The following is a 109537-nucleotide window of genomic DNA, read 5'->3' on the forward strand; positions in this document are numbered from 1 at the left end:
AATCCCGATGTCATGAATCAGGTTTCTCTTTTTTCATCTCACTATTATTTGATTATTATGCTCTTCTCTTTTTCGCGATTATTTTTATTGAAATTTCACATGCAATTCTAAATTCGATTATACTATAGTTCATCTGGCGTTGAATTTTGTTGATTATTGTTGTTTTCCATCTGGGTTTGCTTAATTTGCTGAATGTTTTTTGGATTTTTTGATTTGTTTTACATACTTTCATTTCGAGGTGATAAACTTGTATTTTTCTCCTTTGATTTCATGCTTTTGATTCTGGGTTGGCTTAATTTTGGGCTGTTATTTGAAAAATTCATGTGGGATTATAAATTATTATGTAAAAAAAAAGTGCAATTAATTGATGTAATGAGGGTTTTTTGTGTTTTGGTGCTGTTGTTATGAATGCAGTTTCTATTGGGTCTGGGATTACCTGAAGACGAAGCTGAATGTAATGATGTTTATGGGTTGGATGAAGAAATGCTTGCAATGGTTCCGCAGCCAGTTTTAGCTGTGATTTTTCTGTATCCTCTTACTTCTCAGGTTTATGCCATTTTTGTACTTTGAACTTTAATTTATGCAATGTTTTCATTTCCATGATTTATGCCTTGAATGCTTGCTGCAGAGCGAGGCGGAGAGAGTGAAGGAGGATAGTGTTGAAAAGGTGAGTTGTAGCAATTTTTTGGAAAGAATGAAAAGTTTCATGATTGATAATATGTGAATGAATGTTATTTTATGATCTAATTTTCTCTTGGTAGTTGTTAGTTGACGTAATTCTACTATTAGTTTGCACTTAATAGTGTTAAAATGGTTCAGAATATGGTTTTATGCTTTTATACTCTTAAAAAAAGTGATTTGTTTAAAATCTGAGACTCTTGGAATAGATAACATGAATATATAGGGAAAGTATATTGGATGTCACATTAAATTACCTGATTGCAATGGAATGTTATAGACTACAACAGAAGTTGAAACTTAAAGTCTTTGTTTTGACTTTCGGCTGTTGTTGCTTGTTTTGTGACTGCGATGTACTTGTGACTTTGAGTCCATATTGTGCTTTTAAAATGTGGAGAAATCAGATACTATGTATGTATTATTGTAGTAATCCTTGCTCTTCATTTTCCAAGCCATTTTACCTACAGGTGTGATTACTATCTAAAAAATGCTGGCTAGATGAGAACATTTTGCTTACATCAATACAACACTTGGTTACAAGTCCCAACCTTCACAATACAATTTTTTGTTTTCATGAAGAGAATTATTGGATATAGCTGCCACGAATGGTATAGTGGACAGTAGAACTAATATTCTATGATGGTTAGTAATAAGTTTGCATAAAAAATTGAATTTTCATACCTACAAATAAGAATAGGTCAAATTTAGTTGCTGATAGTTTGTGAATTTTATAAAGTTGGAAGTTGTGGGTTTGGGAAGCTCTTGAATTTTTCTGTCCTCACTTAGAGATGTGATTTAATTGTGCTTCAGGACTACAACAAAAAGGTGTATTTCATGAAGCAAACTGTGGGAAATGCTTGTGGGACTGTTGGGCTTCTACATGCTCTTGGGAATGTTACATCATAAATCAAGCTTCGTGAGTCTCTTTCTTAAAATTTAAATTCAGTTTCTTGCAGTAAATATGGTAAATAAAAATTCTTTAGCACAAGAACATAACCTGTTTTTTTATGAATTATAATAACTTTACTACCACAAAAGTACATGTAGTCTCTCTATATTGGCTTTGTTAGACTGTGCTAAATTGTGGTATCTATTTATATAAGAACAGACACTTGGAGGAAACATAGTAAAAAGTTAAGAGTAATGTTTTCTGAAGTGATGACAAGACAGTAAGACTCTCTCTGTTAGTTTTCATATATGTGGTGCTAATGTTATGGTAAAAGTATAGCTGAACAATACTTGGGTATACCATGATTTTGCAGCCTTTGTGATGCTTTGAAAGTTGAATGTGAAAGGTTATGTATTAATGATAGCTAGTACTTTCTGAACTCAAGCAGCATTGCTTAGAATTATCATGGAAAGTTTGAGAGGGGATAATAGATGTTTTTGGTTGATTCAACTCGGATATGCAAATAAGGATATAATTTCTAGTACCTGAAAAATTCACTTGTGAGCATAATGTCCTAGAATTGGGTCCTATGATCACATTCTTGCTTTTACAACAGAAGGTATGTAATTGAACTGGGGTCTTGACCATCCAATTAAGGACTGAACCTTATTCATTTATGCTTGTTCTTTGACTCATCAACATGTAGAGTCCAGGTCAAATTAGCTAGTTTATGTGTCTATTGGCTCTTTTTATATGGCGTTTGTGATCCATAAATAGTCAAATTTCCAAAATATGTTTGGTTATTTACTAGTACTAAATGGGATTTCAGAGAACTTGTTGGATTTTGGCCTGCTACTATCTGCATAAAGAGAACCTATATTAGTAATTACAGACTGGAGCTATTTGCTTTCTATATTTCATTTCACCCTGGATCGTGTTTTTCGATTAGAGTTGTCCTATATTTTTTTTGCCCTAGGATTCTCTTTCTTCTACCTTTTTTCTCTGTCAAAAAATTTCTTGTTCCAATTTTTGGGTTCTATATGGGCTATAGTGCTATACTATGTGTTGATATCCAAGTATACCAGGTCCAAATTAGGCGCTGGTGGAGTTTTTGTTCCTTACACTCCTTGGATTAAGTATTGGTTTAGATAAAAGGTCATCCGGTAATTATGTTATGGATTCAAATAGGAGTATCTAGCAAGACCCACTTGAAAATTGGATCTAATTTCTTTGGCTATCTTGAAAATCATTATTGGCCCCATTTACTGGTCGGTGCTCCCTGCTCCATGTTAAGTTAAGCTTGATAAGATGTATTGCCCTAGCAATTTGGAAATGTTAGATTTGCTGCAGGGTCCTTAATTCTTTTGTGAAAGCCTGTTTTCTTCATAGAAGATATTTTTAGTTTCTTGAGTATTTCATTCTGTAAGACAGAGTTTGAGGGCTTCCTAACTCTTCACCATTTAGTGGCCTCCTCAAACAGCAGAAGATAATAAGTCAATACTGCCAATTCTTCTTAATCTTAGCAAGATGTCAGAAGCATATCTAAAAGAAGCTTTGGAAATCATACAGGGAGCAAAAGGTTTATAAGCATATAGGCAAACATACCAATATAGTATGATTTAAGTGTCAAGTGAATTGTCTAAAGTAACAGTCTGCCTTACACAAGACTTTGAGAATTTAGTAGGAGTTTAAAACTACTTGTGAAGGATGTTGTTGCTATGAGTGCTCTACTTAACTGTGACAATTTTTAAAAAGTTGTGTTATGTTTTGCATAAATGGACCAATCATACCCCATCAATATTGTAAATCATGTTAGTGTTAGCTAAAGAGTGGTTTGTTGTCTGCTGGTTCTTTGGTTCCTGTCTGTCCTGTCACCGTATAAGTTGATAACCAAAGCCACGAAGACAATAGAGGGGAAGCAAGGTGTGGGAATGAATGTGTTAATGGGTTAGAATTTTGATGTGAGAATCATGTTTTACTTTTAGTGTTTATTGGTTCTAAAAAAAAATAGAGATTATGACAGTGCATTTTTTGAAAAGAAGCAGGAAGAAATTACCTAGTTTGAACTACGGAGCATGGACTACCACATAAGAACCCTTTGATTGCTCAGGTTACATTGTTATTAAATACTATATGTTGTGATGGGGTGTCCATCGACTCCATTCTCAAAACTGATACCCCAGATTTCAGATGGAAAATTTGAAGTTATCTGCTCAATTACTATGCTTTTTTCAGATTATAATTCAGATTTTCAGATCATTTTGCATAGCCTTAATCCTGAACACCTGTCCACCTTATATCCTCTAAACTTCATGACCAGTTGACTATTTCATCAGACTCTAGTATGTGTGTTTTTATTTTGTCCTTATGCGTTCCCACTCCAGGGAGATCACTCTTGAAGGATTTTCTTTTCTTGCTGTGATCTTGTGAATGTGTTTATCAATGGACCTGCTTGTTTCCTGTCGACTTGCTAGCAGGTTCTCGTTGGTGTCAAATATTTGTTAATGGTTTTGTTTTGTCCGATTAATTTTGTTATAATGACATATGTTTGTGGGTCAAGAGTACAATGTCTGGTTTGTGTAGTAAAGCTGGTTGCAAATTATGACTTTGAACAGTGTTTAAGCATGATTCTGATTTTTGTGCACTTTTTAATTCTTTGTTCAGAGGAAGATTCCTTCTTGGATAGGTTCTACAAATCCACAGCAAACATGGATCCAGCAGAGGTTATATCTTGATCTTCCTCTAAATTATGCTCTAATGTTTGGTTTCTAATTTCTTAACATTTTTTTTTACTTTTTTTAACTGTTTCAGCGTGCTGTGTTTCTTGAGAAAGATACAGAAATGGAAGTTGCCCATTGTGTAGCTGCTAGTGCTGGTGACACTGAGGTGAATATTTTTTGAGTAATTTATATATGCTTTTGTGAATGAAAATTTTCTTTTTGCTGTGGTGAGTTGTGAGCAAATGCACTGGCTCACTATATTGACTCACTTTCTTCCTTGTAGCATAAAGAATTAAAGACTTTGTTTGCCTGTTAGATTAAGGCAATAATTAAAGGCATCATCTTCTATAATATTTAAACATAATTTTACTTGGAGTGGGGGAGGGAATCTGTAAACATTGTAGATTCATCTACTTGGGCCTTCACGAAAATTGTTTATGCCGAATTATGCACCAACTTCATGAAAATCACCTCTAATGCCATGCTCAGAATATTGTATGAAAGGGGTGTGGTTTACCACAGGCCTAGCCATAGAATACAAGTAGTTAATTGTATTATAGTCTAACTTCATTTTCCTCTCTGCCTCTTGTAGTCTGACACATTTTTTTTCCTCAGGCTTCAGATGATGTTGACACTCATTTTATCTGCTTCTCATGTGTTGATGGTAATTTCATCTATCTCTCTCTCACACACGCACACATGCATGACCGCGAGCGCATATACACCCATAATCAGCCTGTTGTACACTCACAGGACTTGTGATGATATATGGAGCTTATTTATTCCCCTCCTACTGTCTCTTCTGCTAACGTAACAATGATTTCAGGTGAACTTTATGAACTTGATGGAAGGAGGGAAAGACCAATATCACATGGACCATCCTCACCAAACACTCTACTTCAGGTAATTTTTTATTAATATTTTAAAGCACTAGTCAATTTTGTTCTCAGTTGTAAATAGTTGTCCCAGATCTCCTAGAAGGGTTAGAAATATAGATTGTATGGGCAATTTCCTCTTTAGTGACACTATTGAGAGCGAAAAGAATATCTATCATCTCACTCTCCTTTGAGTACAGACACTATATAAGGGCATCCACTACATTGGTGCATCCGGGAATCATCTTGCATGCTTTATTCTATAAGTCCTTGCCTTGTCTTGCCCCTATTTACTGTTTTCCAGAGAATATTTGTTAGTGAGGTATTGCAAGTTTGTAACCTCTCTGGCTAGTGGGCTAGAGGCTATCTCAGATCATACATGGTTGTATTGATGTTACGTAGTATATCTCTAAAAGTGACCTGGTCTGTAGCTGCAATAGATTCGTCTTTAGATGTTTGACATGTAACTTTGGCCTTCATGTTCAGCATTTGCAATGTCGCCATCTCTTCACTATTGGCTTTGGCTGAATTTTTTTTTTTTTCCTTCAGGATGCTGCAAAGGTCATAAAGGGAATGATTGAGAAAAATCCCGGCTCTATGAACTTCAATGTCATTGCTGTATCAAAGAAGACTGTGTAACTATATCCAAATTGAGTTTGTTTATAGTTCATACTAGTTTGAGTTTTTACTAGGGAATTCTCAGGCGATATATTCTAGTTCTGTATCGCACTTTACCCAAAGCAATGTCGCTCTCACAAGCGATTGAGTTGCTCAATTAGCGTTGCATTTTCTGTGAAATCTTGTCCGATCACTTTTACAGATGAGTTCAAGGCTCCTAGCTAGACATGTAAATTTTGTTTCTGAGTGACACTCAACAGAAATGAAAATTTAGAATAAAACAATTTCCACATTTTTAATATTTATACTTGCATTACCGACACATAATCTAAACATATTTTGGCTATTATAGTTATGGGGAAATGATTTTGACACACCTCTGTGTGAGAAGAACATAGAAAAGTGTGCTCTCACATAGGGGTGTGCTAAAATCAATTGAGGGTTTATGCTCTCGTAAATGGAACTGTTTTGAACAATTCAATTACCGTTGACTTGTTTGACTGACAGACTAATGAGTATTGACCTGAAATTGAAGGTGGGCCATGGGCTAGCCCAAGCTTACCAGAGATTTGATCAAGTTTGACTCCCTCAGCCCTTGAGAAAAAGTCAATTTTAGCCCTGCCCAACTACATACAAGACCATGTGGGCCTAAGCTCCAACATGTTTGGCCCACCTATAGGCTTGGGTTAATGGGTTCTACCTTCCTTTTTCGTTTCTAATTGAGTTGTTAGGTGTTTGGTGTTTAGTGACGGAGTGTTTGGTTTAGTACTGATTTTTACAATAGGATTAAGGGTCTGTTCAGTTCAATTTAATTTCAGTTCCAATCAGCTCAGTTCAGTATATGTGAACAGGCTCTAATATTTATTCTTATGTGTATATGAGCCAGATATATCATTGAGAGAAATCTACTTGACAAGTCTTAAGAAATTTTACCGTAAATTTGTATGGTTATATAAGTAGAACCGCAGAAGGGAGTAATCCTTTAATCGTACAAAGTGATAAATGCTGTTTTTTTTTTCAAAATGAAAAACTCGCATGTACTGTTTACAGTATTGATTCAGCACTAATTAATTATATGGAATCCACAGTTGAAAATTCACAATAATGTCATAATCATAGTGTAGATACTTATCAAGGACATAACCAACGTAGTCATATCAACAGGTGAAGCTGAATTATCCGAATTGAACCCCATAATTGAAATGCATACACAAGTTGAAGGATGGACAGTTAGGAATATATTCAATACTTCTAACTATGTTGTAATAAAGCCAAATCAATTGATTCAAGTGCATCATAAAAGAACATTATTATTATGCTTGATTGTTTATACGTTCATGTTTACAAAAGTTGATACACAAATATAACCGAACAATAATTGGGGTATGAATGATGAAAAATCAAATATTTAAGATTTGTTTGGCTAATTGAGAAGTGTCGATTCCATAGGGTCTAAATAAAGCAAAACCTTTTGTTAGTAGACCATCAACGGATGAGATTTGAACCCTTGACCTTTGTGTCACGCTGGCTCTTGATACCATGTTAGTGGATCATCTCAACCAAAAGCTTAAGCTGATGGTTGAGGCCCAAAAATATGTTTTATGCTCTATCACCTTTATACGGACATATTCTCTGAAATATTAATTTTTAAAAAATAAAGAATGATGTACTAGTATATATAAACATATTAGTGTTGTAGTAGAAGAATCCTTCACGTAAAAGAAACAAATAAATTGAATTTGATGAATAAGAGGAAGACAGTTGGTGTAACAGCTGAAAAGGGTATTGAATTAGATAAGTAAGACTACTATTAATTAATATGATTGTCCAATTTAAGTAATGACAAAATATGTGAGCTAAGGTTACATAATTGTAGTTAGCTTTAGAATTGTCAAAGTTTGTCTCAGATACAAGGTAAAGTATTCATAAATGGGTCAAGTCTTTGTATTTGAAAGTCTAAAGACAATAGCCCATGCATTGATTGACTTAGTTTTTGGATACTATTTGACCCGTTTAATAGTATTACCCGCACGTGGTTTCTAAATATTGTTCATCATTAATCTGGCCTCATAGTGTAATTTAATGGCTTACTACTTTAATATTATATTTAAAAAAAAAAAAAAAAAATTGCTACGTACAAATTTTATGTTATCGATCGTGTCATTCATGATATATAGGAAACTAAAATTTTACACTTACAGTATAATACACTATTGAACTATTGTAATATTTTCATTACGTTAAATCTATATTATAATCGTCGTTTGGTGTAATATCTTCATTTGACTAAAAATATGAAATACATAGTACAATGTTATTAGATTCACGGATCCTCATTAATAATGATTACACAACCAATTGTATGTATATTTATGATTTCTATTACTGTATTATTTTTGGTGAAACACTTCTGACATTATAGTATACGTACAAGTATATAATACGAGTAGTACATATTATTTATTCACGTGTCAAAAAAAAGCTTAATTTTGATTGAGTTAGTTTTTTGAAAAGATAATTAAAGGTGTATACAATATTTGAGTATATTTGAGTTTACTCCATTGAATATAGGTGTATAATATTTTTATGAACAAAATCTCAAAATCAGAATTTGAACATTTAATGCAGCACGTAATTTTCACAAAAGCACAACCACTCGTAATACTTGTTAGAGAATTTTTTTAAAAAAATAATACATACTTGTACAGTATATAGCTTTGAAACTTCATACTGTAAAATCCTTGAAAATTCTTAGAAAACCACAAAAAATGTTTAATTTTCAAAATGAATATTCACTTTGATAAAATTATAATCACGTTTTCCATGAAGCACGTAAAACAACCATGTACTATTATACAATACTAGATAGACAGAAAACAAAAAAAAAAATAGTAGTAGGTTAGATTTGAAGTACAATGTTTTGTTTTAATATATACTCAATATACTTATTCCACTTGCATGTTAAAGATGAACACAACTTGCCTTGCTTTAGAAATTGTTAATGATAGTTATCACTTTAATTAAACAAAATTAAATTATGTACCCACACTTAGCAAAAAAAAAAAAAGCAAACAATTTAAATTCTAGGATAGCTACACATCGATTGTGGCATCTTTGTGCCGACATAGATATGTCCAAAATTCTGTATTCAAGTTGCTTAATTTTGCATATATTATTTAGTGAATGGAGAATGATTCATAAAATGATAACAAATTTTGTAAGCACTTTAATTTTGGCATACATTGAGACTTGAGAGATTGTTAAACTAATGTTTCATTTATTATGGATCGGAGTATAATTTATTCCTCACTTTTATTGTACGGAGTTTTAATTATTAAGGCTTTATTTAATTATATTTGTTGGTATAAACTAGGGTATAATAATTAAGCATATATACGAGTAGAATTTAGTTTGTTTTCGAATATGACAAGAGATTAATAATAAGTTTAATGACATAGTTAAAGTACAAGCTAAGTTGAGTAACACTCTTCTATTCGTTCTCTACTCGATTGCAATGCACATTGCTCACTATGCACCTAATCAACATGTAAACTAACATAAATAAACATAATCCCTTAAAGAACATATATATCTACAACAAAGAACCACATATCTGTTGCTAATTAATGCACCATAAATTGTATAGATAATTCAGTAATAGGTACGTATATAATACCCTATAAGCTTTAAGTATTAGTTAACACTCGTATTGAGTCTTACGACTCTATAAGCTTTAAGGATTAATTAATATTAAGTCTTACGTTTGCGAAATCTGTAGTTTTTCAATTAGTAACTAGCGTCAAGGATGTAAACCTAATGTTAGTAGATGTTCCAATTTAGAAAAATACCATAAATGTGTGCTCAATAGTTGTTTGAATCATTAATCACTTGTCGTTGTGTTTAGCTTTTAGGGGAAAAATTTTAATCCATTTGCAACTTGTTTATCTCTATAATAGTACACAAGATATTTGTCCAATACATCCATTCGACCATTCCAAACCATCAATTTCTTAAATTTGTAATGTGAATCAAATGAGTGGCTAAAAGTCTTCTAGATTGCAAACTTTTCGATATGCTATTGGCTCTCGCATCTCCACACATAAGTAAGACTAATCGCTCCATCTTTTAGCTTTTAAAAGTATATATATCGAATATATTATAGTATATACGAATTATATGAGAGTATATATAATTTATTAAGGTATATAAGATGAACAATCTTACTGAATTGGCCAAAAACTTCTCAAATCTCAAGTCAATCCAATTTCATTGGTTAATTTTTGATAACAAATGGCGGTCAACTACATGTGAATATAAGTTTATAACTCTAGCCTAAAGCTACGAATTGATATTCTTTTGTATTGTACAAGAAATAAAGTCCATGTAATTAATTTTTTTTTACAACAGGCCATTTCGATATATGAAGTACTTTGTTGTAAATAAAAACTCAAGTAGTAACAAACAAATGAACATACACTATTCACATTGCACCAAAAACCCCATCATTATATACTACAACTCCTAAAAACCTCCAAAACCATTGACAACCTGTCCATCCTAATCCATGATTAAGAAGATAATGATAGAATCACACCATCTTAATCATACTATTAATAAGATATAATTAAAATATTTAACTAACTAATAGGTGGTCGCCAAGTGGCAATGTGTTCACACCAACTTGACATCCCACTTGTTGTAAAGCTTCCACTCCTTTTCCCACTTGCCCATTTTCTTTCTTCCTCCTCTTTGGGGACCCACTTTCTGATGACGAACTCGATGACGTAGATAATGATGACGTTGTTCTTTCCGGAGAAGATCGCTTTGAGGTGATCCGTACCGGGTCGGGTTCACCCGAATTCACTCTTAGGGGGAAGTTTAGCAATGCCTTCGAGCCGCGCATTCGGAACGCGGCCCGATCATAGGCCAACGCTGCGTCCTCGGCAGTTTCGAATGTTCCGAGCCAAACCCGAGCCCCGTTCTTAGCCGGGTCTCGGATTTCAGCTGCATACTTACCCCACGGCCGTCTTCGGACACCGCGGTAATGCTTCCCCCTTGTCGGAGCCGCCATAGCCACGGCCACCGCCGGGACCTCACCGCCGCTGACTCTCACCGGAGACTCCACCGGCTCCGACTTAACCACCACCGGCGCCGGAGAACCCGAATCGATTTCCGACCCGGATTCCGGCGACCACCCGGTGTGTACCGCATCCCGGAGAACACCAAAAAGAACCATATCTTCAGAATCATCTTCTTTCAATGGCAATTCACCCCAATTTTCAGTTAAACAAGGATACAACCTGCTAAAACTGGAATTCCGGCGATAAATCGGGTTTGATCCATTGTTAATCGTAGAAGCTCCGATAATTCTCGGGTCCCAATCTTCAAGTAAGTGTCGCCTAATCGAATCAAGAACTGCTAAATCAGTTTCCAGATGACTGATTCTATTCATCTTTTCTTCTTAATTATGAACTGGGTATTTTAAATTTGAGCTTAAAATTTGGGAATTTGAACTGGGTATTAATAATTTGAGCTAAAAATCTGAACTTTTGAAGTGGGTATTAGAAATTTGAGCTTGATTTTTATGGGTTCAGGTGTTTTAGAGAGAATGTTGAAAAAACTAATTTTTGGAGTGAAGAGAATATAAGAGGTATATATAGTTGAGAAATTGAGAAGGGTGCATGAACCTGGATCAACTAGACAATTGTAGGTCCACAATAAAAATTAGATTTTTCAAAATCTTAGGATTAATTTAAATATTTTATAATTTAAAAAATGATAAAATATCAGTAGTGGGTGATATATAAATATTTCAACTTTAATGTTTTTTGCTTTTATAAGAATAAAATTATTTTTATTAAATTAGAATGTCACCTTCTTTGAAAGTTCTTACTAGCTAGAGGAAGTGAAAAAAGATGAGAAAAATGAACTTTAAATTTTATTAATCATAAAGAAAAAAGCACGTGTGTGGAAAAAATTACTCCATAAATGAGGAATGGGGTGACGTCAAAGGGAGTATTTGCAATTCACGAAAGAAATGAAATGAATTGAATACTGTTTTGTCATATGTAGGGCACCTACCACCTCACCTTCCTTGTAATCATATTATATAAGAAAAATTTTATTTTATGGGATTATTATTATTCTTTCCACAACAATATAACTTTCCAAAGAGAAATAGACTAACCAATTGGCATCATTCATATATACTAGTATCATTTATTTATTTAATTCTCTTACAAATTGGTGTATTGGATAATTGGATACTTTTAGTTGCACGCTTGCTCACTTTTCTTAATCTTTTTAAAACGTTATACTAGGCTTTTTACAAGGTTACAGTTAATTGGTAGAGATTTTACCTAGTTACATTGAATTTATCTTCTTCTTTGTCTCATGCATGCATAGTCTAATTTTCAAATCTTGTGTTGATTTCACTTGCGAGCAAATGAAAGATACTCCCTCCGTTTTTAAATACTTACTCCATTTCTCCATGCGCAGAGTTTTAGGAAAAATTGGAAAAAGTAATAAAATATGGAGGTAATGGGGTTGGTGGAAGAATTAAAAAATTATAAAAAGCAAAAGTAGTGGAGAAATTGAAGGAGAGAGAATATAAAATTAATAAAATATGATATTTGTTGGGTCCACTAGGTGAGAGAATTAAATTAAATATTGTAAAAGCTTACTCCCTCTGTTCCTAAATTATATTCCTCCTTTCTATTTTTAGTATTCCAAAATTACATTTATTCTTTCTATTTTTGGTATTTTTTTTAGTAAAACAACTCTTTTTCTGTTTTATATTTGATGCTTTCTCACTCATCCTTACCTAATCTCACTCATAATCCTTGTGCCAAATTACAATGTGATTGGTTAAAAATTTTTAATTAGGAGCATGAAATTGGCCCTTTTTTTTTTTGCAAAGGATTGATGACTTGTCATGAGTAATAACTAATCTATCTTTGTACTTCTCATTGCATTATCTAATTATTGTTATTTGTCTTATTCTTCCCTCCTTAATTCCCGTGTAAATTTCCAAAGAGGAATGTAATTTAGGGACGGAGGGAGTACTAAATAAGGAAATGGAGCAAGTATTTAAAAACGGCCGAAAAAGGAAAGTGGAGCAAGTATTTAAAAACGGAGGGAGTATAACCTAATATGGTCATGCATTCATTTAATTTGTATCTTTATACGCTTATACGAAAAGTCTCTACAAAAAATAATTAGAATCGAACATTTGATGTTTCTGAGGTAAAATTATTTTTATCGATTCAAAAAATATGTTAGGGCTTGTTCTGATTTATTGAACCGAGCTGAACTGGACAGAACTAAACAGAATTTATTGGAGCTGAATTGAACTGAACTGAATAGAGCTGAAACGAATTGTTTATGAAATAAGGAAATTAGGAACTAAACTGAACTGATGAACTGATTGGAGCTGGACTAAACTTAACTGAACAGAAAATAAGCTGAAGAGAACAATCCCTTACTTTTTATAGGACAAAATCATAGTATATAATTATGTAAGTTATACCTAGGGGTGGCAATTTGGGTCAGCAGGTCGGGTTCAGGTCAGATTTCAGGTTGTGCTTAAAAATTATCAAAAATAGTTTAAAACTTAATATTATAACGATATATGACATTTTGGTCAAATCGGGTCGAATTCGGTTTGTTCGAGTTCGGGGTTCTCTCAATAACTTTGGTCGGGTTATCGGGTCGGGTCAGGGATTGTCAGCCCTAGTTATACCTAAGAGAATTTTTATCGGTTTGTATACAACTAATTGGAATTTATTATTGTTAATATTTAAAATTTTTTCGGTTGGAACCATTTTACAAAAATAAAAGTATTATTTTAAAATCTAGTTAATGGTTAACCAGTAACCCATAGCATTAAGAAACTATTAACCGTTGCGATTAACCGTTTCTTAATGGTACGATTAGGGTTCGTGTTAGGTTTTCTTAACGATTAATTGTACCATAAAGGCTTAACGGTATGATTAACCTAATGTGAACAACTCTAGGGAAAATTATTGGTTTAGATGTGTTATTTGTGACAAATTGACAATTAGCTTCACCAATCACCCTACGTAACAGTCGGAACTAGTATTAGTGTATTACATATAGTTCTGATTTTTCAAACTTAGCTACATCCTAATTTCAGTTTATTAATTCTAACACAAAAATATTTACTTCCTCCAAAAAAATCTCAATCACTTGATACTTACATATTATTGTCACTAATTTCTAGTAATAGTTATATCTCGAATTTTGGATTTTACCCCTACATATTTTTTGTGCTATGTTAGTTGGCAACTTGGCAAGTATAGTGAATAGCGATATAAATGCGATTAGGTCACTTCACTCCATTCTTAAAATTTAAAAATAGCATGAAAAAAAATAAAATAAATAAATAAATACTCCATATAATTAAGATGTATAAAAGTTGTTTCAAAAAAAAAAAAGATGTATAAAAGTCAAGACAAATTACAATGGAATTGTCCTATTCTGTAATATCTTACGCACCTTTTTCAAACAAACAGATATTTTTTCATAGGATTACAACTAAGTAATTCAATGACTTTTATACACTAAATATAATGTGACAAATCGTCAAGCTGTATATGATGAACTATAAAATCTTGGTGATAGATGATGAAGCTTGTTATAAAGTTCCATCAATATGCAGTGTATATAAAGTTTAAATACCAACCTATCTCACCCGTCAAAGTCGTGACAGGTGCATCCTCTATTGTTAGTGTGTGTGCATATTATTTGTGTCTAATGTTACGGAGTATTTTAAAATTTCTACCAAAATTTTATATGTGTGATCATTTTATAATACTACTTGGCTACTACTCCAATTATCTGGCCATGTAAGTGCGGATTCAAGGCATCATTCATTAGTCATAAGGGTTAACCAAGATTATAGTTCAAACTTATTGTCAAAACATTTCAAATTCGAAAATGGCATATTAGATCGCATCAAATAAAAAAAAAAAAAAAAAGTTAAATTTGATCATATCATTTATCTTTAATAAATAGAGATACGATCCTATAAAACAAATCAAGTTCATTCAAATCAGGTCGTATAAGATAACATGATTTGAAATCAATAATAGTAATAATAGCAATCAAGTCATATACTACATCCAGTCCAATTTACTCGCAACAAAGGAATATTTTATGTCTCACAAGTAATACCCTTTTGTTGCGAGTAAATTGGACCGAAGGTAGTATATCTAATTAGAAAAGAGAAAATTTTACGTTAATGCGTGCTATTAATTTGAAAAAATTGTGACTCTCAACTCTTTTTTTTTTTTTTTTTTTTTTTTTTTTTTTTTTTTTTTTTTTTTTTTTTTTTTTTTTTTTTTTGGTGTTTATAGAGCCACGAGAACAGGGGTGAATATCGATACCAGGATTTCCTGGAATTGGAAGGGAAGCTCTAACCAATTGATCTATCCCTCACTCTCCTCAACTTCATATTGTGGTAAGATATTGGCTGAAATACAAATACAATTGGCAATTGAGTCATTTAAATTATTCTATTAGCTTGTTATGCATTAAATTGGTTCAAATAAATTAAAATAAGATTTGTAGAAAATATTAAATTTTCCTTTACACACATAATCCATAATATAGTAGAATGCAATGCCATAAATTTACAATCGTCCATTGCAATGTACCCCAAATAATCATAACAAAAATGGAATTCCTAATAAAATTCAACAAAAAGGTGACAAATAGTAGGTCGATATAAGGAAGGCAACTAAGTTGAAGAAAGAAATGTCATAAAATTAAGAAGCTATAGTTAAGTGTAGGAATGTAACATTACTGTGCATGGAAAAGGAACAGGAAAAGGAAAAGGAAAGGAGAAGGAAGGCAAGAGAAATGGAATTGATTGCAATTGCAAGTAGATGAGATGACTAGGAAACACAAGGAAAAGGACATGTTTGAGTGTTTGACATCTTTCCTTTTAATATTACATGGGATTCATAGTTTCTAGACGATTTTTCTTCCTTCCCTCCCTTTGGATAAGTCTTAGCATCAGGACAATCCCAAAGATATACTAGATGGGGTCCTTGCTTTCACAACTTGTGTTTCTTTACCCTTTTTTTTTTTTTTTTTTTTTTTTTGGAAAATAATAGATAAAAGGGTCATAATAATACGTATACAATCTTAGGGCCTGTTCACATTTACTTAATTTCAGTTCAGTTCAGCTCTTAATTTCCCTCTCTCATAAAATATTCATTTCAGCTCAGCTCAGCTCAGTTCAGCTCAGCTCAGTTCAGTTCAGTTCACTAAATATGAATAGGCCCTTAAGGTCATCATGTTTTGTTATTAGCAGATAATTTGAAACTTTGATTTGACAAATTGGCAAAAACTAACTAACATTATATGTTCTCATTTCGTTGATTTTATCAATTGTTTGTATGAAAATGTTTGGTAAAAATAATTGATTGATAACTTCTACAGAGTAGTTGTTTTGTCACTTAAACATAACAACTTGGGATGGTATGAATTCAAGTTTTGGTAATTTAAAGATAATGTTTCGCTAAAATCTCATTACCAATAATTAGCAGCAACAAATATATAATTTTTTTTCCCCAATCTTTATAAATTAAAGAATTGAACACACCATTTTAAATGACACTTACCATCCCAAATTACTTACTCTGTTTCCAAATTACTTTAAAATGCATTTTTTACAAAGTAGAAAAATAAGAAGTGGAAAATAGTGGCCGGATATATGTGTGATTGTGACTTTATAGAATAGCTAGAGCAAAAGGTTTACCAAACTGTTAACAAGCCAATATTTTAGACATTCTAAATCCGAAAAAATAGGGCAAATGATGTGAAACTAATTCCTTTTTTTTTTTTTTTTTTTTTTTTTTTTTTGTTTTCACTATTTGTACTTCGCAATTTATACAATTCTCATAAACCATCTTATCCAGCTTCTAAAATTAATACGAGGTAAGTGCATATGCAACGCAAAATATAATTAGTTAATTATGTTAGATTTGTCTAAATAGACGTTATTATAATCTTTATTATGTGTAAACTGGAAAAATAAAATAAAATAAAATAAAATAAAATGAAATGGGATGATCAGATAATTCTCAAACATTTTTTTTTTTTTAAAAAACTATTCTCAAACATGTTTGCATGTGTAAGCTTGATTCATAATATCCGCTAATTTAAAGATGTAATACAGCTATTGATAGATAAATAAATGTATTCTTGATTGAAAATATATATATTAAAAATAAAATAACTCTTAGCCTCTTCCATGGGATGAAACCTTTCACTTTCAAAGCCGCCAAGAATTTGGAAGGTAGCGAATAACTCAAAACAAGCACTCAGATTTCCCATTCGAAAGTTGGGTTTGGATGTGGGCATAAAGTTGGACAACCATAGATTGGATGTAAATTCATTATGTAATTGGTAGGATACTTGATAATCCATTATCATATTCTAAATGGAATTATTTGGCCCTACCAAATGGCAAATGATTACTGTTTAATTTATGATTTTTTTTATTTTTTTATTTTTTTATTTTTTTTAATATATAAACGTAGTGTTTTAAGAATATGATATTATTTTATTTATTTAATTTTGCTTATTCATTTTGTTTCGCTAACTCACTAAGGTTGATCCACTTTAATTAGAATAATTTGAACTGAGATGAGCTTTCTAAGCTACCTAATCAAAGTTTATACTATATTCTAATAATATATACATAGATTGACGAGTGTCTAATTATAGTTGTATCTTACACAAGAATTTATGTAGGTATAAATCATTTTATATTCATTCAAAATGTTACATTTGAAAAAGACGTTAAATGAAGTATCAATTACTCGTATATCATTTGAGCATATTTCTTGATTTACTATAGCTTTAAGTTAAACACCCAAATCGTTTAATGTGTACTACTTTGCTTGGCCCTAGAAACATGGTAAGGTTTGATCCATATGATGGGTAGTATAGACAATGTTTAGCTTGGAGTATGGATTTATAGATAATTTATTTGTTGTTTCACAATGAATTGATAGACAATCAATTTGTAATATATCATGTCTCATCCTCGTTCGACCATTTAATAATTTACTATCGGGTTCGTTGTAACTTGTAACTTTGTAAGTCTTTTTTTGTTTTTGAAACCAACTTTGTAAGTTTTTTTTATACTAGTATTAACCATTTTTGCGTGCTAATTCATGTTGGGTCAGCTTTTACCACTTCTAAATTTGTATTATAATTAACTTAATTTAACAGATTTAGGACCAGTTCACTTCAGCTTAGTTTCAGTGCAGCTCTAATATGTTCAGTTTACTTGAGCTCCTAATTTCCTTCTCTCATAAATATTCATTTCAGTTTTATTCAGCTCCAATCAGTTCAGTTCACTTCAGTCTATTAGCCATGTAATTAATTATGTTTGAACTATTTGACATTGACAATAAGAGTCATCTTTTGACTTTGACCGATTACAATTTCTGTAACCAAGGAAAATCCAAATCTTTCAGAAGACTACATCGTGCATATGGGTCACACGTGCCCGCCACCCTACAGTCCTATACTATATTTATCATTATTTTTTAAATATCTGATAATTATATTTTAATTAAATACGAGTACTTACTAAATATGGTAATGTTCATGACTGTTTCAGCGCAGCAATTTGACTACAATTGTTATTTTATTACTACTCTTTCTAAAAATACCAACGTGGTGAAATGAACCGAATGCAAGTTGCTTACACTAATGATAAAATTTAGATTGTTAATTAAGAAATAAAACCAACTTGCTATTTTCTAATTTGATTTCAATTTCAAAAAGCTGTAACTAGAATTGTCTTTTTGCATAAAGTTTTCAAGTGGTAGAAAACACAATTAATTCAAACGGCTAAGCTCCAATGCCTCCAACTAATTTGGCAATAATACTAGTATATGCATCAAATGCATGTCAGCTTTGTCTCAAATTTCTTGAATCATTTAACTTTTTATGATCATTATAATATATATTTGACTACAAATCTTTGAATTATGAAATAATTAAATTATAAATTTTTATATTTTAAAAATAATGTATAAATATATCTTATATTATTTTCTAGTAGTGCAATAAAAAAAACATTATCAAAATTTTTAAAATTAGACTTTAAAATATCTTCCCTAAAAAAATTGACTTTAAAATATCAAATAAAAGAGCAACTAATTTTAGACGAGGATTGTTTCACCAAAATGAATTTGATTAAGATCTATAAATAAATTTAATCATTTACTCCGTATAATTTTTTTTTTTTTTTTTTTTAAAAAAAAAACATATGCATGCATGATCTTATGCGTTATCTGTGCTGCACTGCTGCTGTGCACCGGTGCAGGTTACGCTAACATTGTTACAATGGATAAATTTGTTCTCTTTTGTAGAGTTCGAGCAATAAACCTATCTTCGATACCCGATTAAAAACCGATACTTCAAAGTGTTGTACGCTTGTATGTTATATCAACATTATCAAAGCGACAAAGCACAAGCACAAACACAACCACAGCATCAATACACTTAAAAAAATAATAAAAAAATGGATTCGATTTGTATAAAAAATATATAGAGCAATTTGCTTAGAATAGGATACATAGATATAAATTTGAGATGTCCAGCAATATTAAGTAAGCTGACAAGCTGTTCGTTGATAATTTAGCATGAGATCTTAAAACGGCCCACTTAATTATAAGTCCCTTTCGTCTTCGAAGATTTCAGGCCCATTACAGCTATCAGACCCGCAACTGTAATCCACACTATCATGCTTTCAACTTTTCAAGTATATTCATTAAAATATTATTTTATAGTATTAATTTGTAATCTCAATCGGATAGTTCAAAAGTAAATCTATTTCGTTCTTTGTTTGTATGCTTCACCTGGTTCACCGGATCTTAGTTTTGAGTTTCGATCATTGGATTTGACCTGTGTTGCACATTTGTCTTACACTAGTTAGTAATACGACCCTGTATTACAATTAGAATTTTTTCACATAAAATATATCATATCTCCCTTTATCCCTAATTGCTTGTGCCATTTGATCATTTACCGTTTCCTAAACACAGTATCTCTAATACTATACTTGTACAAATTATTTTTTTAAAAAAAATATGTTATAATTTAAAAATAAACACTAAATCGCACCTTACAAGATCGACCATATATATTGCTATATTATTTTTAACTGATTACTTGATTAGTTATTATTATTTATAAAATTTAACTCAAAAGATTATAATGAAACAATCTTTAAAGAATAAAGAGGTAAGCAATTGATGTTGAATTGTTGATTATTATTATAGACGTATTTAATAATTTTTTATCGTGTCTATTCCTGTACATTACTTTTTACACCAATTGTTGTGTATTACTTCGTAAAATCCACTCCGTATTACATATTACGGAGTACAAAATATGTTCTAGTGCTATTGTACTGTGTTATCCTCATAGTTTGTTAGGGTAAGGGAGCCCTAAAATTCTTTTATTAAAAACTAACCCAAAATATATATCAATATCTCAAGTGTCACGTGTGCTATAAGTCTTATAACAAATGAAAGAATTGAACTTTATTTTGAACTTATTCAATGATTAGTGAGACTAACTCAATTGTTTACCAACTATAAATTTAACATAAAAGGGTTGGACATGCCATCTAAGGGAAGCTAAATGATTGACACAAGCAACAACTTTTGAATACCAAAAACAGCACTATGAATATTTTCAAAGTCCAAATTCATTAAATTGATTTTAAAATTACTAATTTATGCACGAGGGGTCACCTTTTGCATATTGGACCAATTTATAACCTAATATCTTAGCTACTCTAATTGAAATATTAAGCTCTCAGGTGGTTCTTCCCTACTTTATCAAACTTTAATTTGTTTAATTAGTTTTAAATTGTTGGATAGATTTAATTAGTAAAGAGAATCTTTGAAGCACGAAAATCCAGACATATGATCAGATTAAGCAAATTAAATTATTCATCCAAAATAATCTTGACTATTTCCTTCATTAAATTAATTAAATAATAAATATTCCTGACTTTATTAAATGAATATTTGAATACGATTATTGCAATTTGGTTGACGCTTGACCCGTGATCTTTGAACATATCATCTAGAAGCATAGACATATAATAAGGCATCTATCGAACATGGGTGTTCCGTGAAACAAAACTTGGATAATATTTGCTTGCATTTTAATTTTGTATGTTTAGAAAGTTACCTTTTCGAGAGGATGACGGGTTTCTTAATTAGGTTCCGATGTATCTTAATTAATTATGAAAGAAATTACATACAAAAGCTCTAAAACTGTCCAAATATGATTGTATATGTATAGGCATCAAAATGCTTACGTGATTTGAATTAATGCGGAATAAAGTAATCATATGTTTGTGGCTAAGATGAGTATGTAGGATCCACAATTTCTATTCAACAATAGTTTGATGTTTTCTCATATGATGTGGTCAACAACAAGAATAGAAGTATTATATGAGTGAAACTATGTTAATCCGACCTAATAAAATATGATGAAAAAGTTACACATTTTTATTAAATTAAGGGACTCCTCCTCCTATTATTAATGATAACTGAAATTAAACCAAATTTTTTGAAGGGAAAAAAAAAAAAATCAAATGAGGGATGTCATTAAGTTTGTATCCTTGTACACTTTTCAAATATGATCAAAATTTATTTTTCTAATCATAGAATGAATGTCTAGCAATAATGAAATGCAAAGTAAAAATTATGATTTGATGTGTTTTTTTTAGAATTAAACAAATATTCGATCACCTGATTTTAACGTATTTGAAATTCAAAGCACTTATTGGCCATATCTTGACCGCCATTGACTTTATGACCTAAAACAATAAGCCATGCATTATGCTACATTGCTACCCTTAGTTGGTAAAAATTAAAGTAAACATTATTGATAGTCTAGCTTAGTTTTAAGACGAATTAAATCTTACTATATGATTTATATTATCTCACCTTGTTAATAAAATACTCTATCTATATAACCCTAGCTGGTGGCTAGCTACTCCTATATATGTCAGCCAACAATCCAAGCTAAACTTAACTACATACTCGACTTCTAATGGGAATACATATTGCATATTGCCAAAATTTAGTTGTAATACTTGACAATTAGGATTGAGGGAAATCACACACATTCACAAAAATAAAAAAAAAAATAAAAAATAATAAAAAAGGTCATTGTCATATTATATGATTGTTAATATTTCATTATCAATTTTCTCCTATTAATTAATATTATTGATGTTATTGGTCGCACATTGTAGCTCGATTTTTGAATGGCAATTAAGGTTGATTATTTGAATAATTTGTGGCTCACATTATTATGTGGCCGGCCAGACTCCTTCAAAAACCAACGTTGCTAGATAGCGCAACAGAAGTACCACGTAACGCTGGAATTGGTTCATTTGTTTAGGTCAACTCAAAGAGCTTCTAGGGTGCCTTGGACCAACAATTGGGTTAGTTGATTCTAGTTTCTAAACCGATTAAATTGAAAGAATTGTTCAATAGAAAGCGAAATTGATGCAACTCATTTTGCTAAATTGCACAACATTACGTTTAATCGAAGATAAACATTATCAATATAGGTGAAAATCTTAATATTGAGTTTAAAATTGGTGCAAAGTTTGGCTAAGCGGCATGATCCTAATTTGAATTAATCGATAAACCAATCTATTTAAAGCCTTTTCCAGTAACACACATTTTTTTTTAAACCTCTAGTAACACACATGTATGATAACGTATAATACTTTCTTCAAAAAAAGAAAAAAAGGAAAAAAAAAAAAAAAGATAACGTATAATACTACCTCCGTTAACTTTTATTTGCAACTTTGGAATATTTTATATCTCACAAATAATACTCAAAGTTGCAAATAAAAGTTAACGGAGGTAGTACATTAATACTAGTACTAAATTAAACCTACCCAAAAATTATCAGTCATCTTTAATAATTTTAGTTCAATGATAGGGATGCATGTTATACTTTTATGAAACATATAATTAATTAATATATTTTCAAATAATAATGTGCTTATATAACCGGTCTATCTTTAGAAAAGGAATATTGTTTGATTAATTTGTTTCACATTACCAATCATACAACATAAGTATGGTTGTTATATAATTGACTACTACCATAATACATCGGAGTAGTTTGTTTAAGGGTTGTGTGACTTATCATATCAACCAATAGTCATTTAAATAGCATTAGAAAATCCATAGCAAATTATTTGTATTCCATAAAGATACAAAGTATGCATTTATAGATCGGAGTTACTCCCATTGTTTTGTAAAACATAATTCAAAATTTTATAAGAATCTCTCATACGTATTCCCTACGAAATTAAATAAGTTGTAACCACATAGAGAATGATTCAACCAGAGTCCAAATTCTACAACATTATATTATGAGACAATAGTATTGGACAATTGCTAATGTTGAAATCACTGGACACTGGTAATAGGCTATTAGCTACATACGGTTTAGTCAAACTTACAAGATTATATATCTTTCTTAATTTTGGCAAAAGACAAAATTTCTTTGTTTGCTTTTGCATGGGAATGTTAATTTATGTATACGTATTAAGTTTTAGTTTCAAAGTCAAGATAAATCATTGTCATACGAAAATACGAAATTGTAATAAACTAATAATAATAATAAAATCATTTTGGTCGTTGATCGTTTCTAATAATTTGCTTGTACCAAACAAAATTGAAGACATTTTCTTTCTTTAATTTCTGAAATGTATATTATATGTGAAGTATTATGAAGTATCAATTTTTAGATGTTTGAGGATCAATTTGAAGGAGAGACAACATATTACATATCATCCTTTAATCCCTTATTAGCTTAAGTAAGTCTCATGAGATTAAATTTTTTTAGAACAAAAATGCTGTGAATTATATTGTTGAATCCCATTGTAACCCACTTATGAGTGTCCCACATTGGAGGAAGAGGAAGAGAAGGTTTCACTTTATAAGGTAGAGGAGTATCTCCTACTATTGCCAATTGGTTTTAGTATGGAAGCTCCAAAATCTTGTTTGTGGACCAAACTCTCCTCCTCCTTGTTCGGGTTGCCCAGGCCCATTTCATATTGTTTCGAAATTTAACATATATGTATTCATATGGGTGGTCTCGATCATCACGACAAGTAGGTTATCTCGAGTTATATAATTCTATATTCCTAAGTCAATACTTTTACTTGAATAATGATTCAATGCTTAAAGTGTACGTAGTTAAGCTTTTATATATTCGATATTTCAAAGAAATTCAATTAGAAAATAGCATTATATTGATCAAGCTCGTCAGCTAGAGCAATTATAAAGATTACAAAGCAAGTAACTTCATAATGTAATTATCTTTTGATAGAAAGGTTTATATTTCGTATTTTGAATATGATTCACAAAGTACATACGAGATATAAACTATAAATTAAAGTAAATTAAGATATCACAACTTTTATTAAAATTGGATTTTTGAATGGATGAGGAATTTATTACGGAGTAGGTAGTACGTGTAGTGTGGTACAGATCGAGTACGGAGTAGAAAGTAGCCCTGCAAAGATGAGCATGAATGCATGCAACCGTACGTGTTGCAAAATCATGGATCCATGTATTGGCAATGGATATGTATGTACATCATCTTCACGACTCCCAAAAGTCCCAAGTCCCAATTACTCAATTAGCTATTTAGCTAGCTGGATGTTCAAGTAGACACGGAGTACTTACTCCATATACAGAGATATTATAGATTTATACATGTTAGAGTACCACGTACTTCAAATTTTTTTTTGGAAGGGGGAGATTAAATTCATTAATAAAAAGCCATACGGCACTTACATAAGAGATCACGTACTTCAAATTGATACAAGCAAAAGCCGCCCATAGAATGGTTGCGAATTGCGATAGTGGAGTACGTGAGATTCTATTAATTTAATTTAAATATGAAAACTTACGCAGTAGATAGTTAAAAATCAGGTGAATAATCAAATAAAACAAATACTCTCTCCGTATTATAATATGTGTTACACTTTGACCGGCACATAGTTTTAGATAATTTAATTGACTTAAATAAAATACAAGTAAGAGGTAAGTGGGGGTAATTGGAGTATTGAAAAATTATCAAAGAAAAGTAGCGGGATTAATAATTTATCTAAAAGTAATGAATGTGAAATGAGAAAAATAATAATAAAAAAAAGTACTCTGTAATAATAAGTTTTGATGAGAATCATAAAAGAAGAGATATATAATATTTAAATGTATAGTAGCTTTTTGTCAAAAAAGACAGTTTAACAATTATTACAACACGTATTAAGGGTCTGTTCATATTTACTTAATTTCAGTTCAGTTCAGCTCCAATCAGTTCAGTTCAGTTCAGCTCAGCTCTAATCAGTTCAGTTCAGTTCACTTCAGCTCTTAATTTCCCTCTCTCATAAAATATTCATTTCAGCTCAGTTCAGTTCAGTTCAGTTCAGTTCGGTTCAGCTCTAATCAGTTCAGTTCAGTTCAGCTCCAATCAGTTCAGTTCAGCTCAATTCAATTCAGCTCAGTTCAGCTCTAATCAGTTCAGTTCAGCTCAATTCAGTTCAGCTTAGTTCAGTAAATGTGAATATGCCCTAAAACAGGGAAGGAATAAGAGTAATTTCACTTTAGAGTTTTCATTTACCTTCATCTACCTTATCCAAAAAGAACTTTGCGCACACTACTCAACTGAGAACCATCCAAGAAGGCAGCAGCCCACAAAAGTTTTTAATAAAAAAAAATAACCTAAAAACAGAAATGACTGCACAACTGCCAAAAAATAGCAAATTAAAACTACTAAAAAAATCACAATGTGACAAATACAATCAACGGCCAGATTTCCATGAGCTGCCGCAATGCAAGAATTTTTCAAATTAAATTTCAACGGTTCAGATCTTACCTCCAATCTTACTTCTCAAAAGACGTTACACGAGGATGCTTCCTTTCTCCTTCTAGACGTATGACCTCTCCAAGAAACTCACCCTTTAATTTCTCCTCTATATATACCCTTTTTTTCCACTCTTATTTTCCACTCAATTTTATCATCTCTTTATTTTTTCTAATTTCTTTCATTTTATCTTATCAATCAATCTTCTTTTTTCTGTAGTTTTAATTTAATTCAACGCTAATTAAATTAATTAAAATTAAGCTTTGAGTGTTCAACAATGGCGTCATCTGATCAATCATCGGCTGCTTTAGAGTTTATCAAGAGTCATTTATTCAGTGAACTTTCTCCAATTGGTGTTAATTTCAGCTTTAATCAAAATAATTTTGCTAATTCTGAGTTTAATTTTGGGAATAATAATTGTGATTTTGATGGTGTTAAACATGATCAATTATCAATTTCTAAAACTAATTCTCTTTCCTCACAAAATTCAATCTCCTCAATAAATTCTTTTTCATCGGAAGCTTTTGTTGGACAACACCAGATGAATTCTAGCTTGATTAAGGAAGAGAGAGCCTCTGATTTTGGCTTTGATTTCGATTTTGATGTTGATTTCTCGAAGTTTGAGACGAAGGAGAAGGAGATGTCGACACCTTCGCCGACTTTTTCCGGCGGATCTAAGTCGAAGTTTAGGGAAAAGAGGCCGGCGATGAAGATCGCAGTTCCGGCGCCGGCGAAGAAGTTTGAGGTGGTCGAGTTTGTGCCTGAGTTGACTCAGCAACCGAGTGGTGTTGTGGCTCAGCAGAAGGTTGAGAAGGAGGAGGCTCAGAGGCACTACAGAGGAGTGAGGAGAAGGCCTTGGGGTAAGTACGCGGCTGAGATTCGTGACCCGAACAAGCGCGGGTCACGAGTTTGGCTCGGGACTTACGACACAGCTATTGAAGCGGCCCGAGCTTATGATCGGGCCGCTTTTAAGCTGCGTGGCTCGAAAGCGATCCTCAACTTCCCGCTTGAAGTCGGGAAGTTAGTTGAGGAGGCTGCAGCCACAACCACTACCACCGCCGCTGGTTCATGCGGCGGAGGTAGTGGTGGAAGGAAAAGAAAGGAAGTGGAAGAGGGTAAAAATAATGAGGTGGTAGAAGTTAAAAAGGTTAAAAGTGAAGAGACCTTAACGACGTCGTTTGTAACCGAAGACTCATTTCCGTTGACTCCGTCAAGTTGGACAGCGTTTTGGGATTTAGATGTGAAGACAGGAAATGGATTGTTTACCGTACCTCCTTTGTCTCCGTTATCTCCCCATCCGTCAATGGGATACCCACAAATGGCAGTGATGTAAAAGAGATTGTTATGTACTGATTATCATTAATTATGGATTATGACGGAGTATTACGCAGTATTAGATTTTCGGTTTAATTTAAACTGTTTGATAGAAGACCTACATGAGAAAGAAAATCAAAAACAAAAAAAATTGCTAGTCGTATTAGTGTAATTTCAATCCTGTAATAGTCGATCGTTAAGGGTGCTGTGTGTAAATACTAAATAGTGAACTCGCGGCCTAGTAGTTTTGAATTTCACAATTATTTCATAAAGTTTATTAGTTTCTTCTTAAATATCATTTGATTTGTTCAATCGAAATCTTGCTATAATTTCAAAGTGGTAGGGAACGCAAATTAATTATGTCTGGATATATTATTAATCACAGCTTGTTTTAATGTGAAGTAGTCTACATTTCTGATCGTGCAAGTTGGTGAAAAAATTGTAATCAACTTGCGTGCGAACAAGATTAAACAAATTGATGAAAGCAAAAGGTAAAGACAATAATCGAGTAAAGCAATACGATAAGAACAACAATATGATATCTTAATCCATGATTAATGATAATTAATACGAGTACAAGATAGTGGCAATTGTTTATTGTAACTATTCCTCAATTAAAAAAAAAAAATTTGTTCATTGTAGTTAGCTTTCTTGATTAGTTTAAGTGTCTAGGACATGTTTAATTTGTCATATGTTTACTTATTAATGTTAGATGCATGTATATGGTTATTAGTTATAATGATAGCAAGTCAACAAGGATTCTAAACTTGCCGGGTCTAGCCTATATTTATTGTCTATGTTTATTGTATAAAATCATCTGTCAACTACAGTATATAGTATTAGTAGATTCAATCTTTCCAATCATGTAATGGTGGCTAATTACAATCCTATAATATTAAACTAAGGTATTAGAGACCTTTATGAACAACATTCGTGTACTAGCTAGATATAAATAAAAAAAAATTAAATTTTCTTTCCTTTATATTTTTCACTACCAGCTATTGGATAATGTCGTTTACTAGCTCAATACAACTCTTTAAAATTAAAAATTTATTAATAATGAAAGTAGAGTTATTGGGCAAATATTAAGAAACAAAGAGTGTAACATAAAATGATCAACAATACTATACACTGTATGAAGTAGAAATATAGAATTAAACAACTTATTTTAAAAAATAATATGATTAAGATGATGCAAATATACACTGATAAAAGAGTTAGATCGAGAACTCTAATATAGCAATCAAAGAGTATATTATACGCCCTCACTTGAGGATCACATCACCCATACTCTTGATGATTGATTAATTAATTAATTTTCAATTTGTAGATCTAATATCAATTGACAATTTGACATTATTATTGTTGGAAAAAGGGGGGAATTATGCGGATTCAACTAGGTGCTAATAATATTAGGCTTTGTTTGGCTTATCTGATTTTATCCATTTTTATATTATTTTATATGGACTTATTAATTTACTCAGTTCAGTTCAGTTCAGTTCAGCTCAGTTCAATTCAGCTCAGTTCAGTTCAGTTCAGTTCAGTTCAATTCAGCTCCTAATTTCCTTCTCTTATAAAAATTCATTTCATTTCATTTCAGTTCAGTTCAGTTCAGTTCAGCTCAGTTCAACTCAGTTCAGTCAATCAGAACAGACCCTAGCTAACATCTTTCAGTTCAGCTCAGTTCAGTTAATGAGAACAGGCCCTAATAAGTTCAGTTCAATGCAGTTCAGTTCAACTCAGTTCAGTCAATCAGAACATACCCTAGCTAACATCTTTCATTGAATACTTGATAATAAAGTAGCAATCATTGAGGCAAATCAACAAGACTCAACATATATAACTATATATAATATGTCTTACATATTGGGAATAAATTAGAAGATTCTTTCAGCTACTTATGAATAGTGCTAAAAAATCAAAACGTAATCAATAATAAGGGACGGCGAGAGTAATAATTACTTTCTCCATTTATTTTTAACTTGACATGTTATATTTATCACATACACTTGGCAATGCATAACTTTAACCATAAAAAAAAATAATTCAATTCTTAGTAAGTAAAAATTATAAAAAATTAATATTATTATAATAGACTAATAGTGTTCTTGAGATTGTTTACCGATTGTTATAAAAATTAATATTATAATAGTATTGCGTATTATAATAGCATTAAAAAATATATATATTATGTAGGTTGTAGGTCAATTGGACCATTTGAAGAAAATAACCCTTAACTAAAAGGTGGGATTATTCCCTTTTTTTTTTTCTTTTTTTTTTTTTTTTTTAATATTCGGATTATTTTGAGAAGAATTGCAAAAGATGAAAGTATTTTAGTGAAATTTTAGCTCCAACTAGCTAATAACAAGACCAAGATGAAGATGATTGGGCTGCCAATGTAGATACACTCCTAGCCAATGTCACTCCACTAAGATCATTCAATAAAACCATCGAAATGCTCTCCAAGAAGGATCAACTAATCTTCAGCGATAGATGTTAGGATGTCAATTACTTGTTTGCATTTTACACCAAATAATTAACACCTTGTAATCATCTTTTTATTAACTTCCTCAGTTCTTTATTTCAGCTGCATAAGCCACGGTACTAATTACAATATGCGCATAATTCACTAATATTACCAACTTTGGGTCATTTTCAGTCGGTATAATTTAATTCATGCTGATAAGTTATCCCAATAATCAAAATGTGGCAAAGTCAGTCAAGAATCTTCATCAAAAGACAAGCAAAGTCAGTCAACCAAATCAAGCACGAGGTTTTGACTTTATGACACAATTCTTAAGTGGGAGAAAAAAATAGTGGGTGAGTACAGGGTTGTAATATTTCTAATATACTACTTCCGTTTCATATTATTTGCAACGATTTAACATAAAGTAGAGAGAAAAATGTATAATCGTTGCAAATAATATGAAACAAAGGTAGTAATTATTTGAAGATTTATATACCTGTACTCGTCGTACCATTTTTCACTATCAACTTTACCAAACACATTATTTCAGAGTTAAAACTCAAACAGATCAACATAAAAAGTCAAAATAATCAACTAAGGGAAACAGTCAACAATCAATTGTCAAACACGCCCTAAATCGACATGTTTAAATAAAGTAAAAAAAAAAAAGCCCAACAAGGTAAGGGCCTTGTTTGGGAGAAAGCTGAAAGTGAAGCTGATTGAGTTAGCTGATTTTATTAACTGATTTTACTAACTTATTGTATTAACTGATTATATAAAAGTGTTTGGTAAATAGCTGATAGCTTAAAGGTGATTAAGTATGTAAAATGACCAATAAGTTAATTGTGGGGTAGGTAGTTTAGATAGGATTTTAAATTAAATGAGGTTATAAGTGTCATTTCACAATAATTAATGAATAAGCTAATTGAAAAAGCTCCTAAAATGAGCTTTTTTGAAAAGAGCTTATTTAGTGGAATAAGCTCTTTCAATAAGCTTACTACCAAACACTTGTATTAGCTTGTTTGACTAGTCAATCAGCTAAAGTTAGTCAAATAAGCTAATATACTCCCAATAAGCTTACTACCAAACAGGGCCAAGATAGTTCAAATTCTCAAACAAAGTTCGTGATGAAAATAGAACTTTTGATCTCACATATCACAATACTGTAAAAATGTAAGTACTTCATCATCGATAATGTAAGGCATCTGAGGAAGTTTAATTTGTTCATTACAGTAAGTACCTGATCATCCCTCATAAAATAAAACATCTGAGGAAGTTTGTTCATTATTACTTTAAAGCAATGGATACATTCGAGTTTCAACGTTTTGATTATAAGCATTAATATTATACTGTACTGGAGTGAATACTGGTGCATACACGATACACTCTTTACTCTTAGATTGATTTAAGTCGTTGTAAAATTACATTAGGTAAGATAAGTTGATAATTGGTTTGAATTCTATGATCCTAGACATTAGTACATTAGTAAAACATTACCAATCCAAACTTTACTAGAAATAACTAGTACTTCGTACTAAGCTACTCCTAGCAAATTGAAAGATTTGAAACGGTCAGTTTTGAATTACTATAATTTGTTAAACCAATAAACATGCTTTAATGCTTGCATACTGAGGCACCGGAGAAATTTTGTAGTGGTGTATGTAATGTTTGTGGACATACTCTGCACAAAAATTTATGGATTTTTTTCTTTTTTCTTTTTCTTTCCTTGTTGTACAATAGAAATTCAATAATATAGCTAAAAAAAATACTCCCAACGTTAGTAAAATTAATCAAGATAGATGTACGAAGGTATGTAAAAGATCTGAAGTTATTTGATAAATCACACATGCATGAATACATGATATACATATAGAGGACGGATTGAATATAAAATAATATACAAGAGAAAAAAGTAGAACTCACACGACTTAACACGCTTTAAATAGGGTTGAGAAATTGTTAGAGTATAATTAAGGGGTGGTGGGGGGGATGAAATTTTAATAAGGCCAATAGTGTAAAGTATTGCAAGTATTAGAAAACTAGAAAAATGTATAAGAAGAAAATTAAATATGAAGAATCCGCAAACTCAACAATGGATGAATGTTTCACTCATCTCATAAAACCCTCTTAAGAATATACATCCGATCCTCTGTATCAAATATAGATACGTACGTAGGCACATTTGACTATATTAACATTGGAATTCCAAACTTGATATGGAGAATCTAATGTGTTAAATTAAAACGTTATACACACATGCATATAAACATAAATCAACGTAATAGTAAAAACACTGGGAGCCAAAATATAGGATACTACTCGTCAAATTAATACATACATGCATGCACATTGCTTCAATTTTGTCCAATTTTTTTGTCCGAAAACGCAAGTTGCGATGAAATTTTCTGTAAATAATGTACTTGTAAAATTGAGTAATAATTTTCTTGCAAGATTCATTGATTGGAAATTTAGCAGCCATTTCCTACAAAATTTAGAATGCGTCACAATTAGGGCTATATGTACGTCGTATGGTTGGTGGCTCTAATTTTGGGTGGGTAGCTTTTCCAATTTCTAACCATTTACAATAAGTAATTAAAGCAAGAAAATGGTTACTTGTACTATATTTTACTTTTTTCATACTCGTTGATAAAACTCTAAACAAATTATGTCTAGCTAATTATAATTGTATTTGTATATGTAATTGTAAAGATTATATAAAGTTGATATATTGAAAGTACATATTGAAATGAATCTAATGACGTTATGTATATATGAATCACTAACAAAGGTCATTAGGTCAAACAGAGGTTGTGAATAATATCAAAATTTAAAATGTTAATTAACAGCAACGTGAAATGAGGGTAGTACTATACATAACGATAGTACTATACATAACGATGTTTAATAATAGTCTAATTGTACTGTATTCTTCCTTTCGTGGGTGGAAATGAAGGACGACAGTACAATTGGAAGTGAATGTATGCATCATAGCTTAGTTGTACAACTTGCTGTGCATGAATATTATTCAACAAACATTAGGTTATGTTTTCTCAAAATAATAATAAAAAAAACATTAGGTTATGGGTTTGAATAATCTTTATAAAACAATTGATAAAGTAATTATTGTGTGACCAAAATGAAACTATATTATCGATGTGATTTATTGTACTGCATGGAAAAAGGGTTGATGCTTGATTTGGAGATGTTGGTGACTGGTGAGTGAACATTCAAGACATTTTCTAAGTGTACAGTGTACAGTGTACTTACGAATAGATAATCCGTACTCGTAATAATCAATTGAACCGTTAAACAATTCCTAAGTGTACTACGTAGATAATTTGATATACTCCGTAGATGATCAATAGATTATGTTATATTGACAACTTATTTGTAGCTCCAATTTTAGAAAAATGTTAGGAAAGATTAGGAGGATATATTTCATGATTATCATTTAAGTTAGTTTCCTTATCTATAGCCTTAATTTACTCAACATAATTCTTAGAATATCTTGTGATGTTATCTTAGGAAACTATGTACTCTACTTATATGATTTGAGATCAATGAGAACATTCAAGCTTTGAGCCCTAATTACTTTGACATGGTATCAGTCGCCGAGGTAATTTAATCATCTCAAAAAAAAAAAAAAAAAAAAAAAAAAAAAAAAAAAAAAAAAAACCAAACAGAGAACCATAAACACAGACCATGCCGCCTGGTGATGATACACCACCGCCTCCACCACCGCGTATCGACATAACTTCCCCGTACTACCTAGGTCCCCATGCCAGACCTGGTGACTTCATTACTCCAACCCGACTTCGCGGCGAAAATTATGATGAATGGGCAGGGGATATACAAACAGCGTTGGAGGCACGACGAAAATTCGTATTTCTTGATGGTACCATCACCACACCTTCCTCTCCGTGTACTCAAACGGATTGGAACACAATCCATGCCATGTTAATTTCATGGCTTATGAACACAATAGACCCCGAAGTGAAGAGCACTCTTTCGAAGTACAAGGATGCGAAACGACTATGGGACACTTTAAAGATGCGTTTTGCAATTGTTAATGGTCCACGGATTCAACAATTGAAGTCCTCAATTGCACGATGTGAGCAGTCGAAGACTATGAGCGTGGCTTCGTATTTTGGTAAATTGACAGCGTTGTGGGAAGAATTGAACAATCATGAACCACTTATCACTTGCTCTTGTTGTGATAAGTGTACAGCAGGCATTGAGCATGAGAAGCGCCGGGATACTGCTCGACTTCACGAGTTTCTGATGGGGTTGTGCACCGATTTTTATGCTTCAACTCGCACCAACATTCTGTCCCAAGACCCTTTGCCGACTCTAGACAGGGCATATCAATTGATCACGCAAGACGAACGAATTCGTACATCCACTCAAGTTCTAGACGTGCAGCCACCTGATGTGGTGGGGTTTGCTCTCCGAACAAATCAAGGGAAGCCGAAACCAGGTGGTTCTGATGACAAATCTGACAGGGCTGCTATGCTCTGTTCTCACTGCAAGAAAACAGGACATCTAGTCTCGGGCTGCTTTGAATTGAAGGGCTTTCCGGAGTGGTGGCCAAACCCTTCGAAGCGAGGGAAGGCAGGAACCAAGGGTCGTGGGCAAGCTCGTGCAAATGCAACTGCTGCTGGGTCTACATCTCAGCCAACCAATGCGGATATTGCTGCCACTTCTTCGCAAATGTTCACCGCGGATCAATGGAAAGCAATAGCCGGGTTTATTGGTAACACAAAAGTCCCCGATGACCGGTTGAATGGTGAGTTTGATAATGCATTGTGGATAGTGGATACCGGTGCTTCTAGACATGTTACTTGCTGTGACAAGTGGCTTTTAGATACTCAACCCATCTCTAATTGCCCGGTTGGTCTTCCGAATGGCAAAACTGTTTATGCCACAAAGGAAGGCTCGGTTCGATTATCATCAAAAATCATTCTTACTCATGTCCTTTTTGTTCCTGATTTACGTTGCAATTTAATTTCGGTATCTCAATTAATTGATGATACAAATTATACTGTCCAATTTGACTCCAATATGTGTGCTATACAGGACCAGTCGAGGGAGCTGATTGGAACGAGTGTTAGGCGAGATGGACTATTTTACTTCGAAGGAAGGGCTTCCGTGCAACATGTGGCTACTTCTGAGTCGTCTGAATTGCTAGAACTGTGGCACAAGCGTTTGGGTCATCCTTCGGAAAAAGTTGTTAAGCTTCTCTCTCCCGTTCAAAATTGTAAGGGTCGTTTAAATAAAGCATGTGAAGTTTGTTTTCGTGCTAAACACCCTAGAGATAGTTTTCCCATTAGTGAGAATAAAACTACTAGAATTTTTGAAAAAATACATTGTGATTTGTGGGGTCCTTATAGGCATGCATCGTCTTGTGGTGCTCGTTATTTCTTGACAATAGTGGATGATTTTTCCCGTGCTGTTTGGATATATTTGCTTATTGATAAAACTGAGGTGTTTCGTATGTTTATGTCTTTTGTGGCAATGGTTGATAGACAGCTCTCTCAAACAATTAAAATTGTTCAAAGTGATAATGGCACAGAATTTAATTGTTTGCGTGAGTTTTTCAATGCAACTGGCATAATATTTCAAACCTCATGTGTCGGAACCCCGCAACAAAATGGTAGGGTAGAGAGGAAACATACACATTCTCAATGTAGGTAGGGCTTTGCGTTTTCAAGCTAATTTGCCAATTTATTTTTGGGGGGAGAGTGTTTTAGCTGCTGCCCATTTAATTAATCGTACTCCTTCTCCTCTTTTGCAAAATAAAACTCCCTACGAAATTTTATTTGGTACTCCTCCATCTTACACTACTATTCGTACCTTTGGGTGTCTCTGTTTTGCCCATAATCAGAAAACTAAGGGAGACAAATTTGCTAGTCGGAGTCGTAAGTGTGTGTTTGTTGGTTATCCTTTTGGGAAGAAAGGTTGGAATTTATTTGATCTGGAATCAAAAGAATTTTTTGTGTCGCGAGATGTTAAATTTTTCGAGGGTGTTTTCCCATTTCTTGATCCGACATCATCCAACATAGTTCCAGAAAAAATTGTGCCCATGAATATTGCTGTTGATTTTGACTTTGTTGATGTAACTTTGGACAATCAAGTTGAGTATAATGTGGATAATGTGGTGCATAATGATGATATGCCTACATTATTTAATGGGGAAGAGTTTAACTTGCACTCACCTAAAGCACGAGAGGAGTCAGAATACTCCGCAAGCAACCCGCGGCAACCTGGTGATCACCGCAGGGAGGCCGCGGAGCTCACTGCCCCTCCCACACAGCAGCTCACGGCACAGCAGCAGCGTGAGTCTGCAGCCCTGTCCAGCCACCGCCATCTTCAGCCACAATTCCAGCCGAGACAGAACAACACACCAGCACCGCCACCTCATCAAATCAGCCCCGAACAGCAGCTCAAGAGGCACAAATGGGTCGGGGTATGCGTGAGAAATTCCCCAATGTTCGACACCGAGATTTTGTGACTCACACGGTCCTCACTAATAGTCCATCATCTCAATCTCCTAACACTCAGTCTCCAAAGCATCCCTCAGGTACTCCTTATCCTATAGCACATTATATTAATTGTGACAGTTTTTCTCCATATTACCGAAATTTTATTGCAGCTATTACTTCTGGCAAAGAGCCAAGGTCTTTTAAGGAGGCTATGAAAGATGCAGGTTGGAGAAAATCAATGCAAAATGAAATTCAGGCTCTTGAAAAAAATGGAACATGGACAATGGAAGATCTTCCACCTGGCAAGCGTCCTTTAGGGAGTCAATGGGTGTGCAAGATCAAATATAATTCTGATGGGAGTATTGAACGTTTGAAATCCCGATTGGTTGTCTTTGGCAATCATCAAAAGGAGGGCATTGACTACACCGAAACATTTGCTCCTGTGGCTAAAATGGTCACTGTTCGCGCCTTTCTTGCTATTGCAGCTTCTAAAAATTGGGAGCTTCATCAGATGGACGTCCACAATGCTTTTCTTCATGGTGATCTTGACGAGGAAGTCTACATGAAACTTCCTCCGGGTTTTGGGTCATCGCACCCTAATAAGGTATGTCGCCTTAGAAAATCCCTATATGGCCTAAAACAGGCTCCTCGATGCTGGTTTGCCAAACTTACTTCTGCTTTGAAGGCATATGGTTTCTTCCAGTCATACTCAGATTATTCTTTGTTTACTTACACTAATTGTCGCACACAAATTAATGTGCTTGTGTATGTTGATGATCTAATTATCTCTGGGAATAATTCCGCTGCTCTAAGGGCATTCAAGGCATATCTCAGTGACTGCTTTCATATGAAGGATCTTGGCACTCTGAAATATTTTTTGGGCATAGAAGTTGCCCGTAGTTCGTCTGGTTTGTTTTTGTGTCAGAGAAAATATACTCTTGACATTATTTCAGAGGCAGGATTATTAGGTTCCAAGCCAGCCGATTTTCCTATGGTACAAAACCACAAGCTTGGTCTAGCAAGTGGTCCCGTACTTTCTGATCCTGAATCTTATCGCAGACTTGTTGGCAGGTTGATCTACCTAGCAGTCACTAGGCCGGATTTAGCCTATTCGGTTCATATTTTATCTCAGTTCATGCAGGAACCAAGAAAAGAACACTGGGAAGCAGCTCTGCGAGTTGTTAGGTATCTAAAAGGTACTCCGGGTCAAGGGATTTTGTTACGTTCTGACAGTGAACTAACTCTGCAGGGTTGGTGTGATTCAGACTGGGCTGCTTGTCCCTTAACACGCAGATCTTTGACAGGATGGCTAGTGTTTCTAGGCCTTTCACCTATTTCTTGGAAGACCAAAAAGCAACCAACCGTGGCTACTAGTTCGGCAGACGCAGAGTATCGTTCCATGTATGCCATCACTTGTGAATTAAAGTGGTTGAAGGGTCTTCTTTCGAGCTTAGGTGTACATCATCCCAAGGCTATTAAATTGTTCTGCGATAGTCAGTCTGCATTGCATATTGCTAAAAACCCGGTGTTTCACGAACGAACAAAGCATATTGAAGTTGATTGTCACTTTGTTCGAGATGCTATCATAGATGGACTCATTGATCCCTCCTATGTTCCTACTCATGTTCAATTGGCCGATATCTTCACCAAAGCATTGGGTAAATCGCAATTTGAACAACTCCTTCCCAAGTTGGGCGTCTTCACTCCACCCGCTCCAACTTGAGGGGGGGTGTTAGGAAAGATTAGGAGGATATATTTCATGATTATCATTTAAGTTAGTTTCCTTATCTATAGCCTTAATTTACTCAAGATAATTCTTAGAATATCTTGTGATGTTATCTTAGGAAACTATGTACTCTACTTATATGATTTGAGATCAATGAGAACATTCAAGCTTTGAGCCCTAATTACTTTGACAAAAAAAGTCATGAGGAATCATTTTAAATTTGTTTCAATATTTTATAATGTAGTTTGATAATACGAAATTAAAAATATTATAACAAATAGGTAAAATAAAAGAGTATAGAAGGAATTAATCCTTAATTAAAATCAAGATAATATATGAGAAAAACATGTCTTATTCACTAACACAAGTATGCAACACATACAAGCTTCCCAACAACTTGCATAATGTCATAATGATGATGCAAATCATGCAATCGTCCGTCAAACAAGTTGTCATGTGAAATTTGATCCAAAAATTGTTAAGAAGCCGATCATATTGAGTTGAGAATTGACATCTATTTTGTATTTAGTTGGGTGTCGAAGAAGTAATAGTGACTTCCTTTAATTATTAGAGATTTGACGTTAGTTAAGTGGGTTGAAGCCCACTTAACAAGGGCCGATGGTACAACGGCACCTTGGTTCCTAAGGAAAGCCTGGCCCAAGCTAAGTTTTCATTGCCATGGACCTCAAATACCCCATTGGATTTGTTAGTTTTTGGAAACCACATGAAGGCTGAGACATTTGATTGTTACTCAATTGAATCTTAGAGGTATTTATCGCATAGCTAATCATTTTTTTATAAAGTAAGAATAGTGATCCTATTGAATCGGCACCATTCACAAAGTCACAAGTTAATGAAGGACAAATCTATTGAGGGAGCGAAAGTGGAATTTGATTCTTAAGACCATTAAGTTAGGAGGCCAAACCTTATCATTAGAATTAGGGCCTGTTCTCATTTACTGAACTGAATTGAATTGAACTGAACTGAACTTATTACAGCTGAACTGAACTGAATATTTTATAAGAGAAGGAAATTAGGAGTTGAACTGAACTGAACAGGCCCTAAGTCTTACTTGATGTGTATAGCTAATTATAGCGTCGAATTAGGGCAAAAACTTGGGGGCATTTGGGCCGTTAGACTAAAAGACCCACGAAAGGTTTAACTAAAATTTTCACTGATTTGGGCCATAATCCTTTGGCTAAATTGGGCCAAACCTTGTGTGTCAGGTATCTAAAACTAGGCCCGAATTAGGCCCAATCTCTAAAATAACTAAAGATATACTAGTAATACTAATACTTGTACTAAGTAATAGATACCCGTGGTTCGGGCTCTTGGTCTATCTTTTCTGCCCTACTTGTTAATTAAAGGAATTAAGGTTTGTATGGTGGTGTAACGAATGTGGAGGACCTCATGACATCATTCCAAGAATGTATACAATAATTTAGAATGATAATCCTTTAATATTTATTCAAAGAAAAAATTATACTCCATGCTAATTATTTAAAAAGTCAAGACATTAATTAATAAATGCTCCTTTAGGTTTATAATTTTATATTGGAGTATAGTTTCTATTATGTATTAATATTAAGAATAGCCTAACTAATAAGGTATTTGTCTATTAGTTAAGATTGAAGATCTATGGTTTCATGTACAACACCGTTATGGGTTATTTGAATAGGCACACAAGAAAAGATATTTAAAAAAAATTAAAATTACGCTTAATATAAAGTGAAAAAAGACAAATCATGTCATGCCTTTTCCCCTACAAAAATGCCAAAGTAGCATGAGTCATGAAGCAAGGAATGATAATATAATGTACTTATACAGTATGTTTCATTCCGTTTATCACCATGATTGAATTGATTTATTTACAACTTACAAGTCATATTATGGCCTTATTTGGTAAATGGCTTTTCATTGGCTTTTTTATTGGCTTTTGGCTTTTTCATTTGGTCAAACATCCAAAATTTGTGTTTGGTAAATGGCTTTTTCAGCCAGCTGAAAAGCTGGCTTTTAAGCCAAAATGAAAAAGCTACTTGGAGTAGCTTTTGTCTTTTGACTACCTAAGTTACTAATCCCTCCGTCCCTTTATTACATGTCTGTATTCCTTTTTGGGGTGATCAAAATTAAATGCCTGTTTCTATTTATAGGTTGTACTTTTTGCCAATATTATTCTTGTTTTGATGATTTGTCATCATTTTTCCTTTTCTTTTTTGTACTTTACATCAATTTCCAATACTTTCTCTCTCCTAATTCTCAACCACCTTTTTCTTTCTCTCTATCTCTCTCTAACCCCACATGCATATTTGTACTCCTCTTTAACTTTCTTAATTCCCGTGCAAAATGAGAAATAGGCATGTAATAAAGGGACGGGGGGAATAATAACATTCAATAGCCAATTTTACCAAACATGTTTTCAGACTAATAAAAAGTCAAACAACCAACAAAAAGCCAATATAAACAGCCAGTCAAACCAGTCAATCAAACCAGCCGACAGCCAACGACCAGCAGCCAATTGCCAAACAAGGCCTATATGTGGTAGAATCTGATTCAACAATGTACAGTGTTTAATCACATTGAAAACTCGTACTAATTGCAATAGTGCTTCTCCGTTTAATAATAAGCATTGAATATACTTCGTAATTGCTTGTATCTCTTAAAGTTGAAAGCATATGGATATTAGGGCTGTCAAACGGGTCGTGTCGTGTCGGGTTCGTGTTCGTGTCGATGTTAAACGGGTTGAAAAACCCTTGACCCAAACCTAACCCATTTATATATTAAACGGGTTGAAAACCCTTGACCCAAACCTAACCCGCTTATTAAACGGGTTACCCGTGTAACCTTTTACTCATATAGTATCTAATAAACTATAATATTCAATATAAAAATTAAAAGGACATACATCATTAATTCATTAATGATACTACAAGAGTTAAAGTTAGTAATTATAGCAAGAGTGCTTTGAGAATTTAAAAGTTGGTTGCTTTAGCAACACAACCATACATAAGAATTGTCCCAAATCTACAGCCAAATTTTAATTTACAAAAGTTGAAATTTATTTTATCCGCCAAATTAACTGCCAAAAATTACCTAAATGTATACATGGTGCCAAGGCAATTTACAAAATTACAAGTTTAGAACAAAATTTTCGGTTTTTGTTACTACTTTATTAATAGGTTAAGCGTGTCGGGTTCGGGTTAGCGGGTTGTCGTTCAACCCATTTATATAATTGGGTTATGCGTGTCGGTTTCGGGTTGAAAATTTCAACCCAAACTTAACCTGTTTAATTTTGTGTCGGGTTCGTGTCGACCCAATTATGTAAACGGGTCAAGAATACTTGACCCAAACCCGCTTATTTCGTGTCGGGTTTTCGTGTCGTGCCAGCTTTTGACAACCCTAATGGATATGACAAATACAAGTTTATTTTATTTTGTCTTCTACAATAGGAAATAGTTTAAGATATAGATTTTTAACTTGTCATCTTATTCAAAAAAGATGTTGATTGCACAATAATTGAAAGAAAATGTCGAAATTCATACTCCATACCTTATTCATGCATGCACCACAGCACCACCATTTATGTTCACATCATCAGCATAAATCGCGTGATAAATGAAGCCAGAAATATTAATTTGTGACTATATGTCATATGGACAGGTGTTTTCAGATAAACTAAACAAAAGTACAAAACCACAAAAAAAAAAAAAACCCCAAAAAAAGTGAGTACTCAGACTACTCACCCTAATTATCATGATGCATATATGGATGGAAACGCTGAACTCGTGAATCACGGTGTCTACTGTTAAGGACCAATTATTCGAGATCTGAATTTTGTTTTATTTATTTATTAGTTTATACATACGAGTAGTATGTGTAATTAGAAAGAAAAAAAAAATACTAGTAGTAGAAATAGAAGTTATTGAAAAGTTTTTTGTTTTTTTTTTTGGAAAGGGGAAAGAGAGAAGTTGAAGTTATTTAAAGGTTATTATCAAAAAAAAAAAAAAAAAAAAAAAGTGCTTAGATTTTGAGAATTGGGGGTTTGGAGTGTTCGTTGTGGTTGAATGTTGCAAAAACAACTCTTAAATTATATAAAAGCTTTCACAATTGTTACTAATTAATCTTGGTGAAAAGATTGAAAACAAAGGCAAATGATTTATGACCATTGAAATCCAATGATTATTTAATAATCAATGCTCCATTCCATTGTCATTTTTCAAGATATCGTTGTTTAATACAGTATGTTACATGGTGAGGTGTATAAGTTATTTTATTTTTACAAAACTACTTCTTGACTTCTTGTGCTCTCTAAATATGCTCTATTAGCACTTCAATTTTATAGACATCTCTTCAATTACATGTTGTGATGATTTGATGTAAGAAAAAAAAAAAATACAATCATATGTTAAATAATCCCGACTTATACTTTTATAATATTAATTTAACAGGTTATAATTTATACTTTTGTTAGTCTTATATTTCTATAATTAAGAATTTTTAAGTTAATTTAAGATGTCCATTGAGATGCATAAATCTCCCATGCATGCTCCAATATTTGGGGGATATAGCCGGCCTCCATCCCTCAAAGGGCTCAAACTCATTATAAAAAAACTTTAGATATCTACTTTCTTAATACGAATTACAGTAAAAACGGGAACACGCAGTCCGTACACTAGTAGTTAGCTAACTAGCCCACTTATAAAGTAATTTGGGGGATGATGCGTACCACACCAACAGCATCAATGGACAGCCAGCTCATTAACCATGATTTGGTTTATTGACGTCGATCCTATGTTTTATTACCTTTTATATTAAGACTATACATCATTTTCTTTTCTTTTCTTTTCTTTTTTTTTTTTAACAAATGTTTCATTACAATTAAGTAAATCACAATTCATAAGTTCTTTAGCCACTTTGGCTTACCACTTTTATGGCTTACAATACTTTTGTAACAAATGCATTATGGTTGATTGATTTTAAAAAAAATTAGAGAAAATATGTAGAAATTCCAACATGAAGTTAATTTGTAGGAAACTTTCTTCTTTTTTTTTTTTTTTTTGGTTATTTTGTAGGAAGCTTGTACGTACTAATTTGTAGGAAATTATATGTATTTACGTATTTAAGATACTTATTTTTTGACAAAAACAGATTGACTTTAATTTTACATTATTTACTCTATGTCTCTTTTAACCATGCTCATGTAAGATAATGGTGCATCAGTGCATGTGACTAAACTAACAAGAAGCCATAACGGCAAGGTGGAAAATATCGTAGGTCACACTCACAAAAATGCATAAAGATATGATTATGCATGATTCCATTTGGATAAGAATAATGCTGGTGGTATCATTCCTGTTGGTACAATTTGTTGGGTGAAACTGTGAGATGTTTATCCAACACTGTATGATTATGCAGCTCAAATGTTAGGTACTCTTTTATTTTTATTTTTTTATATTTTAGTGGGGTACTGACAAGAATCATGAGTGACTTTCTGACAACATTAGAGTGAATTTCTGACAAGAATCTCCATTTTTAATTTAATTTCGTGTACTCCATCTTCTTTTAAGAGCTTGTGACTCAGCTAATGACTAGATCATCGTATGTCACAAATATGAGATAATTGAGATTCTTCTTGTTTCTTTCGTTTGGAATTGATAATCATCTATATAATCAATTTCAATTTTGATTGAAATATAAGATTATACAAGTATTAGTTACAATTATTCATTCCAATATGTCTAAATTATTTTGTGAATTATCAAAGACTTTATATTATTGTTTCACAATTATCACCGGATTCATTGATAATCATAGTATGCATGATTTTAGACAAGATTTAATTAATAATTGACATATATCTAATCTCCAAAATTGATTATTATAGGATAGAAAGAGATTTGTAAATCTTATTAATCTAGAGTGAATAATAGCTTAGCCAATGATTGATCGCCTTGAGTTTTTATGTATGAATAAGATTTTGGAGAGAAATGAAACTATCAAAAAGGATATAAGAAGCATTAAACTAGTATCATGATTATTTGAGAGTTTAATGAAGAAAATCTCACGTGTAACGATCAAACATTGACGAAAAGACGATAAACAAACATATCATTATATCAGTCCCAGTAAGCTACACTTAAATTTTAGATAAATCTTTCAAAACTTACATATGATCAAACCCTTTTCCAACTTACCGCGTTTTTGTCCTTGGACGGTGCAAAAATAATAATTTCAATGTGTCAAATTTCAATTTTTGGGTTTGTTGTACTTATATAATTGCAACCACATATCTTCAGGTTTGCCCAACTTAATCCCATTTCTTTATTATAAGAATCCAGATATCTTGGGAGCTCCCTCACAGGGCCAACTCCCCCCATTTTATTTTCTCTCTCCTCATCACTACTGATTCCTCACACAACACTCAAGAACACAAGAAAATACGTCTCAAATTAAATTATTTGTTGTCAAAAATATTATCTTTGTTCTTAATTTCAACTGATTTTAGTCACATTGGAATTGACCCACCAACAAGATTCATACTTTATTTATGATATCTGGGAAATTAGATCTTCTAATTCTTAATTAAGGGTTTTAATTAATGGAGCTCAATATGCTTGAAGCTAAGTTTCTCTCTCTTCCTAAAGATGTTGGTTTCAGAACTTCTTCATACCCCACTTCCCTTTTTGGGGTACATTCATATCCAAAGTCACATTCTTCTAAAGGTATAATTTTTCTTATTTTAATCCCTCTAATTTTCTATTTTTGATTTGGGATTTAAGATGCATTACATTTTCTTGAGGTTGTTTTGATTTGATTTTTCAATTTTAATCTAATGAACAGAGCACAAAAAACAGAGTATCCTCTGCTTTAAATTTGTCCAATTCATGAGAATGATGAGATAAATACATAACGGGTGTACTGTATACAATAAGTCTAGGCGTGACAAATCACATAAAAGTCAACTTCGCAAATTTTTAATTTTTGTATGATCAATGTGGTATGTCATTTTATGATGTTGAGTTTAATTGTGAAGGGTTTGATTTAATTTTGTGGTTAATGTGTTTTATGCAGTGATTTGTACAAGGGTATCAAATTCAGCAACTAGTAATAAAATAGCAACTTCAACATTGTTGTTCCAAAGTAAGATTAATGGGATAAATGAAGCAATTTCAAGAACTTTGGATTATTTTGATGATGAGTATGGAGGAGTTATTGTAAACCCAGATAAATTACCATCTAATCCAAATGTTTTTGCTTCTCTGCTTCAATCTTCACTTTCTCAGTGGATAACTAAGGTATATTACTTCCATTTTCTGCTGATTAAGTGGTTGATTTCTTGGAAAATCATCTAATTGATGCTAAACAAGGGTTTGATGTTTTTAGGGAAAGAAAGGAGTTTGGCTTAAATTGCCATCAGAATACTCAGAACTTGTACCAATCGCAATAAAGGTGAATCTTACAAACCCCTTGAAACATAATTAATTTACCTTTGAATCGAGATAATTGTTACTCCGAACATTATTAGTTCAAATTACACTATCAACCCGACTGTATGGTTTGTTTTGCTAGTTTTGAGCATTCAGGCAAATATTTTAGATAGTATATACTCTTTTATAATGAAATAATTGGTTATATTTGAAAATTGAAGTAAATTTTTAAGCTGAACTGATTGTTTTTTCACAGTATAGCTCAATACTGTGATAAATGTGTCAAATATTACAAGCTTTAACCTCATCATATATTACCATTATGTTGGAGTAGAGGGACTTATTGCTAGTTTGCTGCCTATAAATTATGTAGGAAGGGTTCCAATATCATCACGCAGAAAGCGGTTATGTAATGCTAACCTACTGGATTCCGGAAGGGCCTTGTATGCTACCGGCCAATGCCTCACACCAAGTAGGGGTTGGAGGATTTGTCATCAATGACAAAAATGAGGTGCAATTTCCTTGCAATTCTTGGTATATTTACACCTCAGGATAAGTGAAAATCATCCTAAAAATCGTCGTTTATGGATGATTACAGGTGCTTGTGGTGCAAGAGAAGTATTGTGCTCCACCCTTTGTTGGCTTTTGGAAAATTCCTACCGGTTTCATTCATGAGGTATTCGATATTTTCTGTGGCTCAATCGATTTCTGCCAACGTTCCAAACAAAGTCTATGTAGCCTTGATACTTTGTTTTCTAGTAGCTCATATGTTGTTTCTGATTTTTGTTTGTTGATTAGTCCGAAGAGATATACACTGGAGCTGTTAGAGAAGTCCAGGAAGAAACTGGGGTGAGATTGAAACTTCCTTTGGCCTATGATTTGCTTAGTCCATTCCTTAACAAGTCTTGAATTTTGTTGTTTATTGCTGTCAGTTTGCAAAATTAGCATAATTAGTATCTGACTAAACTTATTAGTATAAGTTATGAAATCTCATAATCAAAAAGTGAGAATTGGAAATGATGTTGAGCATTTTATGTTGGCATAATCCAATTTCTGCAATGCATAAATGTTGATTTCGTCTCATTGAATGTTTGCAGATCGATACTGAATTCGTAGAAGTAATTGCTTTCAGGTAACTAAACTCGGTCTATGTCATAGTTGAAGTTGGTTTTAGAGACTAATGAGGGGTGGTGAACTTGCAAGATATTCCTTAGCAAATTCAAATTTTTAATGCATGTAGCATAACAAATATGCATTATTCAATTTACTTGCAGTTTATATAAATTTCCAATGTGATGAGGGATTACAACTTCAGTTTATGTCAGAAAAATCTAAATGTGAAATTTAATTTTCAGGCATGCTCAAAACATGGCTTTTGAAAAATCAGATTTGTTCTTCATTTGTATGCTAAAGCCTCTTTCGTCTGAAATCAAGGTTGATGATCATGAAATTATAGCTGCAAAGGTATCAGATTACTGGATTAGAGTTATTATATGTTAAAGCATTACACTTTGGCCTTTTCAACAATCAAACAAGTATTAACTTTCCAAATTCTTATCTTTTATTGCACATATGCAGTGGATGCCTGTGGTAGAATTTGTAAAGCAACCATGGATCCAAGAAGACAGCATGCTTAAGAAAGTGACTGACATATTCATCGCGAGGATGGGGAAGAAATACTGTGGACTATTCGCGCATCACTTGATCTCCAAATTTGATGATCGATCATCCACCTTATACTACAATGTTGTCAACACTCGGGACTCCAACTGCATTGGAGCATAGGTTTAAGGCCCCTGTATTCCATAAAGTTCACTTGATCATCATAATGAAAACTCTCAATTTCCACACTATAGTAAGGTGGAAACATGAGATAGATGTGAATCATGTGACCTGTTGAGTTTGGCTAGACATGTATGTAAGGATATCGATTGTTCGGGTATGTAAATATCAAAGTTGATATTTACAGGGTGGATATTATTAGGAGGACATATACTACCTCCGTTACATATTAGTTGCAACTTTGGGCAATATTTGTGAGAGATAAAATATTCCAAAGTTGGAACTAATATGTAACGGAGGTAGTACATTATGATGGATGTAGATATTATCATTTGTACTCTTGTATATATAAATTGACTAGTTTGTTTGCTACTCAACTGATCTTTTCTGTTTTTTCTTGATAAGTAGGTCTTTTATAGCTGTTCTAGTTTGAATCTGTTACAGATATTTTGTAGTTTAAAACTTCAGTTTGCCACATGTTGAATTAACCATCCCAACTCAACTACTAGAGAAACTGATATGTTTACTTTATATGTACATATATCTTAAATGTTGTATTTACTGAATCAGTATGATCCCTAATCTTCGACTTACTTGAATTAGACGGGAGCTGATCAGCCATGGCTTAATCTGACTTTTCCGGGTTTGGGTTGAGTTTTCAAACTTGATTATCAAGAGTTGTGGCTTGGGAAATAAATTGACCATAACTGAACAGACTAAAATATCATTGTTTGATGTATCAATAGACATGGTCAATTTGATGTTCATGAGAGTCTTGATTTGGTTGAACATGACCTATTTTACAATAAATTATATTTGATGTATCATTGGACAATCAGACATGACCATGACTTAACTTGAATAATTATGACCTATATCCAATTATGCAAAGCAATCACATTCAATGATTACTCATCCTAATTGATTACTACACACTTTCAAATCTAAAAGCCAAATATTAGTTGCCTAACCATAAACTTACCACAAAGTAAAGATGTGTATCATCTAAACAATTTTAATACGGTTGACCATTTCTCAAAACCGGATATTAAAATGAATGAAGAAAATAAAATTTGTTTTGTATGGAGTAATATATAAATATGCAAAACAAACTACATTAGTAACTTTTTTTTTTTTTTAAATGGAACTACATTTGTAAGTTGTAACTAGTAAATGTCAACTATGATTATTAAAAATTAAACCAATTAATACTTTTTTAAATACAAAAGTCAAATTTAACAAAAACAAGTGATTAATCTAAAAATAATTTGAATTTATTACGGATTATACATGTGAAATGAACCGGGTCGAAGCGAAATTTGAAATAGTGGTGTGTCGAGCCATTGTCCTTTGTTGCACAAGCCTTTAACGACAAAAATTCATTAAAACTTGTAATACTTGAATAACTTGGCAAAAAGTTAAAAAGAAATACTCGTAAAATAAAATCTATCTACATTCTCCACCTTCTCTTCCGATCTTCAGCCACCCTCCCGCCACCTCTCCCTTCCAAATTCCCCGCATTTTTCTCTTCATTTTTTCATCTTTAACACCAATTTAAGCTTCTATATTACTCTCTTATTTCTAGGGTTTTTCTCTCTCCTACATCCTCCGATCTACTCATCTTCTTTCGCATCATTCATCAATTCTTCATCTAATTGAGGTAATTTTTATTGAATTTTTGGTATGTAATTCCAATTTTCTGTACTTTTTTTGTAATTTTTTTTTTTTTTGAATTTTGGCGCAGATGTTTGATTAGGGATTGAAGAAAAATTGGGGAAGGATTAGGTGGGAGGGGATCAAATGGGGTTTAGTTTGAGGAGTTGGAGTGGGAGAAAGGAGCAAAATGAAGGAGAGAAAGAACGAACAGCTGTATATTTGAATGTATATGATCTAACCCCTGTTAATGATTATTTATATTGGGTTGGTCTTGGTGTTTTTCACTCTGGAATTGAAGGTATATAATCAATAATCTTACTTATACTTTTAATTATGCTATTCTATTTGATATATTATAAAGTTTTTAGTATAATTGGGTTTTAAGTTACTGTTTGGACTGTGATAATTGTTATTGTGCCTTTGAATTTACTTTCTTGTTATGATTCTTATGAACTGTAGTTAGGTAATATATCTTTGAGGTGTTAGTTAAATGGTTAATGATGGTTTGGGTTTTGTGCGTTTGTCGTCGTTTGGTGGTCTCTTTGTGAAGTGTGATCATACTCACGCTGTCGGATTTCTGAATCACTTATGATGAAGGATATGAGATCATTTAAGTAAAAGTCCTTGATAAGTTGATAGTATTCAAGTTGTTCGATATCATAAGAAATCCAATAATATATCTTTACTTTTTGGTTGTTCCCTTATTGTCATCATTGGATGTAAGTAAGGATATCCTAAGAAATCCAATTGTATATCTTTATTTTATTTGAGGATCTTTTCTGATTGTCTTGAAATTATATACTTCATTTATCTCTGGTTAGTAATGCGAATGGTTTCCGTCCTAGGAATATAAATGTGTAATACTTCTGATTGCTTGAAGCTTCGATTTCGAATTAAAGTGTCTTGGATTTTCATGATTTTCAATCTGAATTGTTGTTTTGTCCTCCTAATTGTATGAAAAACAGGCAAGGATATGTTTAGAGCAAAATTTTAATGAGATAGATGATATTTATGCAACAGCTTATTTTGAAAAGAGATTACCATGGAGGAAATTTTTAAAGTTTAGTTTGATTGTACCTGACAGGACATCCATCACAAATAGGGAATTTAACTAACCATTGATCCTATATACAATAGAAGTCTATTACATAATGCTTTAGCTGCGAAGCATCAATAAAGGAAATTTGATCCGTGGCGAAAGTATGTTTGGCATGCAAGCTTTAATAAATTAACAGCTGATTTTGGCACTCCTGCACCTTGGCTTGCTAGTCACTACTTTTGAAATTTGCCTAATCATGTGCTTTTAGTAGCTTAGATCTTGGTCTTTGAGATAATGGCTAATAAAGTTTCCTGTGATTTAGTCGTATAGGCTAATAACTTGTTTTGCCAAATAGTTTTATTTATTGGTACTTTTTGTTGCTCAATGTATGGTGTATTTAGAATTTGGAGACTTAGATATAAGATATGGAATCAATATAATTAGACCAATAGACCAAACTTTTTAGGAAAAGCAGTGTTTAAGTGTCCAATGCTTTTTATGAACTTTCATATACTTGCATCTGTTCTAAGCTCATATCTTTATCTTTTGCATTGCACATTTCTTAATAGATAAATGACCCCTTGTTTATTTCATTTTGTTCAGCATGCAATCAACAAGTCCCTTTTAATTAGATTCATTGTTCAAAAATGAATTAGGAATATACTTCCGGTGTTATTTTTCAGATGACATGTTTCTTTTATCACATACACAAATGCCAACGCACAAATTTAATAATCAATTTCTTTCATTATCAACAAGTAAAAATTATAAAATTTAATATTCTGAAAATGTACAATGAGACTATTCAAACAAGATCCCATGTGATTATGTTTTTATCATAAGTTCATAACCTATAAATTACAAAATCTAGTCAAAGTAGAATTTTGAATAGTGTCTAAAGTCAAAACGTGTCAACTAAAAAAGAATGGAAGAAGTATGTTGTCTAGGTGTGATTTGGTAGAATTTCTATCTTTTGTTTAATGTGTTTAAAATACGTGGATGACTAGATTAGCAAGCAACATACTGATCAAATGTCACCTGATGTGTTCATTGACCTTTATTAATGGAAGATCTTTTCTGATAAGAAATGACTTCCTGATTTTTTTTTAAACAACACTAGATATTCAAGTGCTTTCCTAGTCTGACTTGCTGTTTTATAATCTGATAGTACAATCTCTTTTTTGGTCAAGGTCAGAGTTAATCAAATTCATGGGCAAGAAATAAGAATAGTTTTCATGAAAGAATGAAGAATAAAATTACTCAGACTGCTTTCTATGATGAATTGGTCACTGAAGTATCATGAATGTGTTTCTCTCCTCTATTCTATTGTGTTACTGTAGTGAAATTCAGCTTTTTGAAGCAATGGCTAGTTAAATTATTTGAGCAACTTTTCTGATTTAGAAATGTAAGCTATCATGGTAAATTAATGCAGTGTATAAAAGGGTTCATGGCGCACCAAGGCATTTCAGAGTTCCCTGCGCCTAAGGCATACCTCTGTGTGCCTCATTGAAGTGAGGTGCATATAATAAACAATAAAAAAAAGTTCTGAAAAAAATCTCTGTGCACGGGTGTGCCTTAAGCTGCGCCTCATTAAAATCGCCTCGCCTAGACCACAAAAGGCACATGACCCATAACGCCTTGCTCGTCGCATCTAGGTGTGCCTTTTCAAACACTGAAATAATAAAGTGTTTACTGTAATGTATTACACTACTTAAGTTTTGAAAAATTTATAGAGAATAGTAGAAATTAGTTGTATTATATTTAGGAATTATTTTCTTTAGATTTTAGTATATCTTAATTAATACCCAAAGCTGTAAACGACTTGCTGTAATTGATACTGGTAGAACAATATGTTATATCCCCCCCTCCCCCCCTTTTTTTTTCAAGAGTGCTGCACCATTCCATTTTCTACACTATGCTTTAACGTAGAGGCAACTTTGATAATGATATGGATTTTGTTTATACAAGGCTTACTGTGAATTTTATCAAAGGCAACATGGTTAAAGAGTAATCTGCCTTTGATGAGGTCAGGTTGTAAATATGTAGGCAGTTTCTTATGCGCAGACTTTTTAGAGGGGTACTATTGATAAGAGTATGTTAGTTGGTTTGGATAAGCTTGATAAGGAAGGCAGTGAGTTTGTTAGAGGTGAGAATGAAAAGGAAGTTAGCAAATGCCTATATACAGAGATCAGTGAGAGGAAAAATAAGCAGAAAATTATGATTGAATTCTGTTTAGTTTGATTTACTTTTAGTAGGAGTGTCCAGCCACTTGAAACTTGAATGTATTGAGATTCTAAACAGGAAAGTAAGCCGAAAATTGTGATTGGATTCTGGTTTATTTTGACTAGCTTTTAGTGGGAGCATCCAGCCTCTCGAAAGTGGGATTGTAAACTTCATTTGATGACTTAATTGCATCAAAGTACAATCTACTATCAATTTTTATCAAAATCTCTTCTTCGCCTCCCATTATCAATAAGTTTGTAGGGCAAAGCCTCTCTGGTAAATACTAAATAGTGAGGATAATACACAAATTGTGGTAGTTGTAAAGCTTGCAGGCAAGATGTTAAACAGTTCCTGCATAAGTTGACTTCTTGATGGTTTTTTAGAGAGAAATAAACTGGAAGTTGGAGTATAGTTTTATTGTGAGGAAACTGGATTTTCCACAGCTATTTGCTAAGTTGTGTAAAGAGCATCTGTGGTTTATTTGGTGTTTTGTAACATCTGGTATGGATCCTTGTATAACTAGGTGAGAGTAGCCTAAAGTTTTTTGCAACTTCATCATTTAGAATGATCTAGAAATTTATTTGTGGTTAGGTATAGATGTATAGTGTCTTGCCCGGTTTAGGTGGAATCTGGTGTCTTAGGTGATTGTATATATCTGTTTTTCTGGACCTGTGAATCATTTCTTCTGAGATGGTATGTATCATAGGCTGAATTGTTATCTTTGCAAAACATGGATGCTAATGTAAAGCTTACATGCAGTACATGGCATGGAGTATGGTTATGGAGCTCATGAGTATCCTACTAGTGGTGTGTTTGAGGTGGAACCAAGGAGCTGCCCAGGATTTATATTCAGAAAGGCTATACCTCTCGGCAGCACAGACATGTCACGGACAGAATTTCGATCGTTCATGCAGGGCCTTGCCTCAAAGTATCATGGGGACGCATATCACTTGATTGCTAAAAACTGTAACCATTTTACTGATGAGGTCTGTTTGCATCTCACTGGGAGATCTATACCTGGATGGATTAATCGACTCGCTCGTGTAGGTATGTAACCTTTTGCCTGCCCTATGCATTACATTGAAGGCAGTATACAATATGTGTAAGGTTCTAGAATATACTTCCTCTGAATTATGTTTCAAAATAATTGCAAGTTTGCAACACTTTAGTTTTGCACTATTCGTGTTTTAATTTTGTCCACATATTTTACTAATTTATTGAAAGCAAATTTTATCAAAGAATGCTGTTGAATTAGTTCCATTGTTTTATTTTCATTATATCTACTTTTTATATATGTTTTAGTTTTATTTCTAATCAAAGTATATATTGTCAAACATGCTAGTAAAATAATGTTGCAATATTTTGAAATAGAGGAAGTATGAAGTACCGTCCTTGAAGTACATAGGCTCTGAAAATTAAGTGATAGTCATATCTCATATGGATTCAATATTATCAATTTCATGTTAAACATCTGTAATTTTTCCTTTGTCTAAAACAATTCATCTTAAGCTGCAGGTTCATACTTCAATTGCCTATTGCCAGAAAATATTCAAATAGCAGCTGTTCAACAGCATCCTGATCACATTGCATGCTCAGGTAAAGCACTCAGATTCTTATGATTCAGGTCCATATTCTATTGAATTTAGGGATACATTACTAATATAACCAAATTTTGATGTAGAGGAAATCTAATTGATTAACATTATAGTAGCTAAGATACATTGATCATTTGATCAAGAGTTAATGACACAATTGTTCGGAAGAACTTGATTGACTTACATGCAGTCAACCTTTGGCTTTGATATTTATTTATTTTTGATGCATATATTAATGCTGACAAACATACCAATTACCAATGAGTTCGAATTTTGTGGTGACTTTTTAGATAGTGGAGATGTCTCTAAATGAGTTAAGTGATACGGAGAAATACTTTATGTCAATTGATGTTATGCTTCTAGATGCATTCTCATTTCCTGTCTTGCTGTTTAGTTTAGGCTTTTTTTACGTAAACTGATTTGGGTTGTGGATTATCAGAGAATGGATCAGGCTCTCCATCATCATCTGCATCAATTGACAGTGAAGAGGAGGTGGATGATCCTGAACATCATTTGCTGACTACTCCTTCAGCAGATGTAGCATTTTTGCAGGCAAAACCAGTTAGAATCACCAGAGAGATGGTGTAGATTTTTTTTGTCACCCTTTATTCACCTTCCATTTCAAAGAATCTCTTGGGTGTTATAGGTTGTAAAATTAATTTACACTCGCAAATGTACCATAATGAACATATATACACTCATTTGATTGTTTGTGTGACCTCGTAAGATAATGTGCTATATGCTACGAGGATGATGGTGTTCTTCATACCTTCCGTATCTGCATCTAAAATTCTAAATAGGTTACTAGCAAGACTCTCATTGTAAAATATCCTTGTACTCTAGCTTATGGGATCAAAAATTCAAGAGTCTTTCAAGAATACATGAATGATCTTAAACCTTTACAAAGCATTGATATATCCAATTATCCACTGATATCTGTTGGCGGTATAACGAACACCTGATTAAATTTGAAGGGTGATTTTTTTTTTTTTTTTTTTTGACCCAAATTTGAAGGGTGATTTTGAACCTACACTACGTACGTAGTAGTACTATAAGTGTCACGTCTTAAAACTTGATCACGACAATTTACTTATTGATGAAATTTTCGCAGTATAATTTTTAATGTATTTGTCGTTAAACAAAATTCTGCGATTTTTAAAATTTTATATTTTTTTTTATAAATTATACTACCAGATACTCCCTCCGTTTTTAAATACTTGCTCCATTTCTCCATATGCGGAGTTTTAGGAGAAATTGGAGAAAGTAATATAATATGGAGGTAGTGAGGTGGGTGGAAGAATAAAAAATTGTACTCCGTATAAAGTAAAAGTAGTGGAGATAATTGGAGGATGGTGAATATGAAATTAATAGAATACTTCGTATGATTTATGTTGGGTCCACTAGGTGAGAGAAAATAATTAAATATTGTAAAAGCTTTCCAAATAAGGAAATGGAGCAAGTTTTTAAAAACGAAGTGGAGCAATTATTTAAAAACGGAGGGAGTATTTGTCATTTCATATAACAACAATAAATGATAAATGTGGTCAAATAGTAAATTCTCAAATGTGAGTAATAACGAGCAGTCATGCACTAATACTCTTAAAGGGTCATATACATTTTTTATTATCTTGTGTTGTTATTATCCGGGATTTTTTATTTTTTTTAATGATTAAGAAAATATAAATAGAGTTACATACTTATTTATAATAATATAGTACTATAATTATATCTTTAAATCAGCTAAATATAATTATAATAAGGAGTGGTAAATATGGGGGAAGAAGATGATGTAATTGGCTCACACTCTCAATTTCATGTTAAACCCTTCTCCGATCTTGTTTCAGGTATTGTTTTTCAACTATATATTTATAATTTATAATTCTTTTGTTTCTATGTTATTATATGATGATGTTATTTCGTATTTACGTTGTACTTTAATTTATTAGGGAATTCATGTGTTTAATGAGTGACATTTTTATTTTTGGTGTATTTTTTTAGGCCTGTTTTTTTTCAAAATTACAGTATTGTTTATGAAGTTATGATTTACGTTGATCATCGAATGAGCATTATTTTTAATTTCGGACTTATTTTGAGTTAGAATGTGTTCTATTTACCCCATTTTTACTTATCTGAACTTATTACACCTTATTGAAATTTATTTTAGTTGTAATTTGTATTGGATAATCCTTTTTAGAATTTATTTTACCTGAAATGAACTTACCTGAATTTATCTGAACTTATTACACCTGAAATAAATGAAAACAAGGTGAACAGAACATATGCTAATCAGATTCTCCATATGTGTGTTTACAAAGGTAATTGTATTAGTTAAGATGGAAATCAAATAAGATGATTCTATAGTAGCTGGCAGTTTATTTTGGCACTGATGGATAAAAAGTATAATTTGTAAGAATTCATTAATCGTAGATTGATGCTTCGATACTAAAAATTGATAAGTACTAATATGGCAATGTTTAAAACCAATGTATAATGCCTGAATAGTGAATATATCCTAAAATGGTTTTAATTTAAGGATGTATGATGATAAAAACACGCAATAGGTGTAATCAAGCTAAGCTTATCTATTCCAAATCTTTTTTACTAGCATTTTCCTACATTAGGATACGAGATGGGATAATGTGAGTAATAAAATTTCGAAAAACGGATATATTTTTTGTATATATATGCATTCTAGCTCAATTAGGTAATGGATAAATTTGAAATTATGGCTTTAAAAACCATATGAACCTCAAATGTGAGAAATAAATAACATGTATCAATACTAGCTCTAAAATGGGTTATATACATCTTGGTCAAATGATAAGATATCAAACGTGAAAAATAACGTGCATCAATAATTTAAAGTGGGTTATATACATTTTTCTATCTTGTGCTGTAATTGGTAAATACAGATAGGTTGTTACAAATTAATTAATACTACGTATATTTAATCTAGCTAATTAGTATTATAGAGTTTTACTACGGATTAATCAGGAGTTAAGAGAGAAAATATGGGGGAAGAACACTCTCATTCTCATGATAAACCCTTCTCTGATCCTGTTTCTGGTATTATTTTTCTACCATTTATTTATAGTTCTTCATGTTTTTCTATCATATTATTAGAGATTTTACGTGCCATTTATTTTTTTAATTTTTTATACCTATGTGTTTTCATATGATATTATTAAGGATTATATGTGTTTGATATTTTCTTCTTGTAATTTTTAGTGTTTAAAAAAGTTATGATTATTATTATACGTTCGATTTATTTTTAGTTTTGTTATACCTCTATGTTTATCATATGACAATATTATTAAGGATTATATGTGTTTGATATTTTCTTCTATGTAATTTTTAGTGTTTAAAAAAGTTATGATTTACGTGCAATCAGTCAATAATCATCAAATCATTTGGTATGTACTCTATGTACATTTCGATCCAATATATTAGATATTAAGTATCCAAACATTTTAACCAACAAAACTAGTTAACCGAATGATATGGTTTTTATCAATCGAATGTTGTAGGAGAAGAAATCAACGACAGCCCGATAGAAGAGGTGAGGCTAACAGTTCCAATAACAGATGATACAACATTACCATGCTTAACATTCAGAACATGGGTACTTGGTATAGCCTCCTGCATCATCCTGTCTTTCGCGAACAAATTCTTCGGCTTCAGGGAGAATCCTCTCTTTGTATCTTCAGTCACAGCTCAAATTGCCGTGGTACCAATTGGGAAATTAATGGCTGCAACATTACCTACAAAACAATTCACCATACCCTTCACAAGTTGGTCATTTACCTTAAACCCGGGCCCCTTTAACTTGAAAGAACATGTGTTGATCACTATGTTTGCGAGTTGTGGCTCTGGTGGTGTTTATGCTGATCATATCATCATCTCTGTTAAAGCTTATTATCATCAAGGTTTAAAGTTCATTGCCGCCTTTTTCCTTGTTCTTACTACTCAGGTACATTCAATGTTTGTTTAACTCTTTCGTGTCTGTGTATTTAGATGATCTTGTGTATGTAGTAATTATTGGAATGATGTTTGATTTTAGCTACTTGGTTACGGATGGGCTGGTCTATTCCGAAAGTACCTAGTGGACTCCCCGTACATGTGGTGGCCAGGGAACCTCGTTCAAGTCTCCCTCTTCAGGTTGACTAATTTTCGTATACTTGGCTCATGAACGAACCTATGTTGCTGGTTAAGTGGTTTTATTTACATGGAGTTTTCGGGTTTTACAGGGCATTGCACGAAAAGGAAAAGAGAAAAAAGGGTGGACTTACAAGACAACAATTCTTTCTCATAACAATCATATCAAGTTATGCATATTACATAGTTCCTGGCTACCTTTTTCCATCAATAAGTTGTCTTTCAGTGTTATGTTGGATATTTAAAAAGAACATGACAATGCAACAAGTTGGATCTGGTCTCCATGGCTTTGGCATAGGCGCCTTTTCGTTTGATTGGAGCGCCGTGGTCAGCTTTCTCGGTAATCCTCTTGCTGTTCCTCCTTCAGGCATAATAAACGTATTGGTCGGATACGTCTTCTTGGTTTATATAATTCTTCCTATTTCGTACTATGGAAATCTTTACGAGGCTAAGAGATTTCCCCTGATCTCCTCAAGATCATATGACTTTTCCGGTAAGGTTTATAATATTTCTCGCATCATGGATCATAAGACCTTCACCTTCAACAATTTAGCCTATGCTTCCTATAGCAAGCTCTATATGAGTGTTTTATTTGCTTTGAACTACGGGTTGTCCTTTGCTACTGTAACGGCTACCATCACACATGTTGCTCTCTTCCATGGAAAGTAAGTCCCACCATCACTATTTATGTTGATTGTCTTGACAGTAGTGAATATTGCCTTTGAAAATTCAATTCACGGTTCATTGTTTGTTGCTATGTATAGGTCGATACTGGAGTTGTGGAGTAAAACTCGGGCTAAGGTAAAGGATGCGGATGTGCATCTCAGAATAATGAAAAAGAATTATGAACAAGTTCCGCAGTGGTGGTTTCATGTACTGTTAGTCGTTACATTTGGTCTCTCGTTGCTAGCTTGTGAGGGCTTTGGTGGGCAGATTCAACTTCCCTGGTGGGGATTAATCTTAGCTTGTGCAATTGCATTTGTTTTCACATTACCCATTGGCATCATAACTGCTACAACAAACATGGTATGTATTCATATTTGATTCATACAACTATACTAGCTAGTTTGTCTCTTTCATAAGTTAAGTCATTAAGTTTGGGAATGATGTCCTAATTCCTCTGTTTTCTCTGCTTGTTCACATACAGCAACCTGGACTAAATGTGATAACCGAGCTGATTATTGGGTATCTTTTTCCGGGAAGGCCTCTTGCTAATGTGTCTTTCAAAACATATGGTTATATAAGCATGACTCAAGCACTAACTCTTATCCAAGATTTTAAGTTGGGACATTACATGAAAATTCCTCCCAAATCCATGTTTCTTGTACAGGTATCATATCTAACACCAACTTACCTATTCTCCGCTTCTATTTAGTTGCAATGTTTCTATTTTCACGTTTGTTGATTCATAACTCAAATAATCCTGTTTTATGGCATGTTTAGCTGGTGGGAACCATAGTGTCATCACAAGTCTACCTAGGCACAACATGGTGGCTCCTCTCCGGAGTTAAGTACATATGTGACATTGAAAATCTTCCTGAGGGTAGCCCTTGGACATGTCCAAATGACGCCGTATTCTTCAATGCATCAATCATATGGGGAGTAATTGGTCCGGCCAAAATGTTTGGACCAAACTCAGTCTATTCAGGGCTAAACTGGTTTTTCCTAGTTGGGTTGCTGTCCCCTGTCCCTGTATGGGTTCTGTCTCGAAAGTATCCTGAAAAGAAATGGATAAGGTATATAAACATGCCTGTTATTTTCCTTGGAGCAGTAGGAATACCGCCTGCTCGGTCTATAAACTACGTGACATGGGGACTAGTCGGACTATTCTTCAACTGTTATGTGTACACTAGGTACAAGGGATGGTGGGCGAAGTGCAACTATGTCTTAGCAGCTGGTTTGGATACAGGTGTTGCTTTCATGGGGATGCTCCTCTACATTCTCCAAGGAAATAACATCTATGGGCCGAATTGGTGGGGAATGCCACAAGACGACTACTGTCCGTTGGCTACTTGTCCTTCTGCCCCCGGAATTGTGGCTAATGGCTGCCCTGTTATCTCATGATATGCGCGATTTCAGCTTAAGTAAATTAGGATTTCAAGCTAGAATTGCTTAGTTCATTGTGTGTGTGTGTGTGTGTTTTTTTTTTTTTTTTTTTTTTTTAATTTGTAATTATAAGATACTTTATCTAGCCATATAAAATAGCCAGGATTATAAGAGTGATACATGTGACAAATTATATAAATAAGTTACGTGAGACTCCTAGCTAGTAAAAGTACTACAAAGGAGGTTCTAACATTATGTTGTCCGTTATTTTTTAAAAATTTGTTTTTGTATTCATTTGTCTTACAAAATGATCTCTAATAGAATTTATGTGAATTACAATTTAAGAGGCTCAAAGAAATTATTGTGAATATATATATATATATATATATATATATATATATATATATATATATATATATATATATATATATATATATATATATATATTAGAGCTGTCAAAAACCAACCCGAACTGGTGAATCCGAACCGTTTCGAACTGTTCCGAAAAGAAACTGAACCGCTATGAACCTGTTATTTTAAAACCGTAAACCGACCCGACCCGATTTTTTAAAACCTGAAACTGAACCGATACGAATATTTGAGAACCGTTAATGAACTGTACCCGTTATCAAGCCGAACTAATACAACCCGAAACCGAGAACAACCCGAACCGAGTACTTTCGAACCAGATAGCAACCCGACCCATTGTAAACCGAAACCGATTAAACCCGACAAAAACCCGATAAACCCAAATCGTTTACAATCTGTAACTTAAAGCAGAACACTATAGTGTATTTAAAAAATCTGAATCAAAAAGCTAACTCTAGATTTTTTATTATTATTTGATCCTGAAAATCTTTATACAGAAAAGGGACTTAATTAAAACTAAACAACTAATTAATACTCCGTATGATGTATTGGAATAACTAATTATAGAATGTTGAGGATATACTAGGATATATACGTTAACATAACCCGTTTAAAACAGGCAAAACCAATTGTCAAACCGACTAAGTACAACTCGAGCCAATTATGACCTGAACCGATTACAACCGGACCCGATTAGGACCCGATATTTTTTGACCCAAAATCCGCTTTAAACTGACAAACACCGTTTTTAAACCGACCGACTTTAACCCGAACCGATTATGACCCGAACCAATTATAACCCGACCCGGTAGAATCCGACCCGAAAAGAAACTGTAATAAAAACAAACCTAACCGAACCGACCCGAAATTATTTAAAACCGATCCAAACTGAACCGATAATAATTCCAACCCGTTAAAAACCGATCCGTTATAAACCGAAAACCGATAAACCGAACTGCCAAACCCGATTGACACCCCTAATATATATATATATATATATATATATATATATATATATATATATATATATATATATATATATATATATATATATATATATTACGATGAGCAATTTTAGCCAAGACAATTAGACAATCTTACATACATTATATATTTTGAGATGTTTATTGTGATGATGTGATCCTTAAAAATGTGATTATAGTCCTACAAATTATTGTATTCTGTATCACAAATTTTTGTATGCGGCTGGCCACATGGTGCGCCAGGGGTTACTTGTATGGTGTTACTATAGGTGTTACTTGTTTCTGGGGTTACTTGTAAGGGTGTTACTGGTTTTGTCAGGGGTTACTTGTAGGTGTTACCTGTATTCTGGGGTTACTTGTATGGTTGTTACTGGTTTTGGCCAGGGGTTACTTGTAGGTATTACTTGTATTATGGGGTTACTTGTATAAGTGTTACTAGTTTTGGTCAGGGGTTACTTGTAGGGTGTTATTGGTTTGGTACGAGATTTTGATCTGGGGTTACTCAACCCATTCAAGTGTTTTATACAAGTAACCCCAGAATACAAGTAACTCCAGAATTGAAACAAGTAACCCACAATACAATTTTTTTTTTCAAGAGTTACTTGTACGATGTTACTGGTTTTGGTCAGGGGTTACTTGCAGGGTGTTACTAATTTTGGTCGGGGTTACTTGTAGGGTGTTACTGGTTTGGTATAGGGCATACGTACAAGCAACCCTTGAACAAGTAACTCATACAAGTAACCTTGAATAAGTAACTCATACAAGTAACCCATGCATACAAGTAACCCTTAAATAAGCTAGTAACTCATATAAGTAACCCTTGAATAATTAATCATATAAGTAACTCTTGAATTAACTCATACAAGTAACCCCTTAATAAGTAATCCATACAAGTAACCCCTTAAAAAAACAAGTAACCCATAAAAAATACAAGTAATCAGTAACTCCTGAAAAAAAAATAAAACAAGTAACCCCTGAATAAGTAATCCATACAAATAACTCTTGAAAAAAAAAATTATAAGTAACCCCTAAATAAGTAATCATACAAGTAACTCTTGAAAAAAAAATACAAAGTAACACCTGAAAAATACAAGTAACCTTGACAATACCAGTAACTCCCATTATTTTTGCTGACTTGGCAGCAGGCCACACCATGTGGCCTGCTGCACCAAAAAGGCACTGATTCTGTATAGTTTATGCTCTACTTTTATACTCGTATCATATAGCTTATATTTAATTTATATTATTATTACAAATTTTCCAAGGAATTGAAGGAGAGAAATAGAAGAAAGAAGAGAAAAGAAAAGAAAAGACAGCATAAGTTACGTTGTAGCATGTAGGCTAGTAGTTTAAGGATCGAGATTCAAATAACTAACAACAGTTGTTGAAGCCAAGAGATTCGCTCTAATTTGCCAAAAATAGAATGTTGTTTTACTGGACATCGTCACTTGTCTGAGAAACATTTTTAGTTAATCATGCATTGTCAAGTGATATCCTAGTAATTTTCGGACGACAACCATGTACAAACTACATTTATAAAGGGATATTATCAAAACCTTGGAAAATTATATTTTTTGGAGCAATTTGGAGAGGAGAAATCATGGTTTATGAGGTTGGTAGTACCTCCTACTCCAATGCTCCGAAAAGCAGTCACTCTTCTTTTCAAATAGATACCGGTATTCACATCTCGTTCTTTGATCTTTCTTAAAATTTTATATAAACTTCTTGAATTATATATGTATGTACGATTTTTCATGGTTTGATTTTTTATCACCATCCCAAAGTTCATTACAGGTTACATTTGATCGATCTAAGTAGTCAAAATATGTGCATACGCCCTGTTTCTGAATAAATGCATCACTTTAACTTTTAGATAAGTCAGAAGGTAACTATTTAATCATATATAGTGAGGCTAACAGTTCCAATAACAGACGATCCAACACTTCCTGCACTAACATTTCGAACATGGGTATTAGGCCTTGTGTCCTGCATCCTGCTGGCCTTTGTAAACAAATTTTTCGGGTTTCGACAAAACCCGTTGTCTGTATCATCAGTAGCAGCCCAAATTGCTGTTACACCCATAGGAAGGCTAATGGCTGCCACATTACCTACAACACCTATCTTTATACCCTTCACAAAATGGTCCTTTTCTTTGAATCCAGGACCTTTTAATTTGAAGGAGCATGTTTTGATAACCATTTTCGCTAGTTGTGGTGCTGGAGGTGTTTATGCTACTCGTATTATCGCCATTGTCAAGGCTTTTTATCATAGAGACATGAGTCCTTTTGCTGCCATTTTGCTCGCTCTTACTACTCAGGTATATATACATAGTATCCCATATTATAAGCTAGTTTGTGCTTGATTTGTGGCTTTTTGCGTAAATTATGTACATGTTTGGGATTATGTTCATATTAAGGAGTAATATGATCTTAGAATATGTACTAATGTACACTCCTCCTTAGGTAGCCAATCAACAAATTAAATCAGTCTAATGGTTATAAATTGCGTTAATGTTGATTATTGAAATTAGGAAATTTTGACAATTACCACCTTCTATTATGTCCATTTTAGCAATTACCACCTTGTATTTTTTTTTTTTGAAAATTACCACCTTCTATTTTCAAAAACATCAAAAGTTACCACCTTCTCCACCACATGACGTCATCTTGCCTATTTCCCTCCCATTTCCCCTTCCTCTTTTCGATTCTCATCTCCCCTGTCTCTCTTCTCTCTCCTTCACCATTAATGGCAATCAATTCTTCCTCACCCACCTAATACTTTCTGAAAATTTACTCCCTATTGTCATATCCTCTCTCTCCCTCAAAATTCTTGGTCAAAGTAGTTGCTAAATTGCCCAAAATTTACCTTGTTCCAGGCGCAATATCATAGTAAAATTGGTTTGGAAACGTCATTGTTGAAGGGGGACCAAGCTAGGAGGCCTTTGGTTGTTGGAATTAGCAAAATGAAGTAAAAAAATCAGGTAATTTGATAATATAAAGTGTAAATGACAAACCCTAGAACTTTACACTGTAATTGCATACTAATTTGTGCAATGTGGTTTTATATTCATGAATTAGTTGTCAATTAGTTCACCAATTGAACACCCTCACCCCTAATTTGATTCGCAAAACCCTAATTTTTACCCTAATTTATTGTTAATTTGATTCGCAAAATTACAATTATAAACCCTAAAACGCATTGAAAACCCCTAAATTAAGAAATTAAGATGAACAACATACCTTTCTTTTGGGATTCGTTGTCATGTTGCAGCAACCACCAATAATTGTTCGTCAATTTGGATTTAGAGGAGTGAATTGAAGTATTCTGTTATTTTGGGGGAAAAAAGTGAGTAGAGAGATGAGAATCGAGGGAAATGGGAGGGAAATAAGCAAGATGACGTCATGTGGTGGAGAAGGTGGTAACTTTTGATGTTTTTGAAAATAGAAGGTGGTAATTTTCAAAAAAAAAATACAAGGTGGTAATTGCTAAAACAGACATAATAGAAGGTGGTATTTGTCAAAATTTCCTTGAAATTAATTTTTAACTTTTTCTTTGGAGTTTGATGTATATGAAAAATATTACTGACTTTATCTAACATTGTTGCTTTATAATGGTTGATATTATGTAGTTGCTTGGGTATGGATGGGCTGGTCTATTCAGAAAATACCTAGTCGACTCCCCGTATATGTGGTGGCCATCAAATCTAGTCCAAGTCTCTCTTTTCAGGTTCATATGCTAATTCTATAACATAACATAAATACCTTAATTCTATAATATATATGATGAGGATTGCTAGCTAATTGTGTATGTAATGATCTTATTTAATTAACAGGACCTTACATGAAAACGATAAAAGGACTAAGGGAGGACTGACTAGACTACAATTCTTTCTCATGGTTATAGCTACAAGCTTTGCCTACTATGTTGTCCCTGGCTACCTCTTCCCTTCGATTGGGTGTCTTTCGATCCTCTGTTGGTTATGGAAGCGAAAAATATTTATGCAGCAGATGGGGTCAGGACTTCATGGACTTGGGATAGGAGCTTTTTCTTTTGATTGGAATGCTGTGATAAGCTTCTTAGGAAGTCCCTTATCGACCCCAAGCCATGCCATCATAAATACTATGGCCGGGTTTTTCTTAGTCGCGTATCTGATTGTTCCTGCTGCTTATTATTCAAATGCATATGAGGCTAAGAGGTTTCCATTTATCTCCTCGGGTACTTTTGATCATACCGGCCATATGTACAATATTTCTCTGAGTCATGGATAAAAATACATTTAGCTTGGATATTAAGTCTTACAATAGTTATGGCAAGCTCTACCTCAGCATCTTTTTCGCCCTATGGACTAAGCTTTGCTACACTTTCAGCTACAATCTCACATGTCGGTCTTTTCCATGGAAAGTGAGTCATTTTCTGGTGACTTCAGATTTTTGCTGTTTAAAACTCTGTTTTGTTTTTTTTTCATGTATGCAATTAGTGACTTTTACTGATTAAAACTGATTTTTGCCTATAACAACGGGTTTAAACCAATCCTATGCTCTTGAAAAACACGCGTGCAGGTCCATATGGCGGTTGTGGAGTCAAACAGCTTCAGGGAAAAGTGGTGAATTTTCTGATGTACATTCCAGAATAATGAAAAGAAACTATGCACAAGTACCTCAGTGGTGGTTTCACATACTATTAGCTGTTACATTCGCCCTTTCATTGCTTGCTTGTGAAGGCTTCTCTAAACAGCTCCAACTCCCGTGCTGGGGGTTGATAATGGCTTGTGGAATTGCTGCATTTTTCACCTTACCAATTGGCATCATAACTGCTACAACAAACATAGTATGACCGTGCCCTGCATTTTACAAGTGTTTTTTTCAGTGAATTTTCAGTGAAGTGTGAGTGTATAAAAGCTTGTCTAATTGTTGTTATTTTGCTTCTTGTTTGTTTAGACACCTGGTCTTAATGTGATAACTGAACTGATCATCGGATACATTTATCCGGGGCGGCCCCTTGCTAATGTAGCATTCAAGACATATGGTTACATTAGCATGACACAAGCACTTTGGCTCCTTCAAGACTTTAAATTAGGACACTACATGAAGATCCCACCTAGATCTATGTTCATTGTCCAGGTATGCATCAGATCAAATTCAATTACGAATTTACAAAGTATGTAGTTCTGAAACTGTGAAGTTCAGATCATATCCTATTTTCCTGGTTTGACATTTACAAATTTTAGGCCTAGTTTTGACAAATTTTTACATAAAAATGTATCAGCTAGTTGGAACTGTGGTAGCATCCTTGGTCTACTTTGGGACAACATGGTGGCTCCTTTCAACAGTCGAGAACATTTGTAATGTATCACTGCTTCCTGACGGGAGTCCTTGGACATGTCCAGACGAAGAGGTTTTCTACAATGCATCGATCATATGGGGAGTCATTGGACCTGCCAAAATGTTCACAAGCCGCGGTAACTACCCACAGCTGAACTGGTTCTTCCTCATTGGATTTCTTCTGCCTGTTCCAGGATGGTTGCTATCACGCAAGTACCCTCACATAACATTCTTTAAGCTCATCAACATACCTGTCATTATATCAGCAACGATGATGATGCCACCTGCTCGGTCTATCAATTACTTGACATGGGGAGTTGTAGGACTCTTCTTCAACTACTATGTTTACAATGCATACAAAGGATGGTGGGCGAGGTACAACTATATATTGTCTGCTGGTTTAGAAGCAGGCATTGCTTTCATGGGAATACTGCTTTACTTCAGTCTGCAAACCAAAAATATATTTGGTGTTGAATGGTGGGGTTTAGAACAAGACGATTACTGCCCGCTAGCTAAGTGTCCTACAGCCCCTGGTGTTCGAGTTGAGGGATGTCCTGTTATCGCAGGATAGTATGATTTTAGGTGATAGTGAATGTAGTACTAAATTGAAGAAAATGTCAAGTGTACATCTATGTTAGATGATTAAGATTTTTCGAGTATCTAGACAGTTAGTTAATACAATACTTAATTTCAAAAAAATACAATACTTAATGGAAAGATTAAAGGGTGCATTTGAGATTGGATACAGTTTTCTTTCGTTTTTTGAAATTTTCTGTCACTCATTCGAGTAATTGGATGGTTGCTTCTTGTGTATATGTTGGACTAGACAAGTGAAACGATTTTTGTAGCACTAACGAACTTGCAAACAATTATCAATTTCATGGATATATCAAGGAGAATGCCTTGCCAATTTTGCAATACTTGAGTGCTTAACTATGATAGCAAGAAGGGTAAGAAAATAAACATGTTTTCTGCCGTTACACAAAGGGAAGCATAAAGTTGTTGGTCATAAAAAAATTGTAATTCAAGGAAATAATTTGTGCAAATAAGCTATGTCAGAAAGATTTATAGCTTATCTTAGAGTTTAGATTAACCATTAGTGTTGGAAACCTCATTGTGCTAAATCTTTCTTTTTGTTACTTTTGCTAATCACCTACTTTAGTTTTATTCCCAAATGCAATATATGAGTGTAAGTTGAAGTTTGCAGGAACAACTAACTAAATACTCCTGTACTCCTTTCAGTCTCAAATTTATTGTTGGACAACATGCCAATGCGAATGTCATATAACAACAATATAACCTGTCATGTAAATAACATATAAACTCGTAATCAATAACTTGGATTATATAACCTTCAATTTCGTTGCAAAGTGTGGTATACGTAGTATAGAAGTTAATACAAAGCAAGTCATGAGATGTTGCTTGCCAACTGAATGCGGTCATGGCATACATAGGCATATCCCATATTCCCATATGAACAGATCTTGTGATTATGTTGGAGAAGATTCAGAGTTGAAAGCTTTCTGCTTTAGTACTTCAATTGGATTAAAGCATAACCAACTATTTGCCAAGTGACCAAGTCCATAGAAATGAACTTATTATTTTGATTCTCTGTTTATATTACTGTTGTATGTGCCAAAATATAGTTAAAAATTAATTGCAAAAATTGGTTGTAACAGAATGACCTAGATTTAGATAACAAAGCAACCAACGTGGGCGTACATGGTAAGTCACACACAATTAATTTGCTCTTTATATGAAGTATGAGTTATATCAATTGGGCCCTTAGTTCTCCCCGGCTCGGCAGGCCGCAGGCCCTTTAATGTTACAAGTCCAATATGACGATTGTGAAAAAGATAAGATAGTAATGGATTAATAAAATACCGTACTCACCAATTGATTGTTGGTGTAGTGGTGATTGAGACTACACTTGGTAGGGAGGACTCATATTCGACCCCCTATAACAACTTGAAACTTGAAAGTAGATGGGGGAGGTAAAGGAATCCCCTTACTCCCAATCATTTTGTAGTTAGTGGGGCTCAAAGTCATGACCTTAAAGTCATAAGGTGAGTTCTCGCCAACTCATATTATTACCTCACAAACTGACAAGAATCACAACCTTGACGTTGTGGACTCAATGCTAAGAGGCAATTCGAAGTAAATATTCCCTTATCATTTCCTTCCACTTTCAAGGGGCTTGGTCGTGTACCTGGATTAGGTTGACTTATAAGAACCTTCAAAAAAAAATAAATTACAAGTAAAATAGAACATCACCTTTTTTTTTTTTCTGAAAACAAATAAAAAATAAATTTGGACTATTTCTCAATTTTTGCGTGTCATCCTTCTGCAGGGTCTGTATCGTTCCAATTTTATCAGATGTCTCCGAAGACTGAGCTGTCAATTCGGGTATTCAAGTTGGGTTTGGGTCGGGTCAAATTAGGTCTCGGGTTAAATCGGGATCAGGTTATGTCGGGTCAATTTAGCTTCAGATCAAGTTAAGGTTGAGTCAATTTCAGTTCAAGTTATAGCGGGTCGTTCACCTTTTTGGATATAGGTCGAGTTCAATTCGAGTTAAAATCAGATCAGGTTCGGGTTGTGTGAGTCGGGTTTGGATGGGTTAACAAGATGGTACATTCGGGTTCGGGTTAGTGTTGAGTCGGGTTCTGGTTCAAGTTCAACTCTAATAAATATCGATGTGGCCAAGTTTAACTATATAATTACGCCTTCCATAATTTGTTCAAGCATCATCAAGATTTTATTAAACCTATATACGAGTAATAGATAACAAAAAATTATATAAGCTGAACAAAAGATTTTATTAAATCGGATTGAGGGTTTACAAAATTATACCAGTATATAAGCTGAATAAAAGGTATATAACATTTTATTAAACCTTCCATGACTCGGGTTCATGTTTTAATTGGGTCGGGTACTAGTTCAGGTTCAGATTGCTTTCGGGTCGGATTGTTTTAATAAGTAGGTTCGGGTTCAGGTCATAAAGTATTGGATCAAATGGGTTTTCGGTTAAGATCAGGTCAAGTTCAAGTCAGGTTACAGGTCACTAGTTTCACCTCATTCTTCGAGTACAGGTTGGGTTCAGATCTTTGTCCGTTAAGGTCGGGTTCTTGGGTCGGGTCAGTTTTTGACAGCTCTAGCTATAATCCACACTTTTTGATGAAATTTTGAGGTTTCGAGGCCCGGTGGCAAGAGTATTGAGACCCTAGGGGATATATCTCAGGGTCATATAATGTCGTTTGAAACCATATATGATCATTATATGTTGTCATAAACGTATGTGGTAGGCTTGAGTTAATCAATGCAAGTTGTGAATGGGTAAAATAACCGTTTAAGGGCATATTGAATGGTTCCACCGACCCAATTGGAAACCCGGAGGGTATTAGGGACCATGGTAAACATCTCGGCAATTTTTATTTTCGGGCGAAAAAAGGTCAAAAAATTACAAATTTGAAGGCTACAATCCAAGCTTTTTGAGGAAATTTTGAGGTTTAGGGGCCCGATAGTGAAATTCCTTGAGACCCTAAGAGATACATCTCGGGGTCATATAATGTCGTTAGAAACCATATATGATCATTATATGTTGTCATAAACGTCCGTGGAAGACTTGAGTTTACGAAATCAGTGCAAGTTGCGAACGGGTAAAATGACCTTTTCTAGACATATTGGATGGTTCCACCGACCCAGTTGGGCTCCCAGAGATTATTAGGGACCATAATAAATATCTCGGCAATTTTTATTTCCGGGCAAAAAAAGGTCAAAAAATTACAAAATCGAAAGCTATAATCCACGCTTTTTGAGAAAATTTTGAGGTTTCAGGGCCCGGTGGCGAAAAGTGTCGAGATCCTAGGGGATATATCTCGGTGTCATATAATGCCGTTTGAAACCATATATGATCATGATATGTTGTCATAAACGTCCGTGGTAGGCTTGAGTTTACGAAATCACTTCAAGTTGTGAACAGGTAAAACGATCATTTAAGGGCATATTGGATGGTTCCACCAACCCAATTGTACTCTTTCAGGGTATTAGGGACCATGTGAAACATCTCGGCAATTTTTAATTTCGGGCGAAAAAAGGTCAAAAAATTACAAAATTGAAGACTACAATCCACGTTTTTTAAGGAATTTTGAGGTTTTGGGGCCCGGTGGCGAAAATCCTTGAGACCCTAAGGGATACATCTTGGGGTCATATAATTCCATTTGAAACCACATATGATCATTATATCTTGTCATAAACGTCCGTGGTACGCTTGACTTTACGAAACCACTTCAAGTTGCGAACGTGTAAAATGATCATTTAAGGGCATATTGGTTGGTTCCACCGACCCAATTGGACTCTTGGAGGGTATTAGGGACCATGGTAAACATCTTAGCAATTTTTATTTTCGGGCGAAAAAGGTCAAGAAATTACAATATTGAAGGCTATAATCCACGTCTTTTTAGAAAATTTTGAGTTTTTGGGGTCCGGTGGCGAAAAGTGTTGAGACCATAGGGAATATATCTCGGTGTCATATAATGCCGTTTGAAACCATATATGATCATTAGATGCTGTCATAAATTTACGTGATACGCTTGAATTTACGAAATCAGTTCAAGTATTGAACGGATAAAATGACCGTTTAAGGGCATATTGGATTGTTCCACAGACCTAATTTGACTCCCGTAGGATATTAGGGACCATGGTAAACATCTCGGCTTTTATTTCCAGGCGAAAAAAGGTCAAAAAAGTACAAAATTGAAGACTATAATCCACGTTTTTTGAGGAAATTTTGAGGTTTTGGTGCACGGTGGCAAAAAGCCTTGAAACCCTAATGGATACATCTCGGGGTCATATAATGCTGTTTGAAACCATATATGATCATTACATGTTGTCATAAACGTCCGTGGTAGGCTTGAGTTTACGAAATCACTTCAAGTTGTAAACGGGTAAAATGACCGTTTAAGGGCATATTGGATAGTTCCACCGACCCAATTTGACTCCCGTAGGATATTAGGGACCATGATAAATATCTCGGCAATTTTTATTTCCGGTCGAAAAAAGGTAAAAAAAATTACAAATTTGAAGGCTATCACGCTTTTTGAAGGAAATTTTGAGGTTTCGAGGCCCGGTGGCGAAAAGCCTTGAGAACCTAAGGAATACATCTCGGGGCCATATAACGCTGTTTGAAACCATATATGAGCATTAGATGTTGTCATAAACGTCCGTAGTAGGCTTGAGTTTACGAAATCACTACAAATTGTGAACGGGTAAAATGACCGTTTAATGGCATATTGAATGGTTCCACCGACCCAATTTGACTCCCGAAGGATATTAGAGACCATAGTAAGCATCTCGGCAATTTTTATTTTCGGACGAAAAAAGGTCAAAAAATTATGTAAATTGAAGGCTATGGTCCACGCTTTTTGAGGAATTTTGAGGTTTCGGGCCCGGTGGCGAAAAGTCTCTAGACCCTAAGTGATACATCTCGGGGTCAAATAATTCCGTTTGAAACCACATATGATCATTATATGATGTCATAAACGTCCGTGGTAGGCTTGAGTTTACGAAATCACTTCAAGTTGCGAAAGCGTAAAATGACCATTTAAGGGCATATTGGTTCGTTCCACCGACCCAATTGGACTCTTGGAGGGTAAAAGGGACCATGGTAAACATCTTAGCAATTTTTAATTCCGGGCGAAAAAAGGTCAAAAAATTAAAACATTGAAGGCTATAATCCACGCCTTTTTAGGAAATTTTTAGGTTTTGGGGTCCGGAGGTTAAAAGTGTTGAGACCCTAGGGAAATATATCTTGGTGTCATCTAATGCCGTTTGAAACCTTATATATATGATCATTATATATTGTCATAAATGTAAGTGATATGCTTGAATTTACAAAATCAGTTTAAGTATTGAACGGGTAAATTAACCGTTTAAGGGCATATTTGATGGTTCCACCGACCCAATTTGACTCCCGGAGGATATAAGGGACCATGATAAACATCTCGGCAATTTTTATTTCCGGTCGAAAAAAGGTCGTCAAAACATTACAAATTTGAAGGCTATAATCTAAGCTTTTTAAGAAAAATTTGAGGTTTCGGGGCCCGATGGCGAAAAGCCTTAAAACCCTAAGGGATACATCTCGGGGTCATATAATGTTGTTTGAAACCATATATGATGATCATTTTATGTTGTAATAAACGTCTGTGGTAGGCTTGAGTTTACGAAATCACTTCAAGTTGTAAATGGGTGAAATGACCGTTTATTAAGGGCATATTGGATAGTTTCACCGACCCAATTGGACTCTTGAAGGGTATTAGGGACCATGGTTAACATCTCGGCAATTTTTATTTACGGGCGAAAAAAGGTAAAAAAAATTACAAAATTGTAGGCTATAATCCAAGTTTTTTTAGGAAATTAGGAGGTTTCGGGGCACTGTGGCGAAAAGCCTTGAAACCCTAAGGGATATATCTCGGGGTCATATAATGTTGTTTGAAACCATATATAATCATTATATGTTGTCATAAACGTCCGTGGTAGGCTTGAGTTTACGAAATCACTTCAAGTTGTGAATAGGTAAAATGACCGTTTAAGGGTATATTAGATGGTTCTACACCGACCCAATTGTACTCCCGGAGGGTATTAGGTACCATGGTAAACATTTAGGCAATTTTTAGTTCTAGGTGAAAAAAGGTCAAAAAATTACAAAATTAAAGGCTATAATCCACGCTTTTTGAAGGAAATTTCGAGGTTTCGGGGCCCGGTTGCGAAAAGCCTTGAGACCCTAATGAATACATCTCGGGGTCATATAATTACGTTTGAAACCACATATGCTCATTATATGTTAATTGTTATAAACGTCCGTGGTAGGCTTGATTTTACGAAATCACTTCAAGTTGTGAACAGGTAAAATGACCGTTTAAGGGCATATTAGATGGTTCCACCAACCAAATTGGACTCTTGAAAGGTATTAGGGACCATGGTAAACATCTCGGTAATTTTATTTTCGGGCGAAAAAAGGTAAAAAAATTACAAAATTGAAGGCTATAATCCACGCTTTTTAAGAAAATTTTGAGGTTTTGGGGTTCGGTGGCGAAAAGTGGAAAAATTGAAGGCTACAATCCATCCCATTGTTCGAGTACAGGCTGGGTTCAGATCATTGTCGGTTAAGGTCGGGTCCTCGGGTCAGGTCAGTTTTTGACAGCTTTAGGGCTCAATACTTTTCGCCACCGGGCACCGAAACCTCAAAAATTCCTCAAAAACTGTGGATTATATAGCATTCATTTTTGTAATTTTTTTGACCTTTTTTCGCATGGAAATAAAAATTGTCGAGATGTTTACCATGGTCCCTAATACCCTCCGAGAGTTTAATTGGGTGAGTGGTACCATCCAATTTGCCTTTAAATGGACATTTTACCCGTTTTCGTACATGCCTCTCGTATTGGCTATAAGCTCTCACAGGACCTTTACGTTGCCGGATAATGGTCATTTATGGGTCTACACAATATTATATGATCCAGGTATTCATCTTGTAGTGTTCCGTGAAATTCCAACACCAGCTCCCGACACCTATTAAATCGCTCTGATTTCGCATATTATAGTAGAGTTGTCGATTCGGGTATTCAAGTCGGATTTGGGTTGGGTCAAATCATGTCTCGGGTTAAATTAGGATCTGGTTATGTCGGGTCAATCTAGCCTCATATCAAGTTCAAGTTCGGGTCAAGTCAATTACAGTTGTGTTTATTCTGGGTTGTTCACCTTTTTGGATATATGTCGGGTTCTATTCGAGCCAAATTCAGATCGAATTCAATTTCAGGTTCGGGTTGTGTGTGAGTCAGGTTTGACTAAGTTAATAGATGGTACATTCGGGTTCGAGTTAGTGTTGAGTTGAGTTTTGGTTCAAGTTCAATTCCAATAAATATTGATGTGCTCAACTTGAACCTATATAATTACGCCTACCATAATTTGATCGGTTTTATCAAGATTTTATTATATCTGTATGAGTAATAGAGAATAAAAAGGTATACAAGCTGAATCGGATTATGGGTTTACAGATTTGTACCAGTATAGAAATTGAACAAAAGGCATATAAATTTTATTAAATCTTCCATGACTCAGGTACAGGTTCTAATTGGATCGGGTACTAGTTCGGGTACAGATTGTTGTTAGGTCGGATTAAATCGGTTGACCGATACTTTTAGGTCGAGAGCATGTTCGGGTTCAGGTCAAAAAGTATAGGATCAAATCGGTTGTCCGTTAACATATGGTCAGGTTCAGGTCGGGGTTACAGGTCACTAGTTTCACCCCATTGTCCAGGTAAGGTTGGGTTCAAATCATTGCCGGTTCAGGTCGAGTTTTTGGATCGGGTCAGTTTTTAAGAGTGTAAAACATCACCCTAATGAAACACAAATACGGAGTAATATTGATTTAACCTTTGTGTATACGGATTAAAAAGGGAGAAGAGTGTAGAATACATAATGGGGCATTCTCTAATTCATTCATTGAATCATTTCGTGTGTTAATCCATTTGTTTGAAAACTTCGTCCTTCTTGTCGAAAAAAAAAAAAAAAAAAAAAACATTTCATCATTTCTCTATCAGTCAATTACAGCATCTGGTCATCTGGAAACATCATACAGTTTATTACAGTGTTTGTTTAAAGCTGGTAACTTGTGGGTTTCTTCTTCATTTCATCATTTTATCCAATTCCCAACTGTATGAACAACCTCTAATATGAAAGAAAAACTATAACAATTTCAACAAAGATTTCATCTTCTTAAAGATTTCCAATAATCTCCGAGCAAGAAATCATGAAATCTACAGCAGCCATTTTCTGCATTATCTTGCTCGTTATCCTTGTTCCTTTGTCTCAATCTCTTCCCTTTATTGTACTCCATGGTACGGCTCTCTCTCCAAGTTTATGCAATTTTCAGAACATAGTTGGTTACAATTGTTATATTGACTTTTATTATCAATTGTTTAATTACCCTTTTGCTTGAATTTAGTTTATTGTTGTGATTATGCAAGCTGAGGTGAGGGATTGAGTTTTTAATGTCATATTTTAGGTTTTGGTTGTACTGTTGATTAGAAAGAATATGCAAGATTAGTTCAGGGTTTGATGTCAGAATTTAGGTTTTTGGTTGCAACATACTGTATATTGTTAAGGGTATGAGTGAATTGGGGAGAGGGTGGGGCAAAATTATGTTACATGTGGCTGGTTGAATGATAATACAGGGTGATTGGTTAGGTTTTGGAGGATTGTTAATTCCGCCCTGCGGCTGCGGAGCTGCCGGAGCAACCGGCTTTGTGGTCTATTATGCAAATTGAGAACCAAAGTCAGTGACAATACTAATCAATTAATGGTGTAGGACCTTGGACTTACCGGAATACAGAGTAGAAAATCAAAATTCATATGGGATGAATGCCTATGGAGTGTAGAGTATATTGTTTTGACTTAAAAAAGAAGTGGCATTTAGTAATTGGAATATTGACATTGTTGTCAATATGTAGGGGGTGATACTTGACTAGTTTCTGGAGTGGATGAGATGGGTGTCAGTGCTTCATTTGGATTTTATTGTTATGATAGGTGTGATTGAAAGTGTATATGTAAATGGATTCGACTAAACCGATACCGTTATCGTGTGTTTGGTTTGAAGGCATGGTAACAATTACCACTACCTAAGGGTAATGGTTACCCCTCATTTGTTGCCTCTCAAAAACTTGAGTCTTGAGGTAACAAATACCCTTTCCATGGTTAAACCAAACAAATGAAAAGGTAATAGCTAAATGATTCATTTTCCCCCTCTTATTTGTTTCTTTTCCTCTCCGTTTCCATTTTCCGAACCAAACGCCCCCTAAATGTTTAAATGAGTGTCGAATTTATCTTCAACATGTGGAAAGTAGTCATGGACCCCGGGGGGGGGGGGGGGGGGGTGGTGGTTGGGAGAGCAGAAATTTTAGTTATAGGTGAAATGTAATTTTTCTGGTCCAATACTCCAATATACTAATGTTGTGGAGCCTTTCATACTTGGGGCAACCATTTCAGTTTCTTCAGAATTTTGGTGGTAATTTAGAAAGTACATGGGGACCTTACATAGTAACTGAAGCTTAGGATCTTACATGGCCCTTTAATTGCCTTAATATGTGTTCATCTCTCTATTCTTGGCAGTTTGGACTTTGGAGTGATGTAGTTGTAGTTTATGCTGGCGTGTGCAGAAATGTTTCATTCTCTTGTACTTTCTATAATTGCATCAAAATGTTAAGGAAACAAGACGTACGTGATTATCACTTCAATAGATAAGCCATCAATCCATCATTGAAGTCAAAATTATTTGTCTTCCCTTAACTTCCTAGTTCAAAATTTCTACTCTCACAATAGTAGATTTTCAGCTTTAAAAAACACAGTGACCTCTCTGTTGACGTTGGACATGAATTTTACAAGCGTATATAAATTTTAATCATATTTGGGTTATGGTAACTGTTTTGGAAGGAATATTTTTTTGAAGGTTCCCACATTTTACAGCATGCAATGGTGTAAGATTGATTTCACCTTTGGAGGTTTGTCTCTAAAGCAATTGCCACTATGTGTGTACTATGAAACGCGCATGTTTTGAACTTTTGATCCATAAGCATTCACTCCGTAGGTTACCCAAGTTTACCAATTGGGAAGAATGTCCAATAAAACAATGATATTTTTTTTATTTTTTTTTTTTTAAGAATCTAACAACTCAAACTATTGTGTTAAACCAACAAAAAAAACCGTACAGGTCCCTGTGCACCTTAATATGAAGTAATGACTAATATATTAAAGTCTCAGAAAAGCTGACTCTTCAGTACCTTCATTTTTCCATTGGTGGTTTCATCTAAGTCATGTCTTGCCTATTCATTACAGCTTACAGTGTCTGTTTTATTATTATTTTTAAGCTTCATTTGTGGTATTTTGGTATATATTTCATGTTCCAGTTGGCTGCTCAGTTTAGATGATGTATCTTGTAGGAATTGGAGATCAATGCAAAAATCGTGGAATGAAGCAGTTTACTAAGCTCTTGAGTGAGTGGTCAGGATCAGAAGGATATTGTGTGTATGCTCTCTCTCTTTCTCGGCTCATTTTGTGTTCTGAACCTTGGCCTGTTTGACTATTTGCCATCTTACTTATGTTTGTTTTCTGGCATGTTAAATTATGCCTGCTACTCTATCTGGTACCAAATTGCGATGAATTACACGTTAAGGATTTGGAAGTTTTGCAACAGATGAGATTGTTTTTTGAAAACTCAACCATTTTTTGATTTCGTACGGGAAGTCGGGAACAATGTTATTTTTTGTTAATCAGTTGATGTGTGCTGTGCACCTGTCATATTTAGTTGGAAATTCTGAATTTGATCCCTGGATAATAAGGTTAGGGAAAGAGGAATAAAATCAGGAGATAGCTGTATTGCCCAATTCTGATTGTATATAGTCAATAGCCTGAGAACACTTGTAAGATATTACTCCAGTAAACATCGGTTTGATTAGCTCTATATGTGGAGTGTGGAAATACCTCTACAATGAATCATGCACTTAGTATTCATCAGCTCAGAGTATGGATCTGAGAGGGTCAAAGGAATACTGTGACTGTGTCTTCCTTTTATCCATACTTAGATTCTCTTCAAGTCCTCAAATTTTTACCTGAAATTGATGCCATTGTCATGTTGTGGTCTCAAGCTCAGTTGCACTTGTAATGTATAGTTAAGGTCCAGCCAATACATAATTACATATGGTTATTTTCATGACTATTTCCTCTGTTGACCTCTCTTGTTGTCAGTCTATTTGAAAATAATGATGACACACACACTGCAGCCCTCTTTTTATTCAATTAGTTGGTATGTGTACTGATCCATCCCTATTCTTGTCTTTTGCTCAGAGAAATCGGTAATGGATCCTGGTTTTCCTGGTTTAATCCTCTTGAGGATCAGGTATAGTGAAATTGAAGCTGAGAAGCATTGAAACTTTATTTTTCTTATACTCAACCATATTTTAATTTAGATCTGTTTTTTCCTTGCAGACAAAAATTGTTTGTGACAAGGTGAGAAAGCTATTGGCACTTGGAAGTAACATGTGCAGGTTTGAAATTCGACTATCTGACTAACTTGTTTTTGATGTTCAACAGGTGAAGAAAATGAAAGAATTGAGTAATGGTTACAATATAGTTGGTCTGTCCCAGGTATTGTCATGCACTCTGCTGCCACTCTTGTATTGATTTGCTACAGTTGCTGAATTATGGAATTATGCATTATGTTCTTATTGTTCCCAAGATGAATTTAGGATACTGTATCTCTGTTCTAGTTTGACCTAAAATGGAAGACATTGCAAATTTGATCTGTCTATGATATTTTTCTAATGGTGTGTTGAACATCATCTTTCGACTATTTCTTTCTGAGAAATTTATACTTTATTGCTGTAGGGCAACTTGATTGGGCGAGGTGTTGTGGAATTTTGTGAAGGAGGGCCACCGGTAAGAATTAGGATTAGAAAATTATCAGATATTTGATTTTGGTTTATTAGTTTATTACATACGTAGCACATCTTGCATTTCTGTTCTTCTTCAACCTGTTCAAAATTTATAGTATGCTTTCTAAGAAATGACTTCATGCAACCATGGTGCCTATGCTTGTCATGTACTTCCTCATTTATGGTTCTGCCCCTGAATTTAGTATGAAATATTCCAAGTTGATGCTTGAAACAGGTTAGGAACTTTGTCTCATTGGGGGGGCCTCATGCTGGCATTGCTTCTGTTCCTCTTTGTGGTGTAAGTTTATTTTTCTCTATTTTTTTTATCTTCGTCATGATCACCTCAAATTGGATTGCATCGGTGAAGACTGCATGCTTGTTTATTATTGTATGAGCTATGTAATCTGTATTATGCCCTTACTAAAGTAAGATGCATTTGTTTGCAGGCTGGTTTTTTTTGTGAGCTTGCAGATGTGCTTATCAAATCTGAGATTTATTCAGATTATGTTCAGGTCACAACTGTTATAAAATTGACTTAACATGTTATTTCTGTTCAGAGTTCTGTATTTGCTTTGGTGCTTCTAATTATAGTCTTCACAAACTGAGCTTTATTTTTTCTTAACTGGGAAATCTTGTTGATTTTCAGGCTCATTTGGCTCCCAGTGGTTATCTTAAAATACCAAATGTAAGTGTAGTTCTACTATCTATCTCTTCAGTTGTATCTTACTTCTTTCGGTTGATTTTGATTAAATGCATTAGGCCTATGAAAGTGTCTGTAACTCTGTATGCAGTCATAAATTTGTATGTGGGATGGGCCACGCCCCAATTAAGGCTGCCCAATGCCCCAAACTTGGCTTATATAAGGTCAGGAAAGGGTCATGCATAATCAGCGGAACTTGTTCACAGGAGTTTTCTAGTGGAACCTTGTGAATCACGCTTCTCTCCCTCTCTCTCTTTCTCTCTTTCTGAATGCCCATAATGTCCTTTCTTGCTGCCAATTTATGCATCATCTAATCAATGTTATCTCTGTTTTTTCAGAATATGGATGGCTACTTAGAAAAGTGTAGATTTCTCCCAAAACTTAACAATGAAATTCCAGAGGAGAGAAATTCAACTTATAAGGAACGTTTCAGCAGCTTAGAAAATTTGGTGCTGATTATGGTACATAAGAATACTTTGAAATTTCTTGGTATTTTGCGGATTTTTATGTTGGTCGAAGTGTTATACGTGCAGCAATTTACTTACATTTTTTGCCATTACAGTTTGAGCATGACACAGTTCTGGTACCTAAAGAAACCTCTTGGTTTGGATACTATCCAGATGGCGCTTTTAGCCCTTTGCTAGCACCTCAGGAGGTATATTTTTCTTTGACACAGTTAGTCATCTAGCTCAAATATGCATAGAAGCATCAAGATCTGCATTATAAACCTGACTATCAATTGGCTTCATTGATAGTGTGATCTTTGCTGATTACTAATCTTTCTTTATTTTAATGCTTCATCAGTTCATCCCTACAAAACAGGCTTATTGGGCTCCTGAGGTCTTGTAGGTCTTGCACTTTATAAATCTTTATTTTTTACAAATTAATGGTCAATGAAAAATTTTTACTGGCTAGGTTCCTTGCAGTGGTGGAAGATATATGTTTTACATATTGGTATGTATGTATGTAAACCCTGTGCTTGCCTGGCATAAACATGATAACAATGAAGAAGAGTTTGAATTAGCATCATATAGTTATCGGGTTATCCAGAAGGCTAACAAACTTAATCTTTGGAAGAAAACTGCATGCCCTTTACCTATTCATGCATTGATGTATGGTGGTTCATTACCAGATTACCAATGTTACGTGCTAGCTATTTAACTTTCTATCGTACTCTGCGATCTCTTTCAATTAATTTTGTGATTGAGATTGTTTAACTCCTGGACTGGAGTTTCCGCCAGCTATTCTCAGTCTATGTGATCTTACATATCATATTGTTGCGTGTAATTGTACATCAGTAGTTTGACGTTCCTCTACCTCTTTGTTTGTGTGTATGTGTTGCAGACAAAGCTTTACACTGAAGATTGGATTGGTTTAAAAACCCTTGATGTTGCTGGTAGAGTTAAGTTTGTTAGTGTGGCTGGGAATCATCTTGGAATCTCACATGAAGATATGAAAAAACACGTTGTTCCCTACTTGAAGAGTCAAGACGAGAAGTACAGTTACAAGTTCAAGATTGCGCGTGGATTTACAAGAAGGCTGAAAACTCAAAAGCAAGAGAGTTGATGAAGTGTTCATCCCTTCACAGTTGTGGCTTTTGTTAATCACTGATTTCTGTGAAGTTCTTGTTGGGGATTTTACAGGATCAGTGAATTTATGTGATTACTATAGACCACGGTCCTTGAATCATAAGTACAACTCAATTCCTTTGCAATTGGATTGCAATATTCTGTGTATAACTATTGAAACTATACATATCATGTAACTCCTTTAGGCCAGAAATTTCCTAAGCAGTCGTATATTGTCTTCTTCCAATTAACAAGATATATACTGTAGTAATTATGTATACAAAGTATTCTATACTCAGTATTAGCTAATCCTTTTCACTACATTGTTTCTTTGAATCTGCTATGAATCTAGCCAAGTGTTTTTCTTACATGAACAAGGTGAATATCGGTTGTACGTTGTACGACTTGTACCTTGGGCATACTAACCTAAGAGTACAAGACAACTCTGGTTCTTAGTGAACAATGATGATCGCTGGGTTAAAGAGCCAAAACTACATGTTTACCCAAGGTCATCCCCATTCTTGAGTCGTGGCTAAGTTGCAAATCATGAAGGCTGGTCACGATACTTGGTTAGATAAGTTGGTATTAAATATTGGTAAATAAGTATGGCTGCACCACAAGATTTCAGATACTCAAGTTGAAAACCATAATGGGTAGGTAAGGAAATTCAAAGCTTGAGCAACAGAACAATTTCCAGTTTAATCTCCTATGGAGGAGAAGGTATCTCTTGTCCGTTGTTTTGCAAACTGCATATAATAAATTGATGGTTTTAATAGAAGTGACGTGAAAGATGTGTCTTTACCTATTAATGAAAGTAAGATTGAGGTTTCTGCAATGGTCTATACAAAAATTAGTGAACTTACACCACTTATCAGTTATGTGGGTCGAGTAGCTGCCATTGAAGTTTTTACTGCTTGGATCTCCTGCTGTGTTTCATTCATTTCACAAACCCACATGCATGTATAGAAAATATATTCAACTTTTGATCTGAACAAATTGACCCTAGGTACATCACATCAAACCATAAACAGGACATGTATTTCCTAATGTTGTGATTAAATCAGTAAATGCAAGGGACTCAGAAACAACTGAAATTAATTGCAATTTTTCAGTACAGAATGTTATTGCAGAACCAGGGATTATAGAAATGTACAGCAGTTTGCATCATGATCTATAGAGCACAAGCATGAAAGAATTTTAGACACGAAAAACCTGCACTTGTTTCAGCTGTCACACAAATGGAGCATAACCAAGTTATTTACACGAATTAGATACTGAATTCAGGGGTGCAATTAGATCCCCATATTTGTCAAGACCTTGTCATATTAGTATACTACTATCCCTGGCAGTGGCACCTCCAAAAAAGCAAATATAGGAAGAAGAAAAGAGGTTTAAATAAACAAACAGCTGAAACAGGAGTAATATGAATCAGATAATAACTTGAAATTTGTACTTCTGCCAAGCAACCTTAAAAGTTCAAAATAATTTCTTAAGCAAAATAAATTACATGTAAGGAAATGAAAGTCGCTGCTAATCCTGACTAGCCTTAATGTTTTTGAAGCAACTTATGATATCATCATCGAGAACTTCAGAAAAAACCTCTCTCTCAACATAAGTGGTCAATGAATCATATAACTGTTGGCTACCTACACTATTCAGCAGCTTAAACTTTACATGGTTCATACCAGAAATCGTTCTCTCGATGCTTGGAGTTGCCACAGGGAGAATTAACATTAACTTCACAAGCAAATAGACAGCCCAGTACACATCGTGCTTTCTTGTTTCCACAAGTTTCACTGAAAGCTCCCTGATGTCCTTCAAATTCCTGAATCTATTATCACTCCTCATGTCGGTGATAAAGTTTTGAAGTTGATACTCAAGGCCCATCAAATCAACAGAGGAAAATTCATTGGGGTAAAACTTGGCAAGTTTGGTCAATTTCTGCTTGTCAAAAGAAGAAAAGCAATCAGCTGGGTTCAAGCAAGCCATACAAGAAAGCAATTCCATACTTATCTCATCAAACAAATTGTTAAGCTCTTGAATGCTTTTGTCAATAACACTGAAATATATATTTCCTCGAAAATAATCAAGATTTGTGCCAGGATCGACAAAACGCTTACACCTTCCAGATGGATCATGATCAGCAGTCATATCAGGAACTTCAATGTCATTTTTTACACAAAATGAAGACACTTCATTCAAGAGTTTTTCCCATCCACTATCTGATCTCATTTTTTGAAATTGCTCCTTAACCACAGAAACAAGGATAATGATATTAGCAATACCACGATCCCTACTTTGCAAAGCACGATGTAGCACATCCGTGTACCCTAATACGTGCATCATCAAGTGTGCCACAAAAACAAATTCAAATGATAAAAATGAGTTCAAAAGCCTTTCAGCTTTCACTCGATATTCTACTTTTGAGATCTCAGCAATCAGGTCAAGGACATCCAGGATTGTAGGAAACATGGTAACAACATGCAAAAGGGTTTTGAAGTGATCATATTCCCAGCTGTCATAAGGTCTCTGTAAGCCAAACTCTTGAATCACATCTTTTCTATTCTCAAGCTCACAAGATCTCAGCGCCTCTAGAACTTTTTGAGCCTGAGCTTCTTGAAGCATTTCTACTCGTGTACAAGATTCTCTAATCAGGCTCATCAAATCAGCAAGTCTCATAAATACTGCAATACAATCGGCACACTTTCCAGCAGCATTTACAAGTGTCAAATGAATATGGTGAGAAAAACAATGAAAATGGTATGCAGATTGAGATTCTTTCATTATCAAAGTCTTAAGGCCATTAATATCACTATTCAAGTTACCAGCCAAATTATTTGCCCCGTTGTAGCTCTGCCCATGAATCTTACACGGACTCAGTGAATGCTCCTTAAGCAAAGAATCAATGGCATCCTTACATGACTCAGGAGCGAAACCATCAACCCCCACAACTCCAAGAAACCGTTCTATTACCATACCCTTTTTATCAACATAACGCAAATAGAGAGACAAATGATACTCATGAAATTTATCATGAGACCCATCTGCTATTATTCCAAAGTAGTCATCATCGAGGTCTTGAACAATAAGCTTAGTTGTTGCTTTGGCACAAGCAGTGATGAGCTTTTTCTGAACTTCGTGGTTTGTAATCCGATAATGTTCCAAAGCATTTTCTGAAATAGCCTTTTGATAATCTTCATTGAACGAACCTAACAACTTGATAAGTTCAAGAAAATTCCCTTCGTTATTAAAATCCCACTCCAAGCGCTCCTCCTGACCACAACAATCCAACCCTTGGCGCAGCAGAAACCTCAAACTCTTAAGAGACATGGCCAAGCAAGCATCATACTCAGTTTCAACAAGTTGATCCCTTTCAACAAGTTGGCCATTTTCGGCTAATGGTATTTTATCAGCATTCGAATTACCTGATTCCATTCCGGTTCCTTGACTATTTTGCGATGAAGAAGACGAGTCTCCATCATCATCTCCATCTCCATCTCCATCTCTATCACTGTCTTGAGTTGCATTTGGTAAAGCAGGAGTCACCTCCAAAGCTTTAAATTTCTTCTGAAACATAGACACTAAGGTAATTTCTGGCTTTGTTTTCCTTGATTCTGGAGTGTCATCCATCACATCCTAATAAAATATAAATTAAATTTAATAAATTCATTAAGAATCACCGTCACAAACCTTATCATTCTCCAAAATAGTGATAAATGCCAACCAATTCCATATTTCCTTTACAAACATTCTACAAGTACTAACCACAATTTTCAACTAATTGGACTAAATTGCACCACATTTGAAGTTTCGGGTTCGCCAATGCACAACTTTGATCATCAATATCTTTAATTTTTTTTAGTTAGAAGTTATAAAATTTGACATTTTGAAATAGACGTATATATTGACACATCTATCAAGATCCCATGTAAAAGAAATTTATACCCAAAAATCACAAATGATGATCAAACCATCAAAGACGAGGCCATAGTTAGTGTAAAAGTCCAAAGGGCACAACTAAAAAAACAATGGAAAAAGTCTAAATTATGCAATATTCAAGACAATTGTAAAACATCTGAAGTAATTTACTTTAGAAAATAATATCAGTAATTAACAAGATACAAACTTTACAAAGCATAAAACTTTAATTAGACAATATAACACACCAAAATTGAGCAGGGTATTAGGGTTAAAAGATTACGATTCTTCCTCAAATTATTGCTTTAAATTATATAAAAATTGCAGATAATGATAGTGCAATAGAAAACAATAAAGCATGAAAAATGACAACATACGAAAGAATTCAAAAATTAGTGAAATGGAAATTGTGGGTATCACCTGACCTAATCGGGCGGCAGAGATGAAAGGGCCCTAGCTGCGGAAGATTGAGCGAATGTGACTGTAGTTTAAAGTTTAGTATGTACTGTAGGACTCTCGGTAATGAACTAATGACTAATGAGACTATATTGTAATCCGTACAATGTATTAATGTATGATGTAAACGAAGTGTCAAAAATTAGACTCGACTCAACCCAATTTCACCTCACTGAATTAGAGTATTAGACTCACTTTTTTTTTGGCAGTTAGAGTATTAGACTCACAGCTCACTTACTTGAAGTGATACCTAACATACCGAGTACTAACTAGATAGTTCGGGTGTTGGGTGTGAGGAAGGGAGGTTGATTGGTATCACAAGTATATGGTTACATTAAAATTTTGACGTTATTTTTAAAATTCCTTTTGATTATCATTTGTAATACATTAAAAATATATTTATCGGGTGAAATCTTGTTACATTTATCTCACTATTTATCTACCAAAATATCATATTTAAATAATTTTTTATTTTTTAGAAGATAATAATGACAATCTTGCTAACAAGTGAGGAATAGGATGCAAGTAGAGTAGAACAAATTATGCGTACTCCGGAAATTGTTATTTGTTTTTGTTTCTACGATACTCAAGAATTTGGACAAATTCATAGATATAAAATAAATAAAGAGGTAAATCAAAGTGCATGCAACTTGAATTCCATACCAAAAGTAAAGAAAATGGTGCTTCGTTTACTATCTTTCATCTTTATAGTCACTTTGGTCGCTTATATCGAATACATCCCCACCTCAATCTCTCTTCCATTCATAGTCATCCATGGTACTATAACATTTGTCTAAATTGTGTATCAACTTGAAACTCAATATCGAGCAATAAAAAAAAATGGAGGGAGTGATTTAGCGTTACTCAACTTTATTATCTTGTTTTATATCCTTTACAATCATTTGTTCCTTTATCTTAATGGTGATATATTTCAGTACGGTATATCATCTGTTAGTCTGACTGCAGCAATCCTGGAAGAATTTTACTGACAATTTGGATTCTTATACGCCTGTTTCATATAGTTATTGTGTGTTTGATAATGTTTTTTGGTTTGATGTAGGCATTGGACAAAAGTGTACTAATCAGAAAATTGTCGAGTTCACTAAGCAGTTAAGTGAATGGTCAGCTGCTGAAGGATACTGCATGTATGCCTGTTTGCTTTCCATCTTCATTTCATATGTATACACTTTTTCATCATACATGGCTTTGCTATTAAAGAATATTCAATCATGTATACCCTCTGGTTATGCACATAACTTCTGTCAGTAGCTTACTAGCCTCGGTAACTTCATACATGTGGTTTGTCATGCTCTTCAGAGAAGGCAATGGAGGATTTAGGTCTTGGCTTTTACCCTTACAGGATCAAGTGACAGATGCTTGCAGCAAGGTGATCGACACAGCTTCAGAGTTACTATCTGCCATTCTGTCTGCTTAATTAGGGAATCAACATTTTATGATAAAGTGTTTGATAAATGCATGTTTGCTGTTAAAACAACAGGTGAAGCAGATGAAAGAGCTTAATAAGGGTTTTCACATTGTCGGTCTTTCTCAGGTTCTATTGCTCAATTTGATGCTTCATTTTGTCAATTGTATATTGCCTTTAATCTTTTCTCATTTGTACAAGAAACTGTTACCTTTGCATAAAGTTTCTAATGTTCCGGATCAGCTGTCCTTTACTAAGCTGCTACATTGCAAACTTGCAGGGGACCTTAATTGCAAGAGGCATAATAGAATTCTGTGACGGAGTACCACCTGTAAGAACAATTTCATTATAAATTCTTAGCATACAACCATCCCTTCTTGGGTGATGATCTTGTAATTCTGGCGTTTTTATAAAATCAAACAGGTAAAGAACTTTATTTCATTAGCAGGACCGCATGCAGGAACTGCTTCAGCTCCTTCCTATCCTGTAAGCATCATTTTTTTTTTTTCAATTGGTACTTACACGTAAATTGTAACAATGCATTCATGGATTTTCTAATTGTGCAATCGAGTTTTCATCTTACATTTTTTAGTGAGCAACTTTGGATGAGAATAGGTCAATAATATGCACACTTCAGGGTTTTAGGCTTTTGGCAAACTGCAGTTCAAACAGATTGTGACATGCTTGGTTCAATTCATCTGCAGCTTAGAGTCATGGACTCTGCAGCAGCAAAACTTATCAAATTTGTCATCTACAGAAATTTTATCCAAGCAAGCATCTTTCTCACCTCCTTGATTATTACAATTTCATCCATGGATAACAACTTTATTCTTCGCTTACAGTTAATGTTATGCCAGTACCTATTCATTCAGCTTCTGATCAAGAAAATGCTTCCTGTCTTAAGAAAAACAATCCTGTTGTTTCTTTGAAATGCAGAATCATTTGGCTGCCAGTGGTTATTTCAAAATTCCAAATGTGAGAAAAGTTTCAACCAACTCATGCTGTCTACTTTGATGCCAGAGTATACAAAGCATCTAAAATTCAGTTTTCGTACCCTGCATGCAGAATATTGCAGTATATCTGGATAAATCAAAATTTCTTCCAAAGCTTAACAACGAAATACCAAATGAAAGAAAGTTGACCTACAAGAATAGATTTAAAAGTTTAGAGAACTTGGTTCTTATTAAGGTGAGCTTAAGCTAAAATTCTTATAAGCAGTAAACTACATGATGTGTTATAAAAAAGGTGACACCCCTTTGTATGATCAAATAGTTTGACAATGATAAAGCTCTAAAACCTAAGGAAACCTCGTGGTTCGGGTATTATCCTGATGGTTCCTTCTGCTCTGTGTTTCCTCCTCAACAGGTGAATTTGCTTCTGTCAGCCTTACTTTTTTATTATTGTATTCTCCTTGTCTGGTTAATATGTTCTTTTTCTGAAATGAAATCTTTCTGTTTCAAAAATTTATATACTTTCTGAAGGAGCAAGTTTTAGGTAACACTAGATAGCAAATTGTGCAATCATTGATTTACTTGATGTTTTGGGAATGCAGACAAAGCTTTATGTTGATGATTGGATTGGTTTAAAAGCACTTGATGATGCAGGAAAGGTCAAGTATGTAAGTGTACCAGGAAATCATCTAGCAATGTCACAAGACGACATGAAAAAATATATTGTTCCCTACTTGAAAGACTCAAAGATTGTGCAACAAAATTACAGAAGTGGTACCTTATTAGAAACCCAAACAGATGATAATAGGTATTGTTCTAATGACCTGAGTGCAGTACTGCTTAAAAGTAAACAAAACCACGACATTTCTTACTGAGTGCAGTAATGCTTATAAGAAATCAAACCTGGCCTACGACATCTCTTAGAGTCGACTGCTTTGACCTTCTTCAGAAGATGGCATGGCATCATGGCACTGTGAAAATATGCCTTGATAGATGTTTCCTGTTCAGAGTTCATCTATATTCAATCAATAAACCAGCTTGTAAATTTTGGTGACAATTTGCATTAGTATGGTCTTTCATGAACTGTTCTCAGCCTCTAACATACCATTGCTAGCATAATAACTCACATCATGTTATTGTACATTGAATCAAAATGAAAAGTAACATCTCATACTTACTCTTTGAAGCATGAATATGCGATAAGCCAGCCAAGGACAACCTAAACCTGCCTACTCGAGGTAACTGGAACAGAAATTGAAACATAGGATATCAAATATATTTGATGCAATTACAAGACCATCATCTAATAGCATCTATACACACATGAATCTCTACAGTAGCTCAGTAAGGCTGCTCACTTATCTAACGAGCCTTGAAGGCGGAGCTACCCTGCCTAGGAATTTATCAATTGCAACCTTCTGTTGGATAAGGAAACAAAACCAGAAGAAAAGCATGGTTTAAGCCGCCTGACTGACGAGCAACACAGACCTTGCTAGAAAGTCACAATCAGATCAGCCAATATCTGACTACCTTCAAACAACACACAGGCTTACAAATTACCAGATATTATCACCGCAGTTAAGAAAAGATATAATCAGAAGAAGCTTTGAGCTTCTGACTGTGATATCCTTATGCTTAACCACCATACATTTTCCCTTCCAATGTCAAAGACTATAATGTGTCTGCACCTACACGGCCATTTACATATTCCTGTACACTAAGGAATTGTATGCCGCCACATTTTTCATATTACTGCAACATACTCGTCTTGAATTAATAGTGACGCATACAATTTTAAGATATTCAGAAAAGAAGTATCACTTTCTTGACATAGTTTCAGTTTATGATTACATTTGTAAAATGAAGTACTTGGTATGTCTACCCAAAAATAAGGGATGGTATGATGATAGATACGAAGTATAATATACGTAGTACGTAACTATTAAATAGGGTATCTTTGTGGAATTATGTGATACGATAATAATCAGAGGTTGGACTATATGTCAATTGATTCCAGACAGATGACAGAGGGAGTGCGATAATTTAGTTTTTGAAAAGATAACCCTACAGTACTTAGGTTGTGCAATAAAATAGATGTGCAGATTACATCATTCCAATACATTACTGATTACTCAGGAGTTTGGACTTATACATGTTGGCGTCATTTGGAGACTGAAGCAGTATTTAAATTATCAGAGAATAAATGGCAAGAAAACTACGTTCCCTCTTAATTAACAACTTGGCTACATCACTTACATGGCATAGATTACAGTTCATTCACGATCCCTGGAGGAACCTCATGGTTCGGGTAACGTGATGCTTCAGTTCTATTTCTACATTATTACCACAGCATACAGGGCCTTTGAGTGTCTTTAGTACGAGTATAATACTTCATCTGTTTCTTTTAATAGTATTCGAAACCATATACGTTGATGGTCATATAAAAAGTTGTGGTGGCCTTGAGTCAATGATGAGGCATATAAATAGGTGGACGATTCAAACAAACCAAGCGGACTCCCGGATTTCATGAAGCATGAGGAGACACCTTCAAAACCATCTTTTTTAAAATGTAAATCTCTTTCAAAATGGGAAAACCATCAATCTACTTGATAACAAAGAAATGCAGACAAAGCTTTACGTTGAAGATTGGAAGATAAAGCCACACAAGAAGCAGACAAGGTCAAGTATGCAAGTGTACCAGGCCTGACGATGTAAAACTTTGGATTGTATAACGCGATGACTAGTTGACGTGATGATCAACAACTAACCGAAAATCAAACATATTGAAGGCAAACTGGCAATGTACTATAAAAGATCAGGTGGTAGGAATGTCCAAGACCCCATTACAGTTCCAGAAGCAGGCTTCTTTGCATCACCAGGCACAGAAAATTCTTCCATCACCATACAAGGCTTTTTTTAGTGAATTACTTTTAACCTTGAACAAATCATATCGATGCTTTTAGATTATAAGCATATACTTCATACTTGCTTGCAATACCGCCACTATGTAATAGCCTAATGGAGCAAGAGTAGAGCTCCTCCTAAAGAATCCTAACTAAACATTTGACAATTCTATAAAAAGAAAGATGATATTTACAAGGGAAAGCAAGGCCAGGCCGAGCTAAACCCACAATTTTTATTAGCCTTCTCATATTTACCAGGGCAGGAGTTAGAAAACAGGGTATCAAACATCTTTGATTTTGACGCAAATACATGATCATCTTAATACACATGGATGTCTACAGTAAGGCCACTTATCTGGTCTGCCGTGATGGTGCAGCTACCCTGCCTTAGAAGCTGCTCCTCAGCAATCTTCTGCTGGGTGTGGCAACGTAGCCAGAAGCAGGAAAGCCTGGCAAGAGCTGCCTGGCCAGCAACACGTGCCTTGTAAATTACACTCAGATCTGCCAATATCTGACTATCTTCAACACTCTGCTTACTTGAATCATAACCGTCGAGATCGGATTTCGTCACCACCACTACGGAGCAATCATCAAATTCAAACAAGTTGCCCACTGGAGGAAGCCCTGAGCTTCTAATTATCAAATTATTGCATGATTTTGAGCTACAGCTCTTCAACTTATAATTGTAATAATCCTTGACAGCCTACAATCATCAATAAATGTGCAACACAAATATTCAATTTTAATCCAAAGCAAATATGTAGTCAACTAGTATAAAGGGCAATTGAACAAGGCAAGTCAGCAATAAAGTACCTGCCACTGGATTGAAGCAAGCTGAACCCTTGGTCTGATGGATCTCACATAGCTATAAGCATCCTCAGGAGTCATTTGCTTGTGTTGCACCTGCACACGAAACATAAAATATGAAGCAAAGGCACAGTAGCAGTTATTTAATCAACTCAGGTACTTAGTGAAGTAAAGCCCAGACCAGGTAACATAGGACAATTGTGGTGCTACGGCCTCTACCAGCTTTACAGTGTACATAGGTCATCCACCCGCGAGACGCATTTCCTTTGAAAATGACAGTTAAAGGAGTAAGCACAATAAAAATCACTAGAGTAAGGAAGAACTATATTAACCAGATCTCAGTGTCAAGACCGCACAACATAAGCCGTAATCAGGGTTGCAGAACACATGTTCAGCACACAATGCTTTGAATCATGAAGTCCAATTTAACATTTCAAAGAATTAATATATCAATAATATGAAAGTTGAGTAAATAAAACAACTTACTATGAATGAAGTCCACAGCTTGGCATATATCATTCATTGAGGGAGCAAAGAGATAGTCTCTAGTAGGAAGCACAAGGTGATAAATGCCATGAGCCTATCATGTTCAATAATTACAACAGAGTTAGCAGTAATAAAGATTAAGGAGAAGAAATGGCAATAATAAACAAAATGCACATTTTTTAAAGAATCAAAAACGATATAGAGCATCCGACTAAATGCAAAATCAGGTATTAAGTAATATGTCTGACCAATATTAACAACGGGAATAGGTAAAACAAAAATTCCTGCAAAAACTCCATGTTCTATCTAGATTTTTCTCATCAAAAAAAGGTAAATGAATGTAATAATAGAACACCTTTATTTTCTTTTAAATTAATTAGACAGAGCAAAAGTGGCATGCTGACAAAGAGGAAGTTTGAAGAAGAAAAGTGTGAAATGACGTAGAAAGAGAATTGCGAAGAGATAGAATGCATATGTGGAACAGGTGAAAAGTACTTGCATGTAATAGAGGCAGAAGAAGAAAAACGTCTCATTAAGAGCAAGATGATGTTGTTGTAGTAAAAGCAAGATGTTAATAGAAGGAAAGTACACATAGATGGAAAATAATTAGAGAGATGAGATAGCATACATAAGGGGAGGTCATATTTATAACGACATAATCTTTCCAAACAAAAACTTTCGAGACAAGAAAACAATTTGAAGCACATTTCCACACTTAGAAGACCAGAGGAAAGTATTTTGAAAACTTTTAATACACAAGTTAATGCAAGAACACAGCCACAAATAAATTGGCCCACACTCACATGATAGAGAGATGTAGGAACCAAAGTCTCATAAGGTTCATTTAAAGTGATCACTCCGTGTACACCAAGCTCCTTCAATCGCAAAACGTCACTGGGGAATGGAACAGCACCTAGCAACACAAACTGGAGGCACTCAAGTTAGAAATAAGAAAAACGCCAAAAGAAACATTAAATGAGTAAAATTTCTTCTTTTTATTTCCACATTATGGTTGATAAATGCAGCCATTCAGGTAACTTTGGTGTCATGATAGGCTGACACTCCTAACAGCACATCACACAACATTAGGATTGTCTGTAAGCATCAAAGGAAAAAGTAAAACCCACAAAACAAAGTCTCACAAGAACTGAATAATAATCAGCGTTAAACGCCCCAAAACTTCATTGGCGATTCATGTACCGCTTTGCGGGATGCAGGAAAGACTAATATCTTCACTTGCTCCAATCAATACCAATCACATCCTAACTAGGATGCATATTAAGCAATACTATTGAACAATCTAAGGCATAATTATTAATGCCTAGTTTTATGGTAACAACTTAAAACCGTGTTATTGAATTAACAGTTTATTACATGGAAATGATCGCATTACTGCACGATTATTAACCTTCAAAACATTTATTTAGAGGGAAAAACACTAAATCAATCCCAAGTCAATTTGACCGGCAAATGGCAATGTAAATGGTGTTTGGGCATGAATTTCACGCCAATAAAAGGTATTCGGTTGTTTATTGATTGTTATTTGACAATAACATACAACCAACAAAATTCAAAAGCCTGAAAATTAACAGAAAAATCAATTCATCAAGTTGAACCCAAAGTTTACAAAGTGAAAATGGTGCTCATCAGCTTCTTCAGAGCTCAAACAAATCAAATCTTTACAAAATTCAAAACATTTGACCATATCTCAAACGATCACAGCCTTCCAAACTAGATAGTTTCAATTATACAATCTTAATTTCCACAAAAAATACATTCAAGACTGGGTAAAATCTGCAACAGGGCCAAATTACACAAAAATTAAAATGAACAAATTAAAATAACAAAAATGATCATCAATCAGAGCACTAAAACCGATCGAAAAATGATCAAATCATCCTTGTTTTCAAGATATTTATTAATAAACAAGCAAATTGCACAAAAAAGAAGCTTAATCGATAAAAAAAATATACATATATATGTAAAAAAGATACCTTATCAATCCGATCCCACCAACGAAACTCAGACTGAACTTTGTTCCTAACAACGTTGTAAACCAAAGTAGGATAAAAGAGGGCACGAGCACCAGCTCCGATCAACACCCTTTTGGTATCCCAAGCGACGACGTTTGGATCATCTCCAGAAACCCTAACCCTAGAATCATCGAAAAAATCATTAATCTTCTTCTCCGATTGACATCCCACCACCTCTTCCGGTTCAAAATCCTCAATATGCATATCAACAACAACAATAAATAACCCTAAATTTACAGCTGAAAGATCCAAAACCCAAAAATCAATAAATAGAAAACACCGATCAAAACCAACCCTAATCGTTAGAAATCGACATAATTACAATCGAATCGTCGGAAATTAAGGTGAAAGCAATAGAATTGTGAAGAAATCGTAAACAAAAAAAAAAAAAAAAAAATGGTATGATCAGGAAAGAGAGAGAAAGAGGAAGGTAAAGGAAAGACTCCACCTAAAATGCTCAACCAACACTGAAACCGAAAGGTGAGGAGAGAGAAAATGAAAAAAAAGTGGGAGAGTCAAGAGTGTGTATGAAGATGACTAATTACATTAAATGGCCTCTTAATACTCCACAATAATAAATACTCTGGTGTCATGAAATTTAAGAGAAAGAGAAGAAAGTAAGAGAGAAAATAGATCAATATTCTTATTCAATGATATGTGGGAGTATACATATATTTATACATGAGATACAACTAGGATTTTGAGGAATAATAGTATCTAGAATATTCCTGAATAATCCTAAGGATATAATGGGCATCCACTAATACATATATTATATAACACTCCCCTTTGGATGACCATTATCGAATAGTGTGCCTCATTAAATCCTTATTAGGGAAAACCCGATGGGATAAAAACCTAGTGAAGGAAAAAGAGTACAACACTTTCGTAATACGCCTTGACATGCTGCCTCGTTAAAAACCTTACCAGGAAAACCCAATGTGGGACAAAACCATGGTTAAGGGAAAAAGAGTGCAGCGCGAATTTTTCTCCCCCTGATAAATGCATAACTTGAGATCTTCCAATGTAATGAATCCAATGCCTTAGTGACTTCACACTTGTAGCTGAATAACATTCCTTGATAACTAATCCTCCTGATCAAACTTGAATCTTCAAATCTTCACTATTAGGCATCTTCATTTATCCATGCATACTTGTGAGATCAATACCTATGTTGTGTTTACCACTATCTCTTATATGACAATTTTGTTTCAAGTTGTCTTACCATCAAAATTATGCCTACTTCTGGAGGTCGTAAAGTAGCTATTGATAATCAAATATTGATAATATTTTATGGCAACTTGTGATATTTTGACATCATTATCTAAGCTTATATGAATTAGTAATAATACAACATAAGTAATTATCATATACTTTACTCATGGTTCTTCTGGACCATAAGAAGATTATACTTACTGTAATATATCTCATTACTATTCTTCTTTAGACATTTTTCATTTTAGGCGAGAATTTTCCAATGAATACAAAAATCGATTAACTCTCACTTGGTTAAACTTCAGGTTGAAATCTCAATAACTTAGTCACCAATATTCTCCATGAGTTTGATAACAATAGTCACTTTTCAGAATATAGAATTTGAAGGGCTAGATATTTTAATACGTTGTAAGTAAGTTCTTCGGGAACTTTTTATGCATGATTCATAACATGCTATTTGATCGTCATCATATAAACTTTCATTACAATTATAAGCCCATCGGAGTATATATAAATTTTCTTCTTGTAAGCCTTCATCATAATTATAAACTCATCATACCACAAACATTCACATATAACACAATTGTTGTATTGAACTAATGCATGCAATATGAGTTGTAGAATTTATGATAAAATCGTAAACAAAATACATATGTGATAAGTAATGCATCAAACTACATCCTATACATACAATGAGTAATGCATAAATCTAAACCTCAAACATACATATAAATAAAAGACTCAAAATGTAAACACTGTACAGTGTGGATTTAAGAAATCCATTTTCAAATTGGACTACTAGTCCATGATATATAAACTTTTGATTTATTATATGAGTTTCATGTCGACAACAAAATGGACATATATTTCTGATCCCGTATTCACAAGTCCATTCATTCATTCTGCATATGCATATTATATATCGGTTCCATCATATACCGGTATCATATAATTCCTCAAGATACAATTTTAATTTGCATGCTATTTTGCAATGATACCTGAATACATTTCTTATTGGTACCGTCATAACTTTCTTACATCATAGGCCATCTATTGTAATAATAATTCAGATATCTATACCACTTTTAGGGTATTTCATACACTATGGTATTTATATACTATTACACTATTAGTGTTAATTGCACTATCTTGCCATATATCATATATATATATTAGACATATCTTTATTTTGGAACCGATCATACAACCTACACTTCAGGTGTAGTGATTCAAGTATAATTGGCAAGATTTTATCTCAATGTATACACATAATTAATATGACCAAAATGTATCTTCAACGCTATGCAACATGAGTCATAACTAAATACAAATCAAATCATAAATGTGCAATATATCTTGATAATATGTAGACACTAGTTGGCTTATAACTTTTCAAACTTACATTATAGGGATCATCAAGTTTTTTTATTTTGCCAACTTATGCTAACCCTTCTCCCCCTAAGTTGGTAAAATAACTCATGTATAGGGGCATTAAAATTCTTGACCAACTTAGTATATAAATTTGCAAAATAATTCATTTCATTGGGAAGATCATATTCAATAAAATTTATCTCTTTTGGAGAATATCATCCATGGGGGGGAGAGTATATTGTGCAGTTGTTCATCGTTTCTTATCTTTATTCTTGTGCTGACTGACAATAGCCCCAATAATCAAGAGATTGTTATATAAGTATAAGTCACTTGTATGTGATTCACTAGACAATTATCTTCTGGATCATCAAAAGACTTTAATAGTGAGATATTAGTTACTCAAAATTTTAACATACAAGCAGCCTTAGTGAGCTTTCAGTCACCTAATACGGTGAGCTTCTACTCACCTAAAATTGTACAAAATATAAACTATCCTGGTGAGCTTCTGGCCACCCATTACATATGCCCATACAAAGTTGCTAGAAACTTATAAATATATTTGTACAATCTCTTGAAATGTTTCGTCAAAATAAACTATTAAATTCACAATTCAAATGTATCTCAATCTCAATGTTATGTCTTGCCATTCAATTCATTTCATATATCTAACATTGAGAGAGCGTCAGCACATTATTTCTTTCATATCAAATGAAACTTCAGGTTCTCATAACGGGTATTTATTAGACCCGGATGGCCTATTTAATTTTCACATTCAATCACTTTTTAGTTAAACTATATATGGTCAGTTTTCCAATTCTGTGATCACCTTATCAAATGTATTTTATGCATGGCCATGAATATAATGTGATATAAGAACAATAATATGCATATCTTTCTTCAATTGGCAAGACAATCAACTAATACTTGATCTGTAATAATAACTTAATTACGCTCTACTGGAGCATTATGTATAATCTTGATATATACATGGTTATCTTGTTGGACATTTCATACTCTTCTGGAGTCTTTTATATAAATATGGTAAATTTTAATTTTACTAAACATGATGCTTCTAGTGATCTAATAAAGTTTATCACTTCATCAAATCTGTCATTGTCAACAACTGCTCCTTTCCTTTTTTTTCGAAAATTCATATTATCTATAGGTATCCATTAATCTACCACGCTGCAGGCGTCTCCTTGGTTGATTAACAACTGATATTGTCCTTCTGGGACATAAATTTTAATGTGAGCATTTACAGCTAGTATATAGTCAATGACAGTACAATTGTTCATATATATCTCCAGGATGGTATCATACTAAAGATTTAATTATCGCGTGGCCACCTCTATCAAATAAATGTTGATATTTAAGTTAATATATGTATCAAACTGACCATCAAAGTATTTTATTGTTTTTGTGCAAGGATCACCTAAATTAACAAAATGAATAATATCTCCCCCTAATCCATGCATATGGGGGCATAATATTAATCGTCCAACAACCTTTAATTAATTATATTGCGTCTTTTAAGCCAAAACTTATTTTGGCAATGTCATGTATCAAGTCAAGTGTTCCTCTTGCATTCATTTCAAGTTGGAATAATATCTCATAAGTACGGGCATAAACATATTTATCAAGTGAGTTGCACACAATGTCATGCATGTTCAATCTTTTGCTCATAAAGATAATATGTATTCATGTTTGCAATTCTATCTTATGAACTTTTCCGCGAATTATATACAATCAAAAGAACATCATGCAAGCACGCTAATCTCTATTAAGTATGCAATTTCTCATTCACTTCTGGGAATGAATATATCTAGTTATTTATCAATATTCAGCTAGAATTTGGTATCTTGGATATCCAAACAAAAGACAATAATATATAAACTATACAAATTCTTTATATTTTTACATGACATTGTGTATATAGGAACACATACATTAATTATGTAAACGGTGGATTATTCAAGCAACATACATTAGAAACTATTAGAAATTTCTTGGTCATTTATAAGTCTTCATATTATTCGTGGGGCTTTCTGACCCTTTATAAATATTTAAGGAACTTCGGGTCCATATGGTATAATTATTTAATATTTAAATGATACATCAATCATTCAAAATACATTCGCATATTTTTCATATGCAATTGAATTAAATCACAGATCTATCAATCATCCATCTACATTAATTAAGGAATATGATGTCATATAGTAAACATTGTCATTATTACCACTATTGCTCATAATCCCTAAATCAATTATTTTCACATAAAATAAAATATTGCCCTCATATACACATTTAAATTCAAAAAACGATCAGAATACATTCACAATACCTTGTCAACTTATCAAAAGATAACAAAAGAAAAAGGCCCTTTGTATTTAGATGAATTTCAACATCATCAATAGCGTCAAATTCAAATTTTGCCAAGTTCAACATAATTTGCTATAAAGAAAATATTATAAATTCAATTCAAAATGATAAATCTGTGATAATTTGAAATCGCATAACGCAACATTAACAAAAAAAACAGTAATGTTATTTATATAAAGCAAATCACGTACTTCTTATACTAATAAAAAGAACTTAATGCCGATTGCCGAAGTAGTGAAAAATAGTAATAGTACCTTGCATATGGCTTAATCACGTATATGCATGTATATTACACAAAAAAATTATACTTTGTATGACCTTACTGATCCTTTGCCAAACCTTTCATTTCGGTTATCAATCTTGGAGAAATATTGTTGGGTCTTATCTAAACCTTCAAAAAGAAAATAAATGTTACACCCCTTCCAATTATATACATTTCCAGTTCGATAAAATGCTAAATTTACAAGAATAAATACCAATAATGATTGAATTCTCTTTGGAGTCAATGCAAGCTAATAAGATACTCACAAAATAAACCTACCAATTAGTCCATGCTCAAAAATTCTGATCATCAATTGCATATGCCTCTAGATCAAGGTGATAGTTTAACTTTAATCATTCAAAAGTAAGCAAACAATACATAATCAAATGAGACAAATAATAAGTTCCACAATCAATAATCACGGCTTACCAATGAACACAATGAAGATTAGTAGAACTAGACTATCACATATTCACATTAGTCATAGATAAATCTACATGAAAGTATTTCTCTTCAACACTCACAAATATCAGTGGGACCGGCTTACTATCTAGTTAGTCTCTAAATTAACTCAACCCCACATAGACAACAATCACAGTATCAAATAATACTCATAATTAGGGGCACACAATAGTCATATTATACTACGCATAAGTTTAACGTCACGACTATTAAAATTAAGAAACTCCCTTGATTTCAAGATGATCTAATCACGCTACTCACACTTACGATATCTTATTGTAGCCTGCATAGTAAATTAAAAACAAACTTCTGTGTTCATCAATATTTCATGTTCCAAAAACTCGACCACGAAACTTCGCCAATTGCTAATATCACAGCCGATTGATTATCACTTGCTTAACATCAATTATTAAATTCCATAAAATCAAAAATATCATGAAATCATATCACCTATCTGACGCCACTAATTACTTTTCACAAATTGGATTAAAGATGTTCAACATAAATACATAATTGCCGCACAATTTTGATTATATTAATAACTCCAAAGCATATAATTAATCCTCAATGTTAAATTCAATTAAATGCCACTAGAACTTTATTTAAAAGATAATCGAAAATAGCAATATTAGTAATTTAGTATCACCAAACGTGGCATGAAAGGCTGGAGCCCAACTCCAAGATCAGAAACTTGATATAATGTCTCGAAAACAAAAACCGACAAAAGGTTGATCGATGGCCAAATAAATCCTCTTGAATTGTTGCGTCAAATAAAAAGCATCCTAAATTCAACATATCAAAAATCAAATACGTAGTATTAAAAATCAAATAATCAAATAGTCGTTTTTCGGATTGTTAATAAAAGCGAACAAAACAATAAATACTTTTCTCAATGTTATAGATTTCAATAATAGATACAGTAGAGGACTAGAGGTAGAGCTTTGGTGTTGATAACGTGTTATGAAATTTAAGAGAAAGAGAAGAAAGTAAGGGAGAAAATAGATCAATATTCTTATTCAATGATATGTGGGAGTATACATATATTTATACATGAGATACAACTAGAGTTTTGGGGAATAATAGTATCTAGAATATTCCTGAACAATCCTAAGGATATAATGGGCATCCACTAATACATATATTATATAACATCTGGGTTTTAATTTTATTTTCTCATTTTTTTTTATTACTTCTTATAATACCACCTCTGTTTTTATTTACTCTCTCCGTCCCCGAAAGAACGGCCCATTTGGGTTGATTACGCGGGTATTAAGAAAGTTAAATAAAAAGAAGTAAATGTATATTGAAAATATAAATTTACATTGGGTTTGTGAAAAAATAGAGAGAGAAAGTAATAAAATTACATGAAAAATCAAATTTTTATTTGGGGAAGCTAATTTTGCACAGATATTGTTGCAAATTGGTGGGTGTTTTAATGCAAATGGATCATTCTTTTTGGGACTAAAATTAGGCCAAATGGGTCGTTCTTTTAAGAACGGATGGAGTAGTTGACACCTTTTTTTATTCTGCTTAATAACTCACTTTTTTAACGATTAATATTTCTAATTCTCAACATTGTAAAATTATAAAAAGTAGACCGTAATAAAATATACATTCAGTCAATTCAAATAAAAGCTCACTTGTCTATGTTTTATCCTAGTATAAATTACAAAAATTAATCAAGGTATAATTTGTAAATTATGTATAGGTTAATGATTAAATGAGGTCAACTAAAAAAACGGAGGAAATAATTGTCACTTTGGAGTTGAATAGGAAAATGGGAGATTTATTAGTTAATGTTTGGATTATAATCATAGATGGATAAAGTGATCCGTGGATTGGCCTAAGTTTTGTCGTTTAGATTAGGAGTACCGTTTAATTTAATATGGACTACAGTTCATAGATTGAGCCCATGGGTTAAGCATACTCCACGTGGAACATGCTCATGGATTATCATTTTCTTTTTCTTTTTCTTTTTTGAGTCTGAAACTATTTTGTGCCATGAAATGCGACGCTATTTATTTTCTTGAAAGTGTGTATCATGCGGATCAATTTCACTGCCTGTGCCTTGTTTAAAGTCAACCATTTTTATTTATTATTTTGAAGTCATAGTCAACCATTCTTTTAACTTAAATGGCTACTTACACAGCTCGAATAGATTTGTATCAACTCAAACTCAAATTATACGAAACACAAATCCAAAATGAACGAATTTGTCGCTATTTTTTCAGGTTGAACTCTTGGTTGAGGAATGAGGACTTAAGGTCCAAAAGGTGCCTTGGCTGACTCATGCTAAGTACTGCAGATTATATTATAAGCTTAGATTTATCGTCAACAAAATTAAAAGATCCTTTTACATGATCCTCATCATTAAACGATGTGTTTACCGTCTTTACATAAGCTAAATGACTTAATTCGATCTAGCCTTAAGTTATTTCGGTGGTAAACAATGTAAAATTAATATTAGTTTGAATTAAGAAATCCTTTACATGATCCTCATCATCAAACATATTTCTTGAAACCGAAGAAACAAAATCATATATACATGATTCATGTGTACTGTATTTTGACAAGTGGATATATATTATATTTATATAGAAATAATATAATGATAGTTATCAACTTATCATTGTAATAAAAACTAAGGATATATTATCTAAAAAAAAAAAAAAAAGACCTAAGGATATATCAATCTTTATTCTATAGGGGATGTGTCCATATAATAAAAATTTGGTGTCTAATAGAAGTATATGAACTACCAGCATTGATTTTTCTTTTACTTTGTTAAGTTTTTACTATATAATAATATTCAAAGTAGGCAATTCCAAATTACATTTCAGATCTTATTATCACATGATCATCACTTAACCAAAATACATTATCTCACAAATTTTGGAAGGGTATTATGTCTTTATTTGCTCTCCTTTGGGCTATTTGGCTCTCTCGGAACTAGTTAAGGTTTAGACAGGCGGCTTGGTCGCACAGGACAATTGAACGTTTGGCTGAGGATTGGTTCAATCGTTGTGTCCAGTCTCAAGATTGGAAGAAATTCGTATTGAGATCCTACTTGCCTAGTTCAATTGTGCTTTTAGGTGATCCATGGTTGTGTTTGAGGGGACTACCTGGCATATGCCCGAAAGTTTGTTTGATCGTCGATGATGCTTGGGATTGCTCCACTAGTAGGGCTGGGGTAGGTTGGGTACTATGTGACCTTTGTTCTTCGGAGGTTCTGGGTGGAGGTAGTAGGGCCTTTTTGTCTGGGTCGGCATTACAGTCTGAGCTACAAGCTTGTTTATGAGGACTTCAGGCGGCGGTTCGCATAGGATTCTTGAAGATTCGGATTCATTTTGATTGTGTGACGACCCTTCTTTCTTTGCTTTTGGATTCAGGTTCAATGGACATTTCGGTTTGGTGGCTTACTCTGGAGTTACGGGCGACTGTTGAGTCGTTTTTGGTGTGTCAAATTCGTAAGGTTTCTCGGTCCTGGGTTTTTCCGGCTCACTGGTAAGCTAATTGCGCTCGGCGTCGGCAATTGTTGTTCTTTCAGTTCTAGTTCATTTATTTTCTGTTTTTGTTTGTTTTTTCATTGATAGCTCTTTTGTCAAATAAAAAAAAAACAAAAAACAAAAAAAAACAAAATATATAACATTCCAAATTTGCATGGTATATTTTTTTGGTGTTTAGAGAGCCACAAGGGCGGGGGTGAGAATCGATCCCAAGATCTCCTGGAACCGGGAGGGAAGCTCTAACCACTTGAGCTATCCCTCACTCTCAAAAATTTGCATGGTATGTATAAATTGCATTAATGCATTCTATTTTCATAATTTCATTGTCATATACTCATATAACATAATCACGATTTTAAATTCTAAATCTCTTATATGAAGTGTTACATTCCAAATGTCAGTACTCAAATTACTTGATATGATCCCTAAAAAATAATGATATGTTATATTCAAAAAGGAAAAGTGAAAAAATATACGAAGAATATGCGAATTGAAGAGGATCAACATTGTATTGAATCAGTTTCTAACAGCCTTTAATTTTATACAAAATAATATTTATCATGTGGGATTTTATCAGTTCAATATGTGGTATACAACTGTACAAGTATCAATTTTCATAATTTACCCTAATACGCAATTAAAAATATAACACAAATACTTATATGTGGTTGTTTACTTATTTCACAAAAAATACTTTTATGTGGTTAGTCACTTCACATATAAGGCAATTAATTAAGTAATAAATGTCACGATGATGAACAAATAGAGTTACCTTAATGCAGGTAGGTTACTTAAAAGAAAAAAAGGGTTACTCTTTTAAATAAGTGGAATACTTTTATCATTATGTAAACAACAAAAAAAAAGAAAAAAAAAGGGGGTTAGTCGAATAAACCCATGGGTTACTTATTTCTAAATTACTTGATTTTACTCGTATAATGAATTGGGTTAGTTGTATGGACAAAATGGGGTTACTCTATTTATGATTAAACGAGCTTAGCCAATTACATATAAATGAAGATTATTCATATAAAACAATGTAGCCACACCGCACGTGTGCCTAACCCCATACAAGACTTACCCACATCATAGTTGAACAAGCAACACTCTTACAGTTTGTGGCTAATTGCTCAAATTCGAACAATAAAGAATGAAATTGGAAGAACCTTATAAATTGGGGAAATTCCAAGAATCTAGAAATTGATCGATCTAATTGGTTTTGAACAAAATTCAGTATGAACATAAATATATCATAGTCAAAATTGATTGAATTATCAAAGTTGACTAAAAAATGAATTAAATTGATGATAAAGCTTTGGGTTTCCCGCCAGTGGGTTTCCCGCTGCCAGTCCCAAGCCTGGATAAAGGAGGAGGGTTACGGTAGGCCAGTGACAGCCAGTATAAAACTTCGTCACATCCCATGACATGAGCCAAACAGATATTTTCGTGGGGGCGTTCCCTACTCAGCGACGCGCTGCACTTCCTAGACCCGGGTGTAGTGATAAGTATGCAAGGGTTGCTAGGTCGTCGCCCAGAAGCGACGCGCCACATTGCCCGAGTGTGGTGTCAAATGAGCAAGGGCGTGCCATTGGGGCGTTCCCTACTGAGCGACGCGCTGCACTTCCCAGACCCGGGTGCAGTGATAAGTATGTAAGGGTTGCTAGGTCGTCGCCCAGAAGCGACGCGCCATATTGCCCAATTGTGGTGTCAAATAATCAAGGGCTTGGAGTTGGGATCAGGAGGGAGCGTGGGAGAAAAGAATTTAGTTTGCGGATTGGTTCTTGGAATGTGGGGTCTCTTACGGGAAAATCAGCAGAATTGGTAGAAGTAATGAAAAGACGACGCGTGAACATCATGTGCCTCCAAGAGACAAGATGGACAGGAGAAGGAGCTCGAGGCTTGGTTTTGGGGTATAAGGTATGGTATGTTGGGCAAGAAACGAGCCACAGAACAAGGAATGGTGGAGCTAGGAACGGAGTTGGTGTGGTTCTCGATGAGAGGTTGGCAAAAGAGGTGATCGAGGTCTATCGGAAGAACGATAGGTTGATAAGGCTGAAGTTGCTATGTGGCAAGGAGATTGTGAATGTTATCAGTGCTTATGCTCCCCAAGTGGGTTTAGATGCAGAAGAGAAACGACAATTTTGGGAGGACCTAGACGAGGTGGTGCAAGGTGTCCACCACTCAGAGAAGTTATATATTGGAGGGGATCTAAATGGGCACGTTGGGGCGAGCCGAGATGGCTATGAGAGTGTCCATGGAGGCTTTGGGTATGGGCAGAGGGACGCCGGTGGTGAAGCTATTATGGATTTTGCCCAATCATATGATTTAATTTTGGCTAATACTTGGTTTAAGAAGAGGGATTCACACTTGATAACTTTTCGGAATGGAGCAAATGCAACTCAAATAGACTTCCTGCTCACAAGGAGCATAGATAGACAAAGTTGCATAAACTGTAAGGTTATCCCAGGGGAGAGTGTGGTCACCCAACACCGGCTATTGGTAATGACTATTCGTCTGAAAGAGAAGGCGAAGAAAAAAGTTAGACAAGAAGAACCAAGGATAAGATGGTGGACCCTAAGGGATGCAAAAGCTAAGGTTTTTACAGAAAAGGTAATTGAAGAAGCGGATTGGGATGGAGAGGTGGATCCGGACATGACTTGGTTACGAATGAAGAACTGTTTCCTAAGAGTGGCCAAAGAGGTCTTAGGGGAAGTAAGGGGAAGAACTTCGGTACAGAGAGATACTTCGTGGTGGAATGAAGAGGTGAAAGCAGTAATTAAGCAAAAAAGGGAATGCTATCAAGCCTTAGGAAAATGTAGGAGTGATGAAACCTTTGCAGCGTATAAGGAGGCTAAGAGCAAGGCAAAGGCAGCTGTTCGCCAAGCAAAAGAAAAGGCATATCAGGAGGTTTATGAAAAGCTTGATTCCAAGGAGGGAGAAAGGATCATTTATAAGATGGCAAAGAGAAGACAAGAGGCAAGGAAGGATATTGGCATGGTGAAGTGTGTCAAAGATAAGAACCAAATGGTCCTAGTGCAAGAGGAGGGCATCAAGGACAGGTGGAAGGGGTACTTCGATGAATTATTTAATGGAAGTAATGGAGTTGTGATAGGAGATACCTCTATGAGTGATGAAGAAATCAACATGGAGTATGTGCGAAGGATTAGGAGAGTAGAGGTGGAGATTGCACTGAGGAAGATGAAACCTAAGAAGGCGGTTGGCCCTGATGGGGTACCGATAGAGGTGTGGAGGTGTTTGGGTAAGATTGGTATTGATTGGTTAACAAACCTTTTCAACAAGATATGGACGGCTACAAGGATCCCACAAGATTGGAGGAAGAGCACCTTGGTCCCGGTTTATAAAAACAAAGGAGACGCTCAAGATTGTTCTAACTATCGAGGAATTAAGCTTATGAGCCATACTATGAAGTTGTGGGAAAGGGTGATTGAACAAAGGTTGAGGGCATGCACAAGCATTTCAGATAACCAATTTGGTTTTATGCCTGGGAGATCTACTATGGAGGCAATCCATTTGATAAGACAAATGATGGAGTTTTATAGGGTAAAGAAGAAAGATCTTCATATGGTCTTTATTGATTTAGAGAAGGCATATGACAAGGTGCCAAGAGAGATACTTTGGTGGGCAATGTTGAAGAAAGGTATCCCACGAAGGTATGTAGACCTAGTTAAGGATATGTATCGGGATGTGTCAACAAATGTGAGGACATGCGGAGGGTTGACAAAAGATTTCCCTATTACAATCGGATTGCATCAAGGGTCTGCATTAAGCCCTTTTCTTTTTGCAACGGTTCTAGATGAATTAACTAGACCAATTCAAGATGAGGTTCCATGGTGTATGCTGTTCGCAGATGATATCGTTTTGGTGGATGAGACTAAGGATGGGGTTAATGTCAAGTTGGAGCAATGGAGGCAAAGGTTGGAATCTAGAGGGTTTAAGCTAAGTCGGAGTAAGACTGAATATTTGGTATGTCGTTTTGGCACTCAGAGGGGGACACGCAATGAAGTGGTGAGTTTGGATGGAAAGGATTTGACCATGAGTGAATGTTTTAAGTACCTAGGGTCGATCATCCAGAAGAATGGTGACATTGATCAAGACGTGACCCACAGGATTAAGTCAGGGTGGCTTAAATGGAGAGCGGCCACGGGAGTGTTATGCGACCGCAGCATTCCCTTAAAGTTGAAGGGAAAATTCTACAGGACTGCCATAAGACCAGTGTTGCTCTATGGTACAGAATGTTGGGCTTCTAAGAAAGAGCATATTAAAAAGATGGAGGTTACGGAAATGCGCATGTTAAGGTGGATGTGTGGAAACACTTTAAGAGATAGAATCAGAAATGAGGTTATTCGCAAGAAAGTAGGTGTGGCGGGCATTGTAGATAAACTAAGGGAAAATCGTCTGCGTTGGTTTGGACATGTAAGACGGAGACCCGAGGGTGCACCGGTGCGAAGAGTGGAAGAGTGGGACCATGGAGGGATTAAACGAGGAAGAGGGAGACCAAAGATGACTTGGTTGGAAGGAGTGAGGAAGGATATGAAGTGCATGGATTTACGTGAGGATGAAGTTTTGGATCGTAAGGGATGGAGGAGAAAGATTTATGTTGATGACTACACGGAATAATCAAATTTGGTTCATGTTAGCCGACCCCACTTTTGGGATTAAGGCTTTGATTGATTGATTGATTGATTGATAAAGCTTTGCAATTCGAGAAGAAGAAAATAGAAGAGAGAAAGAGAAGAGAGAGATCGAGAAGAGCGTTGGTAGGATTTTTTTTTTTTTAAAACAAAAATTGTGGCTTATGAAAGTTAGTGCCACGATGTCGACCCCAAACCACCAACCCTTGGCTGCGGTGCGATGAGAAGTGGGTCGAGGACTAGGGTAGGCTACTAGTGTTGTTGCTATTTTGGTTGGATCTGGGTTTGGTTGTGGGTTCGGTTAGGGTGGTTTTGGGTGTATGTTCGAGTTCGGTCAGGGCTAGGGTAGGTTTGGGTAATGGTTTTAGGTGGATGGATCAGAGTTAGGGGCTGGTGGGGCTGTGGGTACGGGAGTTATTGGTGGTGTGCGGCATTGGCTTGTGTGATAAGTGAGGTGCAGCCAGCTGGTGGTGTATCGTGGCTGGGGTTGGTGGCTTGGGGCAGTGGGTTTGTGCGAAGAGTAAGGTGCAATAGTGGTGGAGTTTAAGGCTTTGAGCTGGTGTAGAATTAGGGGTTATTAGGTCGGGGGTTACTAGGTTGAAGGGGTTACTCGGTCAGGTTTTACTAAGGGTCAATCAGGGGTTACTAGGTCAGGTGTTACTTGATCGGTTAAGGGTTACTAGCTTACCCCACTATGTGGCCAACCAGACACAAAACCTGCCCTTTCTTATGCCATTGCCTCTAATCACAAAAAATATCTTTTAAAATATTTATGAGATGGAGAGTCATAAAGTATTGTATTAACCTAATAATTATTTTTATCCAACTGAGAATAGGTAGAATTTTGTATCTAGTGGTTAATGAAAATGTATAAATTTATTCAAAATAAAGCTAAAACACGCAATATAAGGACTCGTTCTTTTCAACTTGTTATAGATATTTATTACTTATTACTTAAAAATTTAGACTAGAACACATTCAGAAAAGATCTTTTAATTATCATTTACTTATTGCTAAATAGCGTTAATCGTGTATTAAAAAAATTTATGAAAATTACATATTTGAAAAGTTCATAATAAGATGAATTTAACATGATCCATTTTGATAATGTTTTTATTTATATTTTATTATTATAGTATTAAAATGTGGTCAAAGTTTAGTCAAATTATTAATTAGATCAGACCAGACCATATAATAAAAATTCAGGTTAACTAGATCATACCGTATAAAAATCAGAATAAATCTCCTTTATTTAAGATGAATAGAACAAATTCCATCTAAGTCCCCTTTTTACTTGGATCTACTTTGATCAATGTAATGTGATTGTTGGTGTCATATCAATTAATAAATTATTAACATTCAATTGATATAATTTATACATAATAATTAAAGATATTATTAGGCAAAATTTAACATTGGTATATATTTCTGTTTCAAAAAAAAATAAAAATAAATAAAAATAAAAACGGGGGGAATACATGAAACCATGATAGAGAAAAGAAGGCAGCAGGAGATGGCTCTTATCTGGATCTTATCCAGGGTTATATCATCCAAGTACATTAAAATTACAATAATACCAAATAAAATAAAATAATGTAGTTCATTCAAGTACCATTAATTGAAATTGCAGCCTTTTTC

General features: G+C 34.1%; 9 protein-coding genes and 3 pseudogenes across 11 annotated transcripts in view; 8 read left to right on the forward strand and 4 right to left on the reverse strand.

The window, feature by feature from the left end:
• The window catches only part of LOC145598323 (ubiquitin carboxyl-terminal hydrolase 3-like), a 6204-nt pseudogene extending 148 nt beyond the window's left edge, over nt 1-6056 (forward strand). The window contains exons 1-9 of the transcript XR_014103534.1: nt 1-21; nt 415-546; nt 629-667; nt 1489-1594; nt 4232-4290; nt 4379-4453; nt 4903-4951; nt 5114-5190; nt 5712-6056. The exon at nt 1-21 is cut by the window's left edge and continues 148 nt beyond it. The product of XR_014103534.1 is annotated as a ubiquitin carboxyl-terminal hydrolase 3-like (transcript). The remainder of the gene's footprint in view (nt 22-414; nt 547-628; nt 668-1488; nt 1595-4231; nt 4291-4378; nt 4454-4902; nt 4952-5113; nt 5191-5711) is intronic.
• A 4179-nt stretch (nt 6057-10235) lies between these two features.
• On the reverse strand, nt 10236-11405 carry LOC145599158 (ethylene-responsive transcription factor 2-like). Its single transcript, XM_081655569.1, has one exon. It carries the CDS (start codon nt 11230-11232, stop codon nt 10414-10416), a length of 819 nt encoding a protein of 272 aa, XP_081511695.1. The 5' UTR covers nt 11233-11405; the 3' UTR covers nt 10236-10413.
• Nucleotides 11406-25907: 14502 nt separating this feature from the next.
• On the forward strand, nt 25908-27355 carry LOC145597601 (ethylene-responsive transcription factor 5-like). Its single transcript, XM_081653804.1, has one exon. It carries the CDS (start codon nt 26026-26028, stop codon nt 27079-27081), a length of 1056 nt encoding a protein of 351 aa, XP_081509930.1. The 5' UTR covers nt 25908-26025; the 3' UTR covers nt 27082-27355.
• Nucleotides 27356-44041: 16686 nt separating this feature from the next.
• Nucleotides 44042-47315, forward strand: LOC145597822 (nudix hydrolase 8-like). The gene is made up of 9 exons (XM_081654069.1): nt 44042-44456; nt 44806-45029; nt 45118-45183; nt 45535-45672; nt 45760-45837; nt 45960-46010; nt 46259-46293; nt 46517-46625; nt 46740-47315. Exons 1-9 carry the CDS (start codon nt 44333-44335, stop codon nt 46944-46946), a joined length of 1032 nt encoding a protein of 343 aa, XP_081510195.1. The 5' UTR covers nt 44042-44332; the 3' UTR covers nt 46947-47315.
• Nucleotides 47316-48372: 1057 nt separating this feature from the next.
• LOC145597659 (deSI-like protein At4g17486) lies at nt 48373-54334 on the forward strand. Of its 2 annotated transcripts, none has more exons than XM_081653878.1 (5): nt 48373-48603; nt 48688-48897; nt 52621-52908; nt 53371-53457; nt 53896-54334. In XM_081653878.1, exons 2-5 carry the CDS (start codon nt 48744-48746, stop codon nt 54042-54044), a joined length of 678 nt encoding a protein of 225 aa, XP_081510004.1. In that variant the 5' UTR covers nt 48373-48603; nt 48688-48743; the 3' UTR covers nt 54045-54334. The 2 variants fall into 2 exon arrangements, with proteins under 2 accessions (XP_081510004.1, XP_081510005.1); XM_081653879.1 differs by having other exon boundaries at nt 48375-48603; nt 53377-53457.
• An 893-nt stretch (nt 54335-55227) lies between these two features.
• LOC145599210 (oligopeptide transporter 5-like) lies at nt 55228-59675 on the forward strand. The gene is made up of 7 exons (XM_081655615.1): nt 55228-55300; nt 56984-57426; nt 57517-57614; nt 57704-58276; nt 58376-58637; nt 58759-58941; nt 59055-59675. The coding sequence occupies exons 1-7, from the start codon at nt 55228-55230 to the stop codon at nt 59673-59675; spliced, it is 2253 nt and encodes a 750-aa protein (XP_081511741.1).
• Nucleotides 59676-62609: 2934 nt separating this feature from the next.
• LOC145599211 (oligopeptide transporter 5-like) lies at nt 62610-66901 on the forward strand (annotated as a pseudogene).
• Nucleotides 66902-68634: 1733 nt separating this feature from the next.
• Nucleotides 68635-68720, reverse strand: LOC145599835 (U6 spliceosomal RNA; annotated as a pseudogene).
• A 6152-nt stretch (nt 68721-74872) lies between these two features.
• LOC145596474 (uncharacterized) lies at nt 74873-81397 on the forward strand. Its single transcript, XM_081652640.1, has 12 exons — nt 74873-75220; nt 77318-77402; nt 78222-78273; nt 78363-78383; nt 78468-78521; nt 78762-78812; nt 79044-79106; nt 79255-79320; nt 79455-79493; nt 79847-79969; nt 80071-80163; nt 80853-81397. The coding sequence occupies exons 1-12, from the start codon at nt 75133-75135 to the stop codon at nt 81072-81074; spliced, it is 957 nt and encodes a 318-aa protein (XP_081508766.1). The 5' UTR covers nt 74873-75132; the 3' UTR covers nt 81075-81397.
• A 1209-nt stretch (nt 81398-82606) lies between these two features.
• Nucleotides 82607-85501, reverse strand: LOC145599212 (uncharacterized). The gene is made up of 2 exons (XM_081655616.1): nt 85420-85501; nt 82607-84712 (listed from the first exon to the last, which is right to left on the reverse strand). The coding sequence occupies exon 2, from the start codon at nt 84704-84706 to the stop codon at nt 82607-82609; it is 2100 nt and encodes a 699-aa protein (XP_081511742.1). The 5' UTR covers nt 84707-84712; nt 85420-85501.
• Nucleotides 85502-86127: 626 nt separating this feature from the next.
• Nucleotides 86128-88698, forward strand: LOC145599213 (uncharacterized). The gene is made up of 11 exons (XM_081655617.1): nt 86128-86227; nt 86511-86595; nt 86768-86837; nt 86949-87002; nt 87154-87204; nt 87297-87387; nt 87600-87643; nt 87810-87848; nt 87939-88061; nt 88146-88238; nt 88426-88698. The coding sequence occupies exons 1-11, from the start codon at nt 86128-86130 to the stop codon at nt 88696-88698; spliced, it is 1023 nt and encodes a 340-aa protein (XP_081511743.1).
• Nucleotides 88699-90606: 1908 nt separating this feature from the next.
• LOC145597557 (phosphatidylglycerophosphate phosphatase PTPMT1-like) lies at nt 90607-94576 on the reverse strand. Its single transcript, XM_081653749.1, has 6 exons — nt 94014-94576; nt 92823-92945; nt 92020-92113; nt 91715-91797; nt 91540-91629; nt 90607-91429 (listed from the first exon to the last, which is right to left on the reverse strand). Exons 1-6 carry the CDS (start codon nt 94254-94256, stop codon nt 91046-91048), a joined length of 1017 nt encoding a protein of 338 aa, XP_081509875.1. The 5' UTR covers nt 94257-94576; the 3' UTR covers nt 90607-91045.
• Nucleotides 94577-109537: the final 14961 nt, after the last annotated feature.

Source organism: Chenopodium album, chromosome 20 (assembly GCF_948465745.1).
Source record: "Chenopodium album chromosome 20, dcCheAlbu1.1, whole genome shotgun sequence".
Classification (NCBI taxonomy): domain Eukaryota; kingdom Viridiplantae; phylum Streptophyta; class Magnoliopsida; order Caryophyllales; family Amaranthaceae; genus Chenopodium; species Chenopodium album.

What these genes read in the sequence shown, in the direction of transcription:
- LOC145599158 (XM_081655569.1), bottom strand. Translation starts at nt 11,232, where the DNA reads ATGAATAGAATCAGTCATCTGGAAACTGATTTAGCAGTTCTTGATTCG.
- LOC145597601 (XM_081653804.1), top strand. Translation starts at nt 26,026, where the DNA reads ATGGCGTCATCTGATCAATCATCGGCTGCTTTAGAGTTTATCAAGAGT.
- LOC145597822 (XM_081654069.1), top strand. Translation starts at nt 44,333, where the DNA reads ATGGAGCTCAATATGCTTGAAGCTAAGTTTCTCTCTCTTCCTAAAGAT. An exon ending in AAAGTCACATTCTTCTAAAG is followed by an intron (nt 44,457 to 44,805) that starts GTATAATTTTTC and finishes TGTTTTATGCAG; the next exon opens with TGATTTGTACAAGGGTATCA. An exon ending in TCATCAATGACAAAAATGAG is followed by an intron (nt 45,673 to 45,759) that starts GTGCAATTTCCT and finishes GGATGATTACAG; the next exon opens with GTGCTTGTGGTGCAAGAGAA.
- LOC145597659 (XM_081653878.1), top strand. Translation starts at nt 48,744, where the DNA reads ATGGGGTTTAGTTTGAGGAGTTGGAGTGGGAGAAAGGAGCAAAATGAA. An exon ending in TTTTCACTCTGGAATTGAAG is followed by an intron (nt 48,898 to 52,620) that starts GTATATAATCAA and finishes GCTTACATGCAG; the next exon opens with TACATGGCATGGAGTATGGT. An exon ending in TAATCGACTCGCTCGTGTAG is followed by an intron (nt 52,909 to 53,370) that starts GTATGTAACCTT and finishes ATTCATCTTAAG; the next exon opens with CTGCAGGTTCATACTTCAAT.
- LOC145599210 (XM_081655615.1), top strand. Translation starts at nt 55,228, where the DNA reads ATGGGGGAAGAAGATGATGTAATTGGCTCACACTCTCAATTTCATGTT. An exon ending in CTTCTCCGATCTTGTTTCAG is followed by an intron (nt 55,301 to 56,983) that starts GTATTGTTTTTC and finishes CGAATGTTGTAG; the next exon opens with GAGAAGAAATCAACGACAGC. An exon ending in GTTCAAGTCTCCCTCTTCAG is followed by an intron (nt 57,615 to 57,703) that starts GTTGACTAATTT and finishes CGGGTTTTACAG; the next exon opens with GGCATTGCACGAAAAGGAAA.
- LOC145596474 (XM_081652640.1), top strand. Translation starts at nt 75,133, where the DNA reads ATGAAATCTACAGCAGCCATTTTCTGCATTATCTTGCTCGTTATCCTT. An exon ending in TTAATCCTCTTGAGGATCAG is followed by an intron (nt 78,274 to 78,362) that starts GTATAGTGAAAT and finishes TTTTCCTTGCAG; the next exon opens with ACAAAAATTGTTTGTGACAA. An exon ending in CAAAAATTGTTTGTGACAAG is followed by an intron (nt 78,384 to 78,467) that starts GTGAGAAAGCTA and finishes GATGTTCAACAG; the next exon opens with GTGAAGAAAATGAAAGAATT.
- LOC145599212 (XM_081655616.1), bottom strand. Translation starts at nt 84,706, where the DNA reads ATGGATGACACTCCAGAATCAAGGAAAACAAAGCCAGAAATTACCTTA.
- LOC145599213 (XM_081655617.1), top strand. Translation starts at nt 86,128, where the DNA reads ATGGTGCTTCGTTTACTATCTTTCATCTTTATAGTCACTTTGGTCGCT. An exon ending in TCCATTCATAGTCATCCATG is followed by an intron (nt 86,228 to 86,510) that starts GTACTATAACAT and finishes GGTTTGATGTAG; the next exon opens with GCATTGGACAAAAGTGTACT. An exon ending in ACATTGTCGGTCTTTCTCAG is followed by an intron (nt 87,003 to 87,153) that starts GTTCTATTGCTC and finishes GCAAACTTGCAG; the next exon opens with GGGACCTTAATTGCAAGAGG.
- LOC145597557 (XM_081653749.1), bottom strand. Translation starts at nt 94,256, where the DNA reads ATGCATATTGAGGATTTTGAACCGGAAGAGGTGGTGGGATGTCAATCG. An exon ending in AGCTGTGGACTTCATTCATA is followed by an intron (nt 91,798 to 92,019) that starts GTAAGTTGTTTT and finishes TCATTTTCAAAG; the next exon opens with GAAATGCGTCTCGCGGGTGG. An exon ending in CAATTGTCCTATGTTACCTG is followed by an intron (nt 91,630 to 91,714) that starts GTCTGGGCTTTA and finishes TTTCGTGTGCAG; the next exon opens with GTGCAACACAAGCAAATGAC.